Here is a 144,179-nt window from a genome sequence, read left to right on the forward strand (position 1 = left end):
CACCTATCTACTATATACTAATGAATTTAACAAAATTTAAATGCTTATCGACTTACCTCGGATACCGACGGACACAGTCGACTACTCGATTACTTTCGACTTCCCCCGATCTAATTCTGTTTTCTTCGGTTCTTGATCTAAAAATATTCAAACCCTTTTATTTATAAAATCATTCAACTTAGTCCAAAAATACATAAATGGGCACATTACCATTTTACCCCTAATATTTTACACTTTTTGCAATTTAGTCTTTATTGCATAAAACACAAAATACACAAAATTTACACATACTATGCTTAGGCCGAATATCACCCTATCCATACAAATTCATATATTTCATTTATTTCACATTTTAGTCCCTTAAAAATTTATTTTCACAATTTAGCCCTATTTACTCAAATTCACCAAAAATTTATATACAAAACATGTTAATCTAACACATATATTTCATATTTCATCAACTAATATCACAAAACTCAAGCATTCATCAATGACACATTTCAAAATCATCAACAATTCACAAAATTAAGACATGAGTTTTGAAGCATTCGAAGCAACGATCTCAAAAACATAAAAATCATAAAAAATTCGAACAAAATCCATACCTTTATCAAGCTTGCAAGTGCCGAAATTATCAAAGCTTAAAAACCTTTCTATTTCATTCCTAGTTTCGGTCAAAAAGATGGAGAGAATATGGCTTATTTTTGTTATATTAATCATATAATTACATTAATAATTATTTTACTTTAATAACCTTTATTTAATAATATAAATAACATATATAATAAGGACATATTAGTCATTTGCCGCCCACTATATGCATATTGGCATTATTGCCTTATAAATCCTTCATTTTACAAAAACAACAACAATTAAGTACTTTAAAATTTAACCCCTAAATTTTTATTTTACGTGATTAAGTCATTTTCTCAAATTAAGCACACAAACAATAAAATTATTTCACGAAATTTTCACACATATAATTTCACACATAATTAACACAAAATAATATTAAAATATTTTTCAGACTCGGATTTGTGGTCCCAAAATCACTATGTCTGATTAGGGTCGAAATCGGGTTGTTACATATCTCATGTTTGGCCATGACCTTAATTCTTACTTAGACGACACCATAATTGTTTCCTCCAAGATCATCACCGTCAACAATTTCTAAAGCTCAAACCCCAAATAATAAATTTGGTTTTGATAAGATTAGTTGATCCACAATGCCTTAACGGTATCAGATGATCTTATTATTACCTTTATGATCACCATAGAGAGTAACATTGGCTATGTAACAACCTGTTTTTCAATCGTGTCAAAAATGATGGTTTTGAAATACCATTTTCGATGTTCGAGTCCGTAAATATTATTAATATTTACGAGGTTATTAGAAAGGTTAATTAAATCTTGGTCTTTTAATTTTGTCAATTGGATAGTTAATTAAGATACAATGACTAAATTGTAAAAGTGATAAAAGTTAATCACTATGGATTTTTAGTTAACCGAAGGACCAATTGAAAAATTGGACCCTTCTTTAAAATTTCAAATTGTGCTGGAAGACATCTAATATCCTCTAAGTTTTTTAATTAGGCTTAAGTTTAATTAAACAATTGTTAAATAGATTAATTATAATTAATTATAAGTTAAATAAAGTATAAAAACTAAAATTGAAATAAAATAATCCATTTTTCATTTATCTTCTTCAACCTTGTCGTGGGCAAAAGAAGAACTTAGGTTTCAAGCATTTCAAACTTTTAACATTAATTGGACCTTCCTTTATGTTTTTGAGGTCCTGGGAGCTTGATTTAGTTAGCCCGTGTACCAATTTACAAAATTGTTAAAGTTTTCAAAAGTTGTCATTGATGAATGCTTGATGAAACTGGTACTAAATTATTAGATTTTAAGCTTAATATGAAAAAAAGACTAATTTGTAAAGTAGAAATTATTAGTTTTGAACATAGGGACTAAGGTGTAAATATTTCAAAATTGGTATGAAATTTTGTAATTATAAGTAGTAGAGAGTTTTAGAAGGATGTAATAGAGATCAATTTCGAAATTGAAGCTTAAATTTGAAAGAAATTTCAATTTTGGTTTTAGGGCTAAATTGAATAAAATAAAAAATTGGGAACATTTAAAATATGAAATTGAACTGATACATGGTTATAATAGAATGAATGAGGGTTGGAATTGATAAATTGAATTGAATTATTGTTTATCTTGGGAATTGAATGAAATTGAAGTTAATCGAGGAAAAGGCAAATTTTGTTAATTAGTCTTTACGTTTGTTGTTTTACTAGGTAAGCTCATATGGTATGATTGTATTTAAATTGTTATATATTTAAATTATGAATTTGTGTATGTTTGTTTATAATTTGAATTATTTATAATTTGGTACAAAAAGGTGAGATATGTATTAAATCTAAAGAAATGACATCTTGATTGATGAATTAATGATATTAAGATTGATAGAATAGGAATCGAACTTATAATGAAATTGGACGATTGATTACCTTATTAACTGTTTGGGCAGAATCAAATATAGTTGACATGCTATAGGATAGTTTGAGTACGGGTTATTTTGACTATATGTTGACAAGCGCTGGGTGCATCTTCCTTTCGAACATTCCAACGAGTGTTGGGCACAATTATTATTTCGGTTAAACCGAAGAGTATTGGGCATAATTTATTTGTTTCAGACGATTCGACAAGGGACTGGGTGCCAAATTGGTGTGTTGGTTGGATTCGTGTATGCATTCGAGTCTAAGTCAAGTTAATAAGGGTTTAAAATGCAAAACTTATAATGACATATGAAATGGGAATTATATGAAATTTGATAGTATACGATAAATTATGTAGATTGGATATACAATTCCTAAGAAATGATTTGAGAATGTGACCAATCAGTTGATTCGATTTGGAAAAGGTTATGGGTTTGATATTGAATTGATTAAATGTTGATTAAATTATGCAAATGGTATTGAACTGTTGATTCCAAGTGAATGGTATTGAATCGAATTGAAATGTTAAATGTTTGAATTACTATATAAATTGGTTATATGAACTCACCTTATTGGTATGTGGTTGCCATGTTTAGGCAAATTTGTCAAGTTGAATAGCTTGTTGTGTTAAATCGTAAAATGAGGTAAGTTAATGTTTAAATACCTATGAACTTATTAAGCATTTGTAATGCTTACCCTATTATTTTCCCTTTCCCTGTAGATAGCTGACTTGTGGAACGTGTCAATCAGATCTACAATAAGCTCACACTATCTTGTTATAAACTCGATAGTCTTTTTATCGTTTTTGGGCTCGGTTATGTGGCATGTACATAGGTGTTGATATGTTACCCTAAAAATGATTGTTTTGATTTGAACTTTGGTTAATACTTGATATTGTGAAGTTAATACCTATTTGTATATGTAAGTTTGGTAATAGGTTATGTGTTATGAATGGTACTTATAATTGCATAAGCATGAAAAGGTATGATAAAATGATGATATAGAATAGTTAAAAAGCATGGTTGATTAGGTTGAATTGGATTAAATTAAATTGAATGACTTGGTGCCAAATTGGATTGATCGATTTGAATTGATGAAAATAAATGTTTTGGTATGTGTATGAATTGGTTTTATGTAGGATTGAGTGTGCAAATATGCACCAAACGTGCAAATGGTTTGGTTGTATAGAAATAGGTACTAAATGGCCTAATTTGTGCCAAAAAAAAGTCTATGTCATGACGTTGGGTGATGGATCACAACAAGCCAAGTTAGTATGTCATGTCGCGTTGAGGAACCCCTCTCATGTCGTGATGTCGACCTGTAATTTTTAAAATGTTACAATTTGATCCTTGTTCGAATTCGAATTGACTTTAGAGCATACGTAGGCTCGTATAAGACCCGAGAAAGATTGCATATCATGTCTATTGCTTGAAATGCTTATGTTTGCTTATATCATGTTTTGATTTTTAATGTTAAATGTTTGTAGTTGCTCCAGGAATGAATGTGACATCTTGTTGCTCGGACCCAACGATCAAATCGAGTAATGGGGTGATACAGGCTAAACCTAGATGCCACCAAATTATTGAAACAACCTAAATCATATTACATCATGCATCTTTCCCATCTTTATTTTGGTCATTTGCAAGTCACCAAACCACCTATTTAATCAATAGGCTTCCGGATGAGACACCATATAAAAAATTATTTGGTGAACTACCAAATTACAAAAACATTCATACTTTTTGTTGCCTTTGCTACCCCTAGCTAAGATTATATGACCAAAACAAATCAAAACTCAGGTATACATCGTGTGTCTATTTTGGCCACTCTGATACTCATCATATTCATTAGTGCATTGATCTTATTTCTAAAAAAAAAATTATATAGAGAGATACTAATTTTTATGATTTTTTTTTCATTTTTTAAAATATTTTCCTACTTAAAAAATTTTCTAAATTCTTTTAGTATTATATTGTACATGAGTCAAATTATAAAATAAATATCCTCTACCACCTAGTTTTAAAGAGATTCCACCAATAATTAAATGTAGCTCCACAATTGTTGGTAGACACTTTGCAAGTCCACCAAGTTTTACGCAAGTAGCCATGTCAACTCCAACCGTTTTTGGATGTAGGAATTGATGAATGGTTCAAATCGGATTTTGATACTAATGATATTTTAATAACATCATGAGCATGTCTTGTAACAACTCGCTTTCCAGTGCCGTCGAAAACGGTGGTTTCGATACTATGATTTCAACTAGTGAGTTAGTATTTTCTTATTTATTATTTATAAATTTATTAGAGTGTTATATTAAAATTTGGTTAGAAAATTTTAACATCTAGGTAGTTAATTAAGTGCAAAGGACTAAATCGTAAAAGCTACAAAAGTTAATCAATATTAGTTAAATTGTATTAAATGGTTATTAAAACATGAAGTGATGGTTTTAAAGGGTAATTAAGCCTTATTTCATGGTAATGGATAGTTTGTTTTAGTATATGTTGAATTTTTTTAAAAATTTTAAAGGTTAAAATGGTAATTAAGTAATTAAAATAACAAAAACAAAACATAATGCTATCATCATATTCTTTAATTTTCTTTCTAAAACTGAAAACTCCATGGTTGAAAAGCTTGGAGAATTGGCCTTACTAAGTTGAGTGCATGTAAGTGAATTCCCTATCTATTTTTAGTGATTTTCGTGCTTTTGAGATTGTTGTAGCTTAATCTAACTAAAACGGGGATTAATTCGTAAAATTTTTAAATTTTTAGAATTTTACCATGGATGAATTTGTGATATTTTTATGATATATTATTAAACTTGATAGTTAAATAGGATTGTTTTGTAAAGTGATTTTAGCTAATTTTAAAGTTTAAGGACCAAGTTGTTAAATTGTAAAATATCATGTAATTCTTGTGATTATTTAGTAAAATTTGGTTGTATAGGGACCTTATAGAATTTGGCACAAGATTTTTTGGGCTAATTTTTTATAATTGTGGGAATTTCAGGTTTAGGGATCAAATTGAATAAAAGGTGAAAATTTAGGGTAAATTTGTAAAACATCATAAAAGGGTTAATTTCATGAATTTAAGTGTTTTAAGATGTTTAATTTGGTTAATTGAATTAAACTATCATATTTAGATCAAGAAATGGACAAGTCTATTGATAAATGGGGGAAAGGAAATGTCATCGTCGTCGCGTGTCGTTAACTATCGTGTTTTGGTAAGTTCTTCTTATAATTACAATGTTTATAATGATTTTACTTATTACATGTTTAATTAAATGGAATTGAATGTTATTATGATCTGGTGGATGATTAATGAAATGAATGTATAAAGTTGAATATGAAATGTATCGGAAAAGTAGGATAAGCCCGTGTGAACTTAGTGAATAGCTAGGATACAAATGACATGTCATTAGGGCATAGCAGGCTTCGAGTTGGTGTATATTTAGCTGGCTTTGAGCTGGTGTATTTTTAGTAGGTTTCGTGCTGGTGTATATTTAGCAGGCTTCGAGTCGTTGTTTTATTTAGCATGTACTACGTACCAATGATGGATACCGTACCGATGTCTTGAGGTCTTGCATGTGTTACGAATTCTCTGAAGCTTGTGTAAGCAGTATCATGTATCAGTTAATGCCATTATGTTAGCTTGTATGAGCATTACCCTCTTGTGTATCCTAAGTTGATTTACTATTGTTCTCCGGGCAAATCAGTTAACTATTATGATGGAAATGGTATAAGATGATACAATGATTTATATATTGATACATGATTCTTTGATGTTGTGTTTTAATGATTTGAACTATTTAGGTTTACTTATTTCGGGTAATTAGATTGATGGAATATGATAAAGGGATTATTAGTTTCATTGATATGTACGATCTATATTTAAATTGATAGGTATGATATGTTTGATTTTACGAACTTTCTAAGCGTATTTGAAAGCTTACTTTATTTGGTTTATTTCTTCATAGATTGTCAGGCTTTTGCTGTCAATTGGAACATCGTTGGAGATCATACTATCCAACAATTCATTCAGTAGTTATTCATAAATTTTGGCCCGGTTATAAGTGGCATGTAAATAGGTTTTGGTTATGCAAATTACAAGTATTTTGGTTGCATGTTGTGCACTTAAAAATGGTGGTGTAAATTTTAGTTGGTAAATGGTTTGGTTATGATTGTGATGGTGGCTGCAAATGGTGATATCTAGATGCATTCAAATGGCTATTTGGTATGCTTAAGTTAATATGCAAATTTGGAATGTTTGAAGATTGATAAATGGTCAAATTGGTTACGTTAGGCTATGCATTTGGAATAAGGCATTTGGTCATTTAAAGGTTTGGTTTGTGGATGAACTTTGATAGTTGCTATCTAAAGTTTAAAGGGTGTTTAAATGAAACCAATTTGTGTACCTGTTGTGATTGAATGTTGTATATATGTTTGAATTGTGGTGCCAATGAGGGCATATTGGTTAGGCACTTAGGTTGAGTGTGAATTGGTATGTTTGACTCTTTTAAGCACATTTTGGATAGGTTTGGTTGTTGGTTATTGCATTGCTTGGAGCCTAAGCATTTGAATGTGATTTAGCTTGATTTTGAAGGAAATTTTGGACAGACAAGGCCAGAGACATAGGCTGCCACACGGTTCAGATTTAGAAGTTTCGCCCCCTTGGAGTAAAATCTTGGATTTATCCCTACTAATATATATACTATTCTTGGTGTTTCATGCCCATTAGTCTTCAATTAAGAGGATTTTTGGGTAATGGAAGTCTTCTCATTTTACCCATTGTTTATTCAATGCCTTACTTCACTTCTTTATAGCTTTTCTTGATCACCACTTTCTGCTAGTTTCCTTTTGCTAATTAGAACACAAATGATAATTCTCAAGGTTTCTTTTCCTATTATCCTGATTGAATATTACATCTGTTATCTCTTATTTTGTATTTTAGAAATAGACAATAGGTTTAGTGCTCTTAGCAAATAGTTAGCTTACCAAATTCTTATTTTCCTCAACATAGATGATCTCTGTTAGCTAATGATTATGTCCAAAAGATGCAAGTCTTTATGTGTTTCTATCCCCTCTTTGACTGTTGATAATATGAACTATACGCATGACTTGATTTCTAGACACCACTTCAATCAATTTATTGACAAGTTTTAGGATTCATGCAACTGTCTCTGGAACTAAGACACGGCATCTCACATTGGTTTGGTCTTTCCAATAATCCCGTTATGATCGGAGGAAAGAAGAAAATAAAAAGGATAGGATTGTTGATCCTGAGTTGATGTATGGTTATCAAGCTGAAACCCTTTTCTATTAGTATGGTGCCTCAAGAGGTGATTCCTAATTTTTTTTTCCAGATTATGTCCTCTATAAATCTGTGAAAGACCTTGCATTTTGTTCCAACAAATTGTTAAAGAAAACAGAGGATAGCAGACCAAGGATTATATTTAACTAAGGAATTGATTTGATATTAAGGAGGTAATTTCTTTTTATGTTGCCTTACATCCACAACTTTCTTCAACACACTTATATAGTTTACATTAAACTTAAAAACTGACTGAATTCACTTAACCTAACTATTTCAACTCTCTAGAAATATCATAAATAAACTAACTTAATTCACTTAACCCAATTATTTAATTTCTTTATATTCATGAATGGAAATTGCAAATTAACTTTAATGCGCCCCCTTAATTTGCAATTTTCATTGAGTCTTTAAACTTCTCGAGCTTCTCTAATGACACAGGCTTCGTAAGAACATCCACAGGCTGCTCGTTGGTCCGAACGAACTTTAAGCAAATTTCTCCATTTTTCACCAAATCTCGAATGAAATGATGGCGGAGCTCAATGTGCTTACTTAGGGAATGAAAAACTCGATTCTTTTTCATCATGATTGCTGACATATTATCACAAAATATGGTATTCGAAACCTTTTCTTTTTGTTACAAATCAGCCAAAATTCGCCCAAGCCAAACCACTTCACAAGCTGCGCTTGTTGCTGCAACATATTCAGCTTCTGTAGATGATAAAGCCACTCTGTTTTGCTTCCTCGAGCTCCAAGAAATCAGCTTTGATCCCAAGTAGAAATGAAATTCAAAAGTACTCCTCCTATCTTCGACGAAAACTGCTATCCGTAAAACCAACTAGATTGTTGCTCGATTCTTTCACATATCTCAACCCCTATTTCTTCGTTCCTTGCAAGTACTTGAGTACTCTCTTTGTAGTAGCATAATGAAACCTTTTCATCTTGCTTATGAACCTTGAAAGAATACTTACGGGTTGAATAATATCGGGCCTTATATTAGTGAGATAAATCAGAGATCCCACTAAGTTTCGGTAAAACATCTCATCATCCATCTATTTGCCACCTTCTTCCTGCAACTTCTCATTACGTGCCATTGGCGTAGGCACCGATTTACAAGTCGACATCTGAAACTTCTTCAATAGGTCTTCCACATATGTTTCATGAGAAATAAAAATCTCAGCACTTGATTGCTTGACTTGAAAACTGAGAAAATACTTCATAAGGCCAAGATTAGACATCTTGAACTCTTTCATCATGGCCCTTCTAAATTTTCAACCATCTTCATATTGGTTCTTGCATAGATCACATATCAACGTAAGACAAACTATTAGAAAGTTCATGTTTACTCCAACCTTCACATAAATGATGTGTTGAGAAATGTGCTCATATTGTACTAAACATGTAACTATTTTCTATTTATTTGAACGATAACTAAATAAAGTTAATTTCACATTTCACTATTATGCCTTTTGTATTTTTTACCTTTCATATTCTGCATGCATAGCAAAATTGTGACAAGCAAATATTATCTCATTGATTGTCTAAGTTCAAATTGAAGATAAGTGGCATTGTAAGAATGTTTACATTACGAGAAAGACAACTTACTTGAATAGATAATCTAAATAAGTTTGTAATCTCGTAAAAGAATCGAAGTGGGCATTTGATTTAAATACTGAGAAGGGTTATTATGTCATCTACAATTCCAATTAGGGAGATGGCTAGTCTTGGCTATCAGAGCAGTTGACTACACAGGTAGAGACATAGATGTATTCATTGATAGAATGATACATTTGACTGGACCCAAGATGAATTAACTCTAAATCCGTTTGTGAATTAATTCACTTGTGACATTCATGGTGTGATTTACCTAAATCCTAAGTTAGTCACTGACCATGCGTATGCAACTCATATGATTTGATATAAGTTGAGGCTTATGCTCTAAAGATGATTGAGCCCATAGCCAGTATGTTGGGTACATAACTTGTATATGGCATGGCTTTACTAACAATAGTGGAATTCATAGCTCAATGAAAGAGTTAGTGATATCCTCTCATTGGCATTGTGTGAATTGATAAATATGGAACGTGGTCATGGGTTACTTGTTCTCGAGCGAGCAATTTATCACCGTCATTTGTTGACAGTGACCATATTAATCATTAAGAAAACACAATGGAGATAATGAGATAAAATAGGATTGTATTTAGTGAACAGATTTAACTCAAAGAAATCAAATATATCATATGAGGGTAACACACATAAGATGAGGTCATTAGACAAAGCAGTTGGATGAATTGCTTTCATAAATAGTATATAATAAGGAATTTTCAATCATGGTACTTCTTGTGGATTGACTTCATGATTAAGTAATTGCTAATTATCGGAACGATGCTTCTGGACATAATTGCAATTACTAGAGTCTAATTGTTTATGTCCAATTGGTCCCTCTGCTAGCTCAACAAAAGCTCGATCGGACTGTATTTGAATCAAATGAAAATTTTACGACTTTGGAAATAATTTAATTGAGTCGATTTATTCGATGTGGAATTAAATTAGGTGGTCATGAAAATTGTTCAACTAGAGAATTTGATTAAAAAATTTTCTTGAAAAATTAATTTGGAAAATTTAATTGATTTTTAGAAAAGTTAATTTTGATCAAGTAAAATTAAATTAATCAAATTAATTAAAATTAATATGATGTTTTTAGAAATTAATTTTCAAGTCAAACAATTGGCCCAATGAGTAATTGAACTTGAAAATTGGACCTGAGATTGTAAATTGAGCCTGGGAGCCCAAAAACTGAAACCAAGACCTAAAAACTGGTTGAACCGAGCCAACATTCCAACCGATGGCTAGACCGGACCAGTCGGGTCATCACTGACCCAGACCGAACCAGCAATAGCCAAACTGGCTCGGGATACCGTAAGGGTGTCACACCTGTATCACCAGACACGGTGGTGTTGGCAGTGGCGATAGTGGCATCTTGGTGGTCGGCAGTTGCAACAACGGTGTCCCGGTGGCCAACAACGGTTGGTTTTTGGTGGTTGAACAGTAAAAGAGTTACACTCCTACTAGGACTCTACTAGAGAATTTGATTCCAGATTTACTATTCTAAAAATAATATAATTTTAATAGTTTAATATTAAATTTAATTTAATATTTATCTTAATAGTATTTTATTAATTTAATATTAAAGTAATTATTTTAATATTAAATTTAATTTAATGTTTATCTTGTAGATAAACATTCTATTATTTTAATAAGATTTAATATTAAATCTAATATTTAATATTGATAAATATTATATTAATTTAATATTAAAGTAATTAAGTTTAATCATAGTTGAACTCTTTAAACTCTTCTTATATAAAGAGAGTCTTGGGTCATTATTTTAGACACACTTGAATTCAAGAGAAAGCTGTAGAGAGAAAAATCTCTGAAGAGATTATTTCAGAAAATTTCTAGAGATACTTTCTAATTTACAGCTTGACTTAAAAGTTTAGAGAAATTACGAAATTACCCCACTGGTAATTTTTGAAAAAAAAATTCTGATTCGAAGCGAGCCCATACTCAGTAGACATGAGCTTAAAGATAGCGGAGAAGACTACCCGGTCGAAATGCTCATCCTACATGAATCGAAAAGGTACAATTTTGATTAACTGTTTATTACTTTAGATATCACAACTAAGATCTTGTTTTGGAAAAAAATTTAAAACTCTGGTTTTTCCCTAAATTTATTTTTCGTTGATTTCCCAAACCTGTTTTTCTAACAAGATGGCTCGCTCGGGCTCCATAAAAGACCAAAGTGTTGAAAGTATGAGTCAATTTTGTTGTTCCATGCTCAAGGGGCTTGTTTTAACCCATAAAGACCATTTTGAAGTCGATAAACTTTTTCTTTCTTCCCATTACGACATATCTTTTGAGCTTTCAAAAAGGATGACTTCATGTCGATTTGGTACACATTTATCTCTAACTAAGATGCCAAAGCGAGAACAATTCTTATCATCTTCATTCGAGCAACTAGAGCGAAGGTCTCATCGAAGCGGACCCCCGACTGCAGCGAATAGCCTTTTGTGACCACTATAACCCTGTATTTCTAAATGCTTCCATCCTTGTTATACTTTGTCTTGAATATCTATTTCAATTCGGTTACATCCTTTCCTTCCAGCAAATCGACCAAATCCCACATCTGATTTTTCTCGATGCTTCTAATTTCTTCATTCATGGCTTTTCTCTATACTTTTTGCTCTGCAGCTTCCTCGAAATTTTGTGGTTCTCCAGCAAACAAAACAAAATTTCCTGCAGCATATATGCCGGATAAAGAGCAATACCTCCAAGGAGAATCTGTGTCACACTCAGTTTCCTTTAAACCCAAAAATTTAGAATAATTTAAGGGTTAAATTGAAAGAAGCTGTAGGTTGGAAACCTCTACAGAAAAATCAAGGAAACTTAGTGACTAAATTAGACATGGCTAAAATCCAATTATAGCTCAGTTGGACTAGAACTAACTCGTTCCTTAGTAGGAGACATAATGATTACCAATAAATGATTTCTATAGGGTTAGTAACCAAGCGAGAAGGACTATATACATAGTTGGGAAATGACTTTTTGATGAGAATTCTCCCCACTTTTGTTTTATTTTCCTCTCTTCATCATCTTCTTCCTAGGTTGCTTCGGAGAAGAGATGGTTACGGGAAGCTCTGTATGGAGCTGAGATCATGAGGTTTGAGTTAGAAAAGTAGAGAATCTAGTAAGCTGGTAAGGTTCCCAGTCCTTTTGTATATGTAAGGTTAAGAAAATGAATATAAGGATTTTCAAAAACCATTTTAGGGGCTCTATATATTTCTGAAAAGTTGAGTTCTAAGTTGAGAATATTAAGTTTAACTCATAATTTTGGTTGTCATGTTTAGCTGCCAGGAGAATGGAAGCTCTAGCGTTTGCAAAAGCAAAGCTAAAAATGCGAAGAAACATCAGGTAAGTTTCTGCACTTGCCTTCTAGATGATAGACGTTGGTGTGTAAGCTTGCAAGTTACAAGGGTATGCAAATTTCGGGTAAAATCGAATTAATTCGGTTAACCAAACAAATTCAGTTAATCAATCAGTTAACCGAATTAATTCAATTGAGGGTCGATTAATAATGTTTTGGAAGTTTGGTTAACGATTAATTCGGTGCGAAATCGGTTAATTAACCGAATTAACTGAAAATTTATATTTTTATACACATTTTACATATATTAAATTTGGTTAATTCGGTTAATTTTTTTTATCTTTTTATACTTGTTTTAACCAAAAACAAAAAAATATAAATTTTGGTTATTTCATTCGATTAATTTGGTTAATTCAACTAATTTTTTATATGTGTTATACTTGTTTTAACCAAAAAATAAAAAATATAAATTTGGTTAAATCGACCGAATTAACCGAAAAAGTTCAGTTCGGTTAACTCTTTTGAAAAAATTTTAGTTCAGTTTACGATTAAGGATTTAAAAGGGTCGGTTAATTTAGTTAATGGTAATTCAAGTCAGTTAATCGATTGAACAGCTCTAGCAAGTTGTGTGCTAATTATTAAATTGTAGACAACAAATGTTTAGTTAACTGGTGTGATGTACGTAAAATGATAATTTGTATGAATAATGTATATGTGTGGCAGAAGGAAATTATTGAAGGGATAGATGAAGTTAGGTCTTAGGAACGGGAAATTCTTTTAGATACCGTCATACGGTACTACTGTGTGCAAACCGTGATGTGTGAAGCTCCGAGCCTTGTAGAGGGGACACTACGGTGTTCGAGCATCAAGGTTAAGAATGGAGAAATGGAGGAATAGGGGAAAATGAAATTCCTGTTGAATACCACCATACGGTGTTGCTGAGTGCAATTCGTGATGTGCGAAACTTCGGGCCTTGCAAGGGGAACACATCGGTGTTCGAGAATCAATGTGGATATGAGATAGGTTGTTATCTATGGTTATAAGGCTCTATAGAGCAACACCGCGGTGGTGGTCAGAAGGCTTTATGGGGCGACACCGTGAAGGTGATTAGGTCCCACGGGGCAACACTTAAAAGAGAGGTCTAATATGTAAGACTATAGCTCGGGTATAGCAATCAGTATAGTCCGCTGAGACAGTAAACATGAGGTAGTCTGCTAAGACATTAAACATGAGAATTTAGGTATAAGATAATAGCTCGGTTATAGAATCATATGGAGTCTACCGAGACACCAAACACAAGTGGTCTTCCAAGAGGATAACAAAGGGGAATCTCGTGAATAAAGAAAAAGAGATTTGAAGAAAAATGTGAGTGTTAGCAAGCGATAGTTAGCAAGCGGATTATGAGGAATCTGTTGATCAAGTTAACTTTAATAGATAGGACAATAGTACGCCAAAATAGTAATTAAGAAAGTTAGTGAGGCACATAGGTGGTAAACCAGCAAGAATTAGGCATAAAAATGATGCATCCGTAATGCCTGGTGCGAAAGTGATTCGAAGAAGGTTCATCGAGGATTACAAATAAGGGTCCATAATTAAGAGCCACCAAAAAGTGCTTAAAGAAGCTCTATATGTTGAAAGAGAACCTCGGAAGGTTAGTAGGAGTTCTAACCCAATATGAGGCTCGTTGATGCCTGTAATGCCCCAAAAATGTATATTTTGTTTTTGTAAAAATATGACACAAATATTTGTTTGCTTCAGTGGTTAAGTGTTCTAGGTGTGTGTATGAGGTCCCAAGTTTAAGTCATGCCTTTGGCGAAATTTTGGAATTTTTCTGAATAAAGCCTCACTCTTGTTCAGTAGGCTTGTATTTGTTTGGCTGTAAGAATATAGCAGAATGGGCTTGCTGGTTTGGTGGTTAGGTGGTGTGTTAATATTTTGGTGGTCTTGATTCAAATCTCTGTGCATGTAAGGGGGTTATTTTTTTGTTATCTATGCCGTGTGGGAGTTTGAAGGGAAGTAAAATACTGAAGTGTTTGAGTGAAATTTGAATTCGATTGTTGAGGGAATGTGGTGGACGATTTTTTGGGAGTTTGAGAGATAATGGGAGTGTGGTGGACTGTTTTTAGGAGAAAAATAAAGGATTAAGGGTGGTTATCGGATATTCTGTCAGTCTTTTCTTTTTACTTTTTCCCAAAAAAAATCTGCATGTTTTCCCTTCCATTCTTCCTGCCAAATTCTTCTCTACCGTTTTTCTTTCTTTTGTTTTGACCAAGACGTATCTCCTTGTTCGGGATTCTGTTTGATCACTGCATTTTTCCCCGTTTGGTAAGTGGCTTAAGTTATTGTACTTTTGGCATTCGATTACCGACTAAAGGTTGTGATTTTCTGTTTTGGACAACAGACAATTGAGAAGAACGGAATCTTCCTTGTGTCACCTCGTAATTGAAATCACTAAGGGTGTTCGGGTAAGCATTGATCGCTTGATTAGCGCTATGGTCGTTCGTATTCGCATTTTAAAAACTCGTTTAAAATCTGAATCTATGTTTGGGAATTTCAATTCTAGGTTCTGAGTGTCTTGGGAGTGTCTACACGTCAAACCGGAACAATACCAGAAACACAAAAAATGGGATTTGGCGAAAAGCTGAAATTGCTTTTTGTTTGGACAACAGTAGTAGGCTAACTTTGAAAATTCACCATAAATTATGGAAATTGAATTAAAGGATGAAAAAAATATTGAATTAAAGCTTATTGAGTCTAGTTTCTCAGAAAAGAAACGGTGTAACTAATGGAATTGTAAATCGTGAGATATAATAAGTTTTGTGAGACAAGGTCAGAATGAATTCGAGTTCCCCTATTCTGACTTCGAAAAATCATAAAAAATTGGAGAAAAATAATTAGGGGTTAAAATTTACATGTTTAAATTATTAATGAGTCTATTTTCAATAGAAACAAATGGTAACATTATCCAAATTTTGTACTAAGAGATAATTAATTTTTAGCAAAGAAAGGTTGAAGCTGTCAGACAGCAGAACAGGGGTAAGATTGATTGAACCAAGAATTCTAAAAATTTTATGGTAGAAAGGTATTTGAGTCTAGTTTCAAAGACATCAAGCAGACCTTAATTTGGAATTCTGTAGCTCAAGATATAAATAAATTAGTAACAATGACTCAAGTAGACAACTTTGAAGGAACATATAAGTAAATAGTGAAAAAAATATATGAATATTTAGCTAGCACGGGTTACATTAAAAATAGACCATGCGGCCAAGGCCAATTTGGGTCAGTAGGCAACACAGACGTGTGGGCCCACACAGGCAGACCACATGGGTGTGTGAGCCCATTTTCACTGAATTGATTGCTAAGGTTGCACTGGCCGCCCAAGTCAACTATGAACCTACTATAGGGTCGGTAAGCATCACTTAGACCCCTAATTGTACGAACTGACTATATTATTTATATATATGTTGAGCATGATGATAGTATGCTTGTATATTGAACTGGTTATATGTACTGATGTCCTGAGATAGCATATCATGACTTGTATGTTACATTGCATGGGGTTGGGTTAATTATATTGGGAGGAAGTGTACTGAGAGGCTCTTAAGCCTAATATCTTGGCACTCATTTGCAAATTCTTATTTTGTGCCGCATTGCATTTACACCAAGTGTAGGGATGGGTGGGTTGATTTGATCCCACATGGAGTGTAGGGTTGGACGGAGATGGTGTGTAGAGGTTGGTTGGGTAGGACTTTGTTATGAATATTGCATGATCGCTCATCGACATTGTGATGGGCTAAGGCCCCTCTGCATATTTGATATTGTCTTGAGATGGGCTAAGGCCCAAATCATATCGATCATGAAAAAGGGCTTAGGCCAGATGCGTTAATCAGATATTGTGATATGCTATTGTTTATTTTATGTGGGATTACACACTAAGTTTTCGTAAACTTACCCCTTTTATTTAAATGTGCACATCTAATCCCCAGATCTAGACGGATCGGTGCGGCGGAGGACTCGGCGTGACCACGGTTTTTGACTTTCATGGTTTTTAACCCATATTTACGATAATTGGTTTTATTTCTATTCTATTTTTACTGGCTAAGTTTTTGGGTTATAATTGGACTTTCGGACTTTGGTTTTGGGTTTTAATTATCTTTACCTTATGGATTACAACTGCTAGTAGTAGGAAACCTCGATTTTTAAAAGAAACAAATGTTTTTCCTAAACGCACAATTTTTTAATCTATTTTAAAAGCTTCCGCAAATGAATAACATTTTGAAACTATCGATTAAATGAGCAACACAATTTTGGAACTAATAAGATATTAAGATAAAGAATTCAATGGAAATAGTTTTAACGCGACGACACGGTTTTTAAACACCCTATCATGTGACATTGCTAGATCCTACCATAACGTCTGGGCCGAGTTTAGGGTGTTACAATGCCAATGTTAAAAATAGAGGACTGATCATCGGTACTCTGAACCGACTAATCGATAAAGAAAGAGTTAGACATAACTCATTGACAAAAAAAGGTTCCAGGAAGGATAAATTGAGTGACAGATTTATCTGTCAAGACTATTCCTCTTTAAGAGGATTATATTGCAAGGTACTTGCCAAGAGCTAGTTCTATAGGGAACAATCAGATAAGAGGGATTGTAAACTCAAAAGGTCACTCAGGTGATAGTCTACTAGATATAATAGGTCCAAACGATTCCCAGGAGACTGACATGTTACACTTATAAGTATGGTATTGTAAACAAGGTGGATTACAAAGAAGTAAACTAATCACTATTCATTCCAAGTGGGATGAAACTGCTAGAGTGGCAAGGAACCTCAATAGTTATCCCAACAGATGGGATGTCAGTGAGTCCTTCAGGACTATGGTAAAAAAAGGAGTCTGCCATGGACTAACAGATTTGGAATGATCACCAAGGGGGACATACCCAAGGGCCATTAAGAGGGTAGGCCGAAGGACTACCTTATAAGAACATGGTGGAAAGAAGAATCCACACTAGGGATAAGTGGAAGAATGAATAGGAGTAAAGAAATGACAAATTCCGCAGAGATGGCGAGACATCTAAGGAACCATCAAGATTGATCGAAGGTTGATAGGATTGCTAGAAGAAATCGCATAATGATCTATCCGTCAATGGATGGGATTGGGAATAAATCAAAGCCACTAAGTCGGGTTAAGAGAAATTCTCTCGCACAAGCTGGGAGTCAATTGCATTCAGTTTCTTTTCTTTTACTACCCCTGCAAGACGAAGTCTAAGTATAACTAATCCAATTAGGAGACTCACTAAGTTATTTTGGGGCTTATCGATGCTTGACTTGTGGTTGCAGGATTCGTGGGATAAGGAAACTCGATGAGGGACCAAGCCAAAATGCGTTAGATCAATGATTATTGTCAGTAAAGTGCCAAGCACATAGGAAGAGGGAATCCATAGAGACTTCGCCATGGGGTCGAATATATTGTAACTATGTAGTTCCCTCAGAATCCAGAGTTGGGACAGTAAACTTAATTTTAAAATTTTTGTCTCTGTTGTAAAGTTTTTAAATAAATATGTAATAAAGTCTAATTTTAAAATAATGAGTTCTAAACCTGTATACGAACCCGGTTCAATGGTGACACTCCATACTCGAATTCGAAAATCGAGTTGGATAGGGGTGTTACAAATTTAGTGGTATTAAAGCACAATTTAGTCGATCCTTTGGACCTAAAAATTGAAAGGAATATCCTTTATATGCATGACGTTCGATCTGGCTAAGCCCCCTGAGTCCTTATTTTATTCAGTTATAGTGTGTTGAATGTATATATATATGTTCACTAAAATTGGCAAGCAGATACAAGATTAAAAGCAGACGAATTGGGGAAAAGGACATAAAGGAAATAAAAGTAAATACATTGATTGGAAACACAAGTGCTAGAGAAAACAAAATTTTATTAAAGGAAAGATATAACGAAAGTAAAGTATCATTATCCACCAAGTGAGTTGCCACCTCAAAGGTGTCTTCACCTCCTTTCGACTAAGTCTTCTGAAAGGAGTGGAAACAGTCATGCTTGATTTTTGAGAATAAGGATTAGGCGAGAGAGTTGTGGAGGAAGGTACGCTTGGATGTCGGATTTGGTATCAAGTGCAAACTCCTCAAGGGCTTAGGGGTTCCCCATTTTGCTAGTGTGCCTTTTCTAATAGGGTGCAGCTCCCACCAACCCTTTTTCTTTTGTACACCCACAGAAGGTTTGAATTTAGGCCTCCAAGGAGGGAGAGCATAGGTAAACCCCCAATTCTAATGGACAGGTTCCTATGAATAATTTTTTTAAAACAATCATTAATCATCAATCATTCATTCAAAACATGTTATTAATACTAAATCCAGATTAAATCAAGCTTATGAAAGCTCTAAAAACAATTCAAAACTAATTGGGGACTAATTTGAAACATTTTAGAAAAATATGGTAAAAATGAAAAATAAGGGTCACACGTCGTGTCACCAGGCTATGTAACTAACTATGGCCGTATGGACCTAATTGTATAACATTACAAATATTCACACAATCGTGTGGCTCGGTCGTATGTGAGAATAGGTACATAGTATTATATATATACAAGCCTAGATACATGTCATTTATATCAACTATAAAGTAAACTTTTTACCAACATTGTTTAAGTTGATCTTCGATTCTTCGGATGCTACTGGAACGACATACAGAATCCAACTACCTACGCACAGAAGAATTGACAATTATATTTTGTACAATTTTTATGCTCAGTGATGCTGATATCATATAAATCATTACATAAGTATTGAACATAAATTAATTGATAGAAATAAATTAAAAAATGATTATAAATATCATTAATAACAATGATTATAAATATCATTAATAACATCACAATAAAAGAAAATTATAATATTAATAAATTTTAATATTACGATATTGACAAACCGAATAAAAAAAGTTTTTTAATCAATTTCAAATTCGTGTGATTAATTTAATTCGCACAATATGGAAATTCAAATAAATTCAACTTTTGTTTTTACTTTTCTTTCAATTTAGACATTGCATTAAGGTTTAGACTCATTACCAGATATACGAATCTGTCACCCCGAGTTGTTCGGCAACGATAACTATTAAAGTAGCCCACGACCGTCTGAGAATTGGGGTTGCCCACGTCCCTTTGGGAATTGGGGCTAACAATAATAATAACTAACTAATTTGGCATTTCCTCCCTTGACCCTCTGGGAATTGAGGAGTTCTAAATCCTTTAATGTAAAGACTCTATAACATGTCAACTATATCCAATCTAGTCTAACTTAGTGAAACGAGGTAAAAACCAAATTTCATAATCCATTTCAATTCCATATTCATATAATTCTCATTTCAATTTCATTTCATGTTCAAATTACATATCGCCTAATGTAAAATTAGGCTTCCAATTCAAAACATATTAAACATTTTCTTGCTCATTCATCTAAAATCATAATACTCAAATCCAAATCATAACCATGAATTTGCCAATTTAATCATTTGAAAACATAGTCTTTCATCTCAAACATAATTTTATAAATATTAACTAAATCATTCAAACTCATCCAAAACTCATAAAAATAAAATAAATATAACTAGTCATAGTAAACTAAATATTATAAAACATTATGTAACGAAAATAAGATATTAGCACAAATTGAAGTTTCAATCACTTTACTCCTTTTTTTTCACCTTTCTCCTTCAAGATGCTCGCTTCGTTTTTAGCTACAATAGGAGCAATTCAATACAAAAAAAAATCATTTATCCATTATAATACTAAAACTAATAATAATAAACTTAAATATGCATGGTTAATCAAGTTGACAACTTAAGTTTCCTAGTCCGAAATTCGCATATCTTCCAACTCGATTATCTACTTTCAATTTTGTTTTCACCAAAATACTTACTGTTTCACAAACTATCGTTTAGCACTAATATTACACAAAGTGGCCAAGGTTCTCTACTTATCCTTCACCATGGCCAAATGTACCAAGCAAACTTTCCATCCATTTTTATTTCCTTTTCACACTTCTAATAAGCTAGAATTCATCTTCTGATCATTTTCTATCCAAAAATATACCTACTTCACTTAAGTTTTTTAAGCTTCCATTAATGTCCTTTAATGACAACTTTCAATATACTTGATAAAATAAAAAGTATTGGTACATATATGTAAAATAAACTTCAAAGATTTGAAATCTATGAAAAGTTTGAAGAAATATCATACCTTATGCTTGAATTTAAAGGAAAATAATGAAAGAATTTTTTCTTCCCCTTTAATTTTCTTAAAAGAAAGAAAGATGAGAAATATATTATCTTTCTCTCTTTTCTCTTTTATGTATTATAATATTAATTAATAAAATTATTAGTTATTAAAATATTATTATTTAATAAAAGTTTAGGAATAAATTAAATAAAATGTATTATAATAGGTAATGGTAAAATTGTCATCAAGTCTTTTCCATCAAAATAAAAATGGAATAGTTGCACTTTAGTTCCTATATTTTTCCAACTTATTTAATTTAGTCCCTAAACTTGATGCCGAATTTTTATTCTAACCACATGCTCCGACTAATAATTCTCTATGTTTTCATGTCTGACAGTTTCCTCCAAAAACGATTATAATTTCTTGTACTACTATTTATTTATAGATCACTTATTCAATGACTTCTATCATAAATATTCTTCTTCTTCTTCTTTTTAAAGTAGGGGTGTTACATTAGTAATTTTATTTAAAATGGGAATTTCATATTTTGGGACTTGAACTTGGTAATTGTTCCTATATTGGGGTCAAAACTTTTTTTTTGGTCCAAGTTAGGCCCTAAACTTGGCAAATGTTCCCACATTGGGACTTGAAAATTTTTTATCCAAATTAGTCCTTGAAAACCCTAAAGTTTAGCCCAATGTGAGAGCAATTATCAAGTTTAGACCTCAATACAGGAACAATTGTCAAGTTCAGGGTCTAACTTGGACAAAAAAATTCAAGCCCCAATGTGAAAAAAGTTGTCCAATTCAAGCTCTAATGTAGGAACAATTGCTAAATTTAAAACTCAACTTGAACAAAGAAAAAGTTTAGACCCCAATATGAGAAAAGTTACCAAGTTTAGGCCCTAAATATAATTTAACCCTAAAAAAATTGGCGGGTAATGCAAGCTAATTGCATTTGGCGTCCGGTCAAATTATTAAAACGCAGCGTACGTAGAACCGAAGCCAAAACCCTACAAAAATAGCAGGAAAACCCTTGTCCTAATATCTTTTTTCCGAATTAGTAGAAGCAACAAAACCAAGCTCCCTCACTCCTCTCCAGTAATCAACGGTTTCAAAAAAATATGGTTGATAAATCTGTGAAGTTAACAAAGAAAAACAAGAGGAAGTTTAACAGTTCCCAAGAAAAATCGAGTCTTAGAAAACGCCGCCGTAACGATTTGTTGATCAAGGAAGCAAAAGAATGTGAAAGCTCGGCGCGGACTGAACCGGAGCTGAATCCCAGTGAAGAACGCCCATGGAGAAATCTACAGTTAATTCTTTCCTTGCAAAACAAACAAACCGACCTTCAAAAGTTAGTATTTTAGTTTTTTTCCCTTTAGCATAAAAAAGTGAATTTGTTTGCTTCATTTATTCGGTTTATTTGTTATATTATCTCTTTCGCCTTTCCTTTTCATTTGAATCGAAATGGATATGCAAGATTTAATTTTGAGTAATGGAGTGTGTATTGGTGCAGAAAGGTAGAGCTGGCTTTTGATTTTGTTGATTCAGAAGAGAAAGAAGTAAGAAACGATGTGGATGGAGATGATGAAACGGTGAATATATCTCGAATGATTGTTTTTCTAAGTGATTGGATTCAGTCATTGTTAGTTTCTCCTCAAAAGACTGATAAAGTTGATGGAGTCGTTGACGCTTGTTTGGATTTTAGATGTTGGCGGATTTTTGAATTCTGTTTGAAGGAGTCTTTGAAATTGCATGTATCTTTGAATTTCTCTCGGAATTTATTAAGAGCAATTGGTTACATTGCAAGAAATGTTTTGTCTTTTGTTAGCGATCCATCTGTGTCTTCAAATGAATCAGTTTTTGCTGGTGAAGGGTTTGAATTGTATGGTGTAGTTCTTGATTGTGTTTCCTTGTTATTCTCATTCCAACATGGCTTGTCAAATGAAAATTTAGAGTTATGGATTTCCAATATTGACGTAGTGCTTCAGCTTGTTCACAAAATTCATGCTCAGAATCTTGGTGGTGGCAATATAGGTGCATTTGCCATGCAGTTTTCTTGTGTGGTTCTTGAGCCATTTGCCAAGTTTTTGAGGATTCACCCCACTCGGAAAAATGGGTTTCGTGATTTTGTAGACAAGCTTCTTGAGCCCTTGTTGCTTCTGCTAGATGTCTTGTATGGCTGTGTTAATGAGAACAATTCTTTCTTGACAAGGAACTTGTTGATGTTGGTTGAAGAAGTATTATCTCATGGGTTATTTCATCCAGTTCATATTGATGGATTTTTAGGCTTGCGCAGTGTGGAAAAGTATGCTCTGAAAATTGATGCAAAAGACTCAAATGTGGTCATTAAAAGTTATCACAGACATTTATTTGACAAACTAGAGAGCATGGTAAAGAAGAACATAGTATTGAGTGGTATTGGACGATTATTTCACTTGTTTGTTGCTCGAATTAAAAAGCAAAAAGGAGCTTCAGCTGCAGGGACTGCTGGAAAAGTTGGAGGTACTAGGTGCATGGAAGATGAGTTATCTGGTCATTTGTCTACAGATCCATCTCCAAGTAGTAGGGCAATTCCAGATAATAACTATAGATCTAGTACTTACAGTGCAGAAGCACGGAAGTCACTATTTGATTTTTTTGTTCAGCTTTTGGAGCCTCTCCTGCTTGAGATGGATGGCTACATGCAATCTAACTTGGCAGCTAGGGTCTCATTGGTAGATGTTCATTGCACACTGAAGTCCATTAATAGTTTAGTTGCCAGTTTTGTACATGGAAAAGTATATGTAAGAACAGAAGATATCTCAGAAGGAGCTTGTCTTAATTTCTTGAAGAAAGTTTATAATACAGTAATCTCATTTGCTGCGAAATTATTTGGCCTGTCAGAAATGGGTATAGATGGCAAGACACGGAAGGAAATGTTTCCTTTATTAGCCAAGGAGTTATTTCTTGCTGTAGGGCACTTCTTGGATATTGAATATGATGTTATTGGGAGTGATTTAATTAGCTTATGGCTCATGATACTTTCTTACTTGACCAGTCTCTCTTATTTAGATTTACCAGATCAATCCTTATTGATTTCGCCAATACTTGATCTTGGGTGCCAGCTGGTTAATCTTTATAGCGCACTTCGCCAGGTTAGTTTACATTTTTCAATATATGCACTTTCTAACTGTTGCAGTCTTGAATGACACTGTTAACTTGTAAACCATGTTGGACAGTGCTTATTTTCTTTCATGGGATTTAGGGGTATTATGTCATTTGATCGATTACTTCCCCTTTCTGTCTTTTTCACATTTCTTGTCCTTGAATAAATGGCTTAATCTTTCCTTTTCATTAAATGGATCAAATCCAATTCATAGACTTTGTAATTGATGTAGGTGAATAATTCTATTTTTACACTCTGCAAAGCAGTGAGACTTTTGATAACACACCACCAGGAAAGTGAAACGAGCTGCACCAGAGTTTTTGCATACTCAGCATCCTTATCTAATGAAGCAACTGCAGCATCAGTGGCAATTCTTTTAGGCTCACAAGAATTTAAATTGGCTGTTCACCATGCTATTAAATCCATACCAGAAGGGCAAGCGAGTGAACTTATTCAGCAATTAACTGCAGATGTATCAGAATCGATGGAATGGTTGAAAATTGGTTGCTCAGTAACTGATGGAAAAGAAATTGAAAGATTGCACGTAAGAGATTATGGCATGCTAAGCATTCACAAACAACTAGAACTCTTGGGAAGGGTGCTATCTGAAATTTATATGGTATTGCTAGACTCACTTTCAGTTACTGCAGGAAACTGCATTCTGCTTGGGCCTTCTATAAAGGAGCTAGTAAGTACTATTTATCCTTTCACTTGTAGTCTGGGAGAAAAATGCCTTGATGGTGTCAATGTGTTCCTGTTTTCTGCCATGGGAACAACTTCTGAGAATATGGTGGCTGAGAACGAAAAAGAAAAACATGGAATATCAATACAATGGATCTTTGTTTTCCTATTTCGACTGTACATGTCTTGCCGAAGCTTGTACAGGCAAGTCATTAGCCTTACACCTCCCAGCACATCACGGAAATTGTCATTGGCAATGGGGGATGCATTCACAGCGTATACTGGTAGGGATTGGATGGAGAAATCAGATTGGACTGATGACGGCTACTTTTCTTGGATTATTAATCCTTCACTGTCTCTTCTTGATCTTATACATCACATAACAGACACATACATTAAAGACAACATTGAAGATTGCTGTCCACTGATTTATGTACTGCATATTATGGCTCTCCAAAGGCTAGTGGATTTAAGCAGGCATAGATGCTCTCTTGAGTATTTATTAGAGCAGAATGAGAAGCTGATGCAGGTTCAAAAGTTTGATGATGCTGATTTGTCATGTTATAGCAAAAAAGACAGAAAGTTGAAAAGACGCATCTTAGTTTTGGAGCAAGAGGCAGTGCAGCTTGCTGATTTTGTGCTGGGATACCTTTCATTAGTAGCTAATAATCACTCATCAATCCTCTCCTCTGATGACACATCTTGTGAGAAAATGGCGCATGAAAGTGATAAATGGGATTTTGGTATTTGTTCTGTGAACAATAAGTCGTTGCCGATTGCAATTTGGTGGATTATTTGCCAAAATATTGATATTTTATGCATTTATGCTGATGCTAAAAAGTTAAAAAAGAAGTTTAAAACATTCCTCACTCTTTTGATCCAGACTTCCCTTCCTTGTTTATCAAAAAGCTTTCAGCAGGTTGAAAAGCATAAAATTGAAAAAGATGGTCAGCCAAAGAAAATAAGTTTGTATCAGATTTCACAAGGTCTTCTAAAAGATTCCACTCTCTATGATCATAAAGTAAGATAATAAGTTCATAAATATTCTCTCTTTCTTGCACTTCCATTTCATTTGTCGCATTTATTCTCTTCGCGCTTTTACACATTCCATCTGTAATTTTCTTATGCTTGCATGGTAGTGATCTGAAATTTTCATGGAGATTATTTTGTGACATGATGCTCACTCCTGGTTTATTAGTTTGTTCGCAGGAATTTGTCATCAAGGTTTTGTCATGCATTGGAGAATTTGGCGCTGTTACTGTTTGGCGATTCATCAGTTAGTGACAGGAATTTTAATTCATTTCCTGTTTGGTCAGAGGTTTTAAGCACACTTGATAACTCACCTGCGGTTGTTTCTGGTAGAAGATATGTTAAGCATGATTCACCTACAAGATCAATTTCAAATTCATGCAATGAGCAATCTTCTATGAATCCAACAGCCCTTCCTTTCAAAACTGTGAAAGATTGTAAGAGTTTGCTTAATCTTCTATGTTGGATGCCAAAAGGATTTTTGAGTTCAAAATCATTCTCCAAGCTAGCCACATGTGTCGTCCACCTTGACCAGTGAGCCCTCTATATCTTGTTTGAATCTATGTTAGACAGCTGGCCTTCCTCTCCCTCCTTTTCTGATTTGAAATAATGTGTATTAATAATGTAATGCATAGTTTGCAATCATACACTACTGATGCATTTACACTTATTATGAAGTCTCCATTGACAAGAGTCTTAATATTTTCAGGCTTGTAGTTGCAGAGCTTTTACACTGTCAAGGAACACTGTCTTCATATGGTTGTGAGCTTTTCCAATTGTTTGTCACTTGTCGGAGGACATTGAAAAATATTATTATGGCATTGTGTGAGGAGAATATAGAAGCTAGTCTGTCTTCACTTCTTTCAGTTGCTGAGGGTTCATATTTTATCACATGGCTTTTCAAGTCAGTATCTGCTGTGACTGAACTCCTAGACACAATGTCGGAGGACTGTATTTCTGAGTACAAAAATAAGAAATTCTCATTGATGGATCACACATCTTATGTCTTCTTTGCTATAAGCAAATATCAATTTAGTCAGGCTGTTGATTTCATTGGAAATTCTGAGCAACCCTGTAAACATTTTTCTGGTTTTGTCAGTGATCAAAGTATTTTAAATGAACCTCTTTTGCGCTTCAATAACTTGAAAGATAGTGAAGCCTTGAAAAGTTTGTCTATTATTGCTGAGAGTTTAAAGGAACAGGCAGAGAGCTTACTTTCTTCTTTGAAAGAAGCCCTTGGTATTGCACAAGTAGGAATTGAGAAAGAAGCTGAAAATATTAATAAAATGTCTTTCTTGGTTTCTTGCTTTGGTGGGTTTTTATGGGGCTTAGCATCTGCCTTGAATCAGTTGGGCGAAAAATGTGGGGAGCTAAAGACAAAATTGTCACGATGGAAAAGTGAGCCTCTCTCGAAAATAAAACTCTGCACAAATGTGTTTGTTGATCTTATTAGTGATGTCTTACACATGTTCCTTGAGAATGGCCAACAGCAAAGAAGTGATTCTGATTCTCAAAGTTCTGACAAGTTTGATTACAGAAGGGATTCTCTGGTTTTTAATGATTTAGTTGTGCTTCCTTGTCTAAATAAGCATTTGCTGCTAGGGTTGCTAAAGGGTGATCATCCTGATAGAGCAGTTTTACTTAGGCAGCTATTAATTACTTATTCTGCTATTCTAAGGCTAAATTTGCGTGTTGGTGGTCCTCTCTTGTCATCAGGCATGGCACCTCTCATAATTGACATGTCACAATTCTTGTTGTTGGAGTTGGTAAACTCAGTTCAAAGCCCGCCACCATTTACTTTTGTTTGGTTAGATGGTGCAGTTAAGTATTTGGAAGAAGTCGGGAGTCACTTTCCGTTCACTGATTCTGCCTTGAATGAAAATGTATATGGCAAGCTAATAGAATTGCATTTAAGGGGCATAGGAAAATGCATATCTTTACAAGGAAAAAGAGCTACTTTGGAATCTCATGAGCGAGAATCAAGTTCTAAGATACTCCATGATGATACTGGTTTATCCGAGTCATTTCTTTCTCATGGCTCACATTGCGTAGATGAATTCAAAGCTAGGTTGAGGAGGTCATTCAGTGTGTTCATTAAGAATTCGTCAGAGTTGCAACTAATGTCAACAATAGAGGCTATCGAGAAAGCATTGGTGGGAGTACAAGGAGCTCATGCAAGGATATATGAAATAACCGCTGGAAGTGCCAATGGTGGCATGGTCTCCTCAACTGTTGCGGGTGGCATTGACTGCTTGGATCTACTTCTTGAGCATGGTTCAGGTATTATGTCTGCCTATCTATTATGGTCATTGTAGTAAACATAAGACATAAATTATGTCACTTGTAGCCTTCACTGCATCTGCAGAAAAGTTAAATTTTCTTTTTATGTTAGATTTGGATAACTTCTGGTTTTGTTAGAGAATACCACTTCTGCTTCATCTTTCATCAACCATGTATAGTTATGAATCTCAAAATTTAGACAGAAGTTTTCACTTAACAATGTCTGTATCCCTTTAACAGCATGTTCTCTTTTACTTGGTTGAACTTATTTGATGGTGCCATGTCTTGCTTTGTAGGACGCAAATGTTTGAGTGTGATTAAAAGACACATTAGAGGCTTTGTTGCTGCTCTATTCAATATAATCCTGCACTTGCAGAGTCCATTAATATTCTACAGAAAATCTGTGAGTAATGAAGGTGACAGAAACCTTGATCCGGGATCTGTTGTTCTTATGTGTATTGAGGTATTGACCAGAGTTTCTGGAAAACATGCTCTGTTTCAACTGGATCTGTGCCACATAGGGCAGTCTTTGCGTATCCCTGGTGCACTTTTTCAAGATTTCCATCAACTAAGGATTTCTGAAGGACCAATATCAAGTAACACATTTTTGGATGAACAAAATCACAATTCCACTGTAAGCATCGAATATCATGTTCTGGACCAACAGTTCTCTATAAACCTCTTTGCTGCTTGTTGCCGATTATTGTACACCATTCTGAAACATCACAAGAGGTATGTGTCAATTTGTGTTTCTTTGTTTACTCCGTAAAAAGTCCCCCTGCCCTTCTGCTTTCTTTGGTTGTTGCAGTTCGAAATCATAAATAGAATCCAAAGGCAAACGTAGGATAAAAGAATAGAAAAAGGAAAAGGGAGGCTGCTATGGACTTTTTAGGTTCACCTTTTTAGATGGATACGGGAATACCTTTAATGCTTTTCTTGTTTCGGAATATTTTCTCCCAAGTTGCCTTGGTTTGTTAATGTGCATGTTAGACTGCTCTTACATGTATTTTGTGTTTCTCGATTTTCTTACCTGTTCTTATTTTTCCCTAATCCCTTATTGCATGAAGATTCATATGCTAATATTTTTTTTCCTGCTAATTTCAAGTGAATGTGAACGGTGCATTGCGGTGCTTGAAGAATCTGTTTCCCTTCTTCTTCATTGTTTGGAGACAGTGGGTGCTGATCTAGTGGTCCGAAAAGGTTATTTTTCATGGGAAATACAAGAGGGAGTGAAATGTGCTGGTTTTCTCCGAAGAATCTATGAAGAGGTATGACAGTATATATCACATCCGCAACTGTTTCATGTAACTAGTGCATATATTTCTGACGATGGTCTAGTTTGACATGTGCATTACATGGATAAGAACCCCTGCTATTCTGACGTTTGACACTCATTGTTAACTTTTACAGATAAGGCAGCAGAAAGATGTCTTTGCAGGGCACTGTTACAAGTTCTTGTCAACCTACATATGGGTTTTTTCAGGATATGGTCCCCATAAAACTGGCATTAGAAGGTGGTAGTCAGTGCTGCTTACTATTTTATATGATCATATTTATACATCTTATCCTATGCTAAATATAAAGAAAACCAATTTCCCCTATATTTTCAATAAATTTGCAGGGAGATAGATGAAGCTCTAAAACCAGGTGTATATGCATTAATAGATGCTTGCTCAGCTAATGATCTTCAATATCTTCATACAGTATTTGGAGGTAAGCCATCTTGATTTACCCTTATCTTAAAAGCACGACTGTCTTAAAACTTTTTCATTCATCTATGCATAATTTTGCAGAGGGTCCTTGTAGAAACACTTTGGCCAGTTTGCAACGTGATTACAAACTGAATTTCCAGTACGAGGGGAAAGTCTGATCTCAGCCATTTACTGTGGTAGGTTATATCGGCAAGTCATCAATTTTGTCCACTTTTAACTCATCTTAGTTACAAGGAAACGAACTTTTTAGAGAGCATCATGTTATTGTACAGTTTTCGCGAAAACTGATAAGCTTGGTGATCCCATTTGGGTTCTTAATATAAGGGATAAAGTCCAGACATTTGGTCCGAGAAAGGCCAACTTATCCATATAAGATTAGTCGGATTGGGTAGAACCAAGAGGAATAATTCATGTCTTTTGTCATATTGGATTTCAAATGCTTTAGAGCTTACCAGATGATTGTAGAAATTGGTGTATTGTGGGTTTCTCTAGTTTATTATTTTATTTTTAGGAGGGAAATTAAGGAGCATGGATGATGGATCGTCTCTGACGTTTCCGAGGCAGCTAGCTTGGGGAAGGTCGGTTGTTTCGTTCATGAGCTTGTTGTATAAATACTAAAATTTCATTTTTATATTTATTTTTCACCGTCGTCATGGGCATGTTAGGAACTCATCCCTTGGGTGGGTCTGCCGACATGTGGCCCATATTTGGTAAAAAAAACACCTTTATGGTCCCTGAATAAATTGGTCTCTAAAAAAATTAAAATAATTTAATCATTATCAATTTCAAAAGTAAGTAAAAAAGGACAATCACAACATTAATAATTGGTCTTGATTTAATAAATTTAGCTTACAGTATTTATATAAAATATATAAACATTGAGAGTTAAGTTATTATACCAATTAAAAGTAGTTATAATTGACAAAGGAAGGTGATTAGTTGTCCTTAATTATTTAATTTCAAAATGGATAGGGATTATGTCAGAAGAGGTGGTTTTACCCCATATTTCTAACATGACTATAGTTAAGAGTAATTGAAAAATGGAAGTGTTGGATTCTTATTATTCATGAATAAGATTGAGATTGATGCCCTAGTTCCAACTTAAAAAACATTGTCCGTTAGCTCCATCTAAAAGCTTTTAGTGATCACTATATTATTCTGAGATTCCTTCACGCCTATCTATTTGCTCATATGGAGATCATAATAAGATGTTTATAATCACCAACGAAAGCTAATTGCTAATTTTTAGAGGAGGATCAACCATAAAACACATTCCGAGGTGCTTGTGTTGTGAAGTGTAGCATTGAGCATCCCCCCCGGCCACTCCCCTTCTCTTCGTTCAATGTTAGTACTATCTATCTTAGTATATTATACATCATTCTTGTAATGCAAACCATCCCCAGACCAGGCAAGCCAGCTACATATTCCAAGAATTAACCTTTTTCTTCCGTATGCTTACAACTGCAGTCAGACTGATTTTTTCACTAGGAACCAAATCAACAAATGTTTTTACTATAAATAGAGTCTTTAATTCACATACTAGAAAATGCCCTAAACCTATACCTCTTTTATGGTCCATCATATTAGAAGTAGAGGTGACTCCATCTTGGATTCATTCTCTTTAACTCCTCTGCCTTATCCTGTTCTGCTAATCCTTTCTCTCACATCTGTATTTCTCGGAAAATCAAGTTACCTTAACTACGAATCGGCTGTGGAATCTGCCGACCAGCAAATGAGTTGGGTACTTTTCGCCACACCAGTCGTGTTAATACTCTTGGCACGATGGCTCTCCTCTATGGAAGTCTCTGGTATGCTGTTTGGGTTATCACCCTGGGAACGTATCCGCCGGACTCACCATCACCCTTCTGAAGGTACCTCACCCTGGGCGGTGGCTGCTTTCATTGTGTTGCTGTTAGTCCTGTTGCAGTACCAGTCCATTTTTCGTGAGAGCTGGCTGGTATGATCTTTATATATGTGTGTGTGTGTGGTACTATAGTTTGAAAAAACTGTGTTGGAATTTCTCTTCTTTAACAGGGTTTTGCCTTGTTAGATCCAACACAATATGTATGCTAGCAACAGTTCTAAATAATACTGCAAAATTTAGGAAAACAAGTTTCTGTAAGACTTGGAATGGATTTTGCTTCATAGAGATGTAGTTTTCCATGGTTAAAACTTAAAAAGTAGTTAACAAAATATTAATACAGTAGAATTCTTCTCATCATTTATATGTTTGTCTGCACAGAGATGGTTTCTCCCAAAAATTCGGTGACAGCCCCATAGAGGTGCTCATGGGCCGGGCCAGGCCGGGTTCGGGCCGGGGCCATAAAAAATTTTGGCCCGGGTCCTAGGACCGGGCTCGGCCCGGCCCGAAATATGGGCCTAAGATTTTGCCCAGGTCTGGCCCGGGAAAAATCATAAGCCCAGGCCTGCCCGCCCATTTTATTTTAAAATTTTAAAAATTAAAAAAGTATTTTAAAAATATTTTAAAATTAAAAAATTAAAAAAATATTTTAAAATATTTTAAAATTAAAAAAATTTAAAAAAATATTTTAAAATTTAAAAAAATTAAAAAAATATGTAAAAAATATTTTAAATTTTAAAAAATAAATATATTTATTATATCGGGCCGGGGCCGGGCCGAAAAAGTGGTGCCCGAGGCCCGGCCCGTTTTCTAAACGGGCCTCGTTTTTTTGCCCAAGCCCATATTTTGGGCCTATATTTTTACCCAAACCCTCTCATATTTCGGGCGGGCCGTCGGGCCGGGCTGCCCGGCCCATGAGCACCTCTACAGCTCCATCTATGATGGGGACTAGTTCAAATTGGTTCTCTTGTACTATTATACTAATGATTTAGTCTATTTACTAGTAAAAAGAAACAAATAAGACCATTTTAAAAATAAAAATAAAAAGTTATTTATCATTTAACAGAAGTAATAATATTTTTAAATTTTGCAAATGAAATGTTTTGTTCAATTTAGTTGAACTGCAAACTAAAATTTAATGTACGGATTGGCGCTCATAAAAGTAACCTTGAAGCTTATGTTGTTTGGGTTTATAGGAAAAAGAAAAATCCTGAAATGAGTTGAGTGTTAGTTTTGTCGTAATTGATCAAGGTTTAGGTACTATTGCGTGTACTATCTTCTCCCAAGCAAACCAAATCCTGCATCCTGGGCTTGAATGAAAGGCAAGGAAACCTTTTTACTAATGAAGTTGTGGAATTGAAATCGCTTACGACTTGTTAATGTGCCTAAAGACAAGTTACCTGTTAACTTACGAATCAAGCAGTGGTAATCATTAGTCAAGTTGATCAAACTAACAATGATGATAAAAACATAGGGCCAGGCAAAAGCACTGTTAAGTTTTGTTTTCTTCCAAGTTCAAGGACAAAAACACACTTTATCACCTGTCTGTCTGGTCCCAAAGCCTTTAGCCATTTTGAGTTCTGTTTTGTTTTTGACAAGTTGGAGTCAAACTCATTTGACGGAGGTATTTGTTTACTTAACTTCCAAAATCAAGGCCAATTCAAAAGTGGCACCCTCCAAATTCAACGTTTATTTCCTAACCTTTATCTGGGAAAAGAATCCCAGTGTTAAGTTTGCATCTGTGGACCAAATGAAACGTCGTTTTAATATTTTGAAGCCTTTGTATAGGGTTTTAGAGTCATGTCATGAGACACGAGCTGTTTGTCTTTAAGCCTTTGATGTCAGCAACATCCAATCAATCTAACCTACCGGTGGCCGAGTGGTCCAGTGTTTTATCAACCCATCAATATCCATCCCAACTGCTCCTATCCTTGCCTCTCAAAACAAATTTCCTCCTTTTTTAAGCCTTTGTGATCATAACATGACTAAATTTGGGATATATCCTCCAAAAAAATCTCCTGAGTATCGGATACATACTCGCATCCAACGCCAACACAGGTTACAACATAACAATAAATGGTCATTGAGGTTTCGGTAGTCAAATCCCCTGTAATTTCCCAGTATTTCCATCTTTCTCGAGACTAGAATTTGATATCATATGTTGCAGAAAAAAGGGCATCTTTCCCTGGGTTCAATCCAGAATTTCAAACCACCAAATGAGTAAACGAAGTTTAGATTAGCGAATGAGAATCAAACATTAAGCAGGCACTCTCATCATTGTCAGTGAATTAGCTATATTTCCCACAGCAGTTTAAAGAAATTGAACTATAGCACGAGAACGAACATATTTTTTCCTGTTATTTTGGGGAAAAGGAACTCAATAAGCAATCAAAACCCCATTGGATAACACTGTAACTCATACATCACCATGAAGCTTCAACTTGAAACAGCTTCTCTTCGTCCTTTTATTCATTTACCTGAATCCACCTTATATATATTTAAGCAGCAACCTTTTTGGTTGTTACAGAGTTGACAATTGTAGCAAACTCAGGCCCCTGCACCATCAAGATTAGAATGAAATCATCAGCACTCCCCCAGTTGATTGATATTCGGTATCCTGACCACTCTTCTAACTAGACAGTTGCATTTTATCAATACCATTACGAAACAGAGTGATTAGTGGGAATATACCTTCAAAGAAGCACCACCAACAAGAAATCCATCAATATCTTCTTCTTTTGCAAGCTCACCACAGTTGCTTCCATTCACGGACCCTGCAAAAGAGATGTAGAGAGTCATTATTTTGCGCTTTTAGATGCCACTTGTATGGGAATGGCATGATAATTTAAACAAAACATAGAAGGATGACATAGCATCCCAACTACCTCCATATATGATACGCGTTTTAGATGCCACTTCCTCAGAAACATTCTTTTTAAGCCAATCACGGACAGCTACATGTACCTCCTGAGCTTGCTGGGGTGTAGCCACCTTACCAGTCCCAATGGCCCATACTGGCTCATAAGCAATAACTATATTGTCCCAACTGGGTACAACATCTGCAAATGATGGAATCATTGGGATTAGGTCACAGCGCTTCCATCTTCAGTCTTTGCAAGATATCCTAGAATGATATTTCATGAGGAAAGAAAAAAACAGAAACCAAAAAGTGTAGCCCAAGCAAAATACCAGCAAAAGCCTTCAGTTGCTGGAAGCATACATCAAAAGTTTTCCCTGCTTCTCTTTCTTCTAATAGTTCACCGATACAAGCTATCACTCCAAGACCCTCATTTAGAGCAAAAGCAGCTTTCTTTCCTATAAACTGGAGAAAATAAATCTTCAGTCAGTACTAAATACTTTAATATTTTGCATTTATAACCACAAACAACTATGCCCTCTGACTCCTTTGAAGAACAAAAGTGCCAAAACTTTTACCTGATCATCTTCACCAATAACATGTCTGCGTTCAGAATGCCCAAGAATGACCCATTTGCAGCCAATATCTTTCAGTTGCTCGACACTACAGGAAGAATCAGATGAATCATATAAAAGACAGAATACAATAACTCAACCAAGCCAGCTGACATGTGAAAGACCAAATACCCACAACTGCAAAAAATTGAAGGTCAGCAAACAGCTTCCACTCTGTTTTCGAAACTGATCAAATAGAAAAACAGATGCTAAGTTGTCTGAATCTTAGGATCTTATCAACACTACCACACCTTACGCCAAGCAATGGATTGAGAAAGAGATACGAGACAGGAACAGACACTTCTGTGTTAGTTTTCCCATGAAATCAATAGAAGTAGTTGCACTAAGGGAGATAAAATGCATACTTAACAATGATCTGAACTAAATAATTTGAAAATTATCCACCAGCAAAAACAAATATTCCACTAGTATCAAGGCAACAAATTAAACTCATTGAGACATCATGGGAAGTAATTAAAGTCCTGTATATTTTTAAACATGTTTCTAATGGTAGGCTAAATGAAAAAATGATGCGGTTTTATTTTCCCAAGAAGGGTAAAAAGCCAATATTATAATGTTAAAGGCTACAAAATTATGAAGAATTAAGATGTTTTGTGCACAAAGCCAAAGTTAGCTAACCTGATTTCTCCCGTGAAAGCCCCACCTTTTCCAATCCAAGAGTTCTGAGCAGATACCTCAATCCGATCAGTTAATGAAGAAGTCACCTGATCAAGATAGACAAAGGGAGGTGCCACAACAACATCTGTTCGACAAACGGGAATATCAGAAATCTTCATAATATTTAACATGATATCAGTGAACCTAATGAATATAAAACTACATGGCATCTAAAATGCAATAAGCAAGTCTAGTTAAAAGAATCAAGAAACATCATACAAATTGCTTCCAAGAAAGCACGAGTAGCATTTGTCTAGGAGTAGAAAAGCATATGAACAATGATAAAAAGTTTGCAAATCTTTTAGCCACGAGCCAATATAAACCCCAAGCCTAATTCCATAATAGATTTAACATCTCACATGGATTGAAAAATAAAGGCTGTAAAATACCAACATCACTCTCCAACTTTGCGCTGTTCAGGTCAGAAACAAGCTTCGTGATGGAGTCTTTTGTTCCATTCTACAAGAACAAAATGCACGTCATCAATAAGGGAAAATAAACAAGAGAATGAATGTCATAGATATGCAACTGTTGCTACATACGAATAGAGCCCAACAATTACAGTGTGAAACCGTACTGACAGGAAAAAAACACAAAAAATGTAATAACAAAATGAGTTAGAGTGCATGACAATCTCAAAGAACCTCAATATACAAAGAGACAGGTTTATTCCATTGGAAGATGTACAAAATTAACAATAAAAATAGAGCATTTTGATATACAGTAATAGAATGGCAAAAATGAAAATGAGGAGAGGGAGCGAAAAGAAAAGAAATCTGAACCGACATGAAAACACAACATTTGATTCAAAATTGAAAAAGTCTACAAAGCTAGGGACACAACAAACTTAAGAGACAAGTATTAGCTTGGAAGAAGATTCCACATCAATAAGCACAAAAAACTTTAAAGGAAGACCAAAAACCAAATCGAAAAAACACTTCAAAAGTGTTGGTGCGGTAACACGTAGGTACGAACAAACATAAAACAGAGCCACGCATGATATTTGACACAAACCACTGAGATTGGAAGCAAACCAAGAATGGACATAGAGATTAGAGAAGATAGACAACATAATATCTGAGATAAAGGGTTCTTACACATTTCCAGTTACCCCCAACAAAGAACTGCAAGTAAAAGGAAAAAGATTCGTTAATAAACACCGAGAAAGAGGAAAAAAGGACTATTATTAAATCTACTACCGCAGAAGTTAGCAAACTGCATTTAGAAGAAAGAAACTAAACAGTTTATTCCACCCTTTCTAGTTTCAATAGCAATCCATCTATACTACATTTAACTCCTCAAATTGCTGTCACGAGTCAATCAACCACCAATTCAGTTGAAAAATGACTGAAAAAATCATTGTTTACCGTTTCAACTAAAACATCATAGGAGACTTCTTATATGTTCTACATTTAATTTCCTGAAAACGGAAGAAAGATTTACATAAAAACAATAGTGGAGGATACCTTCCCAGAGCCGGACATGGCAATAACAGCTCTGCAAGGTTTAGGAGAAGAAGGGAGACGGAGTTGAGAGCCGAAGTGTTGAAGGAAAGATTGAGATGGTGCATTGTGTAAGTTGGGAGATGATCGGCGAAGCCCACTGAAGTGAGGGCAATATGTAGATACCATTGACATATCTAATCGGAGCTGTTTCTTGAGTTCTTCGGTGGTGCTGGGTGTAGGTAAGGCGAGGAACTTTTCCTGGGTTTAATTTTATGTGTTAAAGTCGCAGGGTTGTCACAAGGATGGAGATAATATGCACTCACGCGCCTTCCATTGTGTCAACGGCACGCTCCAGCAGGAGGCTGTTGGTGATACGTATGGGCCTAGTTTTTAATAGTGTTAACTTACTCAAATATGCTGAAAAAAAATTGAGAAAGTAGCTTGATTTTGTAAAATTTTAATGATCTATGTTATTTTTTCTTACTCTTTGAAAACACGTATTATAGGGATCCTTTTCAGTGTCGCATTAGTGAAAACTCGTTATGTAGGATGTATTTGAGAGAAGAAAAAAACGTCTCCTAAAATTTTATTTTATTTTTGTGGTTGAAAATTAAAAGTTTGTAAATTTATTTTTGTTCATGTTTAAGATAGACTTGGTTATAGTTTTAAAGAGTGTTTGAGTTTACGGTAGTGTCGAAGAGCTGAGTGACCTATAAATTTCATTTGTCATATGAGTATGGAGCCATCACTCAGGAAGTCAGATCGCGTTGCAACTCAAAGTTCCAGTTGACGGTGATTATACAGTATGGGGTTGACGTGTAACTAGGGCTTCAAGTTTACAAAGGTTATGTTGTATTGGGGTGACATTGTTATTATAACCTGTGACAGCATTGGGGTGTAACAAGTTATATTAACAAGGTCACTGCCTTCGGTGGTGGAGGACAACACGAATTACTTAATTATACTAGAGGGCCTCATGTGTTTTCCTTCCTTGCACTTGTGTTTGAGTTTTATAAAGAAGCATACTCTTTTAATGAGAAGACTCGTTGTTGTGCCTGCATTAGCACAATTAACTACGACCCCATTTATGCTCCATCCATTAACAACATAACCTTTGTAAACTTAAAGCCTTAGTTACATTTCAACCCGAGACAGTATATTCACCACCAACTTGGACTTCGAGTTGAAAAGTGTTCATGGGTGATGGCGTCATACTCACACAACAAGTAAATTTGTAGGGAATCGAGCTCCACGGCACCACCATGAACCCAAACACAACTTAAAACTATAACTACTTCTCTCTCAAAGCGAGAGAGAAATAAATCTTTAAACTTGAGTATTTCAACATGCAAGAAGAAGAAGAAACAACTTAGAGGAGATTGAGATGTGGTGAGTAGGGGATGAAGAATGAGTGTTTATATAAAGGATGGGGCGGGGTATAAAGGGGAAAAAATTTTATCCCAGGAATCCTGGGTTGTAGAGCTCAGAAACAATCAAGCTGGGGTTGAAATGGCCAGAGAAAAAATGCTTAGGGAGTGTTTTCTCTCTGGCCATTTCAACCACAAAACTTGATTGGTTCTGAGCCCCTACAACCCGGAATTCTCGGGATAAACTTGATCGAGGAAAATATAGAAATCACACTTGTAGACTCACATGCCAAAGTTAATATTAATTATTGAAGTGTAGAAGAGCTAATTAAAACACTAACTTATTTGTTTATTCATTAATTTTTCCTGTAAAGTGTAAGTTAATATTAATTATTAAAGTAAGATATAATACAATTTGTAAACCGAAGTTTAGGGTTTTTTCCAAACATTTCGAGTAATTATTTGTTTTCTGAAAATATTGTACTTAACAAATGGACAGAGAAAAACTTAAATGAAAAAGTAACATAAATAATTGTAAATTTTAAACTCACAACTTGATTGTGTACAAATTAAACAAAATTAATAAATTTGTTTTGTACATGGTAAATAAGTGTACATTTTAGATGTAAAACAAAGTATACAAAAAATTACAAAATTACAAATTTACCGTAATCATCGGCTTCTCGAGTGTGTGCCACAACCGGGTGGGTGTCAGGAACGCTTAGGGTTTCTTTGCACTATTTGGTTTGGTGCCTCCTCTTCGAATTTGGCTTCACCTTGACGTGCACGTCGGGGTTGATCGCTGACTTCATCTCCTTCCTCCATTGTTGATTGCGACCATGTCCTAGCCGCCCATCGTGGATCTCCTCTATTTGATTCGACGGTTGCGAGGATGACCCATTTTGGCAGAACAACGATGTTGGGGGTGTTTGAAACACTATCGGTGGACCACTATATGGTGTTGCATGGCCCAATTACGAATAGAAGGTAGGAATCGTCGATAAGCCCGAATGTATCGATGTTGTTAACGAGTTGGCATATAATATGGCACGATGGGTAACGGTCGTGCATAATACATCCCTAGAGTAAGTGTTGATGCAGGGAATGATTGCACGTGTTGTGGTGCTTGTGTAAAATAAAATGGTGCTGAATATGTTGATGTAGGGAATGATTATGCGCGTTGTGGTGGTTGCATAAAATAAACCGAAACTAAATGTGATGATTTGGGGAATGAGTGTGCGTGTTGTGATGCTTGTGACAAAAAAAATGGGTTAGAAGTAAAAATAAATTAACCACATTGATCGGAAGGTTACATGACAATCAGGTCCTCCGATGCAGATGAAGCAAATGTCGATCTGCTGCATCTCCATTTCTCGACCTAAGATTGATGGGCCCTCGTATTGGCCTCTTATGGCGACATTGCCTACTCATTTCCAAAACCGATAATAGATACGACTTGTTGTTATGTCTAAATCAATCCATGTAATCTAGAGATGTCGCCAACTTCGGTGTGTGAAATGGTTCATGCGTTAGCAAGTAATTGTATCTACGCTACCATATCTCGATGTACTGCTTGTGGAATATTAGTCAATCTTCCTTGAGTCTCCCCCGTAAGTTGATATTGTGCAAGTCATCGAGCTGTTGGGGTGGCAATGGAATATGTTGCATGCACCCGAACTGTCGCATAATTCAATCTGATTGCATCCCAACCGTTGCAAAGACGACTACTGGCACTTTGATGTGCCAGATGTTGCGATTGGCCAAAAATTCAGTTGAGACGCATTCTTAAATCCTCTGATCTACATATGACGTCCATACAAATTGCATTACGAATTTATAATTTTTAAAATGTGCCTAATATTTAACTTCAAATGCTAGAGTACATATTATATAACTTTGAAATTCATAAACTAACCTCCTCCTCGGTTTCTTGACCTAGAGCTAGTCGGATATCCTTGAGCTCAATCGGTATACCATTGTGTCTCGGGGGGTTGTTTCACCTATTCAAATAACATGTTATTTCAAAATTATAACAATGAAAAATAAAAATGGTAATGATATTGTCAAATGAATTTTATCATATGACGAGTGAGAATTCTTAAGGGAGTTCCTTTTCAACGTCACTCGCTAGAGCCTCGATAATTTGGAAATTGTCCTCCAACCATCTCATTTTGATCTGGCTACCCTAAACTTGTTTGACACCTTCCCTAGTAGTTGCTCACATGTTGCAGTCCAATCGACGCTAATAACTGGCCCTGTAACAACATCCCCATTGACCGATAGATCGAGTTGTAAACTGATGTCATCGAGTATAATTGTACACTTGTCGCAAGAAAGATGAAATGTGTGCATCTCTGGTCTCCATCTCTTGACCAAAGCACTGATGAGTGAGGGATCCAATTTAGTCCCCCTGAGCATGTGAGCCGCATATAAAAAACTTATATATCGTAAGTGTCCATGAATGACCTCCGGTGCACCTTCGCTTAAATTGTTTATATACGTCTCTAAAACTTGATCTTCAGGCTGAGTATATAAACATAAAAAATTAATAATCTAAACAATATAATAATTAACTATTCAAAATTAAATAATTTAATAAACTTTCTAACCATTTATAATTGAACGTCAAGATATGCTTGCCATCCAAACAAATAAGTTGATTTACCATTTTAAAATTATAATGAAAAGAATAAATTGAATAAAATAAAATTAAAAAAATAATTTTAAAATATAATTGAGGATTGAAAATTCAAAATTGAAAATTGAATATTGAGGATTGATATTTTAGGAAGGAAGAATGAGTATGGACTATTTGGTTGAAAAGAATGAAGTTTGAAGGGGTTTATATAGGGATTTTTATGGTTGTTGGAGCCCTAATAGTCGTTGAAAGAAAAACGTATCTTATATTACGTGTTTTTTTCTCTTGAAAACACGTCCTATATGACGCATTTTCACTAATGTGACAGTGAAAACATACTTTGTAAAATGCGTTTTTAGGAGAGAGAAAAAATTGTAAATCAATAAATTTTTACAAAATTAACCTAATTCTTTAAAAAAAAAAAAGAGAGCATATTTGCATAAGTTAGCCCATTAAAGGGTAATGATATAAAAACAAGGGGTAAAGTGTTTGTCACGCTAATGAGGAGCGTTTGGGGTTAGCATTGATTTGACCTTTGAAGGAAAAAGATCAACTTTATGGTTCGTAGTTGTGTCCGTCCTTTCACGAGAACACATCTTAATCTTAGCCAGAAAGACAAATAGTAAACTAGAAGCTCCCGTGAGACGATGTCGTTTTAGCTGTTTCCTATCCTCTCCTAGAAGTTCTCCTGTCTCCACGTGGCTTAAAGAAAGTGCAAGTGCTTTGAATCTGTGGTGACGAGTTATTGGGACCGTACACGTGGATTAATCAAAACTTTTAATAAATCCAATTTTTCGAAAACCTGGATTGCTGGTAAAATCAATTAAATTGAGAGAATAAATAGGGTTGTTATTCACGTAACCTTTTGTAATAATTTCATTTTCTATTGCTTTAACTTTTAACCCATGCAGGCCCATTGAGTTCTAATTGATCCACACAGTTGCAGTAGTTTAATTACATAATATCCATTTGGGGATTTACGATATTAAAAAAAATAAAAAATAAAGTTTTCAACCCATGCAACTAAGCGATTTGTTGGCCGAGATCAAAAGCTTTGTTTTGACAAGGAAATGGCCATTGCTTCAGTCTCAACACTTACAGAAATGAGCTCAATAAAATCCAAAGATGATTGTGCATGAATGGCCATTTACACAACAACTTCTGCATATCTAGCAACTCACTCAATCCACCTCTCAAGTCTCAAGCAAGGATGCCGACTCAAAACAAGCACACGTCCTATTCAATTGCATAAGTACTCCCAAGGTTCCAACGATACAAAATCTACTTTGGACTAACCTTTCCCTCTTACCCTCAAACATGCCGTACCAATGGGTCTTAGAATGCTAGCTGCGCCTGCAGATCAACAGAGCAGGTAGCTCACATTTTAACAAAACCACTTACACACACAGCTTTTCTCTTGCTCAGGCACCGGCTTAGAGTGTTGCCTCTAGCTGAAGTCAACTCGCCAGACATGTCAATTAGTCAACAGTGAATTTAGGCTCTCACAAAAGATCTAGGTCTTCTGGATATTTGACACTTTCTAGTAAGGCCGTGTTGCTCCAACTTTTCATTGTTTTTTAAAGTAACTTGTATTTGGTACTTCTGTCTGACACATATCTGGATATAAGTATAGGTAAATGATCTTCTAAGGGCCCTTCATTACATGACAATTTTAGAAAATAATTTGAACACACATGTTAGACACATACCTATATTCGATACTCTCACCCAAGTCGGAGTAACTTAGTTTTCATGCACCTCTAAACAAGGAAATAAGCTTTTCTTCTTCAAACAGTTCTCGGTATAAGCAGCTATGTTGAAAACACAATTATTTCATGCTTCTTAATCTTCATCTAGAAATCTTTCAAGAATGGCATACATAGACGATTGCTATGATACTCAAACTCAAATGTGAGCTTCAAATATGGGTGTCTTCAACTTATTTCTAAGTTTTTCCATTGATTCAAAGGATCATATGCGTCAAACACATGTACTTAAAAGAAAAATGAAAATCATTGCATACATAAAGTAGATCAAACAATACGTGTCTCATTTTGACACAACATGAATAACCAATCGTGTCTGATGTTAAACATGAGCACAACATGGGTTTTATACATATTACACATGGCTAGACACGATTAGCATGTTCAAAACTAATTAGTGTAAATTTGGCATGACATTACACTATTAAACAATTGCAATAGGAATAACATAAATGAAACAAATGACACGAATTCTAATTTTAAGTTTTCAAATCTATAGAACCAAAAATCAATGAAATTTCTTGACAAATAATTAAAATCTATCGAGGCATCTACTCAAGCAAAAAGTGATGTGATTCATTTGGGTTAGCTAATCACGTCTAACCATGTCTTAGGTGCAAGTGTTTTACATGTTTATAACATGAAATTTTGTCATGTCAAATGTGTTAACATGATTATAACACGAAACACAAATACATAAAATCCGTACATGATTAAAGCATGTTGTTTACAAATCATATTTCATGTTTTGTTAAAATTGCCAGGCCTATGCATGATTCGATCCCCTGTTCTTCATGAATGTCAGAAGGAAACATAGTAAAATTAAGCACGAATGAGGAAAAGATTCATCACTTCACTGAATATGTAAAGGATAAAAGATGAAAACAGTTAAACCTTCAAGGAAACAAACTCAACCTTCATTCAAACAATCACAGGCAAATGCACATTAGTTCAGTTTTAGCATCTAAATCATACCCATGTTGGATGAACTCTTCATTTTTTCTTATGGTACTCTGTGCCTGACACATTGACATGCAAAATCTTAAAACACTAAACATACCCATGTCTGATACATACCCATATCCGTCTTGGGTAACTATAGAATTATACTATTTATTCTGAAAGGCCTAACTTCTGCTCATATAATTTCAATATATAAGGATCTTCATAAGGGGTGATGAACCTTTGGAGGAATGCCTTTTCAGTATACTCCAGAACAAGACATACACTGAATTTCTTGATCAAACCTTTGGATAACAAGGCTTGAAGAACCGAACACCTTGGGATAATTCTCCTCTCCAAGCTATACGAAAGAATAACCGGACGGTTAGCAATATCCAATGATTTCCATCCCATTGTGTGGACGAAAAAGTTCATTATTGTAGTGATCTTCTTCTCAGAAAACATCATGAATCTCGGATACTTCTCAAAAGCTGAAAGAACAACTTCATTAGACCAACCCCATTGGTTAAGAAGATCGAATTTCTTTTCCCATGTTGATTTGCTAGTCTGTAAGAAAGCTTGAAGAGCTGTAAGGAACCTACGTTTTGAAGGATTAAATCCCATTTTCTTTACTTGTTCAACTGTTCTACTAAACTTATCAGGACTCACTGCATAGGCTCTTGGGTGGACAACAAGTTCAACCATAATATTTGATTCAGGCACCCCATATTCTTTCAGGATTGCAATATTAGGAGCAACAATGGATTGAAAATTACGTGAAAGGACGTCGGAATAGTTCTTGTATGCTAAAAACACCTGATCGTCACCACATCGAGTGAATTCCTTGAAGGAGTTGAAGTTTGGGATGATGCAATTATCTAAACTACGTCTAAAGGCATCTGGGTTTGAAGACAAGATTCTTATAAGTTGAGAACCTGAAATCCTTTTGGAGTAAAAGAATTGAAGTTTGGGCAAAAGGGTTTTCTCAGGGTTGCATAAAAGAGATGCAGGCCATTTCTGAACGATGTCTCTAATCTGGGTTCTTGAAAACCCATGGTTGTTGAGGAAGGAAATCACAGTGTCTGGTTGTTGAGAGGTCTCAAAATGGAGCTTCTTAGACACTGAAAAAGCAGACTGTGGAGACAACCCGATTGTGTTTATGAGGTAAGAAATCTTAAACGGCTGTTCATTTTCTGCAATTCCAGATTCATATCTAACAAGTAGCAATGCAATTGGTCGAGAAAAACTCACATTTTTAGCACAGGTTGGGAGAATGACAGAGCCATTTCTAATGAAGACTTGGCTTTTGAAGATGGAAAAAATCATGGATTCGAACGCTGAAACTTGAACACTAAAGACAGCAAATTAAGATGGAAATAATGAGACGAAAACAAACCTCGATGTCAAACAAATCTAACTTCTACCTAAACGTCGGTTGTTGGAGTAGTATTCACTTTTTCCCATTCTCCGTTCCTTCTCAGCTTTTAGTAAAGCAGGCATGGTTGCAACTTCAATTTGGGAATGGATTTTGAGTTTAGGGATCTAAGTAGATTATAGCCTATCATGTTCGCCATGATTTGGGCCCTATTTCCTCACGGCTTAGGTGCGTGAAAAAATAGCCCACTCCACCCCATATATAGGTGGTTAGTGCAGTTGTGAATGTGATTGGTTGACTTGGCCAACTCTAGAATATGATTGGCTAAAAATGTTGGATCAGTTTTGCGAAATGATACAAAAGATTCTTCTTCCTCAATTTTTCATTCATGTCATGCTAATTTCTTCAGAGGCAGAGTGTTCGCTTCCGTTGCTGAACCAACTAGCTCGCTCCAACCAGTCTGTCGTCAATTCGCTTTACTCTCCTAACAAAACTATCCTTTTGTTGTGGGTTTGGTATTTTAGTTAGCGTGGCTGTTTGTGTTTCCATTAATCCATGCACATATTTTATTATTAAAAAAATTACGTTGATTTTATCTTTAAAAAATTTGAAAACAGATTTAACTGTTTTTTTTATTTAATCTTTTTCATTTGCTAACTGTTAATGAAAGTTATTATCTGCTACCTGATTCAAAATTTGGCTAAAACAAGTAGAAAATTATACAACTAATAACCTCTGTTCAAAGATATTATAGAGACAATTCAACGTACCTGGAAATAAACAACGAAAGGAGAATAATGAAATATATAACTAATAATCACCAAACCCTGATGTTATAGAAGTTAAAACCCTAATGTTGTATGATTGGAAGTCATAGTTTGAGGAGTGCAAAGCACAGTAGGGAATTCACCCGGAAAGACTAGAGCTGCACCATGACCCCTTTCTCCAGTTGGTTGTTCTTGAAAACAGAGTTCCAGGTGTTGGTGAGGACATAGAGCGAGGTGTTCCCCATAACCCACTTGTTAAAGGTAATGCTTGTTTGCTTCAACGATGGGTCTAAGAGGCACACCTGCATGCGGTTTTTGTGAGCCAACTCTTTAGCCTCTGCCTCGTTGAGGAAGTCATGAGTCTTGACTTGGAAGAAGGGTATGGAGAAACGACTGGCAGTAGGGTTGACATCGGAGTAAAAGATGGTCTTTTGTATGACCAAAACCAAACCCGTACCACCCATTTCTTCAAGTATATGTTGTTTGAATTTTGGAGGCAAGTCTGGCGGTGGCCAGGGATTTAAATTGCGGTTGCGACTGCCTTTTTGGTCGTGTTGCATTTATCGTTGCGGACATAACAGATGCTATTGCGGTCACTGCCGTTATCGCGGTCATGAATTTTTTTTAAAATTCACACAACTAATAACTAATAACAAAGTAAAAACAATAGATATCAACGGGAATAGCGGAAATATAATGGGAATAGCGGCCAGTTATTGCCGCAATTGGCCATTACCCGTTAAATTGCGGCCGCGGTCCACCACTATTGGTGTGACTCCGCTTTACACCGCTATTTTCAGCAGTAGCAGTTTCAGACGGTGCCGCTATGGCTATATAGCGGCAGCTATTCCACTACCTGACCGCTATTTACATTCCTGGCGGTGGCAGTTGGCAAACGGCTTTATGTTGCTTCTTGCTTCTCTTGAACTTTGGTTTCGATGCTTCCCATTCTCGATCGTCTTCCTCTTCTAGTGTTGTGAGTGTACGCTTCCTTTTCAGTCCAACACCGTTGTTGAACTTGAATATCAGCTTGGAACACATATTGCGGGGTGGTGCGTCGTAAAGAAAATGCTTCAGGTGGTCATTTTGACGGTCAGTTGGTCAACTTCAGTTACTTGTAACAGGATATCAGAAGGACTCCAATTGGGATTGATCTTTTTATGCTTGAAATCATCAAGGTAGAGCAGTTTCATCATCCTACTGTTTTCTGTATTTACTTGTAACTGAGAACAAATTAAGTTGCTTTTTTGAGATTTCTAGTGCATATAAATAAAATGGGGTGCTTGAGATAAAAGCAATGTTACCACTGGAGGAGTGAGAAATCTTGATTACCGGAGGGTTGCCCTGAGAAAGGTGGGTAGCCTTGAGAAAGACGGTAAAGGGGTAAAACAACCTTTCATCCCGCGTTGGTTTAAATTTTGGTTACCGTTGCAGTACTGGTGAATGGAGGTGGGTTGTCTGGTTATTTGGTTGGGTGGGCCTTGTTTCTTTTTTTTTGTGTAATATCATGGTATTCATCTAGTAAGAAGTGAAGTCGAGTAGAAAATTTGAAGAAAAGAAAAGGGAGAAAAGGGAGAAAGAAAGGAGAAAACAGATAACAAATTTTTTCTGTAATTCGATAACCTCCTTTCTATGCAGCACATGAATATTTCAAGGAAAAGAAAACATAACAAACAGTAACGTGGCGTCTTTCAGTTAACACCAAAACGCACCGTCCAATTAACATCTAAAACTCACCGTTTAACTAATACCCAAAACTCCCCGTTTCCAGTAACTAAATCAATTTTAGCTAATTCTTTTTTTCCTGCTATTATTCTACCCTGTAACAATACTCCCTCCCACAGACACATCATTGACCTCAAGGATGAAGATGAGGAAATTTAGACTGAATAGCAGATAAAGACTCCCATGTTGCATCTTCCGGGAAAGAATTGGACCATTCAATCAACAGTTCTGTTGTAGCTTGATTCCCTCTCTTGACCATCCTTCTGTCTAGGATGCGTGTTGGTTCTTTTGGCAAGGCTCCGTGGTCATTCACTAAAGGTAGCTGAGCTTCGGTTGGTGCTGAGCCAACGTGTCTCTTCAATTGAGATACATGAAATATAGGATGTATGCGAGAGTTTTGTGGAAGCTGAAGGGTGTAGGCTACTGCTCCCACTTTCGCAATAACCGAAAAGGGCCCATAAAACTTGGGAGATAGCTTCTGGTTGGAGACCTTTCTAAGAGAGTGTTGTCTATACGGCTGCAACTTCAAATAGACCATGTCCCCGATTTGAAAACTTCTCTTTGTGTGATATTTGTTAGCAAAGTGCTTCATACGATTTTGAGCCTTCTTGAGATAGAACTGAAGCAGCTTCCTGGCAGCCTCACGAGCTTGTAGGCTGCGATCAACAGTAGCTACAGAAAAAGCTCCAGCTAAATACGACATATGCGTCAGGGGAGGTTGGCCATATAAAGCCTCGTATGGTGTGAGTTGAATGGCTGAATGAAACGAAGAATTATACCACCATTCAGCAAGGGACAACCAGTGAAACCAATAAGCAGGTGTCTCACCCGTCATACATCTCAAATACCCTTCCAAGCACCGATTAAGAACTTCAGTCTGACCATCCATTTGGGGGTCGTAAGCTGTAGATAGCAGAAGCTTAGTACCCGAATGTCAAAAAAGTTCTTGCCAAAAGCTGCTGATAAAAATTTTATCCCTGTCCGATATGATAGACTCCGGCATTCCATGAAGCTTATAAACCTGAGTCAAATATTCGTGAGCCACCTGTTTCACCGTATAAGGGTGAGACAAAGCTAAAAAATGTCCAAATTTGGTGAGGTGATCTACCACCACTAAAATGGAGTTCTTTTTGTTTGAAGTCGGCAATCCCTCCACGAAGTCCATACTGATCACTGACCAAGCACGATCAGGAATTGGCAAAGGCTACAACAACCCAGGAGATGCTACTGTTTCCCCTTTACACTTCTGGCAAATGACACATCCTCGTACCCATTTTCTCACATCGGTGGTAAGTCCTTTCCAGAACACTAAGCTGAAAATTCTCTTCCTGGTAGCGTGTACCCCGAAGTGGCCACCTATTGCGCTTGCATGGAAGTGAGAAAACAATTCTTGTCTCAACTGGGAAACCCATCCAACCATAATTTTTCCTTTCTAGAACAAAAATCGACCATCCCAAGAGTATTTTTGATCTTGGTTTTGTTGTTGTAGGATATTCTGAATAATCCTCTGTAATTTATCATCTAAGACATAAGATTGTTGCACCCGCTCCAAAAGACTCGAAATCACAGAACTGACTGAGAGTTGAAAATGCTAACCATGTTATAACTTGGGATGACGTGATAGCGCATCAGTAACTCGGTTGTTAGTTCCTTTTCTATATACCACCTCAAAATCATACCATAGCATTTTGGCCACCCAACATTGCTGAAAGGGAGTAACAATTACTTGGTCTGAAAGAAGTCGAAGATTCTGATGATCCGTCCTTATTTTAAAATGTCGGCCAACCAAATAAGTGTGCCATTTCTGAACTGCTAGCAAGGCCGTGAGCATCTCCTTCTCGTAGATCGATAATGTCTGATGTTGGACACTAAGGACTTTACTGAAAAAGGCTATCGGATGCCCTTGTTGCTGCAACACTGCCCCAATTCTGACCCCACTTGCATCTATGTCGACTGTGAATTCAAGTTGGAAATTAGGGAGCTTCAATACTGGAGCAGAACTCACTGCTGATTTTAATGCCTGAAAAGCCTCGGTGGCTTGTTCAGACTAGCACTACCCATTTTTTTAAGCAGATTTGTTAAAGGTCTAGCAACCACCCCGTAACCTTTTATAAACCTCCTGTAGTAGCCTGTAAGACCTAGGAAGTTGTGCTATTCTTTAATTGATTGCGGTATAGGCCATGAAGCTACACACTAAATCTTAGTAGAGTCCATAGCCACAGTACGATCATGCAGGACATGCCCCAAATAATGAATTTCAGATGAGCCAAAACAGTATTTCGTTTTCTTAGCGTACAGCTGATGCTCTCGAAGTGTAAGAAGCACTGATCTCAAATGTTGTAGATGTTCAGGCTATGATGTTGAATACACAATGATATCATCGAAGAAAACTAACACAAACCTCCTCAGCCACGGTTTAAAAATAGAGTTCATGAGAGCTTGGAAACTGGATGGAGCATTTGTAAGACCGAATGGCATTACGAGAAATTCGTAGTACCCCTCATGTGTTCGAAACGCAGTCTTGTGCACGTCCAGTTCCCACATACGGATCTGATGATAACCCGCTCGTAAATCCAGCTTAGAAAATACTATTGCATCCCCTAACTCGTCCAATAGTTCCTCGATGACAGGAATGGGAAATTTATCCTTAATCGTATGCTGATTCAGTTGCCGATAGTCTATGCATAACCTCAAACTTTCGTCCTTCTTCTTCACCATGACAATGGGAGACGCGAATAAACTTGTACTATCGCGAATTGTCCCAGCTTGGAGCATTTCCCTAATAAGTCTCTCCATTTCCGTTTTCTGAAAAGCTGGATATCGATAGGAGCGTATTTTAATTACAGCATCCTCATCCTTCAAAGGAATTTTGTGGTCGTGTACCCTTCGAGGAGGCAAACCCTTTGAAACCTGAAAGACATCCTCAAACTCTCTCAACTGTGTTTGGAGTTGATTCTCAGACGCCTCGACCCCCATGGAAGAAAGTATAACTTGCTCTGGCGAACTCAAAACTGCTGCATAAGGTCCCAACGATTGCCCCACCAACGCAAGACACCTTGAATCCATCTCTTGGGCTGCCAGTGCACCAGGAATAATGCCTTGAATAATACAAGTTTGCTTTCTTAACTGGAATTGTATCATTAAAGAACCAAAATTCCATATAATCTCTCCTAAGGCCAGCAGCCACTGTACCCTCAAGACCATGCCACACCCTTTCAATGACAGCACTAAGAAATCAGTTTCGAACTTGTGATCCTGAACCTCCCATATAACGTCCTTGCACAACCCTCGCTAAACAAGCAGCTACCATTCGCCACTGAAACTTTAAGTTGTTCTTGGTCGGTCACAGGTAACAACAATCTATTAACTAATCTAGTATCAATAAAATTGTGGGTACTTCTGGAATCAACCAAGATGATAGCCATACATGAACCAACTCAGGCAGCCACCCTCATAGTGTTATGTCCCTGTAGTCTCGTCAAGGCATGCAACGAAATAATAGGAGATTTGGAACTTTCTTCTTCTATTCCACTCTCCTCTAATTTCTCGAAACATTCTAAAAATTCCTCTGTCTCACTATCCGAAACTGGATATAGTAAAATTGATACAACTAAGACTCCACACATTTATGCCCCACATGGTATTTAGCCCCACACCAAAAACAGAGGCCTTTCTGTTTTCTTTCAGCCATCAACGCTGGAGATATAGTACGAGACCCACGTTAGCTGGAGGGCATATTGTTGGTAGATTGTGTTCCCGTCACAGTCCTCGCAGGTGAAGGAGAATATCTAGAAACGATTGACGTGGTGGTTAAAGTTCTAGGTGAACTAGCCCTCCAAGTTGTGTACCCCTTGCCTGAGTGTGAAATCAGCACTTCTATTTTCCTGGCTAACTGAAAGGCTTCCATTAAAGAAGGAGGTTCGAACAGGTCTAGGTAGTGACCTATTTTAGCCTTCAGATTGCTAATAAAAATACTAAGAGCATAATTTTCAGGTAGGTGCAATTGGTTCAATAATCCCACAAACTTATCCTGGTATTGCTCGACCTTACCTTGCTGCTCCAGATTGACCAACTCTCTCATCGGATTCCCAAACTGCTCAAACCCGAATCGATCTTGTAAACTTTTCAAGTATACCGGCCACGACAGCATGTGCAGACCCCTATTTCGTTGCGAATAAAAATGATGCCACTCCAACGCCCTTCCTTCCAGATTCATCATCACCACATGAACCTTACTCGCATTCGGAGTACCCTCCGCCTCGAAGTATTGCTCCAGTTTGGTCTACCAACCTCTAAAATCGGTACCATCAAACTTTGGGCAATCCAACTTGCTACCCTTCATCAAAGCGTCCGATGCTAAAGATTGCTCCCTCACGTGAGCGCTTCCTCCTTCCATAGCAAATGGGTCGACCTGAGTGTGTGGCAGTTCGGGGTCCTTAGAAGAAAACCCCGGAGGAGCCCATAACACCCTCTTCCCTTTGTCTACTGTAACATTCGCTGGTGAGCTCTTCGGTGGAGGTCCAAAGTACTGACCCAATACGGCTTGCAAATCACCTCGAAACTCCTCTTTAAACTCCTTCAAACGAGTTTCCATTTTCGTCTCCAAATAACCAATTTCTTCCTGGATCTTAGAAATTTCCTGTTGCATGCTTACTACCTCTTTCTGTAAGCGGGTCAACACACCATCGCCAGCCATTGAAAGGATCGACTGAGCTCTGATACCTTTGATAAGAATTGAAGTCGAGCAGAAAATTTGAAGAAAAGAAAATGGAGAAAAGGGAGAAAGAAAGGAGAAAATAGATAACAAATTTCTTTTGTAATTCGATAACCTCCTTTCCATGCAGCACATGCATATTTCAAGGAAAAAAAAACATAACAAACAGTGATGTGACATCTTTCAGTTACCACCAAAACGCACCATGCAATTAACATCTAAAACTCACCGTTTAACTAATATCCAAAACTCCCCGTTTTCAGTAACTAAATCAATTTTAGCTAATTTTTTTTACTGCTATTATTCTACCCCGTAACATCATCCTCGCTTTACACATTTTGCAATTTCAAATATACGCAGAAATTGCAACTTTCGTGGCCCATCAATTCTTTTTTTCGTGGCCTGGTTATCTGGATTGAAGGGGAATTTTGATGTGCTGTTCCCTATGGCCAATTCAAGAATGGCTACACTTTTTCAATGGTAGAAGAAATGGCGCTGTTACTTTCGCCTCTTCTTTGGAAGCTCTGTCCCCTCTCCAAAGGTTCTCATTTTCAACCCCTCTTTTACTTTTTTTTATTTGTGTAATTTACAAGGTTCAACATGGATGGCGTGTTTCATTTTATGCTGTTGTTCAAATTTTGACTAGCCTTGGTTTTTCTCCCCTGTTTTCTTTGTTTCCAATCAAGTAGGAAGTCTGGTCCTTCGGCAATTAGGTATCAAATGCCAGAGGATCCAGCGAAGATCATTACAAGTTCAGTACCCCCTTCTTATTCTGTTAAAATCAAGGAAGCCGGTATCTGTTCATAACTTCTCCGGAATTCATGGGTATTCAGTGCAAAATGGCATTTGCTGGTGCAGGTGCTGCACCGTCAAGCTATCAAGGAGAGTTACAATGCCCAAAGTAGGTCGCACTGAATTCATATTTGTGTAACTAAAAATATCCTCTATTTCACATAAACATCAAATGTCTTTCCGCAAAAATTTAAGCATAGCTACAATTGTTTATATTAACACCTACATGTTAATGTTTAATTACTATTGCGTCCGCTTTTACAAGAGCTTAAGCAATGTAATATTTTGAGATAATAATTGTACACTGACTAAAATGAAGACTACTCTCTCAAATCATCAAGAACGCATGCTGACACTGAAAAGCTAATGCTTGTTTTGCTGCGCAGGATTTCATTTAGCGATCATGATTTAAATGCTGCCAATGATCTGGAATGCAGCCACTGAGAATCGTAAGTTGTAATGTTGGACTATTGGTTATATACAAGATATATGTCCTGACAGGATTGTAGCTAGCCAAAAAGGTATATTATTTTCTTATTGCAATATGTAACTCCAGCATACTATTAGGATTCTTTTTTCTTGATGTTATGAACTAAATATATAGTTCTCTTCAATTTTTTCTTCCATCGTTTACTTTTCCAGAATTATCTGTTTTCGACATGCTTATTAATGATGAATCAGAAGTGGGTTCAGAAAGAAGTCTGGTTCATGAAGCTCATGTTGCATTTTCAGTTGAAGGTATGATACATTAACAATTGAGGGAGTCATTAAGGCAGTAGGTCATACAGAAGTCGATTTTCCAAAGAAAACTGAAGGCAAACTTACATGAACAACTGTTTTTCATGAAGTTTCCTCTTTCTATTTGAAATTTATCGCTGTTTGAAACGAAGAGTTAATTTTACGATTGCTTGTAAGCCAAAAATTGAACACTGTAGGAATCACCAGAAGATAAGTGGATAACTTCTAAATAGAATAGTAGCAAAGAAAGTGGCTAGTGTCTAGAGTAGGAATTACAGTTACCTTACCCATTTAGGCTCTAATTAACCTGCTAGTGCATCACTAATGAAGGTATAGTGTCTAGAGTAGGAATTACAGTTACCTTACCCATTTAGGCTCTAATTAACCTGCTAGTGCATCACTAATGAAGGTATCTCAACTTTGATTATTTACTTGTTTTCTATGTTATCAAGATACTGATGCAGTGATCTTGGTTTTCAAATTTCAACATCCTAATAACATAGTATTACCCAAATTTATTCTGGTTTATCAGGTTTAGGTAAGATCAGAACAGAGACTCCATTGCACTCACCAAAGCAAGAGGGCAGGTAAAGGATAATCTGCAAGATCTCTCATATTCCCTATTCACTCGCTAGATACTTGTCCTAATAACAGTTAGTTTTAGTTTCCTAAACTACTTTCTGTGTCATATTGTTTCCATGAACTGTATACTTCATGAATCTATTTTCCATTTAAAATGGTACTTCTATTTGCAAGCAGCAATTAATTGATTCTCTAAATTCAAATTTGTGGTTTACCTACATCATAAAAGAAGGGAATATGAGATTTCCAAAGAAAATAAATATGTTTATCACCAACCTGGAATTCTTTTTGATAGGCATGATATGATGTGTAAGAAAATCTGGTTACACTCCAAAGTTAATTGTTTATTGAGGTATGGACTGGTAAAGTGCAATATTACTTATATAACTGATATGACACATTTAACTGGTGTAAGATGTATTTGAGGTGTGCCTGAGAATAATCCTTCTATCATTCTTACAAATTTTTATTTTTTCCCCTGAAAAGGTGTCGTTGATAAACTTCCTAGGAAGATTCCTTTATTTCATTTGGCCCTCTAAGCAGTAACCCTCTAAGCAGTAAATAGTTAAGTTCCTTTCTTGGCATGAAGTCAAACAGTTTGAAGTTTTTGTACCAACCACTCAAGAGTGAAAAGTACTGAGAGATTTGTAGTCTTCAGTTCTCATTTCTTAATATTTTCTGTTCTTTTTTATCTTCTTGTGGACTATGTTCAACTTACTTTGGTCTATCACACAACTTATATATTTTAGATTCTATGAGACTGACACATTCTTCAGCAGCTGAGTGCTAATTTTTTGTTTGAACAAAGTTTATATGATGTATTTCCTGATAAACTAAAAGTTATAGAATTAAGGAATGGTCAAATTTTATCTAAACAGATCTTAACTTTCTGCTATTGTAGAATCTCTTCTGATGATTGCTCATTACCCTGGAACTTTTCAAGGCTACTAAACTCATTGAAGGGTTCTAACTTTGTGCTAAATGATATTGAACTAGAAGTGGTGAGAGAACTAATTGATACTCAGTTTCTTATTTCTATGTTTGCTCTAAATTAATCTTTTCCTTGAAAAATAACCTTCACATTAAACCTCTTTCTTTTGCAACATTAGCCTCCCAAGAATATCATGTTTGTGATTATGCATCTTAATGTTGTTTAACCTTAAATGATGGAATTGGACTATCAAATGAAATGCTCGCTTTTTCTTCATTTGCTTCTTTTTGCAAATTGAATGTATTATATTCTCCTTAAACATTAAACTCAAGTTTCTTGTCTTAACTTTGGTGGAGAAGGATTATTCTTATCATGTGCTAAATGCAGGATGCTATGATGCAGGACATGGATGTTCCACTTGGTGGCAATCCTTCGCAGTTCTCAGTCGATATAACTGATTCACATGGCAATTGGAAGCCAAACCTCTCCACCTTTTCTGATGACATGCAACTTGACAGCCATTACAGAAATAGCAAGTGCTCTTTTGGTGACACTGACATTTCCTACAACATAGGAAGGGAAGATATATGGGATGGTGAGTCTCAGCTTTAGTTGGTGTTGGTTGTTTTTTTCATGAATCACAATTCTTATTGTTCATTTTACACATTGCACCAACTTGTGATTAAGATATTCAGAAATTCTTTTGCCTATCTTCATTTATTGTTTCAAACATAGATTTTATGTTAGTCATATGTATCTCCTTCATCAAGTCTGTTTGACTTAATCATAATAATGGGAATATCTCTTGCAGCAGACTATCATTCTTGTTCTCTGTGTCAGTAAGTACTATTTTGAACTAGTTCTTTTTCTCACAAGCTTTTCTCATATTTAGACAGCATTATACTGTGGAAGGCTTCTCTGGTGCAACATGTCATTTTTTTTTTGCTTATATGTTTGTCAGCTAAAGTTAGCTACCTGGATGATGGCTTTCCCCATGAAAGGGAAGATGACATTTCAAAATAGATGGTAATTCTGGAGATTTTTTGGATTATGAAAATGGTGAGATGCCAGATAATGCTTTTGAAGGGCATCACATGCTGAGGAAAAGTTTAGCAATCAACAGTGAATATTTCCTTGTTCTGAGAGATAGGAGTATATCTTTTCTTTTTGATGAATTCATTACATCTATGCAGGGATGTCAAAGCAACAAATTTGAATAGTTTAGGTGCTATTTCTCATTCAATTTATGGAATAGTTTAGCTCAACACTTCTTATTTAATATTAACAGGACAAATTAGTTTATAATTATTGCTTTGTTATTGGTTTTTGCTGCATATGCTAACTTTGAACACAAATCATTATATGGCGTCATCCCTTTGTGTTTTAAGAATTTGGAGTGCTCTACTTCACTTACTGAGAATTTTCTGTGGGGGGAATCTCCAAATTCTTGGGATGATTGTTGGCTCAAGTTATCTCCAAGAGGGAGGTGTTAAATGTGAAAGTGTGTGGTTGCTGTATTTCTTTCATGTTATTATTCTTTACTTGATGTATCTATGATGAGAATTGTGATTAAGAATGTTTTCTATCCACCTCTAATTCTTTCTCTCTTTCCACAATCAGATCCTTCTCCAAAGCATTTATCATCAAAAGTTGGTCATGATTTGACAACTTTAATTGGGGAAAGGTATGAAATTTCCCTCCAAAGGTATGAAATTTCCCTCTAAATAGAAAGGTTGCTTTGATATAGCGGCAGGTATAACCCAATTCAAACGAATTATGATATAAGAGATTTGCCAGCCCAACCATGTTGGCCTTTTTTTGAGACTGAAGATGCAAAGGATAGCTTGAGCTTGCTGAGGTAAATTATAGAAACTTTTTATTGCAAGGTGATTTAATTGGATGGTACTACTTTAACGTACATGTTTCCTCTCTCTCTCTCTCTCTCTCTCTCTCTCTCAAGCTTTAGCAGTGAAGAATCATGCTCTTCTAGTGCAGGTTACGTTTGCTTTCATAAATTGCTTTGACAATTCATTGTCATTTTGTAGTCTTTAACGAAAAGCTCCTCTTGTGAAACTAAAGCAACCTCTTGCGAAACTAAAGCAATCATTTAAAATATTTAATTGCAGTGAGGGGTGAAACGATAAACAGTTCACCTCCAAATCTAATGGCTAGGCAGAGCAGAAGAGTAAGTAGTCATTTGGTATGACCAGAATGAAGTATGATCTGGACGATGATTTTGCCAAGGAAACACGTTGCGAAGACAGAGATAATCTTGGGCAACCATCTGGAAAATATACGAGGACTCCAGTTCTGCACAAGTCAAGAGCAACCAAGCGTGCAAGCTATTGTCTCCAAGGGGAAATAGAACTATCTCAGAAATGGTTGCTTGAGGAAGGATGCAATTCAGTTGATATAGATTTGGGTTTCAGTTCTTCCCATTGCACCTCACAGGCAAACCTTCCATCTGTAGGATCCTGGCTGTGGGCTGAAGATCCTATTGGTGCCTTTCCTGTTCCCGAACTGAATCTTGATGTCAAATCTTGCTTTAATACACCTAAGCAGAGTGAATCTATTCACTGTTCGCCTTTTAGCTGTTTCACCTCTGAGAAGTTTGCTTTTTGCCAATCATTGAATCACACTAACTCTTTTGATTCTCCAGTATTCTGGATCAATCAGGCGTGTCCTATCTCCAGATTCAGGAAGACAAGTGTTCCTTTGGGTTTGTTTGATGCTGGTCAGTATAGAGAGATTGGATTTCTTGATTTATCATCAGTACAAGGACGAATTAATGGAGACGATAAAAGAAAACCAAAATCCCCACCAGCAAACTGCGAACAGTTAGAATTTGAAATGGAAAATTGCCTTCGAAATGATTTGTTAGTTTCAAAAGGAGCACATAGTAATGGGTTGTTCAAATCCCAATAGCAAGGAGGATGAATTCAAGGAAGTAAAAGATGGAACTCTAGAAAAAAAGGGGAGCCTTGGTGTGGAAACATCATCATCTGTTAAGATCCATGAGAATGGAGAGAGCAAAGGGTAACTATAACCTACTCAGAATTCATCTTTCCAATTTGCCATCACTTTTTTCCTTGCCCTCTGTCAAGTAAGATGCTGAGATAAGGCTTTTCATTGCTGCTAGATATGAGTGATGTAGAAATTCCACTTCCTTGTCAAAGCGAGACAGAACAGAATGTATATCTTCTTTTAATATATATACATATATGCATATTAAACTTTGAACTGCCATTAGATGTTTGCTTGATGTTCTGGATTCATATATAACGTTTGAATCAGAGCTCAATGCAGGAACAGAAATGAAAGGATTCTAAGCAGGTGGGAAAGCTAGCTATGTTGTTCAATTTGTTTAGCCAGAGAAAGTTGCAAGGAAAGGAAAGGAAACATTTGATTATGCCTTGCCTTGTACATTATTATAACTTGAAAAATGTCTAACTAGAATAAATACTAATAGAGTTGGAGATTGGGTAACAGGGGATGCTGATTCTCTCTAATCGATACACTTTTAAGTAGCAGAAAATGGTTAAGAGGCAACACTGTTTTTTTTGCTAACTGCCTAGAATTCAACTAAGCTCTTTTGCAATTGCTATTGCTAATCCCAGCAAGTACTCAATCTGTCAATGTGTAATAGTTTATCCCATTAACAAATAAAAGGAAAAAACTTTAGGAATTCGGAGAGGAGGCAATCGTCTCAGCCCCGCCACCGTCATACCTTTCTTCTTCCTCCAATCAATAACTATTTTTGCTTTTTGGGGTTAATTTTTAACGCTTCAAATCAAATATTAAAAAGGCTTTTTCTTCTTCGTTATTTAGCGAAGAAGAAAAAGAAAAGAATGGGAGGTACTTCAAGGCAGTGTCAAGTTTGCAACCAAGCTTAATCCAAGTACAAGTGCCCCTCTTGTCTTATTCCTTAGTAAGTTCTTCAGCTCCCTTCCATTCTTTTGCTGTTTTTATTTCGGGGTTTTTAATTTGTTTATTTCCCTTTTTCATTTTTTTCAGCTGTTCTCTAGCACGTTTCAAGACACACAAAGGTATAACACCCAACAATTTTTTTTTTCTCCCCCCCCCTTAATTATTCTATTTTTATCTTTATTTCTTAATTTATGTTGATAAATATTCGAATTTTGCTTGATCTTATTGCTTTTGATCATTGGGATTTTGTTGGCTTAATGCTTTCTCATCGACTTATGTTCTAAACTTCTAATAGTGGAGTTGAATACGTGTTGGCTAAAAGAACTGAACCAATGGTGAATTGTCTCAAGTTTTTGTTGAAAAGATTAAAAGGAAATTTGGGTTTATTGTCCTTTTTGACCTACTTGCACTTCGTAGTTAAATTCATAAGGTTACATTGTTTTTGTGATACTAGAAATGGGGAACTAATGTGCTTTAATGAATGATGCAGAAACTCCCTGCATGAAGCCGGAATCCGTAAATGAAAATCCGGTGAGAACTTTCCCTCGACTGTATGTTTCTTAATCAACTCCACATTTTTTCCTAATCCAGCATGCTTGTGTTTTTAATACATTTGATGTTCTAATGCTACAAAATATGCAGATGCAGGCTATTGGTATATATTTTTTAATCTAATCGTAGCTTGGTTATCTTTAGTAAAAACCTCCTTAAAGTGGGGGGAAGTACGCCACTTGAGCAAATGTTTGAAAAAGAATCTACTCCTTATTATAATTTATGCACTGGCATCTCGTTGATATTGGCCAACCCAATCAAGATATCCAAGTGCAATAAAATGCAAAATGTATGCAGGAAAGCTTTGTCATAATATCTGTAATTAACTTGGAAAAATAGTGTCATGGAAATGACTGCATAAATTGGAATTGCCAGTAGATCTTTTGCTTTTGATAAGAATTCAATGTATCCATGGGAGAAATACTGAAATCTCATACAGATATCTTAGAGCTCAATATATCGATGATGGTTATAGATGATTCAAAGGTTGTAATGCGTTAAAAGGGTATCCGAGGGTATTGTGGGGGACTTCTGGTAGAATATTTTTTTCATTTTATAGTAGGCCGATTGCATTGCTTTTAGCTAGATTTAGTCTGCATGAAGTTTTATGTCGGGTCCCAAAGCATTTTTCCACATCAGGTAAATTGATTCTCAGGGGCTCATTGTACATCAGATTGAGTTGTATGGTAGAAGCTTAAATGCCTTCCAGCTTAAGATAACTAGCTTGTATGATTGAAATTTTTTCATTATCTATATGATGTTAGAGCCAGAGAACCTTTAGACAAACTGTCTTGATGCCGAATCTGGTTAATTCGCTTCACACTACTATTTATATCTACAATGTTCTCTCATGCAGCTTCTTCCAATGAAGTCCGTGAAGCCTTGAAGGATGAACACCTTCAAAAACTTATCTCTGATATTGATAGCTCCCCAGATGCATTGAATGTCAATGATGTTATTCCCACTTGAAAACCAAGACCTGAGACTTACTTTCCTTTTTGCTGATGTTGTTTGTCGCGTACTAAATCGTGTTTTTACCTTAGGAACTCGACAAAGCTATTGGACTAGATGTTTTTCGCATTTTCAGTGATAAGGTATCTTATCATCTTCAACCTGTTCCGTCTTCTATTTCTACTTTAACAATATTCATATTTTCTTCTTCACCTGTTGGGCTTCTGTATAATTACACTATTGTTGCTAATCAGGACTTGGTAATGCCCGAAGTTTAACTGTCTATTTTTTTTCTCTATCATCAGATTTTATCCGCGATCAATCAATGACCACATATCATAATGCCTCTGAAGTTCTTTCTTCGAATACATCGATGCCAATATATTTATGTCCAAGTTTTGCTGCGAGCTCAGATGAGAAATCATCCCGCTGTCTCTGAGCCTGGTCAGTGGTTGATGTTTCTGTAAGTTTAGTATTTTGGTTAATCGTTATTCAAATTTTATTTGTGTTGTGTATCTTGTGTTAGTTTTCATCTCGACGAAAATGTCTGATGGCCTTCATGTCTTTTCTTTTTACAGTAGATCCCTACAATTTCCTTATCTCTTTCAACCCACTGTTAAATTTTTTGTTCTTCCTATGAATGGTAGTATTATCATTAACACTCAAGCTTTAATAGATGATGTTTCAAATATAAGTAAAATTTATTGTTCCAAATCCGGCAATTGGTTAAAATAGAGCTTAAATCCTTCAAGGAGGATCTATTATTGTCATAATTAGTAACACTAAAACCTCAACCCAATTTGCACTTATTTAAAAAAAAGAACAAGAAAAAGATTATATATGATTATAGAATATAAATCATGTAAATATATAATTTTGTTAAATATTGTAATGGTTTAATTTTACTTTTCATTCTTATGAGCATAAGATTAAGAATATTAATTCAATAATTGATGTTAATATGTATTTGATTGGTTGGAAAGGTAAATAGATAAAATTAAGCTAATAATGATTGATGAACTATTAACCTAATTTATCACTAAATTTATTATATCAAATTATAAATTTTTTAAAAGGTAAAAAATTAAGAGGGACTAAATATATATTTACCCTATTTAAAAAATGTATGGTATGTAAAGAAGTTTAAAGAATTCAAGAGGGGAAAAATAGAAAATGTTCATTTTCTGGAATAGGATGCTAAAAATTGGGGAAGAATTTGAAACTTTAGGGGGCCCAAACATGTAAGTATTCCAATTTTGAATGGGATACCACAAGCTAGGGAGCTTCAAAATTTTTGGGGCTAGTTCCCTGTGAACCCCTCTGGCTCAATAGTTTTTGGGTGTAGCCTGGATCGACTCGATTTTAATATTAAATTAAAATTATTTTAAAATTTTAAATAAGCACTTGATTTTAATATTATAACATAACTGAAAGAAAAACCTATACTCTGCAATGTCCCAGCTAATATATTAAAAAAAAACTTTTAAACTACTACATTTTGATTAAACTAAATATATCTTTAATTGATCATATATCTTGAATTGAGCTTATCTTGAAGATGTTTGTGCTCTTATTGCTGACAGTGTGGACTAGATGCCAATGCAACTGATAGGGTGCTTCGTCGATCTTCCAAGCCTTCTCTATACACAAATATCGACTGCAATGCACTATCAGTTGCTTCGTCGATCTTCCAAGCCTTCTCTATACACAAATATCGACTGCAATGCACTATCTGCCGCTGTCATTTGTAGACAGATCTCTATTGTTAGATCACTTTTGCAGGTAAGCATCTCAGAACATAGTCGATCATGATCCGTAGCTTCCCTTCATTGGAGTACTAGAATTTTTTTTGAATTTGCACTCTTTGTTGCATGGGATTTAAAGTGCTATATATGTATAAGCTTCTGAATCAAGTTTTTCCTTGCTTACTTATCTGCAGAGTGTTCTTAAATGGTATTTCTAACTTTTTCAAAACTGATGATCAGGCTGGCATCAAGACGGGCTTAAAGGTGAGAGTTGGAGCTTGGTCTTGGGATATTGATACAGGCGAAGAAACTAGGGTCGGTGCTGGACTAGCTGAAGCTTATTCCATCACATGGTGCGCTGTCGAGTATTTTGAAGTCAGTGGTTCCATCTTGCGGTTGCTGCTTCGACACATCTCCCCAAACAACCTTCACTATGGCAGGACCTCATCCACCGTGCCATCTTATCCAACAATGTGTCAGCTGTTGAAGTGCTTCTGAATTGCGGCGCCGACATAGAATTTCCAGTTAAAACAACTTCCAAAACAGCATTACGCCCCATACATTTGTCTGCAAAACTAGGATTTGTTGAAGTTCTTCAATGCTTGATTGTAGCTGGTTGTGATATCGATTCTCGAACAGCTTTTGGAGATTCCTTGCTTATGATTTGTGCTAGATACAAACATGGGGATTGCCTTAAAGTACTGGCCTCAGCTGGGGCTGACTTTGGATTGGTAAACTCCGCTGGCCAAAGTGCAAGCTCCATTGCAGGGTTAACCAGATGGAATCATGGCTTCCAACAAGCAGTTCAAGATGTGATTCTAGCCGGGAAGACACCTCAATCAAGCAACCCCTCTGTATTTTCTCCTTTGATGTTCACTGCCCGTGGAAATGAGATTGAAGCTTTGAAGAAACTCCTTGAAAGGGCAGATGTTGATCTTTACGAACAAGATGACGATGGAAATTCAGCTCTGATGATTGCTGCATCAGGAGGCCATTTGGAAGCCTTTGAGTTGCTTCTTCGTGCTGGTGCTAATATAAAATTGTCTAACAAATACGGTGATACTTCCATAAGCTTATTGGAGTTAAATCAGAAGGGCGATGCATTCGACCAACTAATGCTGGAGTATGCACATGAAGACGGAAATGGTCCCATTTGGTTTTATGCTCTACACCGTGCGGTAAAACGCGGAGACTTGAATTTAGTTCACATATTAACTAGTAGAGGCTACGATGTTAATGCATTTGATGCTGATGGATACACCCCCCTAACGCTAGCAGCAAGAGGAGGCTGTGAGCTTCTAATCTCTTGAGGTGCAAAATGAGACATAAAAAACGCGAGGCACGAAACAACTCTATTGCTTGCGAGGAAAAAATGGTATGGAAACGATACGGAAATTGTCATTCTGAATGAGCTTGCTCGAGCTCTGGTTGTGGATGGAAGCCAAGTGAAGAAGCACAGTAGGGGTGGTAAAGGATCACCTCATAGCAACGTACTGAGGATGATGGAGACCAGAGGCATTCCGCGAGGGGGCAAATCAAGTAGGAGAAATGTGATATGCAAAGCAGCTGAGGTCGGTCCAGGTGAAAAATTCCGATGGAATCGGAGGAGGAAGTTCGATGTGGAAGAATCGGGCATGTTCCATGTGGTGACTACAAAGAACAATGAGGTGCATTTCGTGTGTGATGGTGGGATTCAAATGGCTGAACTGTGGGTGAGAGGGATTCTTCTTGTGACAAGTGAAGCCATTTTTGGCAAACCAAAACAAGTGTAATTTTTGCTGATCAAATGAAATTTTATTCGATGTTACTTTTTCCACAATATATCCAATTTCCACAACTTGGAATTTATATAAATCATTTTATGGAAATTACATTGTTGAACCAAAAAAAGATTATATCAATTATAAATATATAATATTAAATTAATGGTAAAATTAGTAACATGTTTATACAAAAATTCAATTGAAATATTATATAAAGAAATTGCTCTTAATTCATCTTATTTATTTATATATACAATAGTATATTTGATATACTTATAGTGTACTTTTTTTTATTCCATAAGCAGTCTTGAAAAAATGGTCATGTGTCTTTTTTTAAAGATAAATATTTTACTATACTCCTATGTGATATTTGTCAACTCTTGAACTTGTGAAATCTGAAAATTCCACTAATTTTCTCTTATATAAATGCGTAAAAAAAGAAATAAATAAAACAAAAATTAATTATAATCAAATCTTCAAATAAAAATTACATCATTTCAATTTTTCTGTATGCTTCTGCTAATAGATTTGATAAGAGGGTTATAAAAATTCAATTGAAATATTAATATATAAAAAATGCGTTTAGCTGTAAAAATAAATAAAAATTAATTATAATCTTCAAATAAAATCATATAATATATATAATATAATAAGGTACATAGGTTATATATGCGAGAAGTGATTAATTTCTGTAATTATAATTATAATTAAATATATCTTTGAAATGTAAATGGTTGTCTTAATTTCTTAAAACCAAAACTTTACATAATACATGCATATTCATTGGTTGTTGTTTTTTTTAATTATTTTTATATGTTGATTTTATATTAATAAGAACCATTCATGTTTATACATAATCATGCAATTAAGAATTATCAGAAGATATATTCGAAGTCCTTTATTATGGTCTGGTTTACTTTTTAATATTTTATTTTCAACAACAAAATATTTCATACTTTTCTATTAATTTTGATATAACAACATTTAAGATAAATGTTTATTTAAATTCCTAAGTCGTTGATAAAAATAATCACTAAAAATTTTGTTAAACATTTTCAAAGACTTGAAAAAGTACTCAAAAACATGTTCTAAATGTGTTTTAATTTATTTAAATGTTTTTAAGTACTCATTTTGTACAAGTCTGAGAAGTTGTATCAATACTTGGAGGAAGTTATACCGACAGAAGCAAGTCAGAGAGTACCTCAAGCATTCCTCTAGACTTTTACCAAATACAAGGGGACTTTACCGATACAAGTCCACTTTTACTATACAGGTCCACTTCTACCCATACATCTTGTGAGTTGTATTGATACAAGTCTATCTACAATACTTCAAACATTTAGAAACTATCCCAAGGGCTATAAATTGTTAGAAATTTTTACCTTGTTATATATGCACATCAAGATCACTTCAACATACAAGAGATGAACATCCAATCATAGAAATCAAGGCAAAGCCTTCAATTCTTTATTTTCTTTATTTTCTTTATTTTCTCTTGTATATATTCATTGATAGCATATTGTAATATCTTTTCTCACTCTCAAATCTTTGTATTTAGAGCTTCAATTTGTAAATACACACCTATTAGAGGTTCATTGTTAGTTTTCTCATCATCTATTTGTTGTAAAAAGCTTACTTAAGGCTTTTGTGGTATAAAACCTTAAGTAGATTGTAAAAGGTTTCTAGTTGAGCCACAAAAGCTAGATGGTTTTAGTTTAGCCATAAAAACTAGGGGAGAAGTTCTATCTTAACCTCATGAAAAAGATAGAGATTGAAAGGTTATACATTTTCCAGGAAAGGTAATAATTCAAGTATAATGAATTGGAAAAGCCTTTGTTGATGTATACCAAGGTAGTTGAGGTAAGTAATTGGGGTCAAACCACTAAATGGAATTTTCTAAGCTTTTCTTCCCTTTCTTCATCATTTAGAAAAGTTTGCAAAGATTTTTAAAAATACCAATTCACCCCCTTTTAGTATTTTCGGGCCTAATAATGGATATCAGAGTTTAGTCTTCATCAAAGGTTTAACCACCAAGAGCAAAAATTTGAGGTGGAAAATATCGAGTTTAGATGAAATTTAAGTCAAGGTCAACAATTTGCAAGAAGGTGATTCCATCATGTGCCCTCAACTCCTAAATGAAGAAAATCATTCCAATTGGAAAGTGATGATGAAATTATTTGTCCAAGCATTTGATTATGATATTTAGAGGATTAGCTCAAGGGGTCCATTGGAGGTACCCAAGGAGGAAGAAAGATGAGATGGAAATGACAAAACAAAGGCTCAATCCAACTCCAAGGCTATGCACACACTCCTTTGTGCTATTAGTGAAGAAGTCTTCAATAAAGTTTCCTCATGTGGAAGTGCCAAAGACATATGGAGTATACTTGAATACATCTATAGAGACAAGAAGGAAGAAAAAGAGACCAAGAAACCTTATAAGAGAGAAAGTTCAACTAGTGATGAGGAAAGCAAAGTTGAGTAATCAGGTGAAAGCATCCCACAAATCCAAAGGTGATGTGTCTTTTGGCTCTTAAAGAGCACAAGGTGTCTTCTAGTTCATATAATTTAAATTCATATTTATTTGATGAGCTACAAGATGCTTTCAATGAGTTAGCATTAGAATTTGAGACCATGAATTCCAAATACAAGAAATGATTTTAAAATTCAAAGTAGAAAGCGATTTTCTTTTTAAAACAAAAATTGATTTAGAAAGCCAAAATGAAAATTTTAAAATAAAATTTGAGACTTCCCAAAACAAAAGTTAAATTTTTGAAAATAAAAATTTGAGTTGAAAATGAAATTTGACAATTTAAAAAGGAAAAGAAAATCATATTGGAAAACTCTTAGGATGTTCAAACATGGTTTGTGGATTATTTGGTTAATTTCAATCTGATCATGCTTGAAGATGTTAATAGGATGTATGCATATTAGAACATATTACATTTTACACATCCTAGAAGGAGCATACAAAGCTTAATAATTTTGTTGTTAAAAAAATTATTTGTGCAATATATATATATATATTTGAGTAAGTGACTTTTGATAAAATGGTTTGAACATTTTGAGAAATTTCTTTGAGCTTGCTTAGATAAAGAAGTTTGAAAAACTTGTAATAATTTGAGTTCTAATATTTTGAATGCACGTTTATAAGACTTTTTGAGCTTAAGTGGTCAATTTTTTATGTTAGTGATTTATGGACATGGAAATCATTTAGACACACTTTAAGTGGATTACAAAACTTCACTAAAGAGCTTTGAAATGATATTTTAACATGATTGTCCAATTCGAGTCCAATTTCAAGAAAATGTATACATTCAAGATTTAATTTTTACGATTTCCTTATTAATTACGCCATTTGATTACTTGAACAAGTTTGTTTCATTGTTTGGAAGTTGTTGGAAAAGTTCAAGTTAATTAAAATGTGATTTTAAATTTTAACTATTTGAATGCTCGTTTTAAAAGTAAAAATAAATTCTAAAATTATTAAAGTTAAGTTATATATATTTAAAATATAATTTTTATGATAAAAAATATATAATTTTATAATTTTTATTATCTATTAAATTATAAAATTTTATGTTTGAAATAAATAGTTAATTAGATAAACAAAAATTTGAAAAGATAGTTTATTCATTTAATTTAATTAAAATATTTTATATTATGAAAAATATTTTAGTATAATGCATGAATAAATTAATAAAATTATTTATACCCAATCAATAAAATGAATATTTTATACCAGTAATATGAGTAACCCATGCAATTAGGTTTCTCTAATAATTTTAAAAATATTAAATTCGTCTGCCTTTTGGTACGTGTTGTTGGTTTTCTCTATATGAAGTCTATATTTTTGTGGTTTTTTGCGGTTTGGGTCTGTTCTTGTGTTCTTAGTCTGATTATGGAAGAAGATATTGCTGGTCTCACTCTTCAGGATGACGAGGATGATGCGTGGCTAGTTGATTCTGGTGCTTCGGAACCTGTAGCTGGGTTTGATTTCTATTTGGTGGGTTGCTTTTTGACTGCTATTGTTGTCCGTTTTGAGGCAAGGCGAACCACCGTGGCCAATTTGTGGCCCTTAATTGAGGGAATTTCTATTTTTGATTTGGGTGAGAAGCGTTTTCTCTTTTGGTCTTATGTTGAAGTGGATATTGCACGGGTTATTCAGGGTAGCCCTTGGACCTTTAGCAACCACTTACTTGTGTTTCATCGATTGGAAAAATGGGAGGACCCCCTTCAAGTCTCGCTGTATTATGTTGATTTTTGGGTTCAAGTTCATGACCTCCCCATTGGGTTCTACAACGAGCAATTGGCCAGGCAATTTAGAAATTTTTTTGGGACATTTTTGGACTATTATTCCAAGGCTCTTGTTTTTGGTTTACAGAAATGTTTGCGGGCACGGGTTCGTTTGGATGTCTAACTCCCATTGAAGCGAAATAAGCATTTTGTTCTTTCTCATCAACAATATGTTTATGCCCGTTTCTAGTACGAACGATTGACACTTTTTTGTTTCCTTTATGGAAAACTGGGTCATGGTGAGAGTTTTTACCCAATTCGGTTGACCTTTGGGGCGAAAGAGGTTCTAATGAGATGGGATGTGTCCTTGAGGGAAACGCCACATTGACTCAGGCCCAGACCAGTGTTTGGCTTCGTCATGTGCATGTTGTGGGAGTTCAGCTATCTAGGGGCCTGTAACACCCTTAACCCGTATCAGTCGTCGGAATAGGGTTACGAAGCATTACCAGAGTTTACATTTCAAAACTATCAAAAATATAAATCATTTACTTCACAACATCAATCATAGCAAATTCCATCAATAACATACATATTGTCCCTTATACAAGCCCTCAAAGCCCTAAAAACACATTAGAAAAAAATCGGGACTAAATCGAAAACATTTAGAATTTTTTGGGAAAATATGAAAATTTTTAAACTGCAGGGGTCACACGGTTGTGTGGCTAGGCCGTGTAACTGCTTGACTTGCAACCCTTAGTAAGCTACAAGGGACACACGGCTGAGACACACTCCCGTGTCTCTAGCCGCGTGGACGAAAAATAGGTCATTTCCAAGCCATTTTTCTTCCCCAATCATGCACACACCTATAACCAATTTTTCCACATGTAATCAAGCATTCAAAATGCATCAACAAGCTAAATCAATAAGGTATATATATTCACACAACCAATATTTTCAATGGGCACCTCAAATTACAACAATCATACATGTATAACTAAATGTTTAATTTAGCCAAAACTTATCATTTTGTACACATATCAAATCCACACTCATATGTACCAAATTTATCATTTAACAATTAGCACCATTAGCCATATATGTCAACTACATTCCATATACCGATGATAGGTTAGAAATTTCAACTCTTGTCAATGAGGGTGAACAGATTTTGCTTATCGGTTACACCGAAGTCGCCATCAACCACTGTTATAGGGAACAAATTATTGTTGCTAACCTGCTGACAGGTGGTGGGTTGACCCTCCCAATTAGCTATTTGGCCCTTGTGTGGTTATCCGAAGCATCATTCTTGTATCTTTTTGACTTGCTTTGTCCTTAGCCTCTCCGCCGTCTTGCTCGTCTTGGTCTACCTTTGGGCATTTGAATGTTTTGGCTTCTATCAATTTTCTATTTTTGCTGCGGTTTAGGGTTTCTCCTTTTCTTTGCCTTCCAAATGTTTTTGATGGGTCTGTTAGGTTTTTTGTTTTTCTTTGGTTTGTGCTGGGTTTTTTGGCAGCGTGTTCTATTGCTTGGATTGTTTGTTTCTAATTTTACCCTTTAATAAATGGAAGCCAATTAAAAAAAAAAGGTTTCTCTAATAAAATTTTATTAATATAGCATTCATGAACAAAAATTTAATATGGTTATAAATTAATATTCATAACATATTCACTAAAATTTTAGTATATTATATTTATAATATGTTTACAATATTTATTGTTATACCAAATAGATGTATATTATTAAAATACATGGAGATATAATATTATCACAAAATAACATATTAGTATATTAAACACATTATAGTATATTAATAATTTAATTTGGTATATATCTAAAATATTAATTATAATAGATGCACAGGTTAAATATTATGGATAATTATTAATATTTGGGTATATATCGATATTATTAGTTTGATATAATATTAGGGGTAGGAGATGAAGGTAACACGATTCAAACCCGTGTCAAATGAGTATTTGATAAGAGTTTTAAGGGTAAACTACTAAAATAGTCACTTTTGTTTTTCTCAGATTATATTTTAGTCACTTATATTTGAAATGTTACGTTTTAGTCACTTACGTTATCGTGTTGTAACATTTTAGTCATTGAGCGTTAATTGTTTTTAACAGTGTAACAGTAAGCTGATGCGGCACGTTAAATTATCATTTCAAAAGAAAATTTTAGGTTAAATTATACAATTGGTCCCTATATTTTTTTTTCATTTTGAGAAATTTAATTTTTTTTTCTTTTATGTTAAAAGAGATGGAGAATGGAGAAAAATAAAGAGAGAAGCAGAAGAAAATGGAAAATAAAGAAAGAAAAAGAAAAAGTTAAAAGAACAATATCAAATAAAAATAATTTTAAAAAAATGGACAGCAAAACCCCTTACAATGAATAAAATACAAGGGTTGAAATAGGTAAGAAAAGCCTATTCCACAAAAGAAGGGATGAGAGGTTGTTATGAAGTAGAAACAAGGATACGATAATTGTTGAGAAGAAAGTAGATAGATGGGTAGTTAGACTCAGTTAATATAGTTAGTTTTTTATTAGTTAGTTAGCAGGTAATCTAAAAACGATTAGTGATTCTATAATTATAATTAACAGTCTTCCACTAAATGTACTGGTTTTTTCCTTCATCAGTAGATTCTTGATCAGTTTTTCAACATGGTATTAGAGCTCCGGTGATCGTCGTCTTTTCGATCGTTCACGTTTACTCGATACTGCTAGTTGGTCTTTCCAGTCATTCTAGTTTGCTCAGTATTGCTGGTTGGTCTCTTTTTTTTGTTTTGGGTTCTATAGGTTGATAACCAAGCCCATTTTCTGTTGGTTTCTACTGGCCCAAATACGTTTGTTGGGCAAAGTCCAGTTGTTAATCTAGGGCTCTTTTCATTCGTGGTGTTTTCTTCCTGATTGTGTTGTTCTTGCTTGTCGACGTTCTTCTTTGTTTTCAATATCGGTGTTTTGTTTGAATCATGGTGAACCCTTCTGGATCGGTTATTGATTTCAATCATCCCCTTTACATGCATTTGTCTAATACTTTAGGTGCCTTGCTGGTGTCTCACCAGTTGCTTGGAGTTAAGAATGATAATGTTTGGAGCCAGACCATGAAAATTGCATTGTTAGCCAAAAATAAATTGGGGTTTGTGGATGGTACTTGTTCTAAGGATTCATTACCAGATGAGATGGGCTATCAATGGGAGTGGTGTAATGCCATTGTCTTGTCTTGGATTTTGAATATAGTTAGTAGAAAGCTCTCAGCAGGGATTTTTTTTGCATCTAGCACAACAACGGTGTGGAACGATCTTTGTGAACAGTTCCATAAAGTTGATGGTTCTAGGATTTATTTTTTGCATCGTGAAATCACTTCGCATCTTCAAGGTACTACTTCCATCTTTATGTATTTTACTAAGTTGCGACTGTTTTGGGATGAGTATGATGCTCTTGTGCCCTTTTTCTTCATATGGATATGTTTAGTCAAGGCAGAATGTTGAGCATGATTTGCAGCAGCGTCTATTCCAATTTTTAATCGGATTGAATGAAACATATAATGCGGTGCATAGTCAAATCTTGTTGATGAACCTATTACCATCTGTCAATCAAGCTTACTCTATGCTCGTGCAAGAGGAATCACAGAGGCAACATAGTTCTAGTGTTGTTGGGTCTGATCCAGTCTCTTTTCACTCAGCTTATATGGTACAAAAGAGGCGTTTTACTGGATCTTGTGATCATTGCAAGATTAAAGGGCATAAAAAGGAAAATAGCTATAGGATAATTGGTTACTTTACTGATTTTATGTTCACTAAGAAGAAGGCAAACAATGTTTCTGGATCTATGGTGAATAATGTTTTTGTTAATGATTCTGCAAGTGGCAATGAAATGACTAGTGATGTTGGTGGTGTGCCTAGTCCACAAGCACCTATGTTTACTCAAGCACAGTATCAACAAATCTTGAGTTTGTTGAACAATGAGCCCACAGTTCAAGTTGTTGCAAGCCTAGCAGGTATGGTTGATGTAGGTCAAAATTGAATTATAGATACTGGAGCTGCTGACCACATGCTCTCTGATTTCCAATTCTTAGAATTTCCTGTTGCATGTGTATCACATTCTCCTTGTGTCCGACTCCCAAATGGCTCTTCTGTTTCAATTACTCACGTTGGCACCTACACTATTCAACCTGATCTTCAGCTTACTAAAGTTCTCTATGTTCCAAATTTTTGTTATAACCTTCTTTCCATTTCTAAGATTACAAATAATCTCAATTGTGTTTTTTTCGTTTTATCCTCATTTTTGCCTTATATAGGATCTCTCAAGTGTAAAGATGAGGAGGATTGGTAGGGAGCGAGGCGGTCTTTACATCTTAGAACCTTCTCGACAGACTAGTGTGGCTGTAACTCTGTCTGTTACATCTATTACATCCGTTGAACCATCCTTTCTTTGGCATACTAGACTTGGCCATGCTTCTGTTTCAAGATTGAATAAGGTGCTTAATCTTCCTTACATAGTTTCGAATAATGATAGCATTCAACAGTGTCATGTGTGTCCTCTTGCTAAACAAACTAGACTCTCATTTCCCATAAGTACATCTCGTGTCGATACTATTTTTTCTCTTATTCATATAGATTTGTGGGGGCCCTATCGAGTTTTTAGTCATAGTAGCCATAGGTATTTTTTAACCATTGTTGATGATTACTCAAGAATGACATGGTTGTATTTGTTGCAATATAAAAATGATGCTCCTGTATATCTCAAATAGTTTTTTTCCTTGATTAAGAATCAATTTCCCACTAACATCAAATATGTTCGTAATGATAATGGGTATGAATTTTTTAAGACTGAGTGCAACAAATTTTTTAATATGTTAGGCATTGTACATCAAAGCTCGTGTGTTCACACTCCTTAGTAAAATGGTGTTGTTGAGCGTAAACATAGACATTTGCTTGAAGTTGCTAGGTCTTTCAAATTTAAGTCCCACATGCCTAGTAAATTTTGGGGTGAGTGTGTATTAACTGCCTATTTGTTGATAAATTGACTACCTACTCCTCTCTTGTATTGGAAGTTTCCTTTTGAAATTTTATATAGTAAACCTCCTGATCTTTCTCATCTAAAAGTGTTTGGATGTCTTTGTTATGCTACCACACCTAATTATCATGATAAATTTTCTCCTAAGGCTATTCCTTCTGTGTTTATGGGATACTCTAATGTTTAGAAAGGTTACTTGTTATTCAATCTTGAAAAAAAAATTTCCTTGTTAATCGAGATGCAATATTTCATGAGACTGTGTTTCCTTTTGTATTTCCTACAAAACATTTTTTATTTTTCCCTACAGTTGATAGCTCTGCTTTTCTTGATCTGGAGTCTTTGCCTTCCATTCCTATACTTCCCCCATCACCTATTTTGCCAACGAATCTTCCTTCCCAAACTTTACCAACTGGTACTACTTTACCAATTTAGCCTTGCATCCTTCCTGAACTGATTCCTTTCCCTTCAACCCCCTTAGGACTCACCATACGGTCTATCAAGCCACCTGCATGGATGAGAGATTACGTTTATTCCAACCAATCTTCCACTTCCCTTGCTACAGGTTCATACCCTATTTCTCATGTTTATTCATCATTACATTTACCTATTCACACTCAGTTGTTTGCAGGCCATATTTCTTCCTTATCTGAACCCTAAACATATGCTGAGGCCATCTCGAATCCAAGATAGGTCGATGCTATGCAACAAGAAATTCGAGCTTTGGAAAACAATGATACGTGGGAGGTCATTTCTTTACTTGCTGGTGTTGTTCCTATTGGGTGCAAATGGGCCTATAATATCAAGTATAACTTTGATGGCTCTATTGAAAGGTTTAAAGCTTAAGTGGTGAGGAAAGGATACAATCAGTAGGCTGGTATTAATTTTCATGAGACATTTTCCTTAGTGATTAAGCATGTAATTGTTTGGACTTTTGTTAGTGTGGCTGCTATGCATGACTGGCCCATTTTCCAAATGAATGTATACAATGCCTTCTTGCAAGGATATTTGTGTGAAGAGGTTTATATGGACATTCCAGAAGGTTTTCGCACACAGATGGAGCACAAGGTGTGTCGTTTGCTCAAATCATTGTACGGTTGAAACAAGCTTCTTGAAAATGGAATTTAAAGCTTACTGAGGCATTATTTCAAGAAGGTTCCTTGTTTTCAAAAATACAAGAGGTAACATAGTTATACTACTTGTCTATGTTGATGATCTACTAATCACAGGAAGTGACATTGGTATGATAAATGAGTTTAAAAAGGTTCTATACCAGAATTTTAAAACTTGGGTGCATTGAAATATTTTCTTGGTATAGAGGTTGTGAGATCAAGTGAAGGTATTGTGTTGAATCAAAGGAAGTATGCGTTGGAGTTGATAGCTGATGTGGGGTTAGGAGGAGCAAAACCAACAAGTATGCCTCTTGAACAAAATCAGAAACTCACTTCGATTGAGTATGATGAATCTGTACAACTAAGTGCTGATGGTGATGAATTGATATTTGATGTTGTAGTATCGTTTGCAGACATATCATTTGCAATCCAACACTTAAGCCAGTTCATGCACAAACCAAAAAACTCTCATCTGGAGGCTACTTTTCGGGTGGTTCGATATATCAAAAAAAATCTTGGTCAAGGTATCCTATTGGCTGCATCCAGTAAACTATAGTTTGTTGCATTTTGTGATTCAGATTGGGCTTCATGTCCCATGTCCAGAATATTTGTCACCGGATTTTGTGTTAAGCTTGGAGATTCCCTCATTTCATGGAAAAAAAAAACAAACTACTGTTTCTCAATCGTTAGCAGAGGCTGAATACTGAAGTATGACAGCAGTAGTAGCAGAGGTTATTTGGTTGGATGGCTTGTTGAAAGAGGTCTGTCTTGGTCAGTTTGACAAGTCTTTACTTTTTTCAGATACCCAGGCAATACTATAGATTGCAACAAACCCTGTTTTTCATGAACGCACCAAACATATAGAAATTGATTGTCATTTTGTACGAGATAAAATTGGAGAAGGTTTGATTCAAATGCAGCACATTGGGACAATTGAATAGCTTGTAGATTTGATGACTAAAGCACTTGGAATCAAGCAACATGAATCTTTGGCGTCCAAGTTGGGGGTTAAAGATTTGTATCAACCCTCAACTTGAGGGGGAGTGTTGAGAAGAAAGTAGATAGTTAGCTGGGTAGTTAGACTCAGTTAGTATAGTTAGTTTGTTATTAGTTAGTTAGCAGGTAATCTATAAAAGATTAGTGAGTCTGTAATAATTAACGGTCTTCAACTGAATGTACTGGTTTTTTTCTTCATAAATAGATGCTTGATCAGTTTTTCAACAATAATGTTGAAAGAAGAAGCGGAGCATATACGGTTGTCAATCTCTTGTTTTCATTGCCATGCTTAAAGGAAATAAAACAAGTAGAAAAGCATGCATTGTTGTAACAATATCATCAATGTTCTTTTGGTTTGGATAAGCTGGACTTTATAACTTTGTAATTGAGATCATAAGAACGACTCCAATAATTGTATTAGACAACAAGTGTGATTCAGACAATCCCAATCCATTACACACACTCCAAAATTAGCATGTAAAACGACTATCCCTAAATGATTCATGGTGAAACCAGTAGAGGTTAGTTCGCAAACGGACAAGCTTGCAAGAAAGATTCATTTTCTTTCAATGGAATCCAGCTAAAAACAATAACAACCCATATTGATAAATACCATTAATTCTAGGTATCGCCATCTTCAACATGGGTAGAATTCCTGGAGGAATCATGATCATCACCCTCACTCCAAATACAAGATGCAAGGAGAAGTTGGACTCCACTGTAAACAATGGTTGAAAGCATCTACCCTTCTCTCAAATTACTCCAGTGCTTCTTGAGCACCAAAGTCAACAATTTTACTATACCCGTCAGTAGTACGTGGCAATTCTCTGGCTGGTGAAGAACAATATTCCAAACAAAGCTCACATGGTAAGCCCCAAGCTTAGCATCAAAATTGAAAAAACAAAAATGGATAATCCCCAAATTTAATTATTAATCAATCATAACTCTTAACTAAAAGTCTGCAACGCAAACCAACATATATAGCATATCATAATATCACACAAGTTTGTTAATATAATTATTATTTTCATAACAAATTTAACTTTAATAATATTTTGATTATTTTATTTAAAATATTCTATCTTAATATTTTATTAATAATTCACTTTATAAATATTTATAAATAAATGTTTCATAATATAAAATACGAATATTTTAATAATATAAATATGAGTATTTATCCCATCCGTTCTGATGTGTCATTATCTACCTCGTATATGTTATATGTTAATTAAATTTTAATTAGGTATTGATTATTATCAAAACTATATAAGATATTTGTTATTATAAAATATTATTTTATTATAAAACAAATTTTAGTTGTCAAAAAATGTTTATATAAGATTTTGTAATAAATATAATATGTTATGTTTATTTTCCTAAAAGGACTTCCAAAATAATAAAATTTTTTTTACAAAACCATTCAAATACTAAAAATATCAACTTTTCTATATATATATATATATATATATATATATTAAGGAATAACTTATATTAGGATCATCCTAATAAAATTTTGTCACATCATCAAATTTGAAAGAAATGAAATTATTACTATACACCCATCCATATTCAATCTACTCTCCAACTCTAATTTTTTTATTAAAAAACATAAGTAATTAAAAAATCAAATAACATAGAAACTTATAAAATTTACATAATTCTTATTACTAAATATTCAATGCAATATAATTTTACTTTTACAAAATTTAGTTTCTAAACAATGTATTTTTTTTCTTTTTTCCATTTTAAATTATTTTTTATTTCATATTATACATTTTTTAAAATGTAACTCGAGCAATGATTGATCTCCACAAAAAATGCTTTGCCAGTACCACCACCACCACCACCATATATGAAAAAGAACACACCAAACTCATTATTCATAAAATTAACAACTGCATCATAAACAGATTTTGGTCAAAGGTTTAAGTCATTATACATTGTGCTCACGAGGTAAAGCAATTCTATCATAAATAATTTCTTCCATAACTAAGAAATTATGTTTATCTTGAAGACGTATCATATTTAGAAAAGGAACATATTATTAAATTTCTTCCATGATCTACCATTTCTATTCATTGTCTTTTCAATATCAATCAAAGTGATATCATATTTGAAAAAAACATATTTTAAATTTTCTCAATGAATTATTATTTTTATTCGTTGTGTTTTCAATATCAATCAAAGCGATCATTCCCAAAGTCAAAAGTCTATAAGCAATCCTTTAATGATGTAAAATATCTTCAAATAATAATTCCTAATTCTTAGACCATAATTTAGAAAAATTACCAACTTTGTAAAACAAAATAATAATTACAAAAAAACTTATGTAATTGATAATCTATAGCTCGAAAAAATGTTTCACGTGATGTCTCATGCCACTCATGAAATAATTTATAAAATAAAATGATAATTACAAAAAGGCATGAGACAATACGTGAAGCATTTTTCGAGTTATCGATATCAATTACATGACTTTTTTGTAATTATCTTTGTTTTATGAAGTTGGTAATTTTCTAAATTATGGTCCAAGAATTAGGAATTATTATTTGATGATATTGAAAAGACAATGAATAGAAATGGTAGATCATTGAGGAAATTAAAAATATATTCTTTTTCCAAATATGATATCACTTTGATTGATATTGAAAAAACAATAAATAAAAATGGTAGATCATTGAGGAAATTTAAAACTATGTCCTTTTTTCAAATATGATACATCTTCAAGATAAACCGGAAAAAAAAACACCCACCTAACACATAACAAGACATGAGTAGTGTTTTGTAAAATTTATTAATGCCTAAAAACCTTATGTCATGTTTGGTTGACTGTAATAGTCATTCCATTACTGGTCAATTTGGTGATAAACAGTGATTCCTTCGTTTGGTTCACTGAATCATTCATTCCACTGAATCGTCATTCATCTCTTATTACAAGTTCTCCCTTAATAAACATTCATCACCATACCCAAAGAATAGCTTGAGGAATAAAGAAAAAAAAAACCCTAACCTATCATTATTGCCCTTTATCACTTTCAGCCTTACCAACAATTCAAGCCACCACACCCCAAAGTAATCGATAGACTTGATCCTAGTAAGGTTAGTATTCCCCTCAATCTCACTTCCGTTATTACAATTTCATCTCTTTGCTTCTCTCCTTAGAAATCTAAACTTGTTTATATATCGGGTTCATCCCTCTAACTCTAAAGAAGAATCCTGTATGAAACAAGAAAATTTTTTGTTTGCCAGGTGATTGATCAGAGAGAGTGAGTGAATTAGTGATAATGGCAGAAGCAGAGAAATTTGTGGAATCTGATAACGTCGAGGATGTACTAGCAAAAATAGAAAACAAATCTTTGAAGATCGAGTGCTTAATTAAACAATTGAAATTTCTAATACGAATTAAAGTTTTCCATTTAAAAGTTTTAAAAGGAAAAAAAAACCCTATTTCTATAGGATTGGTTTGTTTCTATCTCAGGTATAAACCCATTGAAGCTATTAAAACTATGCTCAAGTGTTATCCTCCCCAAGACGAACGATGCAAGGTTTGGTACCCTAAAAAGAAAAAGTTTTTTTTTTTCCATTTTTTTTCATTTTAATTTGGATATTGGCATTTGTAGTCTATGAATTGGATACGTGTGCATGAAGCATTAATGGTTATAAAAGATGTTGACGGAATGATCCGTTCTTTAGATCCCCAATACTATGATATTCTTATGAAGTGAGTCTTTTCTTTTCTTTTGGAATTTCACTTGTATATTTCATTCAATGATAGGGTCTCTTTCAAAGTTTTTAAATGAGATTGAGAGTATTTGACCAAAACGAAATCTATTCTAATCTGCTTAATCCCTCATGGAATCTACTTTTATGCTTTTCTTTTTTAGTAATTGTTAGTGCATTGTAACACCTCTAACCCGTCTCCGTCGTCGGATTCGGTTTACGGAGCATTACCGTACACATCAGAACAATTAATTTCAAAACAAATCAATAATGCCATTTAATCTTAATTACCAAAAATTCATTATAAACCTAGCAAACATACACATTTGAGCCTTAAATCAAGCCTTTTAGGCCCTAAAAATAGTTCGGGAACAATCTAGGACTAATTTTAAAAAAATAAAAAAAATTCAAAAAAAGTTGAAAATTTTGAAAACACAGGTCACACAGCATTGTGACATAACTCAGGCCATGTGGGTATTCGAAGTTTGGTCACATAGCCGTGTAACTCATTGTGGCTGTGTGATTCATCCTGTATCTAGAATTTAATAAACACACGGCTGTGTGGGGCACACAGTCGTGTAACAGCCCATGTCTCAGGCTGTGCTCACCAAAATTAACCCTTAAAACAAACCATTTCAATACCCATCCTTGTCCAACAAGATACATCATTTACACATGTATTCATTTGTCCAAAACACTTTCAATTCATGCTAAATCAATCAACCTATGGATTCTAACCAATATGCTATTCAAAGGCACCACAATTCACACCAATTCATCTAATTCTAAAACATACCTTACCTTAAACATACATCATCACAACCATGCATTATTAGTCATTTCAATCGTATATAAGCATGTCTCAAGCCATATATTTACAATACACCTAAAAGTAATCAAGAATACATCTTGCCAAAACCTTATAAACCTAAACAAAAACATTTACACAAAAGGCATAAGCAAACTAGGTTGACCAAATAGCATATATGTAACACTTATTCATTAAGCCTTATACATGCCAAAACACACATCACACATTCACCATTTAGTTACTTCATTCTCAAACTATATCACTTAGTCACATTTCTTCACAAGACACACATAAGAGACCAAACTCACCTATTAACACAAACATATACCAACTAATTTCAAAACATATATATACGCAAGTATGCTAAGCATAAGCTCAAAACATTACAAATTAACATACAACCCTATACATGCCATTCATAACCATTAGCCCAAATTATTCAAAAGCCACCAAAATAGTCAATGGATAGTGTGATTGTGCTCCGACGAATATTTCAACCGATCTGGCTTTCTAATGATCTACAAAACAAAGAAAACAACCATATAAGCAACTAGTGCTTAGTAAGCTCGTATAAAGGAAACTTAAACTTACCGAACATATTAAATTAAACAACCAAACATTATTAAATTAAACAACCAAACATACTTTCACCATGTCATATGCCAAACTTCCTTTCCTATACACATCACCTCATAAGGTTAGTAAATATAACATTACATGTAAGTTCCAAGTATATCATGGCATATAAATAATAAGCATTTAGACTTTATATATCATCCATCACACACACACATATATATATATATATATATATATATATATATATATATCCATTACACATTCTTCTCAATTGAATCAACATAGTTAGTAGATAATAAGTAAACATAACATTTATAAAACCTAGCCTATATTAAGAAATGAATTCCATGCATATTTCATCAATCACTTGATAAAATCTCATCCTTTTATTTCATATATGCCTGTCTTTCTTTCCATTTCATATGAACATTAGTAACATTAAATTTAATAGATGTCTTTCCATTAATCTTTACTTACCCGTTGAACCATATAGAATTACATTTGAAACTTGAAATGATATTTTCAATACAAATTACCTGACACAATACACTGGTACAAAGCCTGCTAGGCTCAAGGCCTGATACAATACACTGATACGAAGCCTACTAGGCTCACAGCCTGATACAATACACCGGCATGAAGCCTGCTAGGCTCAAGGCCTGATATAATACACCGACACAAAGCCTGCTAGGCTCAAGTCCTGATACAATAGACCAGCACGAAGCCTACTAGGCTCAAGGCCTGACACAATATCTCCGGTATAACTCAATTGCATTATTAATTTCTATCAACCAACATTATATAATTACAAACACCTTAACTAATAGAGTAAAAAAATATCAAGGAATTTAATATAAATATATATATAATACTAATTTACTTGTACCAAAACGATGTCCTAACATGATCTAACGCCTAATCCGCTACTTTGATTTTTCCACTATTTATGTCCGTTCGAGTCATTTCTTGATCTAAATAATTATATTTATTCAATTAATCCCATTCCAGCATTTAAAATGATTAATTTAAATTATAACCCTTAATAATAAAAGTTTACAAAATTACCTCAAAGTTTACCTTTTGCAATTTAGTTCCTAAACCCGAAACTTATAATTTAATCACTTTTAATTAAAATCCATGCTAGCTGATTATTACCTAACCTTATAATAGCCCATATTTATCATCAATTTACACTATTTTCCTTAAATTTTATCATTTTCATAAATAAGTCCCTAAACCTTAAAATCATCAATAATTTCCTAACAAAATATATTTATTTAACGCTTAACAATCTATCATAAAACTTCAAAAATATATCAAATTCATCTATGGCATAATCTATAACATTTAAAAATTTTACAAATTGACCCCCGGATTAGCTAGATTAAACTAATACGAACTCAAAAACATAAAATTTACGAAAAATAGGTGAAAATTAAATTTACATGCAAATAACCATGCTTGGCCGAAGCTTATGAAGCCAACAATGGAGTTTTCCATTTTCCTATTCGGTGATGAAGATAGAAAATGAAGAAGACACATGCTTTATTTTCTTTTGTTTTAGATTTATTTATTAAATTATTATATTAACCTTAAAGTAAGCAACTAAAATTCCATATTTAAAACCCATGAACCGTCCACTATGGTCTAAAAAGGTATAATTACCACATAAATCCTTTAATTCATGCTTTTATATCCATTTAATACAAATAAAGTTATAACAATTAAGTTGTACATCTTTTACAATTTAGTCCTTTTCAATTAATTAACTATCTAAACATTAAAATTTCTTAACCAAATTTTAATATGACCCTAATAACATCTGTAAATATTTAATAAAATATTTTCGAGCTCGATTTATAGTAAGGAGGTCCCAAAACCTTATTTTCTAAAACCACTTTACTTTAAGGACTTCCTACTTGAACCTAATTATTCATTCAAATGAAATAAATTATGAAATCAAAATTTATTATAATACTATATTGGACTCATAAATATTAAATAGTAATATTTACGGACTAACTCGTGAGATTTATGGCCTCGAAACCACTGTTTTCGACACCACAAAAAAACAAGTTGTTACATGCACAACTGTTGTTGCAACGAATGTTACATTATTATTGACTAATGAATAACTTCAAGTATCTGCACTTAATGAATTTGCATTTTGTGACTAAATCTTTTAGTAGGTTTGTTGTTCTCATTGTTGAACATTTTGCCTAGTGATGTTATAGCTCTTGGATAGACAACTGCTTTCATTACAGGTACACATGTTTTGTAGTTCATATATGATTGTTATGAATATTTCCAAGTATGTATATAGAGGATTGTCGACAGGAGATCACACCACATGTGATCAGTGCCTTAAGATCCATGAAAAGCTGATAGAGAAAGTCGGTTTCGGATGCATACTTCGTCCCTTTGCAGACATTGTGAATACAGTTTAACTCTAATCACCCTTTCTTCCCTTTGAAAAGATAATTATTATAGAAATGTTCCACATGTATGTGAACCACAAATTTTGTCTATCACTGAATGATTAGAGGTAGAGACTATGATTTATCATAAATTAATAATACAAATATATCAAATCATATTGCTAGTAAATCAATGGTTTTCACTATTTACTACATTTTTCCCTTTAGTATATAAATCTTGTTACTTATTGATTGCAGTGAAATTTTAAGAAGAATGAGATTGATTTATGAAGCCAATAAAGAAAAGAGAGTGGAAATGATCTAGTCCATAAATTAAGGGTCCAATTATAAGCATAGGTTAATTATTATAGGAAATTCTTTTACATTTAATACAATTTTATCAAATTCTAGAAAAATAAATGCATTAAAACACCTTTTTCTTTAAATGTCATCTTAACATGATCAATGTCATTAAGTAGGTAGGGGTTAATATTTTCCATTAAATTAATTGTTATTTGTATAACTGAAACTAGTTGTCATTGTTGAAACTGAGTGCATTATTGAGGACTTAGTTCCTAATGTATAGTTATTAGCGGATTGAATGCATTTTAAGTCGTTTTCACCATCATCAGTTTCTCCTCCATGTTGTTGTGCTTTGCCTATTGGAAACTTCTATCAAACAACTGTTACTTTGTCTTTACTTTGAGCTCAAAAGAGTACTTATGAGATATAGCTCTTTCAGAGTTGATAATCTATGGAGGTCTTATTTGCTTTCCTCCTCGGTTGTATACAAAAAAAAGAAGGTCAATGTCTGACTGTTGTTACTCTTTTTTTTTTTTGCTTTGGTGGTTAGAGGAGTACCCTCTTTACAAGAAAATATTGTGTGAAACTCATATACAAGTGTAAGTTTTTATTATCTTATTTTGATCAAATTTATATCTAATGTAGATTTTTTATTTAAGTAATATAAAAAGGAATATAAATTTTTGCTGTTTTTAGAATTTCCTCTAGTGGGCAGTGTTATTTAAAGCAGCGATGATAAAATGGCAGACTTGATCTGTGTTCAGCTCTCTGTTATTTGGGTCTGATATAATTTATTGGCGTTGGAAACCTCAGCCAGCTACCCTACATTGGTACATACTTCTTGCAGACCATCGTTTCTTTCTTTTTATTACTATCATTTTCTTTAACCAAATGTGAAACTCTCGAAGATGGCTATGGAAAGTTTCAGGGTTTTCTTCTTTGTTCTACTCCTCGCTGCCTCTCCTCTTCTCCAAGGTCTGTAAATTACTATTTCAGATCTAAATCTATTATCCTCTTTGATTAAACATTAAATAGCTATTTCTGCTTACCTATCGCCGACTCTGGATCTTACTTTTGGATTTTCCTCTTGCATTCTTACGTCCCATTGTTTTGATCTAAATTGATTTTCTTTTCTTTTGATTCATGATTCGATAAGTGTGAATTTGGCGTGATTTCTTTGTTTTCTAAATCTTGGTTGCATTGCATGCCCTTGACATTTCATTTTCATTTGATTTCTTTTTCAGAAAACAGACAAGCTTGGCCATCGTTTTTTTACCTTTTCTACCGATACTTTAGTGGTTATTTAGCTTTCTTTTTTGCTCTAAGAAAAGGCAACGAAAAGCGTTCTTGTCAAGCACTTCTCTTTTTTGGCTAAAATGCTTGTCAACTACTTTGATGCTCTTTTCTGTAACATTCTTGAAGTAGTATTTCCAGAGTTGAATTTGTTTGTTGCATTTTTTTTGTTTACCTTTTGTTGATCATAAATTAATAAATAGATAATTAAATTGTCAATATTGTTTTAAATTATGTTGTGACTTGAATTTTTTTCTTTTGTGTGATAGTTGCTAGGTGTCAATCAGAAGCAGACGTAGATGTTGCTGAAGCTGTTGAAGGAGGCGAGCTTGGGATTGTTGGCGAGGATTTTCAGGATTTTGGTGATGGGAATTTTGGCCCAGCGCCGGGAGTTGAAACTGTATGCGTTTTCCTCAAAACTAGTGCGAAATGTAAGAACATTTCGATGTATGATTTTGTTAGTGATGTGCATTTTTATTTGATTGGAAATGGTTAACCTCTTCCCCCCCCCCCCCCTCTCTTGGCAGTGGTTGTGGCTGGAGAAGAGACTGAACTTTTAGTTGGGATGGAAAATGTTGGTAATTAGTTTTATTTCACAACATTACTGGCTCCTTTTACAATGCAATTTGATGTTATGTGTTCAAATAAGTTAATTTATCTGTCCTTGTTCAGTTCATTTGCTAGATTTCAATGCTTACCAGTTTTGCATTAGCCATGCCAGTCCTCTCTTATGCTTAGCTTACTTTTTAAAATTGCAGGGGGTCACCTTTAAATATCATTGCAATCCAAGCAAGTGTTGATCTCCCTTTTGATCATCGAATGCTTGTACAAAATCTTACAGCGCAGGTAATCATAGGTTTTCATAATATTGTTCTGGTAATATTTTCAAAACTCATGCTTTGGTAGCTAGTGCAGTTTTCATTTTGATTGATTTCTATGCTTAATTTCTATCATTTCCTAATTTAAAAACTTTACATTATTGAATATCTTGCCTTTTAGTTTTTTTTAAGTTAATGCATTCATTGTTTTTTCCTCTTCTAGATCATTATTTGCTGCTTATCCTATTTTGTAGTCTACTTGGTTAAAAGGTGTTGACTAAATCTATGGTATCTTTATTGAATGTCTTAAATATCCATTATCAAACATGTGGCTAGTGATGAGTTTTATGTGCTGTGACTGATTCTTTTGTGTTCCTATTGCTACTGCTTACCTACTTTAATGAGCTTTAACAGTGATAGTGCAGTTCATTATTTTTGCCCAATAATATGAAGATGGATGTTGAACTTGCATTTAGATTGGTTTAAGAAACGTTGGCAGAGTGTGTTACTAATGTAGGTTTTGCTGTGTCTTTAACTTTCAGGCTAGACCCTACATTGATTTTGTGATTATACCGAGTATATCAATCCAGTATATAGATATCATACTCTAATTGCTCACTGCAATTGTAATGTTTTGCTGCTGGTTTTGACATTTGGCTTTTTGTTTTCTTTTGTACTTTACCTTAAAGCCTAAACCCTATAAAATGCTTGTTGCTTTATTTGAAAAGGATCTTAAGCTTCTTCATTGCTAAAACATTATGGCCTATGTTGTTGGATTGAAACTGCCTTGTGACTTTTGCATGTAAATTTTGTAACTGAAAGTGTGTTGTTTTAATACAGACCTTCAACAAAGCATCTGTGTCCCCTTCAGTGCAAGCTACTTTCCCTTACATGTTTGCTGTTAGCAGGTACTTACAGGTAAATAAATACTCTGGGAGTTCTATGCTTTAGAACTTTATATAAATTCCTTTTTGTGAGGACAGTGTTGCAGTTAAGCTTACATGTCTAAAACATTGATGCAGCCTGGAACTTTTGATCTTGTGGGTACGATTGTCTATGAAATTGACCAGAAACCATACCAAAATACATTCTACAATGGTACCGTTGAAGTTGTTGAGGCTGGTGGTTTCCTAAGTGTTGAGTCTGTTTTTCTTGTTACCCTTGGGATTGCACTTCTTGTTCTCCTCGCCTTATGGCTTCATGGTCAATTTCAGCGTACTACAAAGGTATTGTAATTGTGCCACCTTCTTCAGTTGTATTAATTTACTCTAGTAACTATGTACTAAAATAAAGTATGCATGAGACTGAATTAACATTTTCTTCAAACTATTTGTTATAATACCTAATCAAACAGGGCCTTTTGCTGAATGAAAGTATTGATGGATATCTTGTAGAAAAGAGCACACCCACCATGTATACATGGAGTAAAATCTTCTTTGTCCTAGCATGATTGACCTATTTCAAATTGTCCAGAAAGCTATTGTGCTGTGAATGTTAAGTATTTGTAAATTTTTTTTTTCTTGCACTTGCAAGGTTACTTTATTGTTGCATGCATACTTGTAAGGAGAGAGAGACAGAAGGAAAAGTGCTTGCATCTATTTTTTCATGTTTCTTGTATTTCTTATTTTTAATTTTTTGCGGAGTGAACCTAATATGTTTGCCTTTATTGTTTGTTATTGCTAGAAAACTAAGAAGGCTCCAAAGGTGGAAGTCGGAATTGGGACAACTGATGCCTCATTGGATGAATGGCTTCAGGTTATGTATCGTCATTTACTTCCCATAATTTTCTATTGCAGTTATTGCGCTTTTTTTCTTTTCGGTCTGTTCACCCTCGACTACTCGTAGTATGGACCTCTGTCTTAAATACATTAAATAACAATCTTAGTAGGGTTTAGCTGAAAATTTCTTGATCTGGATGTCTTAATTTTCAGGGAACTGCTTACACTCAGTCAGCTTCCAAATCAAAGAAAAAGAAGTAGATGGGGCAGTGTTTCTGAAGTTAGGCTATTGTAACACATGCTAGGCATTTGGAAAATTTCAAAGTGAAGGCACAAGTAGTTTGAGAATTAGGCCAGGAAAAGGCATACCTTGCTGTTGTAGCATGTGAAATTAAGCCTTTTTGAAGCAAAAAGATACGAAGCAGAAGGTTCAATTTTATTTGAGGAAAATTTCCGGGTAACATAATATTTTCTTGCCCCAAACCACCAACATTTGCTTCTTGTTTTCTAGGTTGTGGTAGATAAAAATTCTTGCTCATGGATTCCGGGTTTTGCTTGATTGGTCTATGCAATTTCTCTCTCAAAAGATTCCGAAGTCTAGTGGTTGTTGGTCAATGTTTCTTGGACGGGAACGATAGTCAAACCGATAAGATCATCAGTCTTTGGTTTGATCTGTTCGTTCGGTTCAAAGTAAATAAATTTATTACAAATTTTAAAAAGAATATAAGATCTAGTTTAATCGCTTTGTACTAATTCGTGGGTCAATTTTTTGTTAGACCAGTCCAAACAACATTATTGTTTGTAGTATCATCCTTTATTTTTAAACATGATGGAGCATAAAGGTTGGGACTTTAAATTTTGTTGAAGACTAATCGTATTTTTAATGATGAAGGAGCTCGTCATATTATTCTTACAGTTTTGTTTACAAAAATATGTTATTTTTAATTTACTCGAATAATTTGTTTAATAAAATTTACCCGAATAATATCAACCTGTGAATATGCTGAAATCATCCATCGTCGCATAATATTGTTTTAGGCTTAAAATGGAAGTCGTCCAAGATGGGTCCAACTTCGACCACTAATTTAAAGAACCCAAGTGTATTACTATAGAAAATCCAATTGTAGCTGATGAGATAATACCTAAATTTGCGGCATTAAAACCCTCCACGTTGCCCCACTCACATAATTTACAATTTTGCTTGTTATCATTTGTGGTTTGTGAATTTATATCATCCACAATTCATCTGACCAAACATTAGGGTGCATAATAAATCACAGTACTCCCTAATTTGCTCAAATTCAGTAGTCTTTGACCCCACGTTTATTTTGCGACTCGTACCTATATTTTCAAGATTTTATCAACAGCTTGATGCTTCTTTTATAAAAAGAAAAATTAATTTCTTTGATGTGATCATGTTTGTTGATTTCATTTTTCTTTGAAGTATACTATTATCTTATAAACAGTCCTTTTATCAGATAAAGACCTATAATTATCTGAAAATAACTATCGAAATCCATTATCTTTTCAAGGCATCATTAAGTACTAGTTCACGTGAAGAATATAATAGTATATGTTTTAAATAATCAATGCAATAATAATATTATTATTAACAATATTATATAATTTATAAATTCATGAACCAATTCATATTAAAATAATTCTATTTTTATTTAAATTCAAATTTTATATAATAAAGATGATAATATAAGCAAATATAATTTAATTAATGTTTATGATTTCATAACGTATTAGGCAATGAAAATAGGTAATGTGAATAATACTGTGTAAATTTGGCTTAATTATAAAATATATATAATAAATAACTAAAAATACAATCTGTGTAAAAAAAGCATAATAATTTATTTAGCCTTCCAACTTTACAAAAAAATCATTTTAGCCTTTCATTTAATTTTCTGTCTTTTTAACTTTTAAACTTACATTTTTTATCAAATCATTTTAAAATAGATGGAAAAGTGTTTTCTAACTTTTTGACGTGGCATGCATATGGATTACGTGGATAACATGTTAGTATTTAATTAATTTTTAAAATTTTAAAATTCAAAATATATTTTTAAAATGAAAATTATTAAAATTATTTTAAAATTTTTAAAATTAATTAAATAATAACATGTCATCCACATGTGTGCCAAAACAACAAAGTTAACAAGCATACTTAAATGGAAGACTAAAATTAATATTTTTTTATAAAATTGGAGAACCAAAAATTCCATTATACCTAAAAAAAAAATAGTTTCTTTTCTTCAACTAAATAAAAATTTTATTAATGAAAACAAAGTACACTGAAAAACTCCTTGGTTTGAGGGGACTTTAACCTCCTATTCAATAATTCTTTATTGAATACAATGCCCTAATCTAATAGCTTATAATCCACAACACGAAACCGGCTAACAAAGCACTCTTCAACACTAAAATAGAAACTAATACAAATCAACATTTTTAATCTTTCTAAACCACCTTTACCTTAATCCAAATAAAATAAATAACTATATTCGAAACTTTTAGGAGGGCCGGATTAAATTGTATATTTTTATGATAGTGAAAATGCAATTTCACCATTTTATAGTTTGTATCTTTATAATTTTAAAGGATTAAATCAAATTTTATCATTTTTAGAGGGAAAATATAATTTTACCATTACTAATTTAAAATTTTATAGATTATAAAGAGTTTAAATGGAAAATTATCCATTTTAGGGGTGGAGTCCCATGGTTAGTGCACCAAAAAACAATAATATCCCTTTACAAACTCGCTTCATTTTCTTTCCCTATTCTTTTTATCACCAGAAGGAATACACATTGCCATCACAATTGCCCTCAAACAGAGCTCATAATTGGTGATAAATATATTTAATTTTTATTATAATTAATAATGAGCATGTATATATGTTGTGCAGTATTTACAATTTTAAAATAATTGCTTCATGGATTTTATTAATGAGTGCATTAATAAATCAACCACTTATTTGTGATTTGCACATGAGAATTATTCAAAGGCTATCATATCTAAATTAACATGCCAGTTTTGGCAAAGCTAGTAAAATCTCATTGATGGCAAAAAGTAAGGGTAAATTCGAAATTTTCTTCAATTTAGCTGGTAGCTTCATCATCACTTCTCTCAACGACATATGCAATGGCAGCTATGGTCCCCAAGTTTAGGTCATTAATAAATAAATAAAATATCTTACAAATTTTAGTCTATGCTTTATGCTCCATAAGCTGAAATTTTGAATTTATTTAAGTAGTTGCAAAAGAATATACAATATTGTTCGGATGACTAATAGAAAGCAATTCAACATTTAGGACTATTGAAGTCATTAGTTGGTTGATTCACGTGAAGATGTCAACTTTATATACAAAACTATGCAAGGATGTGGGAAAGTTGAGACTTATATGGTTTAATTTAATATTTGTAAGGACTGATTTGATAGTTGTATGCTGCTCTGCAATTAACGTTTTTGTAATTCAACCAAAAATCATGTATAAGCAAAGCAAAGATTATATTTATGAAACTGAGTAAGTAGGTTTAAACAGACAGCCTGTTTGTAGTTGAGAACTCATTGAATGAAAGGTAATGTCATTTGCACGATGAAGCTGGCGTGGCACACATTTCTTTTTCAAACCATATAACAGCAAAAGGGGTGGGGGGTCCCCAATTCATGTGAGGCTTTAAGTGAGGTGTCGGTGAGGCTTTGAATTTGATTTCCTTTAAGATCATTATATAACAAAGCCTCTGTATATGCAATCTGATCATCATCACTCAAAGATTATTTGGTTATGTGCTTGGCAGCTGCAAATAAGCTGATATTATTTTGATTTGGTTTCCTAAATCGTTGGGAGGAGGGACTGTAAAAAAGCATAGGTTCCCAATGCAGATCCTCCCGTTTCGAGGAGGCGCACTTGTGTGCTTCATTGCTTCCTTGTTATTTGTTGCCAGTTTTTGCAATGCCGATGCTAAAACAGTCGAGGTTGTCGGGGCTGGTGAGTGTGCAGATTGTGCAGAGAATAACTTGGAGATTAGCCAGGCTTTTTCAGGTACGTACTTTGATCACCTACTCATGCATGCATGCATATATTGAGCTCGAGTAGGACTACGGGACTGCATTATTTTTGTATTATGTAGGGTTACTTTAACACTGATGATATCCATAATATTATTGTTATTAATTTGTGTTTCTTTTTACAGGGCTACGAGTAAGCATAGACTGCAAGCCCGAAAATGGGAAGAACTTTAAAACACGAGGATCAGGGGAGCTTGATAAACAAGGCAATTTTAAAGTATTCGTTCCAGAGGATTTGGTTGAAAATGGGGAACTGAAGGAAGAATGCTATGCACAGCTTCACAGTGTATCGGCAGCACCTTGTCCCGCCCATGATGGCTTGGAGTCGGCCAAGTTAGTGTTGAAGTCCAGGAGTGATGGGAAACACGAGTTTGGGTTAAAAGGAAAGCTCAGATTCTCACCTCTAACCTGTGCTTCTGCCTTCTTTTGGCCTCACTTTAAGTTTCCTCCCTTGCCTAAGTGGAACCATCCCCCTTTGCCCAAGTTTCCACTTCCCCCATTCAAAGGCTTCCACCACCATTATCCAATAATCCCTCCCATCTACAAGAAACCTCTTCCGCCACCGTCCCCGGTGTACAAGCCCCCTCCAGTTCCCGTAAACCCACCTGTTCCAATCTATAAACCTCCACCAGTTCCAGTCTATAAACCTCCTCCAGTTCCAGTAAAACCACTTCCTCCACCTGTTCCAATCTACAAACCTCCACCAGTTGAAAAACCACATCCTCCACCTGTTCCAGTCTATAAACCTCCACCAGTTCCAGTATACAAGAAACCATGTCCTCCACCAGTTCCAGTCTATAAATCTCCTCCGGTTCCAGTATACAAGAAACCGCATCCTCCTCCAGTTCCAGTCTATAAGAAACCACATCCACCTCCAGTTCCAGTATACAAGAAACCATGTCCTCCCCCAGTTCCAGTCTATAAATCTCCTCCAGTTCCGGAACCACATCCTCCGCCAGTTCCAGTCTATAAGAAACCACATCCACCTCCAGTTCCAGTATACAAGAAACCATGTCCTCCCCCAGTTCCAGTCTATAAATCTCCTCCAGTTCCGGAACCACATCCTCCGCCAGTTCCAGTCCATAAGCCTCCTCCAGTTCCGGTATACAAGAAACGAGTCCCTCCTCCGGTTCCAATCTACAAGCCCCCTCCAGTTCCTGTATACAACAAACCACTACCTCCCCCGGTTCCAGTGTATACGAAGCCACTTCCACCACCTGTTCCAACCTACAAACCAAAACCCCTCCCTCCCATTCCTTACAAGCCACTCCCTCCACTTCCCAAGATCCCTCCATTCCCTAAGAAGCCATGCCCTCCCCTTCCTAAGCTACCCCCTCTTCCCAAGATTCCTCCCAAGTATTTCCACCACCACCCTCCCCTTCCTAAGCTACCTCCTCTCCCTAAGATTCCTCCCAAGTATTTCCACCACCATCCCAAGTTCGGAAAATGGCCTCCTTTGCCACCCTTTGCTCCCCATCATCCTTAAGCTATCTTGCATTGTTTTACGCATTTAATGAAGGTGGTTAGTGTGAACAAGTTCCCCAGCAGTACCTCATGCAATAAATGTAGCAACAAAAGAAGAAGAAGAAAATTGTTAAAATTAAGAGAGGAATTGTTAATTTATTATTTATATGTTTTGTTAATTACTTTATGATATGAATGTGTGAATTTCTAATTTTCTGTTGCAATAAATTCCAGTACATTAACTTTTCTTTTTCTTTTTCTTTTTCATGCTCACCACCTTATTTTGGCTTTTCGTGATGCGATGCTAACCTAATTCACCAGTATTATGTATCTTCTAATTAATGCCCCAACAAACCAATAAATAGTGTGGTCGTGTTTTATCTGTAATCTCACTGAAAATAAAATCTGCAGTCGTACTTGCCGCTATTCATCACTATCACAGCACACCCATCATCTTTCTCATCTCACTATAATTTTTCATTTCTTTCTCTTCTTCTATATTCCTATCTTTTTCTATGCACTTGAGATTTCCCATTCAAAACACCAATAACCCATCTATTCTAAAAAAATAAATTCGAAAATTTTTAATTTGTATCCTTTCTCCTATTCTAAAATTGCATAATACTATAATACATTAAGTCTATCATCAAACTTAAACATTGTTTAACGTGTTTATTTTTTTAAATCAATTATATTTTTATATAAAAAAAACATAAAAAATCAATGAATAAAATATTATGTAAGATACCCAAAGTAGGTGTCCCATTAGGTAATCCATAAATTCATGCCATGAGCTTTGGCCCATGTTCTGACGGTAGCAGCACTGGGATAGACGACTATTCCTTTTTAATACCACTGGAAAACCTAAAAGATATATGATAGACAATTCTTCACTTAAATTTTAAGATAAACTATCAAAATAGTCATTTTTATTTATCTTAAGTTACATTTTAATCACTTATGTTTAAAATGTTACATTTTAGTCACTTACATTACCGTGCTGTAATATTTTAGTCACTGAGCCGTCAATTATTGTTAACGGTGTAACGGTAAGCTAACGTGACATGTTAAATCATCATTTCTAACGAAAATTTTAGATTAAATTCTACAATTGGTGCTTATATTTTTTTCATTTTGAGCAATTTAATTTTTTTTCATGTTTTTTTAACTTTTTTTCTTTATTTTTCATTCTCTTCTGCTTCTCCCTCTGTTTTCTCCCTTCTTCATTTCTTTTTACGTAATTTTTCTATGTTTTCCATTTGTTAAAACTAGTCCATAAGCTTGCCTCATTCGAAAAAAATTAAATTGTTCAAAAAATAAAAGTATAGGGACTAGTTTTAACAAAAGGCAAACATAGAAAAACTACGTTAAAGGAAATGGAGAAGGAGAAAACATAGGAGAAGAAGAAGAAAATGAAAATAAAGAAAAAAGAAAGAAAGTTAAAAGAACATAAAAGAAAAAAATTAAATTGCTTAAAACAAAAATATATGGGGACCAATTGTATAAATTAACCTAAAATTTTTGTTTGAAATGATGATTTAACATACCATGTCAGCTTACTATTACACCGTTAACGGTAACTAACAATCCAATGACTAAAATGTTACAACGCGACAACGTAAGTGACTAAAACGTAACATTTCAGACATAAGTGACTAAATTAAATGTAACCTAAGGTAAATAAAATGACTATTTTAATAGTTTACCCTTAATTTCAAGCTTTGGTAAACTTGAATTTAAATTTCATTAATATGTGATAATATCATACTTTAAAATTATGTTAAATTATCACCTTAAATTTTTAAATTTTTTTATAAAATTTTGAAAAATAAAAAATTTAGATTTTTACCACATCATCACATCTTAGTAGAATCCAAGTTCAATGACTAAATTGAAAAAATTCCAAATTTTGGGACTAATATGGACAAAAAATTCAAGGACCAAAATGGGAAAAGTTGTCATATCTAGGAACTAACTATTACTTTATCCCTATATATTATAAATAGTAGAAATAATAGGTTAAATTTGGCTATTATTCTTTTAACTATGTATAAGTTACAGATTTAGTTTCTCTAATTAAATTTTGGTTGATTTTAGTTCATGTATTTTTTAAATTTTAGAGTTTCAAAGTAGTTAAATCCGTTAAGTCAAGCTCTACTATTAGTCCCATACTATCATAGGTTGTGGGCTTAGTTTATGCTCTCCAATTGGATATTTTTGTCCTTGTAGTTTTCGAATTTTGGAAATTTGATCTTTGACTCCGACAATAGTCGTTAAACCAATTAACTAAAATGACATAATTTTTTTGTGAGTATTATGTGAAAATAGCAATTTGACATGGTATTGCACATGTGGTAATATTTTTGTCGCATAAAATTTTAGAAATAACAGAATTTAACTTAACAAATTTAACATTCATCGTTTAATCAAAACTGAAATTTCAAAGTTTTGGTGTTGGTAACAGTACAATTCTGAAACATGGATTGTAAATTCCTAGGTGATTAGTAAAACTCCAGAAATATTTATGCTCTAATTAAGTGTATGGTAAAGGTCTGAATTATGGTGGAATTAGTTGAGGGATTGATGTGATATTTAAGTAGCAATTAAATTGCTTATTGTAGAAGGACTTGGATGGTTATATTACCATGTTAATCAGAGAACGATTGTCTTGTCATTTGTACAATCTATAAAGAACTCAATGTGCAACTTTACCACTAATTCTAAGGACTTATTTTAAGAGCGAAGAGACAATTAAACCATTTACTTGCTTTAGTGAGTTTGATTTACCAACTTCATTTACTATAAATTGCCTATTGGTTTGATAAAAAAAAATTTTACTCGGTATAATTTATAACAAATGTTTCATATTTATACTAAAGTTATTCAAATTTTAACTTACACGGGAAACACGTCTATTGGCGGAGTGGCTTGGTATCAGGAAGGAAACTGGATTTTGAGATTCAACCGTCACTTGGGCCAATGCACACCTTTCGAAGCTGAACTCTGAGGTATTCTCGATGGGATTCTCATCCTACTTAGTAGAGGACACAAACGGGCCACAATTCAATCTGACAATATAGAAGTGATCCTGCCCTAACTGATAATGTAACGACCCAAAATCCGTGGGCACCAGAAAAGTGTGTATTATCGGGCCTCCGTCTTAGTAAACTGAGTCATAAATAATTATTAGAAATACTTACGAGATTAGTTGTGTGTTTAATTAGGTTTTAGATAGGTGAATTTGGCTCAATTAAGAGTAATTAGCAAAAGGGATTAAATTACAATAGAAGTGAAAACCTAATCATAGATTAAAAGAAAGTAAAAAGGGCTAAAATGGCAATTAAGCCATTTAAAATGATTGAGGCGGCATAAAGGAATAAAATTTAAGAATTTATTTGTTTATTATATAATTAATGATATTTATTATTTATTATTAGTTATTAGTTGTTATTAAATTAAAAGATATTTAGTAATTAAATAATTAGTATAAGATTTTGGGTAATAATAAATTATGATTTTGCCAAGTGTGTGGTAAAAATAAAATACAAGTGTATTATATTTATTTATTTACTTGAAAATTTAGTAAAAGATAATTGTTAATTAAATAATAATATTATGAGATTTTTATTTGATAAGTTAGTTAGATTGAAACAAGTGTATGGTAATGATTTAATGCAAGTGTACTAATAAAATACATACATTTGTAATATTTATAATTAATTAATACAATATAAAGTAAATGAAATAAAATGAAATAAAAACAAAGCAAAAGAAAGGAAAGAAACAGAATAGAAGAGACGAAACAGGGAGAAAGAAGAAAAAGAAGAAAAAGGGAAAGTAGGGTTTTGAAGCTTGAAATTTAATTTGGTAAGTCAAATTAGCCATTTTCTCTTAATTCTAATGTTTTAAAAGCTTTAAAACAAAGTTTTGATGGGATTAAGTTGATGTTTTGTAAGTTCATAGGTTTTCAAGTATAGTTTATGTTGAACAAAAGAGATGAATTAGGGATTAAATAGCATGAATTTTAAGTTAGAATTGAAAAGGATTAAATTGTAAAAGAAACTATAAGTTTTATGTTTTAGGGACTAAATTGAGGAAAATTCGAAATTTGAAAATATGCTGAAATTTTGATAGTTAAATTTGAGTTTGGATGAAGTTTGAATAGAAATAGAGTGTGAATTGAATTAGGAAAGTAAGTGAATTTAATTAGGATTAAATTGAGAATAAGGAAGAAATTGAATAGAAATTTAATTATTTATTATAATTAGTGCTGTAATTAATAGTATAAATTATTATTTTTTTGTAGCTAATATTGCACCGAGGCATCCACGAGGAAAGGAAAGGAAAAGTAGACGAGGAATAGACACGAGAATTACGGTTTGTATTACTATAATTCAAACTTTATTATTATTAAGTGTTTAATTTGCTAATTATGTGTGGTAAGTATTTTAAGGTAAGTGTGTAATAAATAATAAATTTATAATGTAGTAATGAAATTGAAACCGACATGAACCGAATTATGGGATCTTGGATATTGTTTTGATTCTTGAGTGAATTGTGAAAATCTTGAATATTGTTATGTATAATGCATTGAATTGTGAAATTATCAAGTAAAGAATTACTGTAATACTGTGAAACCGATTGAATTAAGGAATTATAATTGATACTGAATTAAGATAGAAATTTATACTAAAAAGTGAATTAAATACCCTATTAACTAGTCGGGCTAGTCGGATATAGTTGGCATGCCATAGGATATGGAAGTGTACGGGTATTTGCGACTTATCGATCGAGCACTTATGTGCCGACTCATCGTTATTCATCGATTCGGCACTTTGTGTGTCGAATATCGTTATCTTATCAGCATCGACTCGACACTTTGTGTGTCGAAATCGTTATCATTATCATTATGTGTTCAACACTTTGTGTGTTGAATATCATATCTTATCGTTATTGATTATTGATCTTGGTGTGTTTGGTTGGAACTGTATCCGTCGAGTCCGAGTCAAGTTAATAGGGTAAATGAAATAAGTTTACTACTTAAATGATATGGTATATGAAAAGGTGAAATTTGAAATAAAGAAATAAGAATGATGTTTATAAATATATATAATTAATTGATAATATTAAATGATTGAATTGTTTATTAGTAGTGATAATTGTAATAAAAAGTATGTGTGTGATTTAATGTATTTAATTATAAATTGGATTATAGTGATACCACTGAGTATATGCATACTCAGCGTACGGTTGTTTCCGTCATGCAGTTGTAGAAGTCAAGAATCGAACCAAAGATCCAAAACCGGACCGACTTCAGCAAACTTTGGTGATGTATATTTTCTTTAGTAATGTGGCATGTACATAGGATGTGTATAAAGGTTATTATGTTTTTAATATAAATGGTTAGAAATGTTAGTATTATAAGTTTATGAATTATAATGAAAGAAGTTTATCTATTTCTATTTAATTAGCATATTGATAAATTATATTGATATTATGTTGATTAAGTTGATTAGAAGGTATTTAGAATAGGAATTGAGAATGTGAAATGAATTGGTTGAATTGGTTGAGATTGGAAATACTATGGTTTTAATTGCAGGAGGTATTATGCAAAAATAAGCCGAAATGCTGCCGAAATTTTGTAAAAAAAAAAAAAAAATCTCGGAGTATTTGAACGAGTTTCATTTCACTTTTTCATTAATGTTTTGAACTTCAAAAGTTTATTATATGGATTTAGTTATACAATTATATTACAATTGTTATTTTATTATGAATTATTCGTAAACTGTTTGATATGTCTGGTAATGCCTCGTAACCCTGTTCCGGCGACGGTTTGGGATTAGGGGGTGTTACAGATAATAGATTGGAAGATTCAAGCATTACAATGCTTAGAAGGGTACAACGACTTTTGAGAACTGAAGGATAATGGTGGCTACGACATATACCTAGATAAGATAATATTATTACATATCACTTGGAAAAGTTGGGACTTACGTGGAAAACAAGCCTACAAATCTTTGATACCATTCCTAATGAAGTTTTGGATACTTTTCAACAGGACAAAGTGAGAGACGTTTTTGATGATGTAACATTGTTGTGTTTTTTATTACCAAGAAAAAATGTGCTATGTTTAAATTTAAGGATAAAAATAAAAAATAAAAAATTCATAATTTAAAATTTACTTTCATCAAATAATCTAATTATATTCGGTGCTTAATTTTAAATAATACATTAAATATATTTTAAAATTTAAATTTAACTCTTAATTGTTTTAAAATTTATTTAGTCAGAAAAGAAAGAATAAAATAAAAGAGAACAAATAATAAATATTTGTGTGTTAATGTAATATATTTTTATCATTATCGTATCAAAAGTAATAATGATATATTAGCATTTCATTAGATAAAATGAAACATAAATATTAGGTATGTTATTAATTATTATGTGATAGTAATAAAACAATTTAATTCTGCATGTAATTCTACTTCTACTTTTCCTTTCAAATAAGTATGATATATATAAAATAAAATTAATTATGATTATTTTATTAATGATATTTTATTATCAAGCAATAATTATCATTTGATATGTTTGGATTTTAATCTTATTTGATATTTTACTGTTATTTTCTATTTAATTATACTTACGTAATTATGAAATATTCTTACTATTTAAATTTAGAAACATCATGTCTATTTTGTTATGCAAACAAACATCACGTTATTTTATATCTTTTTCTAATTATTTATTGATATTTCTGTAATTTTTTTTCATGTCATTGATATAATTTTGATAAATTTTTTAATCGAAGTCTTGAACTCCAAACCTTGAACTATTAATGACTCTGAACCTTGAATCTGAATCCTGAACCTTAAATTCGGACCTAAAACTTAGAACCTTGAACTCGAACCCTGAACTCAAAATCTTGAACCTTGAACCTCAAATCTCAAACTCAAACCTTGAATTTGAGGTTTAGGGTTTCGGGTTCAAGTTCAAGGTAAAAAAATTACCAAAATTATGTATTAATGACATGGAAAAAATTTGTTGAAATGTTATTAAATAATTAGAAAGGGATATAAATTGATGTAGCGCTCTTGTTTCATACAATCCTTTCTCATTTAATACAGATAGTTTGTTTTAGATTTTATAATTACATTATTATTTAAGGCATTTAAAATATAGTTAAATTATTTACATCATTTTTCTCTCGGGTTTTTACAAAATAATATAAAAAATAAAAAATTACCAAAATGTTATACATTTTATTATTTACCAAAATATATATAATTTTTTATTTACCAAAATATATCAAAAAACCAAAAAACAAAAAAACAAAAAAAAAAAAAAACTCGACCGATTTGGAGTTCCTCAGGTCAAGGAACACATTGGCATGGCACCAAAGAAGGAACCTGTTGGCGGCACCAAACAAGGGTTCCTGTTGGCACCACTGTGTTATAAACACGAACTCTGTCCAAATTGAAACAAGAAAAATTAGAAGAAAAGAAAAGAAAGAAGAGGTCATGGAAAAAAAAAAAAAAGAGAGAAAGAGAAGAGAAAAATCAGGTATTTTTTAAAAATAATTGATTATGTTATTGTTATTGTTTTGTATAATTTGTATTTTTTTGTTTTAGTTTAGTTATTAAGATTAAAATCAATAAAACTCAAATTAATAGTTTTAGTTAGGGTTTTATTATCAAAATATTACAAAAAATAAAAATTTTATAGTATTATTATTATTATTATTATTATTATTATTATTATTATTATTATTATTATTATTATTATTATTATTATTATTATTAAGATGTTAGTTAGTATTATTGTTAGTAAAAATTAGTATTATTTTTGTAGTTAGTTATTAATAATTTTAGTTAGTATTATTTTGTATATAAAATTATTAATATTATTATTGTGTTAGTTATTAGGATTAGTGGTTAAATGGCTTTCATGTACAAAATTGAATATTGAAACATTAGTTTTTTTATTTAAGTTATTTATTTTATTATCCGTGCAAGATGTTTTACGAGATTTTGTTTATTTTTGATGATTAAATATTGAAGATGGATGCTAAGTTTTTTGTATGCGTTTATTTCGACGGAGTCATCTTAACAACAAGTGTTGGATGTGTATTTGAATGTCAGCAACAAATAGCAATGAGATTTAATAGAAATGTCTCGTTTGATGAAATGAAGGCAAGGATTAATGCAAAAATTTTAAGACGTTGTGGGAGAAGGATAGTAAAAATTTTCTACAAGTTTCCAGTTTCGACAAATCCAGTCAAATTCGTCAAAATGGAACTTGCAGACGACGAAGACGTTGAGACAATGGTCGATCTCTACTGTGGGAATGGGAGTGACAAGAATGCACCGATTCACTTATTTGCTGAGTTAGTCGGTATGGAGCAAAATGCATCTGATGAAGAAGACGGGGCTGAAGAACCGCGGATGGTGGCTCCAATATCATACGTTGATAGTGAATCAAGTATGGGTGGGATCGGTATCGACCTGAATATTACACCCGATGTTGATATGGTTGGTGGTGAAGAAGAAGGTGGTTGCGAAAAAGAAGGTGGTGGCGATCATTGGGATGAAGAGGTCGATAGTGACGGTGATCCCGATGTGGACGATGTACCTGATGATATCGACGATGAAGACATTAACGCTTCTTCGATCGGGGAGCAGATGCGGCATATTTTGATACACAATAATCCTGGGCCACACATGTCGCTCATAAACCCCGACGCAGCGTATGTAGCTGAGTTCCCAGAGTACCCTGAAATAGTTCATCGTCACGGGCTGGCCGTAACATCTGATGATGAGGAGTTATTCATAGGCCAGAGATTCAGCTGTAAAGAAGAGTGCGTATATGCTATCAAACGGTACAGCATGAATATATCAGTTGATTATAAAGTCACAGTGTCTACTCCGACAATATATGTTGGGGAGTGTTGGAAGGCAGCGGAAGGCTGCAATTGGCGGGTGCGAGCTGCATTCATTAAAAGTTCTCAGATGTGGGAGATACGAAAATTTGTTGGTCCTCATACATGCACATCAACACGTATGACAGAAGATCATGGAAAACTTGATTCAAAAACAATCTGTACGTGTATCATGCCAATGGTGAAGGACATGTCGGCCATTAAAGTTTCGGTACTGATTGCCGAAATACAAGCACGATTCCAGTATCGAGTCTCATATCGGAAGGCATGGATTGCTAAACAGATGGCGATGGAACAACTGTATGGAGATTATGATCCATCGTATAACGAGCTTCAAGGTTGGATAGCTGCTATGCGGGAGTATGTACCGGGGACTGTGATTGAGTTGCGACAAGGCCATATTACGGGTGGATGACCGATTCATACCGGCAAAAAGGATTTTCCATCGGATGTTCTGGACGTTCGATCCATGTGTGCGGGCATTTCCCCACTGCAAGCCACTTGTGCAGGTGGATGGGACCTGGCTGTATGGAAAATATACACAGATCTTACTTCTTGCAGTTGCTCAAGACGGCAGCAGAAACGTGCTCCCGATAGCATTTGCTATCGTAGATAAAGAGAACATGGAGTCTTGGGAATTCTTCCTCACAAACCTGCGGAGGTATGTTATTAGCAACGATAACATTTGCATCATCTCTGATGGAGGAAAGGGTTTAATTGCAGCAATCAGATGTTCCGGTGTGCCGTGGAGATCCGTTTACTGCATCCGTCACATTGCGGCTAACTTCCACAAAGATTACAAGAATGCAGACTGGAAGAGACAAGTCCTGGCAATGGGTAAATGATAACCTTATATTTTCAATATAAGTTGTAATGTTTCATGTTATGGAGTTACTAGAACTTATTTTTCTTAATATGTATGCAGCGTACGAGTTAGAGCCACATATGTTCCGGCAAAAAATGATCCGACTTGAGAGTGACATGGATGAGCAGACAAACACATCTTTCCGACAATGGTTGGGCACAATGGAGCCGTGGCAATGGGCTCAAAGTTTTGACGAGGGCTTTCGTTATGGTCAAATGACCACAAACTTAGTCGAGGGGATCAACGCTGTTTTGTTAAAAACACGTCATCTTCCGATTGCATCTGTATTTTCGCTACTTTCTATAGGTCGCTACTTTGATACCAAGAATGGGTCGCAGACAAGTCGACCAGATTGAGGCGGGACACGTATTTGTCGAACATGTCAGGGATACAATGGTCGCAAACCGTCGGTTGGCGAGGTCAATGAATGTAGAAATATATTCACGACGACTGGAAACATTTTGAGTTACTCAGAGCATCAGTCGTCGACCTGGTATACCAACTAGGTCCTACGGAGTTGATCTCCGGAATCGACGGCGAAAAGCGGAAGGTTCAAACACTTCATTATCCCTGTGCGCATGTCGTAGCAGCGTGTGCTAAAGTTAACGTCAATGTTGAACAATATATCGATGATGTGTACACGCTGGAGCGCACATTGCGTGTCTGGGAAAATGAGTTCCCCGTCTTGCCTGACCTATCAACGTGGGAGGTGCCTCTGACGACTTTCGAGCTTCTCCCAGACGGAGGGTGCGGAGGAATCCGAGAGGTCGTCCATGATCAAGCGTAATCCGTAATGAAATGGACATCGTGGAGAAGTCGTGAAAGCGTTGTGGAATATGCGAGTTAAGTGGTCATAGTCGGAATAAATGCCCTAACCGAAACTTTCATGTTGGACGATCGTCCGGATCGGTCGTAATTGACCTAATATTGTAAAATTTTTATGTGTAATTATAAAACTATACAAATGATTATGATTACATTGTATCCAAATTAAGTAATAAAATAGTATATGGCGTTTGGAATTATTAATATTACATCGAAAATGGAGGCATATAACCTTAAATTAAGCATTAATATAATGCAACTTTAAAATAATTAAATTGGTAAAAAGAAATTGAACAATAACCACAATAACTGAAAGTAGAATAATTAAATTAGAATAATTTAATTGATACAAAAAAGTACAAACGTGTTAATGTACAAACATGTGTCATACACCCCTAAAATTGATGGTTCGATGGTGTAGTCCTAGGGGTATACCTATTCGGAGGTCGACGGTCACGTTCTGGGTGCTCGCGACGACTGACATTATCATTTGGCGCAGGTGGTGGTGTAGTAAAAATAGGTCCCTCGCTCGGCAGCGACGAACTTGATGCACCTGAGGGAGTCCCATAATGCTGCGGATATGGGCCGGGCGAGTAGGATCCGAATAGTTCAAAGTCGTATGCATATTCTGGCCCTGAGAAGCTCGGCAAATTGTCAGTGCCTGGCAATTCCGGATGATAGCTATCTGAACCGACAAACCCAGATTGTTCCGGATCTGGCTGGGGCTCCTGCTCGGGCTCTGGTGGTTCCGGAGAATAATATGCCATTATTTCTTTGTACGTCTATCCTTTTTAAATAAATAATAAATAATAACTCATACCGCGTTATTAACCGTGATCGATATGTGGCTTTTTTGCTAATCAATGAAGCCATTATGAAGCTCGTAAGTTGAAAAAAAGTTAGTAAAAACTCTTACTTGACCATTTGTTCGTATTTTTTCTCGCATTTTATTACTTTAAAAATATCTTCATTTCTAATTTTATAATTTTACATAATGTTTTAAATTTATTAATTTAGTGTGTTTTAAAATTAATTTACTGTAAAAAACCATTATCCCCGCCATTTACTCGTATTATTTAGTGTATTTAGTGTAAAATTAATTTATAAATTTACTATGTTTTTTCCTTTTTTATTCTTTTTGTTTTTACTTTTTTAAAAATATTTTGGTAAATAATAAAATTATATATATTTTGGTCAATAAAAAAGTTATAATATTTTGGTAATTTTTATTTTTATATTATTTTTTATAAAACCCATAATAAAACATTACAAAAATAATAAAATATTTAAAAATTACCAAAATATTATATATATTTTTATTTACCAAAATAAAAAATTACTAAAACCGGTTTTTATTTGGTGTAAGAAAAAATCCTTATCCCGCCATTTGCTCAGTATTTTTTTCCGATTTTATTTTCAATAAAAATATATTTATTTTTTATTTTATTACTTTATATTATTTCATTACATTTTTTAAAATATTTGTCTTAATTATTTCTCAATTTTTAAAAGTTAGTAATACACTATTATTTTGGCCATTTGTTCGTATTTTCTCTCCGCATTTTATTATTTTAAAAATATCGTAATTTTAAATTTTATAATTTTATACTTTTTCAGTGCATTATGTTTACAATTTATTAAAGATATAATTTTTTCGCATTTTCTTACTTTCGTGAATATATAATTTTCGTTTTTCTTTTCGTATTTTATGTTTTCTTAAATATATTTCTTTATCATTTTACTTTTAATGTTATTTTCCTAACAAAACTAATTTCAACATCCTAAGTCAATTTCATAAAAAATTCTAATCAACATATAATGTACATACCATTAATTTTTTCATGCTAAATATATCTCAAAATTATATATCCTAAATAAATTAATAAAATACGTAAAATGTACTTAACATTATTTTTAACACACAAATATTGCAAAATCTTAAATTAATAATAATAATTACCTTATTTTCTTTTTTTTCCTTCCTTCTTTCCCTCTTCTTCTTCTTTCTTTTTTTTTCCTCTTCTCCTTTCCTTTTCTTTCATTATTTTTCTTTCTTTCCTCCCCTTTCCTTTTCTTTCCTTCTTTTTCTTTCTTTCCTCTCCTTTCCTTTTCCTTCTTTTTCTTTCTTCCTTTCTTTCTTCTTCTTCCCCTCTCCTTCTTTCCCCCAACAACCGACCACCCTTAATATTTAAGGTGGTGCCGCCAACAAGGAATCCTTGTTTGGTGCCGCCAACAGTGTTCCCTTGACCAAGGGAACTGTCAAATCGGTCCAGATTTTTTTTTGTTTTTTTGGTTTTTTTTTGATATATTTTGGTAAAAAAATTATATATATATTGGTAAATAAAAAAAATGTATAACATTTTGGTAATTTTTTATTTTTTTTATATTATTTTTGTAAAAAACCCTTTTTCTCTCCAACTCTTAAATAGAAAGATAAAATGCGCTTCAAGCATTCAAGTCATGTCCTCCTACATTAAAAATAATATTGATGTCAATAAAATTAAGACTCAATTGACGATATTACAAGTTTTAATAGTGTGTAATTACTTTAATTATAATTACTTTAATAAGTTTTAATAGTGTGTAATTACTTTAATTATAATTACTTTAATTATGTTTTGAATTATTTTATTATTAAGAATATTATATATTTTTTCTTATAAGCTATTGAACAAGGGAACGTCTTGTTAGTGTTGTGCCCATGAATAGATAGATGTTGCCTTTTTTTTTTGTGAACCAATTGTCCAGAAAAGGCCCTTTTTAAAAAAATTAAAGAAATGGGCTAGTCTTTTCAAAAATGATTGGAATGGTCCATTTTCACAAAACTGCGCTGAGATGGCGTCATTTTCAGAGAAAACACACAAAAGCGTGTCCATGGGTTTTTTAACTGATGTTAGGTAAAACGTGCTTACGTGGAATCTTTTTTATAAAAAGCGACCATGTGGGCGTGTTTTTTCCCGTGTTTTCCCACTTAGGGTTTTTTAATTTTTAATTTTTTAATTTAGGGTTAGGGTTAGAGTTAGGGTTAGGGTTTAGGGTTTTTATTTTTTAAATGTCTACATTTAGGACTTTCGTTATTTTTTAGGGTTTAGAGGGTCTGAAAAATAATTTGTACAAGATGGATTCTAAAAAAATAGTTTTGAGGGGATGGGTTCTGAAGAAATAATTTTGACGAGATGGGTTGAGTTTTGTAGAGAAAAAACGATCTAAGTAGGTTGCACAGTAAGCAATTATACTGAAAATGCTTCCAACTAGACGCCCTTTTCAGTACTGCTACTTCTGAAAAAATAAATTTGATGAGATGGTTCTGAAAAAATATCCTGGGATTCCCGGGATAAAGTTTGTGAAAAATGCCTTGAATATTGGGGGTTAAGGTTTGTAGAGGAAAAGCACTCTAAGCAGGATGCACTATCAGTAAGAGTACTAAAAACGCTTACAACTGGATGCCCTTTTCAGTACTACTTCTAATAGTGCGTCCTGCTTGGAGTGTTTTTTCTCTACAAACCTCAACCCCCATTATCCGGGGTATTTTACAGAAAGGAGTGGGATGCATCCCCTTAGGCTATAAATGACTCATATTTCAGCCTCTGATGGCATTAGTTGGAGCAATAAAAATTGAAGAAGTTCAGAAGAATAAAAGTTGGGGTTGAAGGTATAAGTTGATTTTTCGTGTTTTGAATTTCTCTCGACAGATAAATTGGTTGAAAATGAATGGATGAATTAATGTTATTATTTATTACGACGGTGATGTCTGTGACACCGAGAACGGTGTGACTTTTTTATCGGAGAACACAACGCGACTAGCTTTTAACCAGAACATAGAGTTGACAGAACTTAATAAAAGAATTAGGCGAAAAATCTTCGAATCTATTGCAATGAGAGTTTCATCTATTAAGTATCAATTTTTTATTTTGATTGATCCCGTGAGATATGACTCATTTGAAAGGTGCTTGGGGCTTCGAGGTGATGGTGCAGATGCACATTGAAAGTAGATCACCTTTTCTTGAGTTATATGTGGAATTTTCAAGACCTGATGAAGAACTTGCGACTTCAACATTTCTTCCTGTTCGATAGGTGAGAACGGTTGAAAATGTCGACAGTACAACCATTATGTTAGAAATTCCCATTATAATATCCTAGGTCATCAATGGGAAGACACTTATCCGTCTCAACCATAGATTTTAACCGTGGGAGGCAGAACATCGAACCATCGGGTTTTGGTGGTAGAACGTAATACACAACCCCTGCACAACACTCAGTTAGTGGATGGGACATACACCTTGGTGGGTTGATGTTCGACGCTGGGAACACTTATTGGGGAATGACACCATCTTCCAATGGTTGGGAATCAACATGTAATTTTGGACGTTCTGAAACGTACACGAGAATGGATGATTTAGTCCCTACGACGTCCACCAGTGATGAGACCTCTAATATGACAGATGTTAATGGGTTAGAGAATGAAGAAGACAATGAATCCGATGTGGATCCATTCCGAGAGTGTAACAACCTAATTTTGACCCTAATCGGACAGAGTGGTTTCGGGACCACAAATCTGAGTCAAAAAAATATTTTAATAGTATTTAGAGAGTTTATTATGTGTGAATTTTATTGTGTGAAATTTTCATGTTTAAATTTTATCGTTTGAATGATCGATTAAAGAAAATGACTTAATCGTGTAAAATTAAAAATTTAAGGGGTCAATTTTAAAAGCACCTAATTGTTGTTGTCTTTTAAAAATGGGGGATTTAAATGACAATTGGGCCATTTAGATGATAGTGGGTGGCAATGGTCAACATTGCCCTCGTATTATATGTTTTATAATTAAATTAAATAAGGTTAAAATAGTAAACCAAAAATATATGTTATTATATGTTAAATAAAACAAAAAGAAAATAAATTCATCATCATCTTCCTACTGCCGAATTTGAAACAAGAGAAAAAAAAATCTAGCTAGGTTCGGCCATTAATGAGCTCAAATTAAGGTTAGTTCTTTGTTCGGTTTTTGATAATTTTTACGTTTTTGAGATCGTTGCTTTGAATACTACCCGACCCATGCTTGAATTTCTGATTTTGATGAATATTTTAAGTTATGCCATTGATGAATATTTGTGTTTTGTGATGTTTGATGATGAATAATGAAGGATATGTTTTAGATTAACACGTTTTGTCTTGTAATTTTTGATGAATTTGAGTATTTAAGGCTAAATTGTGAAAATAAATTTTTGAGGGACTAAAATACGAAATAAATGAAATGCATGGACTTGTATGAGTATAATAAAGATTAGGCCTAAGCATGGTATAGTCAAATTTTGAATGTTTTGTGTAATTTGTGTTTTATCCAATAGGGATTAAATTGTAAAAAGTGTAAATGTTAGGGGCAAAATGGTAATTTACCCATTTATGTGTTTTTGGATTAAATTGAATATAATTATATTTAAACTACCTTATTTTGAATATAATTAGATCAAGAACCAAGAAATCGAGTTGGATTGGGGAAAACTAAAGTTGTCGAGTAATCGTTTGGTTTCGACTTTTCACCGCATTGAGGTAAGTCTAATAGCAATTTAAATGTTATTAAATTGGAATTTATATAAATATATCTATCATACATTTAGTAAGTTGGAACTAAAAGTATATAAATTGAATAAAACTTGGTGATTTTTCTATGTGATAGTAGAACATAGAAATTGATTTTGGGAGGTTGATATTAATGGTATAAATTACATGTATATTAGCTAAAGTATGCTTTAAGTTCAATGATATGAAACTAATAGTAGAATTTACATGGATATGTAGTTCGAATGTAAGATTTAATTTCTTGAGTTGAATTTAAAGTTATGAATTATATATATAAAGTTTGAATGTATGATACAAGTTCTTTGATTCTTTGAGTTGAACTTAATATTATGAATATATATATATATATATATATATATATATATATATATATATATATATATGCACATATGGTTGAATATATATATTTAAAGTTCTTGAGCTGTATTTAATGTATGAATTTTATATACATATGTGGTTCAAATATAGGTTACAAAGTTCTTGAGTTGTATTTAATGTATGAATTTTATATACATATGTGGTTCAAATATAGGTTAATGTATGAATTTTATATACATATGTGGTTCAAATATAGGTTACAAAGTTCTTGAGCTGAATTTAATGTATGAATTTTACTTACATATGTGGTTCGAATATAGGTTACAAATTCTTTGAGCTGAATTTTAATGTTGTAAATTATACATATGTGGTTCGAATGTTTGTTTGCTATGAATAATTGAATATAATTCAATTTTTACGGAGATACGGTTATTGAGTAAGACTTATGTAAACATAAAGAATTATACGAAAGATCATCTTTGTATATGAGATTTTCAGGCTTAATGCCTAGCAGGCTTGATGCCGGTGAATTATTTTAGACTTTATGTCTAGCAGGCTTGATGCCGGTGAATTAATTCAGACTTTATGTCTAGCAGGCTTTGTGCCGGTGAAATGAATCGGGCTTTGTGCCTAGCAGGCTTTATGCCGGTGTTTTATACAAGGCTCTATGTTTTATAAATTTTATATGAGCAATAGTAAAAGCAAATAAATGTGTTAAGAAAGCTAAATTATTCAGGTTTGTGTTAGCCATTTGCTTAATTGCTGATAAGGTAAGTTGATTATTTTAATTTGATAATAGTTTCAAATGAAATATAGAGTATGAGTTAACCATTTGAGTATAAGCATGTTTTAGCATAATGATTTATTGAATATTCGGCTTTGCTAAATATTTATGTGTATTTGGCCATATGGTTTGTTTATATGAAAATACAATGTGATTTTTATTAAAGTGTTATATGGTACAAAATATTATGATATTTGGTTTATTTTAACTTAATGATGGAATAAGTATTAATATATATATATATATATATAAATTTTTGCTTATGACTTACTGAGCTTTAAATAGCTTACTGTGTGTATGTTGTTATTCGTTTTATAGATTTTGGAAGTTGGTTACGAGCTCGGGGATCGTCAGAGAAGATTATCACACTATCGACTCCTCTCGGTATTTTGTAAATTTTGAATTCGATCTTATGGCATGTATAGCGTAGCTGAAATACTTGAATTTAGATTATGTAATATTAAGCCATGCGAAAATGGCTTAATTTTCTTGTTTGTGTTTGGTTTTGGGCTGAATTATGGTTTAAGCATACTTTAATCATGGATTAGTATTTTATGGTTAGTATTTATATGGTATATATATATATATATATATATATGTGCATGGTGATTTCATTCAAGTGTTTTGGTAATTATGTGGTTGAAGTAAGTAAGTTTGTTATATTCATTAAGATAAATAATGTTAAGTTAAGTGTCTAGGTTATGTATTATATATGAAATATATATGATTTGGTTGGATTTAGTAGTTAAGTGAATATAGGAGATGATTTATAAATTGAAGTATGCTTGTAAATGTTGGTGATTAATTACGTTTGGCTTATTGATAGAGTAAACAAATGTATATATATTCAAATGTGTATTGATTAGGATTTATCGCTTAGTATATATATAATGGATTAATTTATTGATAAAAAAATTTGAGTCGGGTTTTGATCGGTAATGCCTCGTAACACTAATCCGGCGACGGACACGAGTCGGGGTGTTACAGAGAGCCTGGTCTCGACAGTTTAGAAGTTAGATTATTTTTTGAAGCGGAGCTTGTCCCAACTGAACCTGAAGACGGTGAATGGGGTGATGAAGAAGAAAAAGATCCGCGATTCACGTTGTACTCACCACTAGCCCACATACATATTGTCGATCTTTTGGCAAATGATGCATTAGAGTTTACAGACCTGCCACACAGGAGGCCTAGCCACAGAAGTGTATCGTTGGATTCGGGTGATTTGGAAATGGGTAGGGAGTATTCTAGTAAAGATGGTTTTCTCGCAACATTAAAGCGATACAACATCAAGAATGGGGTTAACTTCCATTTAGTTAAATCCAAATTTAAGAAGTTCGAGGGGAAATGTACAGTGCGATACGACAATTTCTCATGAAAAATCATGGGTTCTGCTAGGAAGAAGATGGGGTTATGGATGATTGAAAAGTTCATTGGTTCGTATACGTGTGTTGCATCTAGTACATTATCATTGGGTTTTTAGGGTTTTATTTAAGATTTAAGGTTATTTTAAATTATTTTGACGTACTAGTGGGGTTACAGGTATTTCATAGATCATCCAAAACTAAATTCAGATATGATCGCGAGCATAATACTATCGATGGTGAAAGCAGATCCGAAGACTAACGTGTCGGTTTTATTTGCCAATATTTGTAGCCAATTCAACTACACTTCTTTGTACTGCAAGGCATGGATAGCTAAACAATAGGCCTTGGAGAAGATGCACAATAGGTGGGACGCGTCATACAACGACGTATGGCAACGGTGTTAAATGCTAAAGAGATACGTACCTGGTTGCATAATAGATCTTGAAACAAGTCTTGCATACTACAACTTAGTGTGTCGTTGAAAGCACCAAAAATAACCTATCCCTATTAAATAATGAAAAGAATAGTATAAGAGAAGTAGGGTCAAATCCTCAGGGACTGGATTGCTACAACTTCTTGTTCCTCGAAATCCTAAGCACAGTTGTGCCTAAGAAAAATGGTGTACCTGGGAAAAATAAAAAAAAAAGACAGAATTAAAATTATGGACAAGTTAAAATTGTATAAATTGAAATTGAAATTGCAAGAAGAAACAGAATTGAGGAAAGAGATTCTTCAATTTAAGGGATTCCAGCCTTCGGTTATCTTGATCCTCCTTAAGTTTAATCTCAGGCTTTTAGGTGATCCTTCTCATAACAAAATAAGCCAGTTATAGTGTAAGAGGACACCTACGACCACCAGCTCCATTTAGATTTTAAACTTACGATTTAGAGGAACCTGACTCTAGCCAATCATCACTTTTTTGGGACCGTCTTACACTAGATCATCATTTCTCAATGGCAAATGCCACGCCATTTTGTCTCTTGGGCTCGACAACCTTTGATGCAGTAAGTTAACGAACCAACTGTGCAACCTTCCCAAAACATAAAAAATGGTCGCCTTTGCACAAGATGAAAAGATCACTTTTTGGAAGGACATGGATGGAAGCGTCACTCCCGTTATGCGGAGAAACGATAAATACTCATTGAGAAGGCTAAGTGCAGGTTCTAAGCTTCATGAACCTTTTTTTGAGGAATCTCGATAACTTTTAGGTAGATGAGTTTAATGACTCATGCTTTTCAGAAAAAAAAAAAAGAAATAAGTTTAATGGAATGGAATTTTATTGAAAATTAAAAGGAACAAAAAGCTAAGAGCTTTAGGGAGAAGGAGTTTTCTACAGAAAAATGATGAGTGAATATTCATGTCACTCCATCCCCTATTTATAGTACATAGAAAAACTAGTTTGTTCCTATTTAAACTCTAAAATATAAATAGAAATATAATCTAAAATTAAATATAAATAATATCATAATAATCCTAACAATGATCCTAAAATTAAAATTCCAATTTAAATGGAGTCTTCTGTTCATAAATCTCTTCTTTGAATTTTTGCCCCAAGTCTTTTGCACTTTGTATTTTCGGCACCACTTCTTCTCTATTTTACATGTAGACCCATTTTGTCTTTAAATTCACGCTTTTCCCCTAAACTTTTTTTGCCTTCAATTTAGTCCCTACAAGATAAAAAACCATAAAAAGTCCAAATTAATAGGATCATACTCAAAATATATATGCAATTGACACATAAAAGTATGTCATTTTAGAGTATTATCATATTCCCTTCTACTTAGCACATGCTTGCCCTCACGTATGGTTCCTATCCTACTGTGTAATTTAGATTTTACCATGAAAAAAGTATCACTCCAAAGTTTTATAAAAATTAGGCATAATGCATATGAAAATAAAGAGAACCCTTAGTTTGCTTTAAGTAAAACCAAAAAAGTACTCCAATTTAAACACACAAAGGTTAAATCAACTTGGATTATTTCATAAAAATTAGGTAATTTACTAAACTTACCAATACACCCTTTTGTTCCACCCTTAGTCCTCAAATGCAATTTTTTTTCTCTTTTTTTTCTTAGTTTTTTTTTCTTAAGAATATATTGGCCCTTTTGACGCGAAGTGAGATGACAACCCAAGCACCCCACCCCGATTACTCAGCCTAACACGCTCCTATTTTATTTTTATTTTTATTTTTATTGGTTAAGAATGTTTTGGCCATTTTGACACGAAGTGGGATGACAACCTAAGCACCCCACCCAGTTACTCAACCTAACACACTCTTAATTTTTTTTGTTTAATTTCGATTAGCGAAATTCTCCTTAACACGTTACACAACCTTTTGATGTGAAGTAGGATGACAACCTAAGCGCCCTACCCCGGTTACTCAGTTAATCACGTTTTAAGCTGTGCTCATAACCAAGGAATCATTAGATTTTATTTTATTTTATTTTATTAATGAAACAGAAATTTAATTTTGGAGGTGTAGGAAAAACAATCAAGTGTCAAAAATAAGTTTCGGCAATTACCTATCAATCATGAAAATAGATTTAGCATACATTTGTATTGAATGTCCTATTTGCATTTAGACTTAATCAATTCTACTATAAGCAAGATAGGATTAACTTCATTGAACATAATTATTTTAGCCTAATAGAGAGATGAAATCAATATAGCAAAATCATAAGTAACTCAGTAAATAAGAACCATGCTCACAGATCAAACAGTGGGTAATTCCTAGTCAAAATCATGGGCATGAAAAAAGTCAAGATATACACAAAAAAAATGTGGGCAAAAACAAGCATAAGGCAACAACAACAGTAACAAAACAATAGATAAAACAACAAAAACAATGAGGAATGCCTCCCCTCTACTTAAAACACATTGCCCTCGATGTGAAAAATAATATTAACAAATATGATGAAAAAGAAAGGGTTTAGAACACTCCCCATGCCGTTGTCGTTACTATTTTCGCCACCCGTTTCCAAATTTATTTTTTTGTTTCATCGATTCTCCTAGATATAAGAAGAGAGATAAAATTTATTAACATGCAAGAAAATAAAGAAAATAAAAATAAAATTGTGTTGCCTTCCAACAAGTGCTTGTTTAACGTTGTTAGCTTAACGGCCCAATTAGTATTGGGGTTGTTCCAGCTGAATTTGTTCGATCGTATGGACTTGGAAATTATCCTTTTTTACCTCATCCAACATATTTGGGTTCAATCATATTTGCGCGTCTCGTTTTGGTTTCTTATTTTCCTCCAAGAAAATCGTATGTGTGCATGTCACGGGGCTAATCCCTTTTAAGTCGGTAATGGTCTCATCATTCTCTAAAAATTTGCACTTGAGATGCTCAAGAAGTGGTTTTAATTACAGATCTGGTGCCTGCACAATAGAAGGTAAAAGTTTAGTATTAATAAGAGCCGATAATTCATTAACAAATTCGTTAATAGATCTTGAGCCGAAATTATCATTAAACAATATTTCAAGCTTATCTTCAAAAGCTGACTCAAAAGTTTCTTCTACTAATGAGTCAATTATGTCGACACGATTTACATTTAAGATTTCACTTGGGTGATTAATAGCATCGTAAACATTAAACTTCACAATCTCCCCATCAAACTCCATCGTGAGGGTTTCGCTACATACGTTAATCTTAGTACTTGCGGTACTAAGGAAAGGTCGCCCCAACAAGATGTCCGAAGACCTAAGAGCATTATCCTCTTCCATTTTCACCACATAAAAGTCTGCAGGAAAGATTAGCCCGTTGACTTTCACTAATACATCCTCAATGACTCTTTCGGGATGTACAATAGACCTGTCTGCTAATTGAATGATAACACCTGTTTTTTAAAAAAAAAACTCACATTAAGTGATTTATAAATAGAAAAATGCATTACATTTATGGAGGCCCCTAAATTACTTATAGCTTTTTTAATTGCTAAGTGGCCTATTTTGCACGGTATTACAAACATGCCCCTGTCTTTACATTTTGCTGGCATTTTTCGCTACAACACCACAGATACATTTTCACCAACATTTACTCTTTTATTTTCAGTTAATTTTCGTTTATTGGTGCAAAGCTCCTTAAGGAACTTGGCATATCGCGAAATTTGCTTGATGACATCCAACAACGATATGTTAATCTCAATGTTTTTAAATGTTTCAAGGATCTCTTTTTCCTCCTTACGAATCTGATATTGGTTCAACCATCCTAGAAAAAGAGATTGAATTATGGGCAATTGAGGTTTCGTTCGGACCTATTCATCGAACTCTTACTTTTTCTGCGCAAAATCTTGATCAAGATTTCTGTCAGGATTTAGTTCCAGTCTTGGGTTAGGTTCCATTTCTGACGGCAACTTTCCCTGTGACTTTATTTTCTCAATTGATGTGGTCAACTCTCTTATAGACGCATTGATTTTCTGTTGAAAATATTTTGTTTTCTTCTGAAAATTAACAGTTTGTCGTTGTATTTTGTTGTTGGAAAGCAAGCGCATTAGCTGCTAATTTATTGATCATGGTTTCTAGAGAGGTATCTGAATCTCGCTTTTGTTATGGAAATCAGTTTTGGTATGGTTGATTATACTGTAGGTTAGCCCCATAACTCAAGTTAGGATGGTTTTTCCATCCTTGGTTATATGTACTTGCATAAGGGTCATATCGCCTTTAGGGTAGTCCAAGCAAGTTCCCCGCAACATCCAAATGGGTCATAGTATCATCACAAAAATTGGGGCATGCATCAGTTGTATGTTCGGGTGTTGCACAAATTTCGCATAGTCGGGCTGGTCTATCAATTTTATTAGTAAGTCTATCAATTTTATCGTCTAAAGTTGAATTACTTAGCCGACGAACCCTTCTAGTGGGTTCAAGATTGGCTCGAAATTATTGTGTATTTATAGCCATCGTGGAGATAAAGTCCCTTGCCTATTGAGGGGTCATGTTCTGTTACCCCATGTTGTGGGTAACTTGCACATAACTTCTTAAATAGCTCTCAATAGTCGTAAAGAGACTCCACATCTTTTTGCCTTATCCCAACAATCTTTCTCCTTAACTCAGCTGCAAACGATGCTGGAAAAAATCTGTTGAGAAAAAAATGAGAAAGATCAGTCCAAGTTGTGATAGATCCAAGAGGCAGATAAAATAACCATTTCCTAGAAGAATTTGTTAGGGAAAAAAGGAAAACACGTAATTTGATTTGATCCTCAATTACGCCCTAAGGTTTCATACTAAGACAAACCATATAAAACTCTTTCAGATGTTTATGTGGAATCTTATTTTGCAATCCACAAAAAGTCGGCAGAAACTGGATTAATCCTGACTTCAACTCAAATTTAGTATCCAAAGTAGGATATGCAATGCATAACAACTGTTGTTCTGTAGGAGCTTCAGCCATTTACCGAATTGTTTGAGCCATAGGTTGTTGTGCTAGATTCAGGTTTACGTTAACCCTAGCGTTAGACACTTCTTCTGGTGGGTCGACTTCTATTCTTTCGTTCTCCAATGTTTGAGTAAGGTTTTCGTTAACCCTAGACTCAACTTCATCGCCTGCTTCTATTTCTGGCGGTGGGTTACTCTGATGACCAACAAATATAATACCCCCTACCCGTATTCATCGCCGAAATAGGGTATGAGGCATTACTAGATTTTACGGAATAAATTTTTTTTAAAACTCAATATAACCCCTTTATAAATGTCTAATCTTCCCTGCAAATTTTAAATCGAGACCAATCCAACACAACCAATCCATTTCAATATATTTTCAAGATAGATTTATCGAATTTATAAGATAATCTCATCACATACCAAAACCAAAATTTGTTAGCCATACCAATGGCTAACCATACATTCATTTCACATTAACATCTACTTTACTAGCTTATACATGCCATTAATTTCCAAAATAAAGTTTCTTTATATACCGAGATCTTTAGATTGATAGTGTGATACGTCTTCGACCAAATCCGACCTCTGAGCTCTTAACACTACAAAACAGGGGAAAAGGAAACAGGGTAAGCACTTTGTGCTTAGTAAGCTCATGTAACAAGAATTATACTTACCTAACATTTTCAATACAATGCAATAAACATTCATACATCCATTCAATACATTATTCCCCTATCATGCACAAACTCAACATTCAAATTAGTCCAATAATTTCCATGTATCAATAATATTTATCATGATTGATGAGGTCATCAATTCCATGATTTACATTCCCTTATTATCTTTCCATATTTATCCCGTTGAATTTCTCAGAATTTCGATGGATTTTCAGAGGTACACTTTAGTGTACAAATCCGGGTCCGTCAATTCGTATTCATGTGCGCACATTTCCATTTCAGAGAGCACACTCCCGTGAACCTCATCCTTACAATGGGATTACCATCGAGCTAAATCTCGCAACAACAATTACTCTAATGAGCTTGGATCCGAATTACAAGACAAAGCTAAATTCAGACCCTAATTCGGATTACCCGTCCGGGCTAAATCCATTTTCCACATATTCTTCGGGAGGGCTATATCAGGATAGGATCACCCGTCCGAGCTAGATCCTTTTTACCGTCAATTCCTTTTCAGAGATCCATCAAATTTTCCTTCCATTCAACCAGGATTTCTTCCCTTTTTTATCAAATATATCAATGTTTCATCAATTTTCATATAATGAACATTCAAATCATATTCACATCAACAACAAACATTTCAAACATTTAAGTTTATAATTCAAGTTACACGAACTTACCTCGATACTTGTTCGTAAACAAAAATCTACTAATCCCGAACTTTTTCTTTTCCTCGATCTAGCTTCGTATTTGAACTTTCCGGATCTAGATAAATAAATTTAATCATTAATCTAATACATGTCATGTTCATATGTAACATTCTCTATAATTTCATTATTATTTATAGTGCATTCAAAGCTGTCTCACTGAGTCACAGTCACTAAATTATTTATATCTTGAGCTACAGAACTCCAAATTAAGATCCGTTAATTTTCCCTGAAACTAGACTCACATATATTATTACCATAAAATTTTAAGAATTTTTTGTTTAGCCAATAAGTACAGTTTATTCTTTAAAGTTTCCCATGTTTCACTATTTAACAGTTCCGACCCCTCTTCACTAAAAATTAATTATCTCATTTTAAAGAATTTGGATGATGTTTTTGTTTGTTTAATATGAAAATTGACTCATTAAGGATTCTAACCATATAAATTATAACTCATAATCATTTTTGTTAAATTTTTAATGATTTTCCAAAGTCAGAACAGGGGAACCCGAATTCATTCTGACCTTGTCTCACAAAATCTATTATATCTCATGATTTACAATTCTATTGCTTACACCGTTTCTTTTATAAGAAACTAGACTCAATAAAATTTAATTTCATATTTTATTCATCCTCTAATTCAATCTCTACAATTTTTGGTGATTTTTCAAAGTTAGACTACTGCTGCTGTCCAAAATTGTTTTAGTGTTTGATGTTAATTACCATTTTTCCCTAAACTTTCAATAAATGATAATTCCATCCCTGCTCAATTAACCTCTCAATTGAGCTGATTTTTCTCAAACAACACTTTATTCTATCACTTTAAACTACTTTATAACCTTTGGAAATCAGAATTTTAGCACTAGACTTTAATTCCAAACTTTTTCACAATTAAGTCCTACAAATCAATTTCTATTGAAATTACCTAATAAAATCATCTCATAAACAAATTAAAGCTTAAATTTCATCCTATTTCATCATAAAATTCCAGCACATATTCATAGCAACTTTCAAATTCATTCATAAAATCAAAAACTAATGAATTTAGTAATAGGACCTAGTTGTAAAAGTCTTAGAAACACAAAAATTACAAGAGAAAGGCAAGGATTAACTCACTTGGTGCAAAAATTATGAAAAACCAGCTTGAAGAAACCCCTAGGATGTTTTTTGGTGATGAGAATGCAGAAAAATAAAGAGAATTCTAGATATTCCACTTTAGTCCTAACTTTTAAAGTAAATTTTGCAATATTCCAATTTTACCCTTAATTCTTCAATTCTCCTGATTTTTCTCAGCGTATGCCGCCCAAAATATCTTCTTTTGGGCTTATTTTCAATTTATGTCCCTCCTCATTTAACAATTGAGCTATTTAATCCTTCTAGTAACTTTTACACCTTTTTCAATTTAGTCCTTTTCACTTAATTGACTACCCAAACATTAAAATTTTCCAAAGAAATTTTAATACCATATTACTAACACTTCATAAATATTTATAAAAATATTTTTGACTCAATTTTATGAGATCGAGGTCTCGATACCTTGTTGTTACCTAATTTCTTCAATAATTTCTTTTTCTAACTAACCACTAAATTGGTAAAATTTTTCTATCGATATTTTCATACGATTTTCCTATCATACCAATATCCATGCAAAAATATTAAAATAAATTTCTCTTTAAATCGGATTTGTGGTTACAAACCACTATTCCGATAACTTTGAATTTGGGCAATTACACCTCTGACTACTTTTTTCGTAGCTTTGTTTCCTTACGATTAGCTCTTCAGTCTTTTCTATTTTTGAATCAAACGCAAGATTTCCTGGAGCAGATATAGTCATAAGTAAAAGAAAAAAAGATTAGTATGTTACCAGTCCCCGGCAACAACGCCAAAATTTGGTGTGTCGCTGGAAGTACAAAAAATAACCTATCCTTATGAAATAACGAAAAGAATAGTATAAGGGAAGTAGGGTCAAATCCTTAGTGACTGGATTGCTACAACTTTTTGTTCCTCAAAATCCTACGCACAATCATGCCCAATAAAAACAGTGTACCTGGGAAAAATAAAAAAGACAAAATTAAAAATATGGACGAGTTGAAATTGTAAAAAGAAACATAATTGAGGAAAAAGATTCTTCAATTTGAGGGATTCCAACCTCCTATTTTCTCGATCCTCCTTGGGTTCAATTCTAAGCTTTTAGGAGATCATTTTCATGACAGAATAAGCCAATTATAGTGGAAGAGGACTCCTATGACCACCAGCTTCACTTAGATTTTAGACTTACGATTTAGAGGAACCTGACTCTAGCCAACTGTCACTTCTGTGGGACCGTCTTACACTGGATCATCATTTCTCAATGGCAAATGTCATGCTATTTCGTCTCTTGAGCTTGACAACCACTGACGCAGTAAGTTAGCGAACTGACTGTGCAATCTTCCCAAAACATACAAAGCGACCGTTCCTTGCACAAGATGAAAAGATCACTTTTAGAAGAACATGGACGGAAACGTCAGTCCTGTAATGTAGAGAAATGATGAATACTCGTTGAGAAGGTTAAGTGCGGGTTCTAAGCCTCGTGAACGTTTTTTAAGGAATCTTGGTAACCTTTGGCTAGATGAATGGCTCATGCTTTTCGGGAAAAAAATAAGTTTAATGGAATAAAATTTTATTGAAAAATAAAGGAACAAAAAGTTATGAACTTTAGGGAGAGGGGTTTTTTTACAGAAAATGATGCGTGAATATTCATGTCACTCCATCCCTTATTTATAGTTATAGAAACCTTAGTTTGTTCCTATTTAAACTCTTAAAAGATAAATAAAAATATCATATGAAATTAAATATAAATAATATCATAATAATCCTAACAATAATCTTAAAAATAAAATTTGAATTTAAATAGAGTCTTTTGTTCATAAATCTCTTGTTTGAATTTTGCCCTAAGTCTTTTGCACTTTGTATTTTCGGCACCATTTCTTTTCTATTTCGCATGCTAACCTATTTTATCTTTAAATTCATGCTTTTTTCCTCTAAACTTCCGTTTACCTTCAATTTAGTCCCTACAAGATAAAAAAAACCATAAAAAAACCCAAATTAGTAGGATCATACTCAAAATATATATGCAATTAACACATAAAAGTATGTCATTTTAGAGTATTATCACTTGCTATGTGGGTGTCGAGTGTTCAAGCGTCTGTTTTAGACCTTCAAGCAATGTCGGGATGTATTCTAATACTACAAGCCCTTAGTACAAATAAACGGTACCTTTATGTATGATAGATATACCCATAGGCTCTTGTTGGCTGTGGCACAAGATGGTAATCAGAGGGTCCTTCCAATTGCATTTGCAATAACACCGGGGGAGAAAGTAGACGATTGAAATTTCTTTTTGTCTAGGTTGAGGAGGCATGTCTGCCCTTAACCTGATATATGTGTTATATCAGATCGGGGAACTGGAATACTATCCACAATTGAATGACAGGGAAGCCTTTGGGATCGCACACACCATCGGTACTGCCTAAGGCACGTTGCGTCCAACTATTACCGGCAATATCAATCTACCATTAAGCAACAATAAGTGGCAAACATGAGTATATGATTGCCACCAGTATTATTTGGTTTGTAATGTTTTGATTGTATTTTTATATTTTTTGGTATGTAATCGTCACTATGCACTTATATTGACAGGGTACGAGATCATGAAGGACTGCTTTCATGAGATGTTGGCAATATTATGGTCAATTAACTCGGTAAGGGCAGCACATCTTGAAAACATACTATTCAAATAATGTACACAAGTATACGGGCGGGCTATGATATGGCCACATGACATCGAACCTGGCAGAATGCATCAATTCTGTTTTAAAGGGAACGCGTCATTTGCCAATAACCGCAGTTGTGAAAAAGATATACTTCCATCTAAAGAACTATTCCTAAAGCGAGCGGTGAGTTATGTTGGGCAATTACAGTGAGGCCATGTATAGTGCCTGACAGTAGTGGAAGAAATTAATAATGGTAAGGTAAGGGAAAACTGCATATACGCAGCTTGTCACTCGCGCGCTGACTTATGGTTTCGGATGATGGAGTTCGACAAGTCAGACCAATGTATTGCCAGGGGTGTACCGGGTACACCTGAGAAATAGGACTTGTGACTGTGAGATATTTGATGCACTTCGTTATCCATGCGCTCATGTAATTGCAAATTGTATGAATCTCTGTATGGATCTAATGGGCTTTGTCGACGAAATGTACAAATTAGAAAACTCGTACAATGTGTGAAGACACATATTTCTACCGGTCCTAGATGAATGTAAGTGGCCGCCTGTATTGCTTGCTCCATTTAAGTTTTTACCCGGTAGAGATTTGTGTCGCAAACCAAAATGTTGACCTTACTCGACTTGAATATACAACAACATGGATATTCGGGAGCGCTCAAACTAGCAGAGGTTATGCGGGTGCTGTAGGAACCCGGGTCATACAATGTCGTTCTGTCCACATCGAAGTTAAACATTATAATATGTCTTTATGGGAATTGTTAGCCATTTTTAATCCAAAACAAATTTAATATTTGTTCATGTAAATTTTCAAAAAAAAAACATTTGATGTTTTTGTTCAAATCAAATCTTATTGCAATGCTATGTGAAAATATTCAAGGTAAATTCGAATTTTGATTAGGGTTTAATGGATAGCTAAATCAGATAGTGTACCAAAAAAGATTCAAAAGAACTTATATTAATTTAAATAATACAATTTACAATTCATCAGTACATATGCCGGTCAGAATCTGTGCCACATCGGGGTGGTCGATGTTTACGCTTTGAATTCCTTCTAGGTTCAACTTTCGGTTGAGGTTATGGTTGTCGGGGTTTGCCTTTGGTCAATGTAGATCATTGCATTCATGCAACTTTCAATCTATACCTAAGTGGTTGGAAAGATGACCCACCATGATAGAACAAAGATGTCAAAGGTGTCTGCCTCACCCAGGGCGAATAGGCGTAACTATGTTCAGTCCCATAAGCCAATGGGATAACGAGTGGACTCTTTGTCGGTGCCTCATGCATAGATGGCCTATGCATCGTCGTATGCGTTACCATCATTTGGAAATGAGATAGACCGGGCATGTACCACATCGGTGATAGATGACTAACAATCCAACCTGACATAGGACTAGAAATAGAAAAATGTGGTGTAATATTTTGTACTTATGTAAAAATAAAAGAGTTAGGATACGGGCTAGAATAAGACGGTACACAATGAAGGGGATATGGTGAGGGCGATGATGCCCAGGCTGTCGGGTCTGATTCTTACGTGGGTACTGATGATGGGCCCGTCCCGCCACCCCTTCGGCTTTAAAAGGGCCCGTCGTGGCCTACTCGTATGGGGACGCCGAACGCCTCTCCTCTTCAGTCAACAAATATGGCTTGCCATGGATCTTAAACCATGACTTGTAATTTGGATCGTATGCTAAATCCAGAACTAGAATTGTATCGCAAGTAGGTAAAAAATCATATCGATTATTCCACATCTCAATGTATTACGAGTGGAATACAGGTCAATTCGTATCCGGTCATCGTAAATCGATACGATGCAGATCATCAAGCTCCTAAGGTGTCAGGAGAATCGATTTCCAGAATCCGAACTGTTGCAACGCTCTACCGCCTCATGCATCTCGACAATAGCGTATACTAACAATGGGACCTAAATATGCTAAGCGTTGGGAGTCACAAAGAATTCTTTAAGAATTACTGCCCAAATTGTTGGTTATTCGTATGGTATCTATTCAAACTATATGAGTGTGATAAAAACATTAGATATATATATACTACTAAATACTAAATACGAAATTGACTACATTATTTGTATATAGTTTAAAATTAAATAAATAAATACATGCATCCGCTTCCGATCGTTGGTCCAGTAGAAGCAACATATCTTTAAATTCGATAGGTAATCCTATGTGACTCGGGGCATGGTTCCACCTATTTCAATAACTTATTAGCATAATAATTTTATTTTAAATCAATTTAATAATGGTAATATATATTGAATTTTACCTTATTACGAGTGGGAATGTATACGGGTAGTCCACTCGAGGACGTAAAAATGGAAGGATATACGCTAAGCGTATCGTACTCTTTTCTCTTCAGTAGAATCTTCCGCCAGCTCTACGAAATTATTTCGTAACTAGATCATTTCGATCCGACCTCTGATAATCATCTCCGGTACCACACCCAAAAGTTCGTAATAGACGGTCCCCCAATTAACAGACTGAACAAACCCGATGACTACCGATCCGTCCACGGGTAACCCAACTGTAATTGCACATCCTTTAGAATGATAATACACTCACCGCATGGAAGATGGAATGTGTGCGCCTTTAGTCTCCACCTCTCCACCAACGCATTTATGAGTTTCGGGTCCAGCTTATGCCCCAGCCTAAGTAGGCCACGTAGAAAAAATCAGCTTCCCACAAGTATGTTTCGATCAACAGTGATGGAAGACCATGTAGATTACGAAAATGACATTGCAAAATTCGATCTTTCACCTATTTTGCATATCCACCTATTTTGCATAAAAAAGTTATAAAAAAATATAAAGTTCAATTATAACTATGAAATAAAAAAATTAATTTTTTTAAATTTAAAAATTTATTCTTACCATTTGCAATTAATTGACGAAGATGTGCTTGTCATCAAGACGAATTAGAGACCCGACCATTGCTAAATTGAACACGAACAAATTTTTAATAAAAATACTGTTCTTGGAATTACCAATAAAAATAATAAAAATATTAACTTAGATAAAAATAGAATTTAGGATAATAATTTGAAAGCTTTTTGAGAATTGTGAGAAATTTGAGAAATTAGAAGAGAATTTGTGAGAATTGTGTGTGAAAATTGTGTAAGGGGTTTTTAATTTTTTTTGGACCGTTGGGGGTCGAACGACTAGTTCAAATAGCCGTTGAGTTTACCGTTGGAGCACAGGCAAAAGCGGGCCCACGTGGATGCTTTTTACAAAAAGGCTTCCACGTAAGCGCGTTTTACCTGACATCAGCGATAAAAGCATTGAGCTGAACGCACTTTTCTGCGTTTTCCCTGAAAACGACACCATCTCGGTGCGTTTTTGTGAAAATGGACCATTCTAATCATTTTTGAAAAAAATCGACCCATTTCTGTAATTTTTTTTAAAAAAATTACTTTATCTGCACAATTGGTCGTGTGTAGAGGTGATCATGGGCCGGGTGGCCCGGCCCGACCCGATGGCCCACCCGAAATATGGAAGGGTTCGGGTAAAAATGTAGGACCGAAATATGGGTTTAGGCAAAAAACGAGACCCGTTTAGAAAACAGGCTGGGCCTCGGGCAAAATTTTTTTGGCCTGGGTCCTGCCCGGCCCGAATATAATAAATATATATTAAAAAAATTATCATTTCCTTAATTCCTTTCCCCTCCCCATTTCCCATTTCCCTTTTTCCATTTCCCTAACCCATAAAAATCCCTAAGCCTTTCCCTCCCCCCTTCTTTTCCCCAATTCCAAAATCCACCTCCACCTCCACTGATCCACAATTCCACCTCCAATCCTCCACGCTCCACCTATTTCCAGAATCAACTCTTACAAGTACTCTAGCAGCGGGTATTCCTTCAACAGGAAAGAAAGTAATCGACAGTACTCAAGCTTGATCAAGAAGGGTACCTTTGCAAATGTATAAAGATCTGGCACTGTCTTCTCGAAATCGAAAGGTAAAGGAAGAGGAAAAATAAAGAGGTTAGAGCGGTGTTTCTACGTCTTCTACCTTTGAATTTCAAGGTGAGTTTGCTACTGTTAACAATGTTAAGTTGTTAACCCTAGTTTATGTCGAAGTAATTTTTTGCTTTTTGCTTTTTTTATTTTTGGATTGATGAACTGATGATATCTATTAAATGTCTAAGATGTTAACCCTTCTCAATTTCCTCTCATATTATTTTCTATCTCAATACTCAATACTGTTGATTATCATTGCTAATTACCGAGACTATGTTAACTGGTACCGAGTGAGTGACACATACAGGTTTATGTCGATTATCTTGCATTCCCTCAAAAAATGAGTGAGAATTTCTGAACAAACTAATGCTTTAATGCCATTGTCTAGAACCCATATTTTGTTACTTTTGTATGTTCCCTGCTTAAATGATTGATTATTTCATATTCAACTGTAATGTATTCATTCAACGAGTTATTATTGATTTAATATTAATATATTTTTCAATCTGTTTAAATATACGTTGGACGTAAATATTTTAAGAAAAAATAGAAACATGGAGAGAAATACATATTACATTAGCATTTTCTTGTTTGACTTGGTGGGTCTTAATCCATTATAATTATGTCCCCTGAAATGTTAAAAAGAGTGTTGAAATAAAAGTTTTGTTTGCTTTAGAGAAAAACCTTTCTATTTTTCATGTATGTAGATGGTTTTCCAGAAGCAAAGGGATGGAAATCATGGTGTATCTGTAAGATTTTTTTTAGGACCTTTTTTTGTGATTTTATGATTGGGGACTCCTTTGGTTAACAAGATCTTTGATTTGTGATGTTTCACATTGATAAAAATAAAAGAGGGGGATTTCAATGTTTAAAAAGGTCAAAAGTTGAGGGATGCAATGTGTTTGGTCCATGATTTAACATCACATTACTAGACTGTTGATTCTCACACCACCTTATTAACACGGTTCATAAAGGAACACATTTGACTTTACAGTTACTTTTCTCATTTCTATTTTCAAGTCAGCTTGCTTTCATGGTTGCTTCTTTGTTTGATTTGATTCCTTACCATTCCATACTCCTTTTTTTTTCTTTTCATCCTCACTGATGATTGATTAGGATAGCATTAGTTATACCCTCAATTACTTCAAGATTTCAATGCTGATGGATTAATACAAACTTCTAACTTAATTTTATCTCAGATATCTTGCTTAAAATCTTAAAACCCTTTTTGCAACTTGTTAGCTATACATCCCAACACTTTTCGCAAGTAAGAAATATGTAATTCCAACTCAGTATAACTCTGTTATTGACTGTCTTTGTAATTTGTTCATTTAATCTCATCTTTTTTGTTTTTGCTTTGTTTTATTACAGAAACAAGCAACATTGAAATCGATTTGGCTTACCTTGGCTTACCTTAGCTTCCTTTCTCGTAAGCTTTCATTTACATTTTCTTTTTAGAATTTAATTTAATTTAATTTGATTTTCTTTTATTTTACTTTGTACAACATTTTCTTTTATTATGATGCAGTTTGAATTTTATTCAAGGTAAAGAAGTCTGTCTATGTATTCTTAGCAGATGAATGATCATAAAACATTTGTTTTCTGATTAAAATTGATTGATTTATTTTTATAGAGCACATACTTTGCATTTAATTGCAGTTTGGATGAAATTGGCCCTAAAAGGAGCTGTCAAACTTTAAATATCGAATTAAAATAATCATTTTAAGGACCAGCTTTTATTAAAAATGTCCATCATATATTTTTATATTATTTCTCTAATTTAATATTTAACGCGATTGAATTTTAGATATTCTTCTAAAATAAGATTATTTTATCGAGAATTAATATATTATTTATACTTAAGTTCCATAATAGAACTATGGATACTTTGGTTAATGTATGGAACTATGGATATTTTGGTTGGTTGATTATATTTTGCAATTATTTTATACAATTTTGGTGTTTACTAAAAAAAAGGGGCTGGGCCGGCTCTGGACAAAATTTTAGGCCCATATTTTTGGCCGGGCCAAGCCCAGGCCTAGGAAGCGGGCCAAATTTTTTTTAAACCCAGCCCGGCCCATGAGTACCTCTAGTCGTGTGTGTACCATTTGTGCAAGGATTTGTTATCTTGCACCTCTCTAATTTTAAACCTAAGACTCCTGCAAATATATAATTTCAAATCTACAGCCTCTCATATAGAAATTCTGATATCATCATATAATGATAATTTACATTAATTACTTAAAATAAAATTATTAAAAAATAATTAATGTGTTGTTGGTTAATTAAGTTAAAAGAAAAGGCAGACCCAATAGAAAGAAGCAATCAGAAGGCGGGGTTGATTTTGTTAGCCCATGTTTGTTTATTGGGCCAAAGTCTACCAGAGGGTTTTACTTGTTGGTGGCATCCCAACTAACTCATCATCCTACCTCTATTCATCGTTCGCCTGTTTATTGCAATCAAAAACCTCTAAATACATGTAAGATGATTATTCAACCAAGATTATCTTTCCCTGTGAAAATCAAAGGCATATTCGTCCCCCTAGATTGGCATCTATCGTTCAATTCTGCTTAACCAATCACATATTTTACTTTATGCTAACGCCCATTCCCAAGCAAAAGCAGCAGAGCAGAGCATAAAGGGTGGTTGGAGGGACACCATAGGTTTCATCGAGAAGCTAACTGCAATATTATAATAATATATGCTTTTTTTTTTTTGCAGACACGATATGCTAAAATAAGCTTTGTGAGGCAGGGGGTCCGCTATTACTAGAATAAATTCAACCATAGTACATAATTTTAATTGGTTTAATAATAAATGTAATCCACAAATTTATAAAATTTATCAATTTAATCTTAATTTCACAAATTCATCTCACCATATTTGTGTAATTACGTAAATATTAATGCTAAATTTATTGAGTATTTTAAAATTAAGGTCAATATAAAAAATATATGTAAATATTAAAAGTTAAATTTATTATCATACTAATTAAAATTATATATAATTAATGAAAAGCCGTGATTAATTATCACTTTCAAATTTAATAAAGATTAAATTTAATGATCAATTTACTTATTTTAAAAATTAAAGAACTGAAAAGGACTAGATTTGTACCTACCTAGCATGCTCCATGTCTGAAGCAGTGTCGCTCTCTCTCTCTAAAGTCTAAATCAGTCTTTTTGAGTTTTAACTTATTATTTATGAAAATAAGCCGCATCATTTAAAAAAACAAAGAAAGGAAAATAAGCGGAAAAGTGGCCTCCCGCTGCCCCGCATCTCATCTCATACCTAGTGAATTTTTTTATTATTAGTAAACCTGCGGGATTGCTGCCTCAACTACAAGTCTACAACCCCATTTTCTTAGTTTTCTCTTAGCTTTTTTTTCTTAAACACACTCCACATTTGGATCATGTATGCTATGGTTTTTTTATTGATATAAAACATAAACATAATACAAATGATTAAAAATTAAAATTTTAAATTTAAATATAATGTTAATAAATTTCATTTTATTTTTCTACTGACCTAAGAATATTTAATTATAAATTTTATCCTTTTATTTTATAATTTTTTTTCATAATCTAATCTACTAAAACTTAGGCCAATTAGATAATATTGTTAATCATTATCGACCTATAGATAAGTAATTTAATAATTTATATGCAAACAGCTAATAGAAGTTAGCAGTCATATGTAATAAATTAGCAAAAATCAAATTTACATAACATGGACGGTGCCAAGAGGACTAGTAAGTGCCCAGACTCTCTTAAAATAAAAAAAATTATTATTTCAATCCCTTAAAATTTTAAAATTATAAATTATTTTAATTGTAAAAACCATTTTACCCTAAGATGAAAAGAAATTAAATTTAATAAAAAAGCATATGCGATTTAAAATTTTAGAATTTAATTTTGACATCTGAGAAATAAAATATAGAGAGGAATATCTCAAATTTGGAGAAAATAGTATAGGTATAAAAGAAAGGGTTTTTGTTCGATGGACTGTGATAAAAATGAAAAGGCCCACCAAAAGTAAAATTAAACTCGTACAGTACTAGCTACTACTTTACTAATCCGTGAATACCGACAAAAAGCATATGCCGCCAAGCCAAAGGGCCCCTCGGTTACCAAATGGACTAACTCTAGTTGAACCTATACCTTACGCTGGTTAATCTTTACCCGTCGCGATCAATCCACGTGTCCATATCTCAACGGTCCAGATCCCTCTCCTTTCTATATAAAAGCTCCTCTCTCTCCGTTCAAACCCTATACCTACTCATTGAAGCAGAAAATATCACAAATCTTCTTCTCCTCCTCAGAAATCTTAGTATCATCACTATGGCCTCAAATCCCAGGGTCTTCTTTGACATGACGATCGGTGGTCAGCCCGCTGGTCGGATTGTGATGGAGCTTTTCGCAGATTGCACTCCTCGCACTGCTGAGAACTTCCGTGCCCTCTGTACTGGCGAGAAAGGCGTCGGCCGCAGCGGTAAGCCACTCCACTACAAAGGCTCCTCTTTCCATCGTGTGATCCCTAACTTTATGTGCCAAGGAGGTGACTTCACCGCCGGAAACGGTACCGGAGGTGAATCCATCTACGGATCCAAGTTCGCTGACGAGAACTTCATCAAGAAGCACACTGGTCCCGGTATTCTCTCAATGGCTAACGCTGGACCCGGAACTAACGGATCTCAGTTCTTCATTTGCACGGCTAAGACTGAGTGGCTCGACGGAAAGCACGTTGTGTTTGGACAAGTTGTTGAAGGCATGGATGTGGTGAAAGCCGTTGAGAAAGTTGGGTCTAGCAGTGGAAGAACTTCCAAGCCCGTTGTTGTCGCTGACTGCGGACAGCTCTCTTAGAGAAGAAAAAGAGAAATATGTGTTAAGCTGGGATGTTGTCTAATGTCTAGAATATTTAATGTCTGTCATTTAGACTCTTTTATGGTGCTGTTTTTATCGTCACTGGGTTTGGTGGTTTTCAAGAACTTGCTTTATGTAGTTTTTATGATTTACTACCATTAAATAAGATACTCTTTTTCATCATCATAATAATCTCTGTCTACCTGTGTTTTTAATTTTTGGCAATGGCTTCTTCTCAGCAGTAGAAACCTCACCCACTGGCCGCTCCGTGCGGTGTAATCAAAAGCATTGGTATTTAGTCATCGGTGGTGTAAATTGTTTAGACCTAGTCAATTGTGGAAAATGGATTTTTAAAATAAAGATATTTTTGCAGATAAACTTAAGTAGATGAAGACAAAATATCCAAATAATCTCATGGGTTGTTTTGAATCATTATGGTTACATAGACACTTGTGAAGGAGATGGGGTCCTTGGAGATTGATCCACAGCCTCAGCTGTAAGGCAAAAAATCAAAGCAGGTGATACGTGGAGAGAGACAAGGTTATTTCTTTTGTGATGGAAATAGAGCCTCGTTTCAGATGTGGCGTCCCACCACCGCTTGGCCTTGGGGTTCTTCGATTTTTCCCGAGGTGTGGATGTTGGTCGGACTAATGTGCTTGACTCAATGTCGGTTTGGTTGGGTGTGGTGCTGTACTTTTAGCTTATTTTTTGTCTCATGTTACAGTATCACTATAGTATCTAATCTCACTGCCACCACTGTTTTTTCACTAACCGCAGTAAAACGCACCGCTCATCCAAATTTACCCTCAATGATAAATTTAAACACTAATGTATGGTCGTAATTGTATTTTTAAATTTTTTTTACTATTAACCATTGTTCTTTTTTTCATTTTTGAGTTTTTTTATCAATTTTTGTTTTTTTAATCTATTTTGTCTAATAAATTTAATGAATAAATTCAAGGTTACTTGTTTTCTTTTAATTTTTATATATTTGTTTATTGAGAAATTTTTTAAAGAGTTAATTTTTTAGATAATTATGTTTATTTTCTTTAAATTAAAAATTTTTAATTTAATGTATTATTTACTTATTTTATTATTTTTCACGCTCAATTATTTTATTGAGTTATCTGAATAATAAATTATATATCTTTAAAATATTCTACATATGAAATTTCATATTATCCTGTTAATTTTTAATGATATTTTATTAAATCATTAGAAAAATAAATTAAAAAACCAAGTTTGATAGTCAAAAATACTTAAAAATACAATTAAAATTATTTTGATAAAATATACAAATATTAATGGTCAAATTTGTTATTAAATTTAAATAATAATAAAAGATAAATTTTCTTAGACTTTGTTGTACATGTTTGGTACGGTGCGCCTCAAGTCAAAGAGTAATAGCTAGTTAAAATTAGTAATTTTTTAAAAGATGTAACAATAAATAAAAATTCATATCGAAAAACTTTTAATTTCTCTATAATCTTATATTAGAAGCCTTGGGAGTGGTCTTACTTACCAATTTAATTTGTTCTACCTTTTATTGGAATTGGTTGTTGTAAGAACTTTATAGCTAATTTTTCCACGTCTAATCTCATAAAATAATTATTTTTGAACTTTCAAACATACAAACAAAATTAAATATTACTCATTTTGATCTTATTCATTTTTATTTGCTTTGTGGTTTTATAAAATTAAAAATTCAAAATTTTAAAACCAAAATTTACTCAAAATTCAATTAATCTAGTAACTAGAGTTACAGAAAAAGAGAGATAAGTTTAGTAAAAAATTAAGATACCTTGTATTATAAATTAAAAAAATTCAAATTTCAAAAAATTGAAACTAATCAAAGAACCAGATAATATAATAGAACATTTTACTCTTTTCTCTTGCCCTCTTCTTTCTTAATTTATTCTCTTTTTCCCTTTTTTTATAGTTATCAAAAAAATCATGTAGATAGACGGGCAATTTACTAGAAAAGCCCTTTTTTTTCAAAATTTACCGAAATGGGCTGATTTTTTTATTATTTACCAGAATGTTCCATTTTCTGGGAAATCGCGCTGACGTGGGCGCGATTTCGACGTTGATTACACGTTTGGGTTTTTTGGCTTTCAGGGTTTAAGGTGCAGGCTTTTTGGGGTTTAGGGGTCCCGAAAAAAATTATTTCGAGTTGACGTCTCTGGTCAAATAGTATAAAATCGCTTCTACCAAGATGCTATTTGAGAAGAATTTGTGAAATCGCGCCCTCGTGGACACGATTTTGCTATAGGAGGTCATGTAAGAAATAATTTTTTTTCTAATTTTTCTGAGCAAATAGTATAAAATCGTTTCTACGAGGATGCTATTTGAGAAGAATTGTAATCGCTACTCGTGGACACGATTTTGCTACTGATGGTCATGTAAGAAATAATTTTTTCGATGTTTCGAGCAAATAGTATAAAATCGTTTCTACGAGGATGCTATTTGAGAAGAATTAGAAATCGCTACTGTATGCGATTTTACTCTGATAACAAGTTTTTAATGAGGCTATAAATTAGGCAGAAAATGTTGTTAGAATTCATAAGTCATAGCAGAAACAATTTAGAAAGCCTAAGAAAGTTAGAGTTTCAAAATGAGTGAACGTATTAGTGTTGTTATTTACTACGATGGTGAGGTTTGCCACATCAAGAATGGTGTTGTCTTTTTGTCGGAGAATACGATGCGACTTTCATTTAACCAGAACATAGATTTGACAGAACTTTGTAAAAGAATTAGGCGTAAAATCTTCGGAACGACACCAATGAAAGTTCTGTCAATCACGTATCGATTTTGTTCTTGTGTTGATCCGGTGACATATGACTCGTTCGACATAAAAGGTGCTCGTAGCTTGGAGGCAATGGTGCAGACTCATCTTGCTAGTGGAGCAACTTATATTGAGTTATATGTAAAATTTACGTCGCCAACTGAAGTACTTCCGTCCGGTGTTCGATATGTATACACGACCCCTGACCGACACTCGGTAACCGGGTTACAATATACAGAACAGCCCATGTTCGGTAGAGGTGTCGAATGCACATCCCCCGCAAGACACTCTGTTGGTGGATGGGACATATACGTCGGTGGCTTGACGTTTGATGCTGGAAATACGTACTGGGGAACTGCGTCAAGTTCTAGTGGATGGCAATCTACATCCAATTGGGGACGTTATCAAATGCCCAGAAGAAGGGATGACGTACTACCTACGACGTCAACCGGTAAGGGGACGTCGTACGCTGCAGATGATTGTGGGTTAGAAGATGACTCCGATGTGGATCCACCTCGAGAGCTCGGGCCGGATGGTGCAGAAGTGGTTAATGGTTATTAAAGTGTTCAAAATATGTAAAATTATTAAGCCAAAAAAATATGTAAAATTATTAAGCCAAAAAAATTTAGGTTAGTTTTGGGTTTTTAATTAATTTAGGTTAGGTTTAGAGTTTTTAATTAATTTAGGTTAGATTAGGGTTTTAAATTAATTTAGGTTAGGTTTAGGTTTTTAATTAATTTAGGTTAGGTTAGGGTTTTTAGTTAATTTAGGTTAGATTAGGGTTTTAAATTAATTTAGGTTAGGTTTAGGGTTTTAATTAATTTAGGTTAGGTTAGGGTTTTTAGTTAATTTAGGTTAGATTAGGTTTTTAATTAATTTAGGTTAGGGTTTAGGGTTTTTAGTTAATTTAGGTTAGGTTTAGGGTTTTAATTAATTTAGGTTAGGTTTAGGGTTTTTAATTAATTTAGGTTAGGGTTAGGTTAGGGTTTTCAATTAAATTAGGGTTTTATTTTATTATATCAAATAATATCAAAATTTTCTTAAAAAATTTCTATGCGTATTACATCAAATAAACTTCTATTTTATTACATCAAATAATAAAATTAAATACGGCAATCAATGTCTATGACCGAGGGATTCGGTTCCACATGGCAGCCGTCGACGGTTGCGCGCTGGATTCCTCCTTCCTCTAGCTTCCAGCGGCGGTTGTTCTTCCTCTGGTGGTGATTGTGGTCCTTCCTCCGGTGGTGGTTGTGGTTCTTCCGGTTCCGCATCTGGTTGTCGGACTTGGGACGACGATCCACCTTCAAAGAATAGTGTATGTGGAGGTGTTTGCATCATGAACGACGACGGTGTTTGAAAGCCATACGTTGCTGGCGATTGGTAAAAAAGAGAGCTCCCCGAAGGCATAGTCGATCTCTCCTGCGCTGCTGGCCTAGATATCGACGGTCTGCTCGACATAACAGGAAATGGAGCTGAACCGGGCATTTGGCTCCAAGCTGCCATAGTATTCGGAAAAGGATACATGTAAGGGTTAAGGTACATATAAGGGCTAGGAAACATACCTGGCATCATAGGGAAAGGCGGTTGCGTAGGTATCATTTGTTGAATTGCTGCGTCAGGTGACTGCGTCGGTGCTCTCGTTGGGGCCGGTGATTGCATGCCCGCTGATGATGCGCCGGCTGACTGTCTGGGCCTCATTGAGGGGCTGCCTTCGAAGTCTTCTCCTCTTGGATTTAGAGGCCCGCGCCTTTCCCTTCCGAGACGTAATTGCTGTTGCCTCTCCTATGGCGTAAGTAAATACGGCTTGCCATGGATCCTAAACCATGGCATGTATTCTGAAACACACGCTAACTCTGGAACGATGATTGCTTCCCGAGTAGGTAGATATTCATGCCGATTTTCCCACATTTCCATGTACTCAGACCAGTATCTAGTCCAATCCGTACCTAATTGCCGAATGTCGATTTTATGGTGCTCGTCAAACTCCTCAGGGTCCGCAGGAATCGGTTGTCTACATCCAAACTGTCGTAGCACTCTGTCTGTCTGGTGGGGCTCCACGGTTGCATAGTTGATCAACACCACTTTCACGTGCCAAGCATTCAGATTTTGTAAAAACTTTTCCGGGATTACTGCCCGAATTGCCGGATCCTCGTATGGTGTCCATTGAAACTATATGAACATGATAGAAATATTAGTTATATACATAATACTAAATACTAAATACTAAATATCAATCAACTAGCGAATGTATGGAAATATCTATTTGCAATAATACTTACTTCTGCTTCCGACCGTTGGTCCAATAGAAGCCGTATATCTTCAAGTTCAGACGGTAATCCACGAAAACTTGCCGGATGGTTCCACCTAATTAAATAAATTTTTAGCATACTTTTATTGTATAAATCTACATAATAATTCAAAAATGTAATATAAAAATTTACCTCATTACAAGTGGGAATGTATATGGGTGGTTCACTCGAGGAAGTAGAAATGGAAAGCGAAACCGTGCCCATGATTGCAATAGTGAAAGACAACCTCCGATGTTTGCTCTCCTCGGTCGCGTCGCCCCGCACATATCCCGATATAATGTTGCCAAGACGGCAGACCCCCAACTAAGTTCACCGGCTCCTCTAAAATCAACGAGTTTTAGCAGCCACCTTAGATGTACACGGCTCCGTGACGTGTCTGGCATCAGATAACCTCCAATTATTTGAAGAATGTATGATCGAGCATATCGAATTCTTTGGATTTCGGTTGAATTTACATTCGGCTCGGAGAAGGTGGCACGTATCCAGCCCATCTCGATCTTACCTCCATCCAGCCCAAAAGCTCGTAGCACACCGCCTCCCAATTGCTAGATTGGGCAGACCCGGTGAATGGGTGCCCTTCCACCGGCAATCCCAAATGCATGCTGACATCTTCTAGAGTGATAGTGCACTCTCCACATGGAAGATGAAATGTGTGCATCTCGGTCTCCACCTTCGATCAACGCACTAATCGGTTTGGTCAAACTTGAATCCCTACCTACCGTCGCCACGTGCAAAAACCCGCTTCCGCAGTAGTTCTCTACTAACGGTGATGGAGGAGCATGCATATTCGGATATGGCATTCCAATACCCGATCTTTAGACTTTTATAACAAACAATAAATTAATAATTATCTAAAATACATAAATAAAAAATCTTAAATAATAATTACAAATTAAATTTAATACTTACCATTTTCATTTGCTCCACCGATATGTGATTGCTATCAAGTCGAGTCAATGATCCAGCCATTGATGAAAATATAAAAATTTAAAATTATTTTAAAAATATAAAAAATTATAATTATTTTAAAAATGGATTTGAGAGAATTTTGGAAGGAAATTAAAATTAAATATGAGTTTGAGAGAATTTTGGAAGGAAATTGAGAGGATTAGAGAGGAAAAATTAGATAGGATTTGTTTATGAAAAAAAATAAAGGGGTGGGAGGTATTTATATATATATTTTTTGACCGTTGGGGGGGCAACGGTCAAATTTTTGACCGTTGGGGGTACTGTTCATGCGCGGAGAAGGTCGCGTCCAAGTCAGCGCGACCTTCTGCCATTTACCCTGACATCGTGCTGACGTGGGCGCGATTTCCCGGAAAATGGACCATTCCGGTAAATAATCAAAAAATCAGCCCATTTCGGTAAATTTTGAAAAAAAAGGGCTTTTTCTGGTAAATTGCCCTAGATAGACAGTTGATAGTAGAAGTTTTTAGAATTATCAAGAATGAAAGCAGTGTTACACGTGTAGATTTTGTTTCTCGAAAACTTGAGTAGCAATAATTGGTCTAATAGTGGAAACCAAATTTTGCATTGAGATGTATTTTGCTAGGGCTTTTAGGTTTTGAGAAAAAAATAAAACAAAATAAAATTTGTAAAGCAATTTCTAGATAAAACGATATGAACTTGTTCATATGTTTGAATGTGTTCATTAATGGTGGAAAACAAATGGAATTTAGTTTGAAAATTTTAACATATTTTATATAATAAAAATTTTGCTTAAAAATTTTTAGTTTTAATTTCAAGAATTTTCTAGATTTATACATATTTAGATATTTTTATTTTTAAAATAAAAATTCTAACTATTTTTTTATAGATTTTAAAATAATTTTTACTCTAAGATTTTTAAAACTTCTTTTACCATTATTGTTAAGAATATTTTTAAAATGTCAAAATAATTTTTAACTTTTAACTTTGGACCAAATTATCTATTAACCCTTTGACTTAAGGTGCAACACTTTTTTTAACGGAAGTAGACAATCGAGTGACAAAAATATAACAGTTTGATAATGTTAATGACTATTATGTAACTTTAAAAAGTTGGGTGATAAAAATATATTTTTAAACAAACTTTAAGGATAGTTGGGTGTAGTTTACCCTTAAATAAAATTTAAAAAAATTTATAAAAAATATTAAAAATAGATAAAATTGATTTTAATCAATTTTTTAGTTTGGCTCAACTGGTCTGTACCGATTAGTGGATTAATTAGTTTGAGGTAATGATGCTTGAATTGGATCAAATTGAGAATTGATTAAGATATTGATCCAGAGAATGTCATTAGATTGGTTGACTCAAAAACTAGTACGGGTTGGTTGAATCGAATAAAAATTAGTTGAATTGATTTTAATACTTTCTTTTTTGAAATTTTAATGATAATATTTAAACAAACAGGATGGATCAATTGAACCGATCGATTTACCAACAATAGTCTAGCTATTTAGATTGTATCTTGATGGATTCTCAAGATTCAATTGATTGATTCAGTTGAATTATGAAAACTATGGTTTAGTTATCTTCCTCAAAGAGGATTCTTCATTCGTTCTTTGTTCCCATGTTTTACTTTTTGTTGATATTTTATATTACTAAAATCGATATCACTATGAGGAAAGAGTGTTTTCTAGAATGGTGATATTTATTAAACAAAATGATATTTTTTAATAAATGAGATATATTTTATTTAAAATTTGACATTTGTTGTAAATTTTCACTAGTTGGTTTTATTGAGTTAAATTCAGTCAATCACTTTATAATAATGAGTTATGTGCATTTATTTTGTTGATGAAATAAATAAAATAGAGTAAATTATGTAAATAATTAGTTAATTGTTAGCGTGTTTTTGTTTTGATTATTTATATTCAAGATTTTTATTTTAGTTATTAATATTATCGAAATTTAATATTTTTATCATTCATCTCTTAAATCACTAGCTAAATGTTGACTTAGTGTTTTTATTGGCTTATATCAATTTTAGCCTTTTATTGTTTATAGATTCTATCAATTTGGTACTAATTTTAAAAAAATCAAGAATTTAACCTCAACTTCACACATTCTACCAATTTAGTCTTGATTCTTAAGAATTAAAAAAATTAAAACTTTAAAAATAAAAAATTACTTAAAAGTTTATTTTTTTGATAAAATGCATACAAAATTATAAATAAAACCCAATTTCCTTTTCTAGCATAAAATTATTTATAATAATTTTATAAATAAAATAATTTCCTTCAAAAATCTACAAACAAAACCTAAACCAAATTCAAACTTTTTTTTTAGTTTTATTTTATAAATAATAATTTGTATATTATAAGTTTGGTCTTGTTCCTTAATCCTTGCTAAATTTGTTGAGCGCTAAGTACCGCCTTTGCCCACAATCAATTATACCAATAACGATTACTTTAAACTCCCTGATTTAACATCCTCCATCATCATGCCATCGAATTAGGAATCGATAGTGGAGCTGCAGGCATGACCTTCTATCTATTGGGTCTCCAAGTCCTCATCCTCACCTATATATATCCCTAATCATGTTCATCGTTAATCACAACCTCAAACACAAAATGTTAAATTTAGTGATTTAATGGAGGAATGACCAAAATATTAAATTTTAATAACATTATTGATTAAAATAGAAAATTTTAAACCTGGATCGCCAAAACAAAAATATGCTAATAGTTGGATGACTATTTATATAACTTACTCATAAAAATAATATAAAATATAATTAATAATGATTTGTACCTATTATGCAAGTGGAATAAATAAAGATAATATTAAAGAAAATTTTAATTAATAATTTTTTTGAAAAAGTTAATAATTTGTGAGGAAGTAATAAAAATGTAAACAAGTATTGAAATAAAAATATAGGTAAAAAAAGTAGGGAGTAGTTAGTTTTATTATTTAAAAAAAATCAATTTAAAATTGTTATATAATTATAAGAGAATAAAAATGACCCAATCCGGGGTCCGATTCAACATAATAAAAGGAAACCCTAAACCTCAAAGTGTGGAGGGCTCCTTTTTGTCTATTTTTTCGATTCATTTCTGACTCGTTCCCCGCCTCCGCAAAGCTGCTTCCTTTCCCTTGTAAGAACCTCTGTAAGTTCCCCTTTTTTTTTCCTCTTCTTGTTTTATAATTTCAACTGTGTTTGTATTATTGGTTTTGTTTTTCTTTTTTTCTTTCAATTTTTTTTTTCAATTATCATTGTTATAAGAATGACCCAGAAGAATATTGAGAAATCTAGTTCACATTAAGTAATGATTTTCCATAATTTTCTTGAATTTATAAGAAAAATGGAACTTTTTTAGTTGCAAAGATCGCAGTTGGGGATAGGGTTAGAAATTATAGATTTTGGTATTGGGACTTTTCTCATTAACCAACTGGTTAAATCTAGATGATAGAATTGGTATCTTTGTGATGGATATGATGCGTATGAACTGGTATTTTTGTTTCTTATGTGTGTATGTACTTCTGTCTTGTATCTCTTTTTCATTAATGTTCTTTTTCCCCTCTGGATAAATTTGTTACTTCTATATATTACTGACATCTTTATCCTTCTTGTTACTAATTTTCACAACGTTTTTAATCTACATGTAGTTTAAATTGGATATAATAAGTTGCATTCTAAGTTATTTGGGGAATGAGATTGGATACTCTTCCCATTGTTTATCCAAAAATTTTGGGTAAAAGTTTATACTAAATTTCAAAAAATATTAGTTGATAGAGCTGTTCATGCTGCTGCTGGCCGATTTTTGCCTTCTGATTCTGGTTCTGAAGAACACATGAACCTCATGCTAGTTAGGGATGATTTGTCTCATGCTATGCATGAGTTCCTTCTAGTTGCCATGGGTGACATAACTAAATCAGCTCTTGATGTTGGTCGCTCTGGTTGGGACAATGTTGGTGGTCTTAATGACATTCGGGATTCTAAATTTCCTATGATTATTTTTAATCAATATTTGGATTAGCTTCTAATGTAATCCAGAATTTGAACTTATTTGTATCTATTGTCCCCAGCGTGCTTATCTTTTTTATTCATGTGAAGAGAGTATGATAAATAAACCTGTACCTTTTGTACTGTTAATATTTTATTCCAAAGGCATTGTAATACTTTCTTTTGATAGATTTAGTTTGGTTTGTAAAAAGATGTATGACAGTTTAGGTTCCCAGGTAGAATCTTGGTACAAACTGATTTTAATGTTGTTATACTTTCTCAATATTGTTCCAGGTTCGAGATATTTTCTCTAAAGCAGCAGCTACTGCACCTTGCCTCCTCTTTTTTGATGAATTTGATTCCATTGCCCCTAAAAGAGGACATGACAACACTGGAGTAACTAATCGAGTTGTCAAACAAGTTAGTATCTTTTTTCTTGCTGCATTTTATTATTTTGTCTTAACTTTTGATGACTTTCTCATTGTTATTTTGCTTTCAAATAGTTCCTAACTGAATTAGATGGTGTTGAAGTTTTGACTGGTGTATTTGTGTTTGCTGCAACAAGGTTAGTTCTCATGGAATCTAATTGTATTATTTTGCTAGTATCTATTCTTAATCTTCGGTTAATCCCCATAATGTTGAGTTTGGTTCATTATTATCTTCATGGGATCGATTTTGACATGAGATGCATACCCAAACAAGATAGCTTTTCAAGTAGCACAAAATTTTAACCACATCTATCAGCTTTATTATCAGGATTAATTGATCAATTTTGATGTACATCTGTCACTGATTTACTCAAAAATTTAAAATTTTTTGTATATTTGAAGAAATAACTTGTATATTACAGTTGTATTCCATTACATTCAATCAAACGATTGAATTACTGATTACAACTCTATTCTATTAGAGTGAATTACTGATTACAACTCTATTCTGCAACAATGTTAGTTCTCATGGAATCCAATTGTATTATTTTGCTAGTATCTATTCTTAATCTTCGGTTAATCCCCATAATGTTGAGTTTGGTTCATTATTATCTTCATGTGATCAATTTTGACATGAGATGCATACCCAAATAAGATAGCTTTTCAAGTAGCACAAAATTTTAACCACATGTGTCAGCTTTATTATCAAGATTAAGTGATCAATGTTGGATTTTGATGTACATCTGTCACTGATTTACTCAAAAATTTAAAATTTTTTGTATATTTGAAGAAATAACTAGTATATTAGAGTTGTATTTCACTACATTCAATCAAACAATTGAATTAATGATTACAACTCTATTCTATTATAGCTTTATTCCATTCCAGTGAACCAAACATACCATTAGAGAATGAATCCACGCATTCCATTACAGTTTTATTTCATTCCAGTGAACCAAACATGCCATTAGAGAATGAAGCCACGCACCCCATCCCTTTTTTACCAACTGTTGATCCAATACATCAACAATGGTGAGATGAGCATGGATCAAACACGCGACCTTCAGATCTTTAGTCTAATGCTTAGAATGAACCCGCCAAAGAGTTTGTGTTCTCTGTGATGTTAAGGTCGTTATCATCGTCTCTTCAATACTGGCAAAATATTTAGGTTCTTTATTTCTGGTTCAAATTGAAACCTGCAACTAGGCGCCCCAAACTTTGCATGTTTGGTTTTGCATCAAGAACTTTTGCCTCCGTTTAAAAAATTCAACTTCAGCCAAAAGGGTCAATTTTTTATCTTTCAAAACCTGCCATCTCTCTTATAGCCTCTGTTTCCTTGAGCAAGTCGTCGAAGTCTTGCGTAAGGCTGTGGTGCTTGAACCTATTCCTTTGGTCCTCGTATATGGGGTATAGAGAATACTCTACAGAAGCAGCAACGCATTTAATCTTCTTTATGTTTCAGAACACAGGGATGATATTAAGAGACCCACAAATATGGATACGAAAAAGAGACAAGGGTATTTGACAAGAAATAAAGAGATGAGGGTAAGAAATAATAAAAAATGAAAGAAAAAGTGTTGAAAGAAAGAGGAAGGTTCTGGCTTTCCTGTTTACTCTGTGAAAACTTTGACCAAGACAAAGGCTGGGTAAAACAAAAAAAAAAGGGATTTTTAGAGAGTAGAGACAATGATGAAGATGACTTTTGGGGGGGGGGATTTGCAGATGGGTATTTGTGGTAAATATGCTTTTGATTGGTTTGAGAAAGTTGGATGGAGCACATTGAAAGACACATATATTATCATCCCCCTATTTATTCTTTTTGGTTGATCTTCTACATAAAAACTTTGGTCCAACAAAGTTGATTTGGTTCATTTAAGAAAGAGGGTGATGTGTGGACTGAGTTTTGGAGAGTGGGTGCGTGGAGTTTTCCCCGTGTTTCTTTTTAGTCGAGGAGCAGCGGTGCCCAGTGGTGATGGGGAGATGTCGAGAGGAAGCGAGTAGCACCGATAGAAGATACATGCACCAATTACAAATTCACGGTTTTATGGTTTTCTACTTCTAATCGCTTTTAAGCTCCCAAATATCTATTTATTCTCTAACCTAATTTATTTATTTCCTTTTAGAATTTGATTGTTTACTTTGAGAAGTTAAGTTATATTCTGGGGAGCATTTGATTTTAGGGATTTCAATTTGGAATTTCTTTATCTGTGATGGTTGTGGTATATTTATTGACTCTAATGAAAGAGCTTTGTCTCTGGCCCATGTTTACAAAATCAAAGCTACATGCCTGTTGTTGTTTCTCCTTCTCAAAACATATTCCTGCAAATGGCTGGAGCACATACTTGGACTAGTAGGTATGCCTTAAGGTAACTAAATATAATTTTTACATGTTAATTGTTATGTTTGCATGATCTTTATCCACAATGGACCTAGCAAATGAGAAATCCAATTTAATTTACATGTTTTGCTGCATGACTAAGCACGATCTCAAAGTGTGGAGATGGCTATGTCTAGTATCAGGTTTGGTTACTACCAAGTCGAAAAAGAATCGCTGAAAAATTAGTACAAGTTTACTTTTAGTTTCTGA

At 34.0% G+C, this 144,179-nt stretch overlaps 7 protein-coding genes, 2 long non-coding RNA genes and 2 pseudogenes across 11 annotated transcripts in view; 8 read left to right on the forward strand and 3 right to left on the reverse strand.

Annotated features, from left to right (window-relative positions):
• The first annotated feature begins 22,011 nt into the window (after window positions 1–22,011).
• Window positions 22,012–30,473, forward strand: LOC105785869 (hypothetical protein). The gene is made up of 10 exons (XM_012612063.2): window positions 22,012–22,324; window positions 22,487–24,107; window positions 24,351–25,820; window positions 25,998–26,362; window positions 26,538–28,108; window positions 28,405–28,840; window positions 29,214–29,376; window positions 29,519–29,622; window positions 29,730–29,821; window positions 29,902–30,473. Exons 1-10 carry the CDS (start codon window positions 22,095–22,097, stop codon window positions 29,976–29,978), a joined length of 6,129 nt encoding a protein of 2,042 aa, XP_012467517.1. The 5' UTR covers window positions 22,012–22,094; the 3' UTR covers window positions 29,979–30,473.
• A 917-nt stretch (window positions 30,474–31,390) lies between these two features.
• LOC105785870 (hypothetical protein) lies at window positions 31,391–31,783 on the forward strand. The gene has a single exon (XM_052622968.1). It carries the CDS (start codon window positions 31,391–31,393, stop codon window positions 31,781–31,783), a length of 393 nt encoding a protein of 130 aa, XP_052478928.1.
• A 2,115-nt stretch (window positions 31,784–33,898) lies between these two features.
• LOC105785872 (triosephosphate isomerase, chloroplastic) lies at window positions 33,899–37,547 on the reverse strand. Of its 2 annotated transcripts, none has more exons than XM_052633940.1 (9): window positions 37,297–37,547; window positions 36,928–36,954; window positions 36,190–36,289; window positions 35,792–35,915; window positions 35,117–35,201; window positions 34,871–35,003; window positions 34,567–34,740; window positions 34,373–34,455; window positions 33,899–34,236 (listed from the first exon to the last, which is right to left on the reverse strand). In XM_052633940.1, the coding sequence occupies exons 1-9, from the start codon at window positions 37,465–37,467 to the stop codon at window positions 34,180–34,182; spliced, it is 954 nt and encodes a 317-aa protein (XP_052489900.1). In that variant the 5' UTR covers window positions 37,468–37,547; the 3' UTR covers window positions 33,899–34,179. The 2 variants fall into 2 exon arrangements, with proteins under 2 accessions (XP_052489900.1, XP_012467521.1); XM_012612067.2 differs by having other exon boundaries at window positions 36,220–36,289; window positions 37,297–37,545.
• A 6,394-nt stretch (window positions 37,548–43,941) lies between these two features.
• Window positions 43,942–45,595, reverse strand: LOC105785871 (uncharacterized). The gene is made up of 2 exons (XM_052633944.1): window positions 45,413–45,595; window positions 43,942–45,339 (listed from the first exon to the last, which is right to left on the reverse strand). Exon 2 carries the CDS (start codon window positions 45,312–45,314, stop codon window positions 44,160–44,162), a length of 1,155 nt encoding a protein of 384 aa, XP_052489904.1. The 5' UTR covers window positions 45,315–45,339; window positions 45,413–45,595; the 3' UTR covers window positions 43,942–44,159.
• A 687-nt stretch (window positions 45,596–46,282) lies between these two features.
• Window positions 46,283–46,690, reverse strand: LOC105787036 (putative B3 domain-containing protein At2g27410). Its single transcript, XM_012613498.1, has one exon. It carries the CDS (start codon window positions 46,688–46,690, stop codon window positions 46,283–46,285), a length of 408 nt encoding a protein of 135 aa, XP_012468952.1.
• A 32,504-nt stretch (window positions 46,691–79,194) lies between these two features.
• Window positions 79,195–83,467, forward strand: LOC105787312 (actin-related protein 2/3 complex subunit 5A-like; annotated as a pseudogene).
• Window positions 83,468–84,093: 626 nt separating this feature from the next.
• Window positions 84,094–88,456, forward strand: LOC105785873 (translocon-associated protein subunit alpha-like; annotated as a pseudogene).
• Window positions 88,457–91,331: 2,875 nt separating this feature from the next.
• Window positions 91,332–93,368, forward strand: LOC105785875 (proline-rich protein 4). The gene is made up of 2 exons (XM_012612069.2): window positions 91,332–91,624; window positions 91,776–93,368. Exons 1-2 carry the CDS (start codon window positions 91,459–91,461, stop codon window positions 93,134–93,136), a joined length of 1,527 nt encoding a protein of 508 aa, XP_012467523.2. The 5' UTR covers window positions 91,332–91,458; the 3' UTR covers window positions 93,137–93,368.
• Window positions 93,369–125,987: 32,619 nt separating this feature from the next.
• Window positions 125,988–127,906, forward strand: LOC105785877 (uncharacterized). The gene is made up of 3 exons (XR_001131232.2): window positions 125,988–126,343; window positions 127,477–127,544; window positions 127,649–127,906. It is a non-coding gene; the product is annotated as an uncharacterized LOC105785877 (long non-coding RNA).
• A 2,632-nt stretch (window positions 127,907–130,538) lies between these two features.
• LOC105785876 (peptidyl-prolyl cis-trans isomerase) lies at window positions 130,539–131,331 on the forward strand. Its single transcript, XM_012612072.2, has one exon. It carries the CDS (start codon window positions 130,618–130,620, stop codon window positions 131,137–131,139), a length of 522 nt encoding a protein of 173 aa, XP_012467526.1. The 5' UTR covers window positions 130,539–130,617; the 3' UTR covers window positions 131,140–131,331.
• An 8,842-nt stretch (window positions 131,332–140,173) lies between these two features.
• The window catches only part of LOC105785878 (uncharacterized), a 5,712-nt gene continuing 1,706 nt past the window's right edge, over window positions 140,174–144,179 (forward strand). Inside the window, exons 1-3 of one of the 2 annotated variants that reach the window (XR_008198025.1) lie at window positions 140,174–140,316; window positions 141,459–141,584; window positions 141,668–144,179. The exon at window positions 141,668–144,179 is cut by the window's right edge and continues 1,353 nt beyond it. This is a non-coding gene — a long non-coding RNA (uncharacterized LOC105785878). Of the gene's footprint in view, window positions 140,329–141,458; window positions 141,585–141,667 lie in introns of both variants that reach the window. The other variant, XR_008198024.1, reaches the window with a different exon arrangement.

Source organism: Gossypium raimondii, chromosome 1 (genome assembly GCF_025698545.1).
Source record: "Gossypium raimondii isolate GPD5lz chromosome 1, ASM2569854v1, whole genome shotgun sequence".
Lineage (NCBI taxonomy): Eukaryota > Viridiplantae > Streptophyta > Magnoliopsida > Malvales > Malvaceae > Gossypium > Gossypium raimondii.

Excerpts from the sequence above, each read along its gene's own strand:
- LOC105785869 (XM_012612063.2), top strand. The coding sequence starts at position 22,095 with ATGGTTGATAAATCTGTGAAGTTAACAAAGAAAAACAAGAGGAAGTTT. Across the intron at positions 28,109-28,404 it reads ACTTCTTGAGCATGGTTCAG|GACGCAAATGTTTGAGTGTG; the intron begins GTATTATGTCTG and ends CTTGCTTTGTAG. Across the intron at positions 28,841-29,213 it reads ATTCTGAAACATCACAAGAG|TGAATGTGAACGGTGCATTG; the intron begins GTATGTGTCAAT and ends GCTAATTTCAAG.
- LOC105785870 (XM_052622968.1), top strand. The coding sequence starts at position 31,391 with ATGGTCCATCATATTAGAAGTAGAGGTGACTCCATCTTGGATTCATTC.
- LOC105785872 (XM_052633940.1), bottom strand. The coding sequence starts at position 37,467 with ATGTCAATGGTATCTACATATTGCCCTCACTTCAGTGGGCTTCGCCGA. Across the intron at positions 34,741-34,870 it reads GCAACTGAAGGCTTTTGCTG|ATGTTGTACCCAGTTGGGAC; the intron begins GTATTTTGCTTG and ends CATCATTTGCAG. Across the intron at positions 34,237-34,372 it reads TTGGTGGTGCTTCTTTGAAG|GGGCCTGAGTTTGCTACAAT; the intron begins GTATATTCCCAC and ends TTGATGGTGCAG.
- LOC105785871 (XM_052633944.1), bottom strand. The coding sequence starts at position 45,314 with ATGATTTTTTCCATCTTCAAAAGCCAAGTCTTCATTAGAAATGGCTCT.
- LOC105787036 (XM_012613498.1), bottom strand. The coding sequence starts at position 46,690 with ATGCAACACGACCAAAAAGGCAGTCGCAACCGCAATTTAAATCCCTGG.
- LOC105785875 (XM_012612069.2), top strand. The coding sequence starts at position 91,459 with ATGCAGATCCTCCCGTTTCGAGGAGGCGCACTTGTGTGCTTCATTGCT. Across the intron at positions 91,625-91,775 it reads GATTAGCCAGGCTTTTTCAG|GGCTACGAGTAAGCATAGAC; the intron begins GTACGTACTTTG and ends TTCTTTTTACAG.
- LOC105785876 (XM_012612072.2), top strand. The coding sequence starts at position 130,618 with ATGGCCTCAAATCCCAGGGTCTTCTTTGACATGACGATCGGTGGTCAG.